The sequence below is a fragment of the Chanodichthys erythropterus genome, chromosome 6 (assembly GCF_024489055.1).
Source record: "Chanodichthys erythropterus isolate Z2021 chromosome 6, ASM2448905v1, whole genome shotgun sequence".
Taxonomy (NCBI): Eukaryota; Metazoa; Chordata; class Actinopteri; order Cypriniformes; family Xenocyprididae; genus Chanodichthys; species Chanodichthys erythropterus.
The window spans coordinates 3248875-3393053 of record NC_090226.1 but is presented as its reverse complement, the minus strand read 5'-3'; the positions used below and the strand labels follow the sequence as shown (position 1 = coordinate 3393053).

The following is a 144179-nucleotide window of genomic DNA, read 5'->3' as shown; positions in this document are numbered from 1 at the left end:
TGGTGATCAGTTGATGTAATGTAGAAGACAGTCCTCGTGTCACTGTTGGCATTTGAACTCCATTTTACAAACCACCACCAGTTTCATTTGTTGATTTATGTGTGTTCTTGTGCCTTGAGTTTTACAAAGGTGCTATATATTGTTCTTGTGCTATATTAATATTATTAACAGTAAGACAATTTATAATAATTTGACCTGAAATACTCTAAATAAGCTAAAAGTAACCCAGTAAATGCATATATTATTATGTTGGCTCCCTGAGATTATAGTGTCCAAATTCTTTTAAATAATATCTGTCATCTCTTTTCATCAGACATCCATCACTTCAGTTGCTTTAGTCTTTATCTGTTGCAGAGAGGGAAAAAGATTAGAATATTGTGATTAAATAATCAAACAAACTAACAACCACAAATACAGCAAGACAAAAGTATATTATTTAGGGTAAGTAATAATTATTATTATTTTTCTTTTACTATATCCTAGTCCATTTTGACAGCTGATTTTAGGTTTTGCTACATTTCTTATTTCTGTGTCTCATATATATATGAAATGATATGCACAATTGCTCATCCTACCATGCAGATGTATATTCATCGGATGGTCTGTAAAACCCATATTCTGAAGCTTCTGTGAATGAAAGGTTTTGATGCCCATAGCTTCTGTCTGAGGATCCTGCAGTAATATAGTTAATATTTTAAATGATCATATTGTCACATAATTTCTTGTAGTTCTGCTGGTGTATATCTTCTAAAGCATGCATTTAGCAACACATTGACATCATACCTCCCCTTGATGAAAAATCAAAGAAGGCATCACCAAAAAACGATGACCTCCTTATTCCTGATGTTTTGCTGAAATTAGATCAATGAGTTATTTGTTTTGATTTTTTTTTTTTTTTGTGCGTGTGTCTTTTTTGAATATTCAAGTCACAGAAATTGTTATACAGACCTCTTGGCTCTGTTGAGCACCACAACCATCACAACTGCCACAATGACAAGTAGAGCAAAAGCTGCTAAACTGCCGAAGAGAACTGCGTAGAAACCAGCTCCTCTGCTGTAAAGCTCACAGTGATCTCCATGGTAGTTCTCAAAGTAAGAACTGTCACACCTGGACAATTAGCAAAATGAGTAGGAGAGGATTAGTCATTAAGAAATGATTTCATAGGGTATGTTTACACAACAATAATGTACTAAGGGGCCATTTACATGACACCACTTTCAACTAAAAACTGAAAACTTTTTGTGTTTTGGTCGTTCATTTTTATAAACCTGATAATGCAAATTTTGAAAACAAGACCATTATTATCTCTGTGTAAACTACAAAAACGTGAATTTGTGAACATTTTGTGCATAGTGCAAATGCATGCTTGAGCACTTGGCGATCAAAACAACAATTGAGATCTGTTTGTGTTGCTCAAGATACTGAGTTTATTAACGCTTCTCCAGCAAAGTGTAGATTTACTGCACCACTACTATGACCAATGGAGACGCATTATTTACATTCGCCAAATTCTAACGTCACCAACTAATTCTAATTCTGACCTTGTGAACTACTGGCCTGTGATGCATAATATAGCAATTTTAGTCGTTTTCTTGGATCCGTTTGAACGGGGATTGTTTTGACAACGTTGTCGACTGTATGCAAATCTTTTAAAAAACGTAAAGTTTTTACGCACCGTAAATGTACCCTAAAAGCTGAAATGTTTTTCCTTTGGCTTTTGAAAAGTTTGCGTACAGAAGACAACATTATTAATGAGACCCCTGTTCACACGGATACACGAAAACGACTAAAAACACTGTATTCTGCTGCCAGACCAGTAGTTGGCGATGTCACTTTGTAAAGAAACACTACATGCCTATAGACTGAACATGTAATACGCATGCGCATGATGTCACTGTTTTCACAAATTCACTTTTTTGTAGTTTTTGTAGTGACGAAAATGGTATAATTATCAAAGACCTGCAATTTGAAACTTGTTTTCAAAAGTTTGCGTTTTCAGGCTCCAAAACGCCGTTATTGTATCAATGAATAGCCAAAACGCATAAAAAGTTAGTGTAAATACCCTCTAAATTCCTGAAGACATTGCCTTTGTAGACATTTCATTTTTGCCAATCAAATTAAAATGTGTGATATTTTTAAATTGCTTATTTAAATATGAGGTAAATAAGTAATATGTTTTTTTTTTAATCTCAGGGCAACTACTTTGCTTAAAGGTATACTTTGTAACCTTTTTTTTCTCTAGCGGTTAATAAACAAAACTGCATGTGTTGAAGCACTTACTCGCACTGTGGTCCATTCATTCCATTTATGCATCGACCATGTTGATTGCAGAAGTCGAGATTTTTTTTGCATGGTCCCACACATACCCATGATCCATTTTCAATTTCCTCCGTAAAGTTAGCAAAATTCACAAACGCAGTGCAGTTCACATATGGTTTTATATCTGTAATATCTACACATGACAAAGATAAAAAAGGTGAAATGCAATTTAAAAAAATCTCTATAAATTAATACAGCATACATCAGCATCATACATTATAGAAACATTAGAAATAACAGTAGAACAGTAGTCCATGTGTCCCTTAAATGAAGTCCACCCCCCCCCCAAAAACCCCAAATTTTGTTAAATGATTATATGTTATCTGTTTCCAAAATAAAAAAGTAACTTACTATATATTTCAACTGTCTCCATGGTAATTTGGCCTCTTTCGATGGAAACATTACCGAGAGCTTCGCTGAGATTTTTGAATGAATTTGAGTCATTAAAAATTTTTTCCAGGGTGGGTCCCAGATCATTATTTAGAAACATTATTTGTGAGTTGTTGTTTGGATAGTTATATTCTGCAACACTTTCAGCAACGACACTTCCTTCCCTAAATGGGAAAAAGTACATGCCACATATTAATATGATTTTGCTTCGCAAATATTTGTTTTGTAAATGTATGAAATTCAAGTTAAATCAACTTACCTTAGCCTTATAATGCGCACATCTTTAAAGTTTTGTCCATCTGCTCTTTTACAAAGGATTGAAAGCTGCCAAAAAAAAAAAAAATCTGCATATGAATATTTATACAATATATTTTGCAAATATGCAAATAATACATATAAATGATTGCAAAATAAGCTTCATTATGCCATCAAAGCTTTTCATTTATCTTCTAACATAAGATAAGTCATTAGAACTAAGTTAAATTGTGCATTTAACTAAATTTGTTAAAAATTCATTGCATAATGGCAAGAAAAGGCATTTATCTAATTTGATTTCAGAGCTGTTCTTTTTTTATATGCATATAACATTCATATTCACATAACATCACATATGAAACAATTGTGAATATTTTTTTGTGAGCTTTAAAGTACTTTGTGAAAAGGAACTTGAAAATGTACCTCGCGTTTTAAGATGGAAATTAATTTTTTTGATTTCGGAGAGCTCAAGTCTTCATAGTCTTTATGATAGTCCATCATAATTCTAAGAGACATATTTGCTTTCCTTGTGGGTATTCTTTCAGCTGCAATTAAATAATAGATTGAGAAAGATTAGAAAGACTTCAGCATTTGAACATAAGGGACATAAGTGAGCTGCAAATTATGACAACTATTGTGTAAAGTCTTTTGTAATGAAAGAGCTTTCAAGTATGCTTGTGGGTCCTGTGACATTTTAGCTTTAAAACATTTATGCAGGAAATAACTTTACTGTCACATGAACAACTTATTCTCTACAAGTAGCTTGGGGGCTGATTTTCTATTGATTCAATACCCACAGTACAGTGAAATAATTATTTACAGTGAATGTGGAGAATTAGAAAGGAAATAGAGAACACCAAGTGTAATGATTATCATATAAGAATAGTATGATAAACTTACGCAAAATAACTGTGATAGAGTCATTTGCAAAATTGCAAAACTCTCCAAAAGTGTTGGGATTGCAATCGCATTCACATTTCTCAGATATTACATTGAAGATGCATGGGGATCCATTACACTGACATTGCTCCAGACAGCTTTGAGTTGTTGAAAATGAACTAAAAGTTGTGGACAAAGGAGGTTCTGTTGATGCTGATGTTGATGTTGAAGTTTTCTGGGTACTCGTTTGAGCAGACGATAGTGTGGGGCTTGACTGAGATGAGGTAGAAATGCTAAACGTTTGGGCTGTAATAGTTTGGGTTATTGTTTGATTTGAGGTAGGATTAGGGGAAGTTGCAGTGGATGAATCAGGTGAGTCTGAAGAAACTGTTCTAATGGTTTCCATTGTTGAAAATGTTAAATCATTTGGCTTTGTTGAATGTACTTCTGTGCTTGAAGTTGAAATAGTGATTTGTGTCTGCTGGCTAGTTTTTTCTGCAGGGTTTGAAGATGGAATTGACGGGGTTGATGCTGAAGCACTAAGACCTTCTGTGGTAGAATATGCAGAAGATAGAGAGGTAAATGTACTTGATATCATATTTGTCAACGTTGGGCCATTTTCAGTTGAAGATAATGTAGTTTCCAGTGTTGAACCACTTTTACTTGTAGATGACTCTAACGTGGTCGTGCTCATGAGAGGCACAGCTGTTGTAAATGTTGATTGAGCTGTTGTTGTAGATTCTGTGTCTGTGGTAGAAGTAAAAAGAGTATTTTGTGTCTGCTGGCTTGTTGATTGTTCTACAGTAGCTGAAGATATTTCTGTTGTAGGTGAAGTCAATTCTGATGTACTTTCTGTTGTAGAGGATGGTGAAGATGGGGAGGTACCAGTTGTGGGTAATGTAGTCTCCATTGCTGAACCACTGTCAGTTGTAGATGATTCTAATGTGGTTGTGCTCATAGGGGACATAGCTGTTGTAAATGTTGATTGAAATGATGCTGTAGATTCTGATTCTGTGGTAGAAGTAAAAAGAGTGTTTTGTGTCTGCTGACTTGTTTGTTCTATGCCAGCTGAAGCGATTTTTGTTGTAGATGAAAGGAATTGTGATGTACTCTGTGCATCTGTTGTGGAGAACAATGAAGATGGAGAGGTACCAGTTGTGGATAATGTAGTCTCCAGTGTTGAAGCACTGTCACTTGTAGATGATTCTAATGTGGTTGTGCTCATCGGGGACATAGCTGTTGTAAATGTTGATTGAGCTGTCATTGTAGATTCTGCTTCTGTGCTAGAAGTAACTGGAGTGGTTTGTGTTTGCTGGCTAGTTGTTTGTTCTACACTAGCTGAAGATATTTCTGTTGTGGGTGAAGTCAATTCTGATGTACTTTCTGTTGTAGAGGATGGTGAAGATGGAGAGGTACCAGTTGTGGGTAATGTAGACTCCAGTGTTGAAGCACTGTCACTTGTAGATGATTCTAATGTGGTTGTGCTCATCGGGGACATAGCTGTTGTAAATGTTGATTGAGCTGTCATTGTAGATTCTGCTTCTGTGCTAGAAGTAACTGGAGTGGTTTGTGTTTGCTGGCTTGTTGTTTGTTCTACACTAGCTGAAGATATTTCTGTTGTGGGTGAAGTCAATTCTGATGTACTTTCTGTTGTAGAAGAAGGTGAAGATGAAGAGGTACCAGTTGTGGGTAATGTAGTCTGAAGTGTTGAAGCACTGTCACTTGTAGATGATTCTAATGTGGTTGTGCTCATCGGGGACATAGCTGTTGTAAATGTTGATTGAGCTGTCATTGTAGATTCTGCTTCTGTGCTAGAAGTAACTGGAGTGGTTTGTGTTTGTTGGCTTGTTGTTTGTTCTACACTAGCTGAAGATATTTCTGTTGTGGGTGAAGTCAATTCTGATGTACTTTCTGTTGTAGAGGATGGTGAAGATGGAGAGGTACCAGTTGTGGGTAATGTAGTCTCCAGTGTTGAAGCACTGTCACTTGTAGATGATTCTAATGTGGTTGTGCTCATCGGGGACATAGCTGTTGTAAATGTTGATTGAGCTGTCATTGTAGATTCTGCTTCTGTGCTAGAAGTAACTGGAGTGGTTTGTGTTTGCTGGCTTGTTGTTTGTTCTACACTAGCTGAAGATATTTCTGTTGTGGGTGAAGTCAATTCTGATGTACTTTCTGTTGTAGAAGAAGGTGAGGATGAAGAGGTACCAGTTGTGGGTAATGTAGTCTCCAGTGTTGAAGCACTGTCACTTGTAGATGATTCTAATGTGGTTGTGCTCATAGGGGACATAGCTGTTGTAAATGTTGATTGAGCTGTCATTGTAGATTCTGCTTCTGTGCTAGAAGTAACTGGAGTGGTTTGTGTTTGTTGGCTTGTTGTTTGTTCTACACTAGCTGAAGATATGTCTGTTGTGGGTGAAGTCAATTCTGATGTACTTTCTGTTGTAGAGGATGGTGAAGATGGAGAGGTACCAGTTGTGGGTAATGTAGTTTCCAGTGTTGAAGCACTGTCACTTGTAGATGATTGTAATGTGGTTGTGCTCATCGGGGACATAGCTGTTGTAAATGTTGATTGAGCTGTCATTGTAGATTCTGCTTCTGTGCTAGAAGTAACTGGAGTGGTTTGTGTTTGTTGGCTTGTTGTTTGTTCTACACTAGCTGAAGATATTTCTGTTGTGGGTGAAGTCAATTCTGATGTACTTTCTGTTGTAGAAGAAGGTGAGGATGAAGAGGTACCAGTTGTGGGTAATGTAGTCTCCAGTGTTGAAGCACTGTCACTTGTAGATGATTCTAATGTGGTTGTGCTCATCGGGGACATAGCTGTTGTAAATGTTGATTGAGCTGTCATTGTAGATTCTGCTTCTGTGCTAGAAGTAACTGGAGTGGTTTGTGTTTGCTGGCTTGTTGTTTGTTCTACACTAGCTGAAGATATTTCTGTTGTGGGTGAAGTCAATTCTGATGTACTTTCTGTTGTAGAAGAAGGTGAGGATGAAGAGGTACCAGTTGTGGGTAATGTAGTCTCCAGTGTTGAAGCACTGTCACTTGTAGATGATTCTAATGTGGTTGTGCTCACCGGGGACATAGCTGTTGTAAATGTTGATTGAGCTGTCATTGTAGATTCTGCTTCTGTGCTAGAAGTAACTGGAGTGGTTTGTGTTTGCTGGCTTGTTGTTTGTTCTACACTAGCTGAAGATATTTCTGTTGTGGGTGAAGTCAATTCTGATGTACTTTCTGTTGTAGAAGAAGGTGAGGATGAAGAGGTACCAGTTGTGGGTAATGTAGTCTCCAGTGTTGAAGCACTGTCACTTGTAGATGATTCTAATGTGGTTGTGCTCATCGGGGACATAGCTGTTGTAAATGTTGATTGAGCTGTCATTGTAGATTCTGCTTCTGTGCTAGAAGTAACTGGAGTGGTTTGTGTTTGTTGGCTTGTTGTTTGTTCTACACTAGCTGAAGATATTTCTGTTGTGGGTGAAGTCAATTCTGATGTACTTTCTGTTGTAGAAGAAGGTGAGGATGAAGAGGTACCAGTTGTGGGTAATGTAGTCTCCAGTGTTGAAGCACTGTCACTTGTAGATGATTCTAATGTGGTTGTGCTCATCGGGGACATAGCTGTTGTAAATGTTGATTGAGCTGTCATTGTAGATTCTGCTTCTGTGCTAGAAGTAACTGGAGTGGTTTGTGTTTGCTGGCTTGTTGTTTGTTCTACACTAGCTGAAGATATTTCTGTTGTGGGTGAAGTCAATTCTGATGTACTTTCTGTTGTAGATGATGGTGAAGATTGAGAGTTACCAGTTGTGGGTAATGTAGTCTCCAGTGTTGAAGCACTGTCACTTGTAGATGATTCTAACATGGTTGTGCTCATCGGGGACATAGCTGTTGTAAATGTTGATTGAGCTGTCATTGTTGATTCTGCATCTGTGCTAGAAGTAACTGGAGTGGTTTGTGTTTGCTGGCTTGTTGTTTGTTCTACACTAGCTGAAGATATTTCTGTTGTGGGTGCAGTCAATTCTGATGTACTTTCTGTTGTAGAGGATGGTGAAGATGGAGAGGTACCAGTTGTGGGTAATGTAGTCTCCAGTGTTGAAGCACTGTCACTTGTAGATGATTCTAATGTGGTTGTGCTCATCGGGGACATAGCTGTTGTAAATGTTGATTGAGCTGTCATTGTAGATTCTGCTTCTGTGCTAGAAGTAACTGGAGTGGTTTGTGTTTGCTGGCTTGTTGTTTGTTCTACACTAGCTGAAGATATTTCTGTTGTGGGTGAAGTCAATTCTGATGTACTTTCTGTTGTAGAGGATGGTGAAGATGGAGAGGTACCAGTTGTGGGTAATGTAGTCTCCAGTGTTGAAGCACTGTCACTTGTAGATGATTCTAATGTGGTTGTGCTCATCGGGGACATAGCTGTTGTAAATGTTGATTGAGCTGTCATTGTAGATTCTGCTTCTGTGCTAGAAGTAACTGGAGTGGTTTGTGTTTGCTGGCTTGTTGTTTGTTCTACACTAGCTGAAGATATTTCTGTTGTGGGTGAAGTCAATTCTGATGTACTTTCTGTTGTAGAAGAAGGTGAGGATGAAGAGGTACCAGTTGTGGGTAATGTAGTCTCCAGTGTTGAAGCACTGTCACTTGTAGATGATTCTAATGTGGTTGTGCTCATCGGGGACATAGCTGTTGTAAATGTTGATTGAGCTGTCATTGTAGATTCTGCTTCTGTGCTAGAAGTAACTGGAGTGGTTTGTGTTTGCTGGCTTGTTGTTTGTTCTACACTAGCTGAAGATATTTCTGTTGTGGGTGAAGTCAATTCTGATGTACTTTCTGTTGTAGAAGAAGGTGAGGATGAAGAGGTACCAGTTGTGGGTAATGTAGTCTCCAGTGTTGAAGCACTGTCACTTGTAGATGATTCTAATGTGGTTGTGCTCATAGGGGACATAGCTGTTGTAAATGTTGATTGAGCTGTCATTGTAGATTCTGCTTCTGTGCTAGAAGTAACTGGAGTGGTTTGTGTTTGTTGGCTTGTTGTTTGTTCTACACTAGCTGAAGATATTTCTGTTGTGGGTGAAGTCAATTCTGATGTACTTTCTGTTGTAGAAGAAGGTGAGGATGAAGAGGTACCAGTTGTGGGTAATGTAGTCTCCAGTGTTGAAGCACTGTCACTTGTAGATGATTCTAATGTGGTTGTGCTCATCGGGGACATAGCTGTTGTAAATGTTGATTGAGCTGTCATTGTAGATTCTGCTTCTGTGCTAGAAGTAACTGGAGTGGTTTGTGTTTGCTGGCTTGTTGTTTGTTCTACACTAGCTGAAGATATTTCTGTTGTGGGTGAAGTCAATTCTGATGTACTTTCTGTTGTAGAAGAAGGTGAGGATGAAGAGGTACCAGTTGTGGGTAATGTAGTCTCCAGTGTTGAAGCACTGTCACTTGTAGATGATTCTAATGTGGTTGTGCTCACCGGGGACATAGCTGTTGTAAATGTTGATTGAGCTGCATCTGTGCTAGAAGTAACTGGAGTGGTTTGTGTTTGCTGGCTTGTTGTTTGTTCTACACTAGCTGAAGATATTTCTGTTGTGGGTGAAGTCAATTCTGATGTACTTTCTGTTGTAGAAGAAGGTGAGGATGAAGAGGTACCAGTTGTGGGTAATGTAGTCTCCAGTGTTGAAGCACTGTCACTTGTAGATGATTCTAATGTGGTTGTGCTCATAGGGGACATAGCTGTTGTAAATGTTGATTGAGCTGTCATTGTAGATTCTGCTTCTGTGCTAGAAGTAACTGGAGTGGTTTGTGTTTGTTGGCTTGTTGTTTGTTCTACACTAGCTGAAGATATATCTGTTGTGGGTGAAGTCAATTCTGATGTACTTTCTGTTGTAGAAGAAGGTGAGGATGAAGAGGTACCAGTTGTGGGTAATGTAGTCTCCAGTGTTGAAGCACTGTCACTTGTAGATGATTCTAATGTGGTTGTGCTCATCGGGGACATAGCTGTTGTAAATGTTGATTGAGCTGCTTCTGTGCTAGAAGTAACTGGAGTGGTTTGTGTTTGCTGGCTTGTTGTTTGTTCTACACTAGCTGAAGATATTTCTGTTGTGGGTGAAGTCAATTCTGATGTACTTTCTGTTGTAGAAGAAGGTGAGGATGAAGAGGTACCAGTTGTGGGTAATGTAGTCTCCAGTGTTGAAGCACTGTCACTTGTAGATGATTCTAATGTGGTTGTGCTCATCGGGGACATAGCTGTTGTAAATGTTGATTGAGCTGTCATTGTAGATTCTGCTTCTGTGCTAGAAGTAACTGGAGTGGTTTGTGTTTGTTGGCTTGTTGTTTGTTCTACACTAGCTGAAGATATTTCTGTTGTGGGTGAAGTCAATTCTGATGTACTTTCTGTTGTAGAAGAAGGTGAGGATGAAGAGGTACCAGTTGTGGGTAATGTAGTCTCCAGTGTTGAAGCACTGTCACTTGTAGATGATTCTAATGTGGTTGTGCTCATCGGGGACATAGCTGTTGTAAATGTTGATTGAGCTGTCATTGTAGATTCTGCTTCTGTGCTAGAAGTAACTGGAGTGGTTTGTGTTTGCTGGCTTGTTGTTTGTTCTACACTAGCTGAAGATATTTCTGTTGTGGGTGAAGTCAATTCTGATGTACTTTCTGTTGTAGAAGAAGGTGAGGATGAAGAGGTACCAGTTGTGGGTAATGTAGTCTCCAGTGTTGAAGCACTGTCACTTGTAGATGATTCTAATGTGGTTGTGCTCATCGGGGACATAGCTGTTGTAAATGTTGATTGAGCTGCATCTGTGCTAGAAGTAACTGGAGTGGTTTGTGTTTGCTGGCTTGTTGTTTGTTCTACACTAGCTGAAGATATTTCTGTTGTGGGTGAAGTCAATTCTGATGTACTTTCTGTTGTAGAAGAAGGTGAGGATGAAGAGGTACCAGTTGTGGGTAATGTAGTCTCCAGTGTTGAAGCACTGTCACTTGTAGATGATTCTAATGTGGTTGTGCTCATAGGGGACATAGCTGTTGTAAATGTTGATTGAGCTGTCATTGTAGATTCTGCTTCTGTGCTAGAAGTAACTGGAGTGGTTTGTGTTTGCTGGCTTGTTGTTTGTTCTACACTAGCTGAAGATATTTCTGTTGTGGGTGAAGTCAATTCTGATGTACTTTCTGTTGTAGAAGAAGGTGAGGATGAAGAGGTACCAGTTGTGGGTAATGTAGTCTCCAGTGTTGAAGCACTGTCACTTGTAGATGATTCTAACGTGGTTGTGCTCATCGGGGACATAGCTGTTGTAAATGTTGATTGAGCTGTCATTGTTGATTCTACTTCTGTGCTAGAAGTAACTGGAGTGGTTTGTGTTTGCTGGCTTGTTGTTTGTTCTACACTAGCTGAAGATATATCTGTTGTTGGTGAAGTCAATTCTGATGTACTTTCTGTTGTAGAGGATGGTGAAGATGGAGAGGTACCAGTTGTGGGTAATGTAGTCTCCAGTGTTGAAGCACTGTCACTTGTAGATGATTCTAATGTGGTTGTGCTCATCGGGGACATAGCTGTTGTAAATGTTGATTGAGCTGTCATTGTAGATTCTGCTTCTGTGCTAGAAGTAACTGGAGTGGTTTGTGTTTGCTGGCTTGTTGTTTGTTCTACACTAGCTGAAGATATTTCTGTTGTGGGTGAAGTCAATTCTGATGTACTTTCTGTTGTAGAAGAAGGTGAGGATGAAGAGGTACCAGTTGTGGGTAATGTAGTCTCCAGTGTTGAAGCACTGTCACTTGTAGATGATTCTAATGTGGTTGTGCTCATCGGGGACATAGCTGTTGTAAATGTTGATTGAGCTGTCATTGTAGATTCTGCTTCTGTGCTAGAAGTAACTGGAGTGGTTTGTGTTTGTTGGCTTGTTGTTTGTTCTACACTAGCTGAAGATATTTCTGTTGTGGGTGAAGTCAATTCTGATGTACTTTCTGTTGTAGAAGAAGGTGAGGATGAAGAGGTACCAGTTGTGGGTAATGTAGTCTCCAGTGTTGAAGCACTGTCACTTGTAGATGATTCTAATGTGGTTGTGCTCATCGGGGACATAGCTGTTGTAAATGTTGATTGAGCTGTCATTGTAGATTCTGCTTCTGTGCTAGAAGTAACTGGAGTGGTTTGTGTTTGCTGGCTTGTTGTTTGTTCTACACTAGCTGAAGATATTTCTGTTGTGGGTGAAGTCAATTCTGATGTACTTTCTGTTGTAGAAGAAGGTGAGGATGAAGAGGTACCAGTTGTGGGTAATGTAGTCTCCAGTGTTGAAGCACTGTCACTTGTAGATGATTCTAATGTGGTTGTGCTCATCGGGGACATAGCTGTTGTAAATGTTGATTGAGCTGTCATTGTAGATTCTGCTTCTGTGCTAGAAGTAACTGGAGTGGTTTGTGTTTGCTGGCTTGTTGTTTGTTCTACACTAGCTGAAGATATTTCTGTTGTGGGTGAAGTCAATTCTGATGTACTTTCTGTTGTAGAAGAAGGTGAGGATGAAGAGGTACCAGTTGTGGGTAATGTAGTCTCCAGTGTTGAAGCACTGTCACTTGTAGATGATTCTAATATGGTTGTGCTCATCGGGGACATAGCTGTTGTAAATGTTGATTGAGCTGTCATTGTAGATTCTGCTTCTGTGCTAGAAGTAACTGGAGTGGTTTGTGTTTGCTGGCTTGTTGTTTGTTCTACACTAGCTGAAGATATTTCTGTTGTTGTTGAAGTGATTTCTGATGTACTGTCTGTTGTAGAAAATAATGAAGATAGAAAGGTAACTGTTGCTGAAACTGTATTTTCCCATGTTGAACCACTTCCCGTTGTAAATGATTCAATTGTGGTTCTGCTCATCGGAGACATAGCTGTTGTAAATGTTGATTGAGCTGTCATTATAGATTCTGCTTCTGTGCTAGAAGTAATTGGAGTGGTTTGTGTTTGTTGGCTTGTTGTTTGTTCTGTACTAGCTGAAGATATTTCTGTTGTGTGTGAAGTCAATTCTGATGTACTTTCTGTTGTAGAGGATGGTGAAGATGGAGAGCTACCAGTTGTGGGTAATGTAGTCTCCAGTGTTGAAGCACTGTCACTTGTAGATGATTCTAATGTGGTTGTGCTCATCGGGGACATAGCTGTTGTAAATGTTGATTGAGCTGTCATTGTAGATTCTGCTTCTGTGCTAGAAGTAATTGGAGTGGTTTGTGTTTGCTGGCTTGTTGTTTGTTCTACATTAGCTGAAGATATTTCTGTTGTGGGTGAAGTCAATTCTGATGTACTTTCTGTTGTAGAGGATGGTGAAGATGGAGAGGTACCGGTTGTGGGTGATGTTGTCTCCAGTGTTGAAGCACTGTCACTTGTAGATGATTCTAATGAGGTTGTGCTCATCTGAGACATAGCTGTTGTAAATGTTGATTGAGCTGTCATTATAGATTCTGCTTCTGTGCTAGAAGTAACTGGAGTGGTTTGTGTTTGTTGGCTTGTTGTTTGTTCTACACTAGCTGAAGATATTTCTGTTGTGGGTGAAGTCAATTCTGATGTACTTTCTGTTGTAGAAGAAGGTGAGGATGAAGAGGTACCAGTTGTGGGTAATGTAGTCTCAAGTGTTGAAGCACTGTCACTTGTAGATGATTCTAATGTGGTTGTGCTCATCGAGGACATAGCTGTTGTAAATGTTGATTGAGCTGCATCTGTGCTAGAAGTAACTGGAGTGGTTTGTGTTTGCTGGCTTGTTGTTTGTTCTACACTAGCTGAAGATATTTCTGTTGTGGATGAAGTCAATTCTGATGTACTTTCTGTTGTAGAAGAAGGTGGGGATGAAGAGGTACCAGTTGTGGGTAATGTAGTCTCCAGTGTTGAAGCACTGTCACTTGTAGATGATTCTAATGTGGTTGTGCTCACCGGGGACATAGCTGTTGTAAATGTTGATTGAGCTATCATTGTAGATTCTGCTTCTGTGCTAGAAGTAACTGGAGTGGTTTGTGTTTGCTGGCTTGTTGTTTGTTCTACACTAGCTGAAGATATTTCTGTTGTGGGTGAAGTCAATTCTGATGTACTTTCTGTTGTAGAAGAAGGTGAGGATGAAGAGGTACCAGTTGTGGGTAATGTAGTCTCCAGTGTTGAAGCACTGTCACTTGTAGATGATTCTAATGTGGTTGTGCTCATCGGGGACATAGCTGTTGTAAATGTTGATTGAGCTGCATCTGTGCTAGAAGTAACTGGAGTGGTTTGTGTTTGCTTGCTTGTTGTTTGTTCTACACTAGCGGAAGATATTTCTGTTGTGGGTGAAGTAAATTCTGATGTACTGTCTGTTGTAGAAGAAGGTGAGGATGAAGAGGTACCAGTTGTGGGTAATGTAGTCTCCAGTGTTGAAGCACTGTCACTTGTAGTTGATTCTAATGTGGTTGTGCTCATCAGGGACATAGCTGTTGTAAATGTTGATTGAGCTGTCATTATAGTTTCTGCTTCTGTGCTAGAAGTAACTGGAGTGGTTTGTGTTTGCTGGCTTGTTGTTTGTTCTACACTAGCGGAAGATATTTCTGTTGTGGGTGAAGTCAATTCTGATGTACTTTCTGTTGTAGAAGAAGGTGAGGATGAAGAGGTACCAGTTGTGGGTAATGTAGTCTCCAGTGTTGAAGCACTGTCACTTGTAGTTGATTCTAATGTGGTTGTGCTCATCAGGGACATAGCTGTTGTAAATGTTGATTGAGCTGTCATTATAGTTTCTGCTTCTGTGCTAGAAGTAACTGGAGTGGTTTGTGTTTGCTGGCTTGTTTGTTCTACACTAGCTGAAGATATTTCTGTTGTGGGTGAAGTCAATTCGGATGTACTTTCTGTTGTAGAATAAGGTGAGGATGAAGAGGTACCAGTTGTGGGTAATGTAGTCTCCAGTGTTGAAGCACTGTCACTTGTAGATGATTCTAATGTGGTTGTACTCATCGGGGACATAGCTGTTGTAAATGTTGATTGAGCTGTCATTGTAGATTCTGCTTCTGTGCTAGAAGTAACTGGAGTGGTTTGTGTTTGTTGGCTTGTTGTTTGTTCTACACTAGCTGAAGATATTTCTGTTGTGGGTGAAGTCAATTCTGATGTACTTTCTGTTGTAGAGGATGGTGAAGATGGAGAGGTACCAGTTGTGGGTAATGTAGTCTCCAGTGTTGAAGCACTGTCACTTGTAGATGATTCTAATGTGGTTGTGCTCATCGGGGACATAGCTGTTGTAAATGTTGATTGAGCTGCTTCTGTGCTAGAAGTAACTGGAGTGGTTTGTGTTTGCTGGCTTGTTGTTTGTTCTACACTAGCTGAAGATATTTCAGTTGTAGATGTAGTCAGTTCTGATTTACTTTCTGTCATAGTGGATGGTGAAGATGGGGTTATTTCTGTTGTTGTTGAAGTGATTTCTGATGTACTGTCTGTTGTAGAAAATAATGAAGATAGAAAGGTAACTGTTGCTGAAACTGTATTTTCCCATGTTGAACCACTTCCAGCTGTAAATGATTCAATTGTGGTTCTGCTCATCGGAGACATAGCTGTTGTAAATGTTGATTGAGCTGTCATTATAGATTCTGCTTCTGTGCTAGAAATAACTGGAGTGGTTTGTGTTTGTTGGTTTGTTGTTTGTTCTACACTAGCTGAAGATATTTCTGTTGTGGGTGAAGTCAATTCTGATGTACTTTCTGTTGTAGAAGAAGGTGAGGATGAAGAGGTACCAGTTGTGGGTAATGTAGTCTCAAGTGTTGAAGCACTGTCACTTGTAGATGATTCTAATGTGGTTGTGCTCATTGAGGACATAGCTGTTGTAAATGTTGATTGAGCTGCATCTGTGCTAGAAGTAACTGGAGTGGTTTGTGTTTGCTGGCTTGTTGTTTGTTCTACACTAGCTGAAGATATTTCTGTTGTGGATGAAGTCAATTCTGATGTACTTTCTGTTGTAGAAGAAGGTGAGGATGAAGAGGTACCAGTTGTGGGTAATGTAGTCTCCAGTGTTGAAGCACTGTCACTTGTAGTTGATTCTAATGTGGTTGTGCTCATCAGGGACATAGCTGTTGTAAATGTTGATTGAGCTGTCATTATAGTTTCTGCTTCTTTGCTAGAAGTAACTGGAGTGGTTTGTGTTTGCTGGCTTGTTGTTTGTTCTACACTAGCGGAAGATATTTCTGTTGTGGGTGAAGTCAATTCTGATGTACTTTCTGTTGTAGAAGAAGGTGAGGATGAAGAGGTACCAGTTGTGGGTAATGTAGTCTCCAGTGTTGAAGCACTGTCACTTGTAGTTGATTCTAATGTGGTTGTGCTCATCAGGGACATAGCTGTTGTAAATGTTGATTGAGCTGTCATTATAGTTTCTGCTTCTGTGCTAGAAGTAACTGGAGTGGTTTGTGTTTGCTGGCTTGTTTGTTCTACACTAGCTGAAGATATTTCTGTTGTGGGTGAAGTCAATTCGGATGTACTTTCTGTTGTAGAATAAGGTGAGGATGAAGAGGTACCAGTTGTGGGTAATGTAGTCTCCAGTGTTGAAGCACTGTCACTTGTAGTTGATTCTAATGTGGTTGTACTCATCGGGGACATAGCTGTTGTAAATGTTGATTGAGCTGTCATTGTAGATTCTGCTTCTGTGCTAGAAGTAACTGGAGTGGTTTGTGTTTGTTGGCTTGTTGTTTGTTCTACACTAGCTGAAGATATATCTGTTGTGGGTGAAGTCAATTCTGATGTACTTTCTGTTGTAGAGGATGGTGAAGATGGAGAGGTACCAGTTGTGGGTAATGTAGTCTCCAGTGTTGAAGCACTGTCACTTGTAGATGATTCTAATGTGGTTGTGCTCATCGGGGACATAGCTGTTGTAAATGTTGATTGAGCTGCTTCTGTGCTAGAAGTAACTGGAGTGGTTTGTGTTTGCTGGCTTGTTGTTTGTTCTACACTAGCTGAAGATATTTCAGTTGTAGATGTAGTCAGTTCTGATTTACTTTCTGTCATAGTGGATGGTGAAGATGGGGTTATTTCTGTTGTTGTTGAAGTGATTTCTGATGTACTGTCTGTTGTAGAAAATAATGAAGATAGAAAGGTAACTGTTGCTGAAACTGTATTTTCCCATGTTGAACCACTTCCAGCTGTAAATGATTCAATTGTGGTTCTGCTCATCGGAGACATAGCTGTTGTAAATGTTGATTGAGCTGTCATTATAGATTCTGCTTCTGTGCTAGAAATAACTGGAGTGGTTTGTGTTTGTTGGTTTGTTGTTTGTTCTACACTAGCTGAAGATATTTCTGTTGTGGGTGAAGTCAATTCTGATGTACTTTCTGTTGTAGAAGAAGGTGAGGATGAAGAGGTACCAGTTGTGGGTAATGTAGTCTCAAGTGTTGAAGCACTGTCACTTGTAGATGATTCTAATGTGGTTGTGCTCATCGAGGACATAGCTGTTGTAAATGTTGATTGAGCTGCATCTGTGCTAGAAGTAACTGGAGTGGTTTGTGTTTGCTGGCTTGTTGTTTGTTCTACACTAGCTGAAGATATTTCTGTTGTGGATGAAGTCAATTCTGATGTACTTTCTGTTGTAGAAGAAGGTGAGGATGAAGAGGTACCAGTTGTGGGTAATGTAGTCTCCAGTGTTGAAGCACTGTCACTTGTAGTTGATTCTAATGTGGTTGTGCTCATCAGGGACATAGCTGTTGTAAATGTTGATTGAGCTGTCATTATAGTTTCTGCTTCTTTGCTAGAAGTAACTGGAGTGGTTTGTGTTTGCTGGCTTGTTGTTTGTTCTACACTAGCTGAAGATATTTCTGTTGTGGATGAAGTCAATTCTGATGTACTTTCTGTTGTAGAAGAAGGTGAGGATGAAGAGGTACCAGTTGTGGGTAATGTAGTCTCCAGTGTTGAAGCACTGTCACTTGTAGTTGATTCTAATGTGGTTGTGCTCATCAGGGACATAGCTGTTGTAAATGTTGATTGAGCTGTCATTATAGTTTCTGCTTCTTTGCTAGAAGTAACTGGAGTGGTTTGTGTTTGCTGGCTTGTTGTTTGTTCTACACTAGCGGAAGATATTTCTGTTGTGGGTGAAGTCAATTCTGATGTACTTTCTGTTGTAGAAGAAGGTGAGGATGAAGAGGTACCAGTTGTGGGTAATGTAGTCTCCAGTGTTGAAGCACTGTCACTTGTAGTTGATTCTAATGTGGTTGTGCTCATCAGGGACATAGCTGTTGTAAATGTTGATTGAGCTGTCATTATAGTTTCTGCTTCTTTGCTAGAAGTAACTGGAGTGGTTTGTGTTTGCTGGCTTGTTTGTTCTACACTAGCTGAAGATATTTCTGTTGTGGGTGAAGTCAATTCTGATGTACTTTCTGTTGTAGAAGAAGGTGAGGATGGAGAGGTACCAGTTGTGGGTAATGTAGTCTCCAGTGTTGAAGCACTGTCACTTGTAGATGATTCTAATATGGTTGTGCTCATCGGGGACATAGCTGTTGTAAATGTTGATTGAGCTGTCATGGTAGATTCTGCTTCTGTGCTAGAAGTAACTGGAGTGGTTTGTGTTTGCTGGCTTGTTGTTTGTTCTACACTAGCTGAAGATATTTCTGTTGTAGATGAAGTCAGTTCTGATTTACTTTCTGTCATAGTGGAAGGTGAAGATGGGGTTGTTTCTTGTGTTGTTGAAGTGATTTCTGATGTACTGTCTGTTGTAGAAAATAATGAAGATAGAAAGGGAACTGTTGCTGAAACTGTATTTTCCCATGTTGAACCACTTCCAGCTGCAGATGATTCATTTGTGGTTCTGCTCATCGGTGACACAGCTGTTGTAAATGTTGATTGAGCTGTCATTGTAGATTCTGCTTCTTTGCTAGAAGTAACTGGAGTGGTTTGTGTTTGCTGGCTTGTTGTTTTATCTACACTAGCTAAAGATATTTCTGTTTTGGGTGAAGTCAATTCTGATGTACTTTCTGTTGTAGAAGAAGGTGAGGATGAAGAGGTACCAGTTGTGGGTAATGTAGTCTTCAGTGTTGAAGAACTGTCACTTGTAGATGATTCTAATGTGGTTGTGCTCATCAGGGACATTGATATTGTAAATGTTTTTTGAGCTGGAAAATGTGGAAAATGTAATTTTCTTTATTAGTTATTTTTCTTAGTTATACTTATTTCACATCAAGAGAAGATAATTATTTGACATACTCCTTTCCTTATTTTTCTAGAATATGTTTCAGTTTAGGATGTTCCTTTTGTCAATGAATTTATTAAACTGAACTTCTTTTAGTTGTAAGTGGTTATATCAAGGTTGAGTTCATGAAAAACTTATTCATACTTTAATGATTATTTGTATATTTGTATTATTAATACTAAAGGGAGAATCAGATAGAAAGTTAAATTCAAGTTCTATGTTAAAAAAGGGACTTTAATGTTTAAAGTGCCCCTGTAATGCTATTTTACAGATTTTTATTTATTTATTTTTTATTTATTTTTTTTGATTTTTTGAGGTCTCAAAGTTTTACCTACATCAAAGGTAAAAAAATAAAATAATAATTGTACATAATATATACATTGCATATCATCATATTTCTCGAAGAACCGAACATGACTCATGTTAAGATTCAGCCTCTCTAAACCCCGTCTTTCCGCAAGCCTGCTCTGCTCTTATTGGTAAGATAGCCCATTCTGTTGAGATTGGTCTTCCGTTTACAGTGCGTGTCATGAAGGCAACGCTCATTACAATAACTGAACTTTAGCTCAGAAGGCTTCCTAAATCTTCAGCGATTGTACATACTGTAAAGGCTGTAACAATGGCATTGATTTTACCTGTTTAAATCAAGCACAATTCCGATGACGAAAAATTGAAAAAAATAGTTATTCAACCTGAACCTCAATCACAATGACAACTTGAGCAGGCCGTTTCTCATTGATAAGTTTTTACTTAATGTATTGTAAATTATGAGATGTTGCAACTGTAATTAATTTACATCATTATAAATAAGTATATGTTCATTAACAAGCAGATGTGTATATTTCTAATTTATTGCGGTGCACATGTAGGAACTGTCAATAACTGTGTGCATACATTAACCGAGCACTAACATGAATGACTGATGTAACATTAAAGTCTGTAAAACTGCTCAGAACTAATTCAGTAAGATAGTATTAAAATTAGTTAGCCGGTTAGCCCTACACAATCTAAAACACAGAACACCTGAACACATGAATAAAATATATACATCAATTATTAATAATACTTAAAGGTTGTGATTCAGAGGAGCAAATTGGTCCAAATAAATTGGGTACTGTCCTATCTTTAATGGCGTTAATAAGCATTTTGTAAATCCCATTGAAACCTCACAGAGATTTGAGAAGCAGTTTTATTTACTGCTGTTTTATCGAAGTGGTAATTTTAATCTTCAAATACTTTAGAATTGCTTACAAGTGTTTACAAAGAGAATTTGCTTTTGCAGCACAGAAAACAGCATCTTATCAACATGAACACAACATGAACCTGCTACACTATTTGAGGTCGGGTCAAATTAGACATTGTTCGCCGGCAGCCAATGAAAACCAAAGGTCAGCATTATTTGTTACAATGTTGCGTATGAATGTTACGGAGGTAAGACTGGAGTTACTGATGACTCGTTTTGGCAGTTCAGAAACTATTCTTTCTTCTGGGAGACAATAACTTTATTTATTGTGCATTAATTTACATTCACAAACAGCTATATTACACACTGCATGATAAATATGTAATATGTGAAAAAGCATAACGGGGCACTTTAAATTCGATATTTAAATATTATTTTCCTTAACTTTTTGTCTTGCATGTAATTTTTTATTACATACAGTATTTGTCACTATTGTCTTTCATATTCTTAGTGTTTTAATATGTTTTTGTATTGACTAACATTACTATATATATTATAGAGCTTTGTCAATAAGTAAATTCATTACATATCACTGTTAAAATAGCATGGGTGTCATGAATATTCATTTACATCAACCTTTGCATCCAACTTGATTAAATTATAAATTTAACAAATGACTGCTAATTTGTGAAAGACGTTTGAGGTAAACCTTCCAAACCTTCTCCTGGAGGGCCCCTTTCCTGCAGAGTTTAGCTCCAACCTTAATTAAACAAATCTACTCAAGGTCTTCAGACTCACTAGAAACTTCCAGGCAAGTGTATTGGAGCTGGTTGGAGCTAAACTGTCCCTCCAGGAGCAGGATTGGACACCCCTGATTTAGACTAAAAAAGTGTTGAATAAATCAGAATAATTTGTTATTTTATCACTACATTTCTGTCAAAGATACTTTTATTTCAGTGTAAAATGGGAGAATTTGTTGTGAACTACTACTCATACAACCTGTATTTATGATAAATGGACTACATCATTCAAACAAATGACATATAATCAGAGCTGGGTAGTAACGGATTACACACAATCTAGATTAGGTAATCAGATTCCAAAAATCAAGTACTTGTAATTACTTTTTAAAATACTCATAATCAGACTACAGTTACTTTTTTATGGATTACATGATTACATATTATTTACACAATGGCAGTAAGTTGTTCGCAATTAATTGATTCTCCTAATTTTTCATTTTTTTAACGTTTATTATTTTTTTTGTAATAAACCTGCCGCTTATATACGTTCGTGATTCTTCGAGTTTTTCCGGCGGTGAGGGGAAATATAGGCTATGTAAGGCCCGCCTAATCGGTCCAATGACGGTTTCCCACAGGACGGGGAAGGTTAATGCGTGTATGCCTTTTCAGCGTCTCTGAATGTTCACTTAATTTCACTCGTTTAATCTGACTCCAATTTCAAATGATTATTACTCCTAGGTTGTGTTTCCAATTAGAAATTAATCATTTGTTATGTATTAATTTAGATATTCGCTTATTCTGATTACCTTATATCTTCAATTATTTCGTTCACTGCAGTCCCGGTATCACTTTAGAAGAGTTACTTCGGCTAACTTTTCCACTCTTCCCGGACACAAACTTGTCAGTCTTACCTTAAACATTGGATGCAGGGTAAATATCTACCTTTAAATCGGTCACGCTCTGCTTACTCGTAACAAAAAGCATAGTTTTTATATATTTACGAAAACTGCAACTTGTTTAAGGCAGTGATAGTCAGAAATTGAAATGGACTTAATTGACGTGCCCATGCTCCATCTATTAAACCTTTCGTATGAACAATCCTGAACAGATTTGAGGTAATCCTTCGCTTTGATCTACTAGAAATAATGGATTAAGAATAATACAGAATCAACCAAATATAACCTTTTATTTGTCAAGTAAAAATATATGATGCCAATTACATTACAATTAGACAATTAGAAGCCAATTCAGAAATAATAAATGCATAACATCGATTACTCAAAGAAATGCATATATAGACAGGGATGACACCCCACATCCCTGTGGGGGCCTGCAGAAGATCCTACATGACTGCTTTGCTATTTAACTTTTATACCAGGACCAGAACAAAAGGATCTTAAATGTTTATTACACCAACACCTGTTTTGGGGGACAGGAGAAGAGACACCACCCAAAAAGAGGACAGAATTTTCCTTAATTTTCCATCTTCTTTAATGAAAAGGGAAAAACAATAGATACACAAGTTACATTATACGTTTTGAATAACTTTCAGTCAGGGGGAAGGAGAGTTTGTGTGTGTGTGTGTGTGTGTGTGTGTGTGTGTGTGTGTGTGTGTGTGTGTGTGTGTGTGTGTGTGTGTGTGTGTGTGTGTGTGTGTGTGTGTGTGGTGGGGGGAGGCTTTGTCCTTTTGGAGTTAGGGCAAGGTGTTGCCCCTTGCTATTTCTCTGAGATCTTCTTCTCTAGGCGAGTTTTATTGCTTTATTGCAGGATGCTTGATCCCAGTTTTCGTTTAGCAGGAAAATCAAGCCTTACAGCTAGATGAAATATAGATGAATATATATATATATATATATATATATATATATATATATATATATATTAGGGGTGTCACGATTCTCCAAATCCTCGATTCGATTACATTTTCGATTCTAAGGTCACGTTCGATTCGATTCTCGATTTTTACATTTATTTTTTTTAAAGCACAGGTTGCTATGCCATTTTTCAGACTAGACTTTTATGCAATATAATCACTGTAGCTATGAGATGCGTTCTACTTGGGATTGGAGTTTTCCACCACCGAATAAGGTCGCATGTCTGCGGCTATGAATACTCCTAACGCCTGTTTCACACTGCAAGCGTGAGCGTCACGTGCGCAGTGAATGAGCGTAACTACACCGTCACTGCAGCTGCCGAGACGCGCGAGTATTCACAATGGAAGCGTTTGTACAGCGTCACAGCAGTGGCTCGAATCTGCATAGTGAGAATTTCTTTACAAAGACAGCTATAAATTTGTTTTTATAAGTTGGTCATTTATAAACTTGATAGTCTTGAAAGTTTGTTAACATGGGGAAGTGTACAACATTTTCATATAAACGTAAATAAATAAAAATAAATAAAAGCCTCATGTTATCCATTGCTGCACATGAATGAGGTGAGCTTTGTGTTTGACATCATCTGCTGCGTGCACATGTTTACAAGACGGCAAACTCGTATGGTACACGCACATAAGTATAGCTTGCAAACTGTTTTTTTTTTTTTTTTGTCGACAACGCAAACGTTGTCAACATAACTCACTGGAAATCCAAAATACTTCCACACCAGCGACTTCAGTGAAAGAGGAGGGGGTTCGAGTTCTGTCGATGACGGGTCTCCTGCATCTGCAGTTGCCATTCTATCTTTTGAGTGGCTGATAGAGGAGGTTGACTGGCAGTGTTTTTTTTCCCTTTTGGCAAGCAACCGGACGAGACATGGGGGCGTGGCAGCATCGACGATTCCATTTTTTAATTCGAAGTTCGAGATTGTGACTTAATTTCGGTCGATTTCGATTTAAAATCGAAATCGTGACACCCTTAATATATATATATATATATATATATATATATATATATATATTTATACAACAGTTCTGTCTGGTTCTCGAATCTGATTGGCTGATAGCCATACGATATTTCAGTGATAACAGCACTTCTACTGCCTTTTCACCGTCTGTATCACTCCGCTTGAAGTGACCGTCATGGCGGCCGATCAAATCCGTAATTTTTACAAATACTACTTCTTGTCCCACGAACTGTAGTTTTAATAGTTTTTTAGGCGAGAATGTAGTTGTTTAGACATGAAATATGTGACTCATATTTAATAACAGCGCCTATTTTACAGTTTGTTTTGACATTTTCGGATATGCGAGCTCGAGTGCGTCAGCGGCCGTTCAGTGCTTCTGTAACCGCCGAGAACAGCTTCATCTCGGCCAGTGCCTCGGGATTTGCCGCTGGCTCTTATAGTGGTTAAACATGAGACATAATTCAATTTGAGTACATAGAACGGGCAATCTTTGGTCTTATTAATCTATTATTTTATATCTATTAGAGCAAGTCGAATTGTGCTATATTAAATTTGATAATAATAAACGTTACGTTACATCCTTATATAGCACATTGGCTACAACTAGACGGGACATATCAGACTCTTCTCCGCTTCAAATACGTAAAACATTAAACTTTATAAACATATGTTTTTTTGAGTAAAGAAAACGCTTTAATTTTTTTTTCAAACATCAGATCTTTATTTACCTTTGCATTGCACAGAGATGTCCAAACTGCGTGCGCACTTCATTCAGGAGGTGAGGCAGATTAATGAGGCTTGATTGACAGTTTGAGGATCCAATGGAGTTAGGAGGTTTCGTCACAAGCTCTTTAAAATCCTTTTCATTCGTTAAATATTTGTAAAACCCACATACCAGCGTAAATGGTGACCTATTTTTTTTTTAATAACTAGTGCTTTATGTTTGACTGAATTGTACAATTGTGCTTATATGTTGTTCAATAAATATTATTTTATATAAATATGTCCATTAAGTAATATGGATTGAGTGAACATGACATTAATACGCCATTAGATGGCGGCAACACTTTACAGGAGAAGTGAGTCACAAGAGACTTTTAAATTGAAAGGAACTTTTGCAAAATAATAATAATTAGGGCTGTGCTCAGAATATCGATACAACGATACATCGTCATGAACTCCTGACGATGCGCGTATCGATACAGCAGCTGCCGTATCGTGTCTGTCTTGCTTTTAAATCTAGCCAATCACGTGACATCACGTGACGCTTTCGAACAGAGAAACACGCAATCTCCAAATCATCGATCAAAGCGTGCTAACGTTTTAGGACAGGTCGATGGTATATAAATCATGGCCGAACATTAGCGTTTGTCAATCAAGCCAAACCGTCCATTCAGAAACCGAGAAATTTGAAGGCCGATCTCTCAGGTTGAGGCGCGAGCTGGCTTGACTGACGTTTTCGTGAGGATATAGTTTATGGACTGTTTTGATTTCGGTAATTACATCTAGAAAGTTAAAAGCAGTGATGGCATATATAAAAGAGATATCTGAAAGCGAAACGAAAGTGATATTGGCCTCGTCCAGTGGGGAGGACGCACGAGAGGAGACCTGCGCATTTAATTAGTATGTGTATACTAATACAGTAACAAATGTATTGCTCATGTTTGGTTCATGTTAATAAATTATCTGATGTTTAATAAATGAACCTTATTGTTAAGTGTGTATTGTAAACTCATGTAGGCCATATTTTGTAGACCACGTTAATAAAAACGTATGTTGTTCTAGAAGATATTTTTAGTTGATATCCCAAAAAATCATTTTTACAGATGAAAAGAAACAAACAAACAAACAAAAAAACAGGTGGTATAGACATTATTATAATATTATAGCCAATATAATTAACTAACTTAGTTTTCTTACAAGTCAACTTACTGTTGTCAGTGAAATTAGTCATTGAGCTTTGTTGATATGCTTCAGTGTCACTATAATTGTCAATTCAGTTACTGAGGGAGTGACTTTAAAAGCAAGCTTTTAAAAGAAGCTTTTTGTGACATTTTTTTATATTTAATTTAAATCTTTTTTTTTTTAATGACAAAAACAAAATATTTTTTTCAGTTATCATGACTGTTATAACACTGGTTATTCAATAAACACATATTACTGTTACTAAACTCTGCTCAAAAGAAATTTAAATTCTAAATTGAACCATATCATGATACGTATCGTATCGTGGCTTTAGTATCGTGATGCGTATTGTATCGTGACATTGTTGGTGATACACAGCCCTAATAATAATAATAATAATATATGAAATATTTGATGTAGTAGTGATATTGCTGTGATTGCATTTTCTAAATTTACTTAATTTTAGTTTTAAAATCATAAGATGTGATTTTGTTTTATTCAGTGTTACTATCAACAAATGCTAACAGGTACATTAGTGTTAGTATTTTGAAGTATTAACTGTCCATGCATTGCACTTTAAAAAGAATCTGTTGAGGCTTTTGTTGGTGAATAGAACATATTTTTTTGGAATATATTTTTTCTTTGTAGCTGTCAAAATATTACAAGATTATCCTACAATATATGTGACATCAAATAAGGGTTAGCACAAAAGTAATCTAAATGTAATCCAAAAGTAGTCAGATTACATTACCAAAAATGTAGTATAATGTAGTCTAAGAGATTATATTAGTGAAAGAATACAAAATTTTGTCATGTAATTTGTAATAAGTATTACAATTCATAAGTAATCTACCCAGCTATGTATATAATACAAATTCACGTAATAACTATACATTCTTCAACTATGAAATGTGAAAATGTAGTCAGATGTTTTACTGCAATTACTTAGCTGTGTCTTTTTCTCTATTTTCCACCAGCTATTGACATTCTTTTTTTCCCCCGCCAAAATGACATTATGGTTTTTAATTAATTTAGTTAAATAAATAAATAAATAATGAGAGGTTTTTAAAACTTACCTGTTACCAGCAGGATTGAGACAATAAATAAAGTATTTGTCCAGAAATTCATGTTGGAATTGTTTCTGTCAGATGGTTGTTTGTTTAAAACGAATAAATAGTTATAAAATGTCTGCTTTGATGTTTGCTATTTCCAGTAAAATTCATGTGACGACAGTCAGCCAAATGCACCTGACATCAATGTTTCTCCTCAGTTAAATTTCAACATCAATCTTATGAAGATGATGTGCGCGTGTTCCTTGCAAGCAATAAATGTCATCAGGTATGGCCACTTTTGTGTTAAAAAAATGAAGTTCACGCCTTCTGTAAACCACACTGGGTGGAAGTGCGTGTGCTTTTGAAATGCCCGAACAGTTACATGACCTTCACCTGTTAAGCCCTTTACAAGGAGTTCTCAGTATGACGTGCTGTACTGCAATAAACACAGGAGAGAGAAACGAAACCTTCTTCTTTTCATCATCTTTTTAAATATTGTATTTTGCTCTCAGTTTTACTTGTTCCCCTTCATATGTACTTGCAGACAAGAGAAACTGCAAAAAAAAAAAAAAAGAAAAAGAAAGAAACTGCAAGATTGTACATTCAATGAATCATCATAGTTTCAAGGTCATTAACTATTCCAGTTAATACATTGCAATTCAAATTAAAACAACCTTTGTTTGTACTTTTGTCTAACATTTTGTAGGTCATAATAAATCATTTTAAGTTTAATAATAAATTTTATCACTCAAAACAAAGCCAAAGATTACCTGAAAGTTTGGCATTCTTAGATCTAAATTAATTGTTTTCCAAAACTAAACAGACAGGAGATTTAATTGACTGCATTTTGAGTTGATGCTTTGCTTTACATTCAACAATTTGTTTGTTATAGCCTAATAGGCAACAAAGTGTTAAACGACTGTTTCACACTATCATATTACACTCTTCGGAAACTCATCAGTTTAACAGTTAACTTGAGAAGTTGACAAGTTGATATGAGGTTGCTAGGTTTTGCATAAATACAGTATGGCTTGCGTCATTCCTTCATTGTATAGGTCTATGAGATTTTTCCACCCGTTTTATTATCTGCTAGAAAAAAGTCATAAAAAAGGCAGATATCTCCTCAACCAGCCACATGATTTGAGATATTCATGTCTGTCAAAAAAAAAAAAAAAAAAAAACGAGTTATGTGTGAAATGTAATACTTGAGGTTAGTAACACTGGTTTCTTCCTCCTTGTGACACTCTATAAATAGTGGCATTCCCTTTCTGTTAATCAATTTCATATGGCAACCACAGGAAAACAATGACTACAAAAGGCGTAGAAAATGTTCTTGACCTATGGTCATGTCTTCCACACCTATGTGCTATCTAAAAAGGTTTTTGAGTCATAGAGAACGTTAGTCAGATGGATTGCTTAAAACCAAAGGGCATTTCAACGGAAATGGAAAGCATACCACGGAGGAAACATCTTTAAATTTGAGAGCTATAATTGATGTATTAAAGACACTACATTGTTTATCCATCACAGCTCAAAGTGTTCTGTATTATCAGTAAATTTTACCAATAAGCATTTTCAAGAAAGACAAAAACATATAGGTTTTAAAAAAAAAAAAAAAGTAAAAAAAAAAACAAAGTTAAAAAAACCCTGCTTAAACCAGTCTATGGATTGCTGGTCTTAAGCTGGTTTAAGATGTTTTCCCAGCCTGGCTAACAGACCAGTCTGAGAGACTAGCTAAGACCAGCTTGGGCTAGTTTAAGATGTGTTTTTTTTTTTTCAGCAGAGTATACACTACCTTTGCCATAACAAGTTTTGTTATTGAAACTTCTAATGTTACACCATACAGTGGCATCCTGAATTGTTTGCCTTTAACTTGCTTGCTTGCAACAGTTGCAACAAAATGTTTTGAGAATGGGACCATTCTTTTCCAGCATGACAATGCACCTTTGCAGAAACAATTTAAGTCAAGTCACCTGTATTTATATAGCTCTTAATACAATACAGGGCTGCATTTCTCAAAAACATAGTGAGCTAATTTGATTGTAGAGACCATTACAATGCTTTTGGGAAATGCACCCCAGATAGTTTCAAAGCAGCCTTACAGTGAAAATAATGATTCAATGATGCAAACAGAATTCAAATCTGGTGTAAAGCAGCTCTGTAAAGACAATAAAAGTAAACAGTCATTCAGTTGAAATCAGTTCTGTCATGACAACTCTGAGTGTTTGTCATATCCATTACTATGACAATGTTGATATGCTTTGTTTTGGCGGAACAGATCTGACTAGATTGGACTAGACAGAAGTCTTAAGCTAAGAGACAGTGCGGGGTTGATCTTGTTGCTATGGATGGGTTTTAAAATAAAAATGTTGCCATATTCAAATAAAGGTTTTAAAATTAATTAAACTATTATGTTCAGTTAATTGTCAGCCTCTTACATGTCTTGCAGAATTCAAGCGACAAATTATGTTTTATAAACATACTTCACACTACCTTCACGGTTTTCTGCATCCCTTCGCCACCCCATTCCTCACTCTTGGCTGGGGATGTGGGGAGAACTCTGGGTTTGGGCTAAATTCCAAGCTTGGAGTCCTCGATCCCCTTTGACAGCACGCCAAATACACTTATATATCTTTTTTTTTTTTTTACTCTATTCGATCATTTGTAAATGTTACCTCATGAAAGCAACTGCCACAGGTAATCAGACATTATTTATTTATTTATTAAACATTTATTTTTAACAATTCAAATCTATAAATCAAAATATGTATTGCATTTGAAGAAAAGTTTCAGCACCTAAGGCTCTATCTCTATTGCCTCGAAGTGTACCTTGTCTTTAGGTGGATTAGGATTGTTTGTGATTTGGTTTTAGTGACTTAGGAGTCTTTTTGACTAACTAATTTTTCACAGATTTTCTAAAAAGAACATTCTGATTCATTCGTGTAATCTTATGTTATATAACACTATTCACACGTTGGCAAGCCAGAACGCACAGGCCATCTATAAAACGTTCACCACACCGTTGGTATATTGAAATAAGCTATCTGTAAACCCTCATAAAAGATAAGATTCTTATCTTTCAAACAGCAATCAGATTCACTACATTTACAATGTAACATTATAGTATTATATATATACTTTTTTACTCTATTCGATCATATCGATAAAGTGTAAACTCATGAAAACAACAGGTAATCGGACATTATTTATTTATTTATGAAAGATTTATTTTTGGCGTCTTCGATTCAAATCTATAAATCAAAATATGTAATGCATTTGAAGAAAAGGTTCAGCAATCTCTATTGCCTCAATAGTGTACCGTGTCTTTAGGTGGATTAGGATTGTTTGTGATTTGGTTTTAGTGACTTGGGAGTCCTCTTGACTACTCCTAATGTTTCACAGATTTAGGAGCTAGTTGTAGTGCTAAAATGCTTTGTGAAATACTCTTAGAGCAAAAATGTAGGAGTCCTACAATAAGGACTGACACTCATTATTTTTAAGAGTTTCTCCTAAATCGGCAAGTTAGGGGCTACTTTTAGCCTTAAGATGTTTTGTGAATATGGCCCCAGATCTATACAGGTGGAGCTGGGGAAGATGGAGGGTTTCTGAAAAGCTAACTGCAACTACTACAACAAATACTGACCAAGTATTTGAAGGTTGAGCAGCAAGCTCATTGGATAATGTTACAGTAGGACCCACTCAGCTGTGCCCTATAGAGAACAATGTGATGGCAATATCGGCCTGCGTCATTGAGAGTTTTATGACAGAACTTTGTATTTCAGTATTGATTCACTTAAGTTAAATAACTGTGTTAAGTTCATCAATTTTGGAATATGATGTCATCATCCAGCTCAGTTCAGTTTTCATCAATAGTGGCAGTGCATTCAAGTCAATAATATTGCTGAATATTAATTGTCCCCAGCTAAGCAAGCCAAAAGGCGACAGCGGCAAGACAAATGTGGTCTGGTGTGGAAGAACTGGCCTGAGCAAAGCCCAGAGACTGATGTTATTGTGTAAGTTTCAGTACTGTGCTTATTTTTGATTCTGAATTGTGGATTTCAATTTATAAGAGTTTGTAGAAATTGTATTGTCTCGTAAAAAGGTAGCATATTGTGACAAAAATATTGGGAAAAAGGTTTTCTAGACATTTTTCTACCTTCAGGTTAAGATTATAAACAAATGGTTTGATATACTAGTATTTATTGCTTTTAATTTCACATTTCATGTGAACTCAAGCGTTGCTTATATCTTCCAATAATTCCCATACAAAACCATGTTTTTTAAGGTCTTTTTTGAAGTAGTTTAATTTGTCGCTTGCATCTGTGTCGCAGATAAATTGAGAACTGTTATTATTTTCAATTGTATTTATGAGATATTTATATTTTAGACTGTAGCAATAAGTAACAAAACTGTATAAATATTGAGTAAGACTAGCTGACATCAATGGCTTTATAAAACGGCTTGTTGACATTAAGTAAATCTGATTCATGTTTCCTCGTTCCATGTGGACATCTATGTGGTCTTTTTTGGGGTGTGGAATGACCTTAAATTAATGTTTCTTTTCTTTTTGTTGAAGACCAACTCTTAAAGAGTATTTTGTATTGCACTTTGCATGCATAGCCAATATCAGCGTTATTGATACTGAATGACACGGTTATAGTATTTTGAATAATCTTTTATTTTTAGATTTTTATTTTAGTTAAAGTAGTTGTATCTGCTTTTGTCATTTTTATTAGTTTTTTAAAAAATATATTTATATTTTTATCAGTTTTCTTTGTAGTAATTTTAGTACTTCAACTTTATTTGCATCTTTTTTAATTTTAAGATTTCCATCTAATATTTAATTTCAGCTTTATTTCAATAAAGAAAACAAATATTAGTTTTACATAACAGCAACAACACTGCTCTAATAGCGAAGTCTGAGAAATCTTTGACTTGATAGATTTCATATATGAACTGCCCTATAGGCAACACTAATGTAAAAAATAAATTCATTAAAAAATAAATGCCTTGTTGTGATTTTCTAAAAGGAACATTCTAATGTTACATGACACTATTCACATGTTGGCAAGCCAGAATACACAGCCCATCTATAAAACCTTCGACACACCATTGGTAACTTGAAATAAGCTATACATAACATTTAAACCCTCATAAAAGATCATTCTTGCGTACTCAAGCAGCATTGCATCTTATCTTTCAAATCAGGTTCACTAAACACTGTAAAAAAATCAAAAGTTGAGAAAACTTAAGCAAACTTTAGCAGATTTTTGAGTTTTCTCAACTTCTTGAATTCAGTTTATACAACAAAAAGTTGAGAAAACTCAAATCTCTTATAAAAACAAGTTTTTGATTTTTTTCAGTGCATTTACATTGTCACATTATAGTCTCAACAGTATGTACATACTTAAAAATATAGCACCAATTACAGAGCCAAGCAAAATCAGTAATTTTCACTAACAGTATGACAAAAGAATAAGCACTACTTCAGATGAAAACATATACAATGCATATAGCTCATATTTATTACTTTTGTATTTCATAAGCTGACCTCAGAAAGAATTTGGGCCCTCTGACAAGTTATAAAAATTATTTAATATGAAAACATGGGTGTATACAGTTAAATACAGCAGTACACTGTTTGCTGTTATGGAGTTACACAATTGTGTAAATATTAGGTTCAGATCAATTTGCCTGAAATTAAACAAGGAAGAATGTTCATTTCAACTCTGTGTAGGTTCCCCAGGCCAGATCATTCATTAATTTTTTTGTTAGCCGATCGTTGGTTCTCAATGAGGAGAGAGAGTGTGTTTACATTGTTTAATGATTACAGAATTTACTTTCAGTGTCTAAGTCCCTCATTTATCTTTCAAACGGTTTCCATTTCCAGGGAATTTGAATCATGTCTGGAGTTTAAACCTGCGCTTAAGCTTGTTGCCAAAACCCTTCAAATATGATTAATCATATCAGTGAAACGAAAGCTCAGTGCAAGGTTATTAAAATGCAAAGTAATCATTAACACTTTATTTTACGTTTACAGCGCCTCTTTTGATTTTACTGCTCCACGTGGTCTTGACTTTCTGTTTTAACAACTTCTGTCGAAGCGGCTTTTCGTTTCCGCTCTGCTTCTGTTATTGTCATTGGATGCAGTGGGAAAAATCCAGCCAATCCTACTCGGAGGCAAAAAAGGATTAGTGTCAGTGCCTTTTGCTGTAATCACTAAGCATTGTTTTTAAATTAAGAGTAAGAATTCACAATCCTGTTTACCTAGAAGTTTGGCCACTGGTTTTGTTGTATGGGCGCCGCATCCAATCCAGTACTTGATTCTTTCATAATTGAAGGCAACAAGTTTTTCATTGTGAATGTTCGGGAGAGGGTCATATGATCCCACCTGCTCGATATATTTACTGTCTCTCGCCCGTTTATTATAAGCAGCCACAATGCGATAGAAGGGTCTGTTAGTGACACCTCCTAATGCCAGCCTGATGACCACATGCCCACCATGATATTTCTTGAGCAGGAAAGATGCTAAGACAAAAGACATAATGCATAATGTTTAATGTCACAAACATGAGGCTTTAATTCTGAAATCGTAATAATGGTCCTGAAAACCACATTTTACAGGGAAACATCCAAAATGTGCATTAGTCTCCAGGACCAAAACAGAGTATTAGAATTGGTGCTTTAAGAGTACTTACATAAATGAACCATGATTCTCTGTTGAAAACAAAAGATAATAGGTAAATAGAGCTGTGCAATAACATATGACCAACTTGCCAAACAAATAAGGTCTTAGATTAAAATAAATGAGCATGCGTTAGCCTATATGAACCATATTTCGCATTTAAAAAACCACATACCTTATATATCCGATATCTGCATGCAGAAACGTCTGTGATATTATTAAATATAAGCTTAACGTGTTTGTGGTAGCGTTAGATCACACATACTACAGAAAGACAGTCAACAACATGACATTCGCAAGGGCGCCGACATGTTTTTCTCCCGGACCGGAAGAGTGTTTCTCGATCCTACTATGGTGAAGGCTTTGCTTATGAATATTAAGTACATTACGTGTGTACGTTCTAGGAACCGCAGCGTAACGTCATTAATATTCATGCTTCTACACTGCGCAGATGGAATGTGATAAGTTCGGCCACTAGGTGGCGGTTTTGTTCTACGAAGATCTGTTTTGTGTTTTGCTTTTTGAAAACACGAATTAACAAAGTTTATTTATTCAGACGTAGGCTATATTGTTTTCACGCTTTTCTGGCTGTCAAACAATTAAAGTAGCATCATGGAAAATACCAGCTCTAACGGAGCACTGCCACCTTATAAAGTTTATCATCATTAAACTTGCCTAGTAAATTTGAAGTAAGTATTTAAATGAATAAATAGTGAATGAACAGATACAGATGCAGGGCAAACCAAATGCATCTTTTATGGTGGATCAGCAGAGAAAGTTGAGCTGAAAACTCCCATTCTTTTCACTTTTGGCTGATGCTCTTGTGAAGATCTCATGCTCCTGTGGACCACAAGACAAGCTTTTACGGCCATAATCATCCGTGACTGTCCTTTCCAGCTTGTTCGGATGAGCAGATAACGCACCAGAAAAAAGAGAATTCCTCACTTAAGGACAAGGTCTGTTTAAAACAACAAGCAGGAAACAAGATTTTGATATTCCCTCTGTAGTATGTTTATACATGACAAGGATATAAGTGGTTGAGCCAGTGTCAAATCATTTGGATGTTTTGTAATTAGGGGTAAATGATTTATTTATGATGATAATCTTAAACAGTTATTCACTAGTGAGACGCAAGGAGAGATGCAAACCGTACATGCATCATAAATCTGCTGATATTGTATATAAATAAGCTGAACTACACCTTTTAATCCACTGTTTCTGGACCAAATATCAATGTAATTATTTTTTAAGTGGAAAAATCCCCCAGAATGAATAGAAAATAACCAAATCCACCTAATGTATTATGCCCATCAGTCACTAATACAAACTAAACTGAAGATGAGTGACTTATATGCCACTATTTCACCATAATGGTTTTAATCTGATTTTTTTTTAACTGGTTATGGACTATATTTCAGTAACTATAAGATTTTGACTCAAGCATCTAAATGCACATATGTTTTTGTTGTTTTAGTAGTGGTTGTATATGTTGGATTCAAACATCTAAGTCAAAAATTACAGTATCATCATGTTATAGTTAATGTTAGTTTAACAAAATAGCTGTAAAAAAAAAATAACCGGAAATACCGGTTTCCATTTAAACAGTAATATACCATAAAAAGCAATGTAATATTTGTCATTTTCGAGAATATAACTTTCTCGAAAATGATAAATAATCTTACCCAGAATGCATTATATTTACAGTATATTGCTTTTTCAATGGAAACGGTATTTTACTGTGTAAATTTGTTTTAATTTTTTACAGCTATTTTTTAGAGTGAATTGTTTTGTTCAATTGAATTGAATACAGTAAAACCATTTTGACATGCATTAAATCGATGTATTGTATATAACAGTATATGCATAAACAGTATATAATAAGGATAGATATATTAAACAAATGATTGAACTAGGAAGGTGTGGTTGGGGCAAGTTGTCACTTGCATTTTTCCTGTAATTTTATACAATTGATTACTTACAAAATCTGTTGGGTTAAACATTTTGTATGAAACTTTTTGATTTTTGCTGTTTGTGTTTCATAATTGTTTTCTAATAGTTTAATAGATTCTACTGTGGCAAGATACCAGCTAGTAGCTACTGGGGCAAGTTGTCACTAACAGAACAACATGTTCAGTAGCTTGATTTTGAAGGAACTTTGCTTTGATGATTCAAACCTGGAATAAGAATATCCAGTTAAGAGAACTGATAAACATAACTGATAATATATGCCTGCGTTCACTGCACTTACCTGTCTGTTTTACAGATTTGACTGTTTTAAGTGTGTGAGCATGTGATTTGTTATCTCATAGGGTGAAAAGAGTTTGGCTTCACGTGTCGTGGATCAAATGATCTGTTTCATCTGTCATGAGCTTGTGGATGGATTCACTGAAACTAATTCGGACTGCATGCAAAATGGATCCTGCCACTTTCATCATGGGTAAACAGAGAGTTTCCTTCATTCTGCTGATAAGAGGGATGTGTTAACTGATTGAGACATGTCGGTATGTTTATCACATGTCATTAAGGTTTGTAAGAGTCTCATGACTCTTTTATGGAAGAGCAAAACATAAGCTTATACATTAATGTTTGTAATCTTTTTAGTTTTACATGCATCACAGATTATCTATCAGAGGGTGCAAACAGAAAACTATGTTACACTAGCATTGTCAAAACTCTTGATTAGGTAAGTAAATATTAAATATGCATTAATGATATGTAAACCAAGCATCAGCATCAACTAAACCAAAGTGCTCATGATTTTACATTTTATTGCACAGCAAGTTTATTTAACCAACCATTTCGATTAATCCATCAATAATGGCAACAATCTGAGAGTTGTAACATTGCAACTTTAAATTCATTTTGTTTCTTGATGTAATCTTACGTTAATAAAGTTTAGTAAATGGCCTTCATCAAGCAATTTGCATGTGAATGTGACATCCATAAATTTTACAAAACCACAAAAATCCAGAGACGCCACGATCAGATCAGATTGAGTGGCTTTATATACGTAGATTTGTCCTGGAGGATGATGGAAACAAAGGGCTTTATGGATGTAAAAGCCTTTTATTTTTTGAGTTGGGCAGATTAGATGAGCTCTCCGCTCCTCCTCATAACGTGCCTTTAGCTGAGAGGGCGGTCAGGCCAGACAGTGGCAGCACAGGATAGTCACACTTCATTAAAGATAAGAGCTCTCACCCCTACGTTTAAGAAGGATACTTAACTCACTGTGACCTCCCTGCTGGGTCGTGACCTGATCACACTCTGGAGTGTCCGGACCCTGTTTGAGCGCGCAAGTTCAAGAGGTCAGACTTCAGTTCGGAGGACGCAAGAGGATATGGCCCTATAGCCTGTCTGTTCGTCTGAAGTTTCCATCAGATCACAAAGACAGTTTTGTAGAAAACCAAGGTCGTATTCTTCAAAAACATACATAAATCTAGTGCAATACATCTGAGGCATTCTTCACATTTAAATGACAAATAAACTAAAAAGCTGAAAAGAGCATCTGTATGTATATGCATGAGTGTGGATTAAAAAATCCGCTTGTGAAATGTTCATATTTATCTTCTTTGTAATGTCACAAATTTGCTTTTTTTTTTTGTACTAACCTAGAAATACTGCAGGATTTTCTAACTTGATTATTTCGTACTCATTTAAAAATCATAAAACTGTTTGTTTTGATTTTTAAATCAGAAACTGAATAGAATGGGTTCATTTTTAAGAAAATTGCAATTTTATCCCACCACAAGGATGTCAAAAGGGGTAATCAGGAACCCAGCAGGATCTTAATATGGGTCAATAGATCTTCATATCAGTTTAATTTCCATGGTGTTCTGGGCAGAGCAACGCCTCCTCTACTGATTTGCCTGCTATAGTATATTTTTATAACCCTAAAACCAACATTAGGTCAACATATAGTTTTATATATATATATATATATATATATATATATATATATATATATATATATATCACCCTGGACCACAAAACCAGTCATAAGTCACACGGGTATATTTGTAGCAATAGCCAACAATACATTGTATGGGTCAAAATTATCGATTTTTCCTTTATGCCAAAAATCATTAGGATATTAAGTAAAGGTCATGTTCGATGAAGATATTTTGTAAATTTCCTACCATAAATAAACCAAAAATGTATTTTTGTGAGTGGATATGCATTGCTAAAGACATTTTGCAATGCATATCCATTTGGACAAATTTAAAGGCGATTTTCTCAATATTTTGAATTTTTTTTGCACCCTGCATAGTTGTATCTCGACCAAATATTGTCATATCCTACCAAACCATACATCAATGGAAAGCTTATTTATTCAATCTTAATTTTTTAAAAATTGACCATCCATATTAGGGTCATTAGGGTAATGACAATCTATATTATTTTTTAAGTTGCTTTATTACGATACAAACAGAAAATATAGGAATATAGGATATATAAAAATATAGGAAAATACAGGAAATATGTACACAAAATGTAAAAAAAAATTCTGAACAAAATTGTTTCTTTAAGCAAAAATCAGTATTTAGACCTCATGTCACATGTCTCCTGGACTTCCATTTTCTCAAAGAAGAAACTTAGATTTCGAGTTTTCTTGGCCTTCCAGTCCTTTTCCAGGTTCCTATTGTAAATGTAAGGAGAGGTCACTAAATACTTGCCACTTTAGCCTATAAAAGCAGTTTTTTTTCCCTGATTTTTTTAATACAGCATACAAATTTACTGTATTTTCCGGTTATGTTCTAATAAAGAAAATGAGAAATAATTATATATGGTCATTATATCATTGCTAAAACAATCTAATGGTGGCCTAAGACTTTTGCACAGTACTGAATACACACACACACACACACACATATATATATATATATATATATATATATATATATATAACATGCAAACTCGTACTGGGGATCTCCTTCACTCTCAGAAAAAAATGTACAAAAGCTGTCACTGGGGCAGTACTCTTTCACCTTTGTATATAAATAGTGCATATTGGTACCACCAAATGTGTACATATTACAACCTTGCATGTTCTCCCTGTGTCTGCATGCATTTCCTCCGACACAATCCAAAAACATGCAGTAAAGGTGATGCTAAACTGTCCGTGTGTGTGTGTGTGTGTGAATCCCAAGCCATGTAATGGGGAGGGTTGTGGAAAGACCTGGCGACTTACCGCGGGAATATCATCACCAAGAAAATTCATGGACAGTCTCTGGTGGGAGATGGCCCATAGAATCACCAAGAGTACGATGTGACTGAAATGGTTAAAGAATGAATAAAACTGAACTAAATGTTTCATGCATTTCATATTCTTAGTTTCTTTCTGCCACTGGAATGTGTGTTTGACAGAATTCATAATTGCCACTTCATTTGCAAGGTAAAATGTAATTAAAATATTCATGAGCATGTTGTAATGGAAACATGCACTTGGGTTGATCTCAGGTCATTTTAGTCAGTGTAAATATTATTTAAAAAACCCCTGATGAATGATATTACTAAAATAAGAAAGCTACCAGACAAAGCTAAATTGTTCTTCTTTTGGGCACTTCTGGTAATGGAAGTTGCTTTCAGTAGAGTTTAATGTTGCTGTGGGCCAATAGGTCAATATCTGCGCTTCATGTCTCTGCACATTTTGAGGATTATTAGTGCAGGGCATTGCCTTCTTGACTTTTTAAAGCTATATTGGATTCTGCGGGTGAATTTCTACAATCACTTACGTGCTATACTTTTTCATTGCTCACTCTAATCATGGTCTAAAGAAGCGCCCTGACATTCCATTTAGATTTATACATATTAAAGCAAGATTCGTTTGTATTTAAATGACAAAGACAGGTGACACGTCTGCTTTTAGATGATAAGGCATTTTGGCAATGCAGAGGACTATCTTTTCAACTGCTGTTTACCAATAAGTGTCTAAGGCGTCTGCAGCTCGCCTTGATCGGCCCCCACATTCCTGTGTTCCTTAAGGAGTCCCCTCAAACACGAGGGGTTCTTCTCCTCTACTCCAATCCATCTCTGCAATCCAGCAGGCCTCCTACTGCGCCTCCTCTAAAGCCTGTCAGAGGGGGGAGTCTCCAGCTAGCTGCATGTGCTTCCAGGCATGTAAGTATATACTTGTGCCTTCCATATAAACTCTGCTTGCTTAGGAATTGCAACATCTACTTTTTAAAACTGCACTTGGGAAAAAGTGAAACTTTAAAACGATGTGAACACGAGATGTGATGCTTTCTGCATGTTGCAACACAAATGGCTTCACTTTTATTTTCACCTTTCACCAAGAAGTGAGCAAACTTGTGGTGGATGAAAACATGGGATTGAAGGAGGGACTTATCAAGAGACCATGGCTGCATCTGAAATAGCACATATTTCCCTACTATATAGATGGCAAATTCAAATGCGTAAGCAAAAGGCTCCATGATTACTTCTGGAAAGATTCTGGGATGCGTTCAAAATCGCATACTCACTTGAGCAGGTACTTATTTAAAATAAGTAATTACTTTGCAACTGTTAAAAAAGTATGTCCTATATAGTATGAATGTAATCCGGACATCCTACATCCGCCATGTTGCCATTATCATGTGACCTGCAGCATCAGTTGCGTCGCTTCACTGCCATTCACAAATCCTCTCCCATGGTTTCATGGGATAGTAAAGTGTCTTCAGAATCTCACAGGAAGTAGTAAGTCATTCAGTTAATGTTTGCATATGAGTACTGTGAATTCAGACATACTTCTTTTGTCGCATACTATTTTCGCCTACTATGTAATAGGGAAGTATGCGATTTCAGATGCAGATGGACACTTGATTGGGGCACTTTTTCCCATTGAGATGAGTGGGGAAAAGTGTCCCAATCAACCAGAATTCACTCTACTTATTTCAAATAAGTACATACTCATGAGAGTATGCAATTTCAGCCAATATCTGCCATTAATTTGCATTGTTTTGCATGAATAAACACACTAATTTTGACAGAAAATTAAAATTGTATTTTGAAAAATCTACTAGTTTGCTTTTTTAGGTTATGCATTATCAACTAAAGCAAATGTTTAGTGTTTATATTGTAGTTTAACATACATTTTTGGACTACTCTCTCTCTCACTTTGCTTTTTAGTAAAAGTGGAGTTTTTTAAAGTCAACATTGGTATCACTCTAAAAAATGCTGGGTTGTTTCAACCCAAATTTGGATCGAAAATGGACAAATCCGTTGAAACAACCCAGCTTTTTTATCATAGATTTACAGTATGGAATTCAAGGTATAATCAGTAGAAATAGCTGTATTTGAAACATTGGAGTGGGGTGGCTATCAAAAGTTGAGTTTATATATATATATATATATATACACACTATATATGACTGGCTTAAAATGAACCCAAAATAGGTTGGAAATTAAAAATCAGACACATAATTACTAGAGGCAACAATAATAAACAAAACTTGAACATTTATTAATAAGCAATTTAATAAATGTCTATTGTTTCATTATTATTCATTTAACTTATTAATAAATGTTCATTTACAACATATTTTGAGTTCATTTTAAGCAAGCTATACAGTAATTTTTAAACAATAGTTGAGTTAAATAAAACTACCCAGCAGGCTGGGTCAAGCATTTAACCCAATCACTGGGTTTGTCCATTTTAAACCAAACTTGGGTTGTTTTTAACCCAACATTTTTTAGAGTGCAGTTATCTGCTCCATCTTGCTTCTGTAAGATTTGAATATTTCCTCGTGTCACGTGTCATTTCTCAATGCGAGAGAAACTGTGAAGTTAAACAAGCAGCGACCCTGTTCGCACACAACTCAACACACTTTCACTCTCTTCATCTGATAAAATAATTCTGCTTGGGAAGCAATAACACATTGTGATAATTCTCAGCAGATGTGAGCATGCCTTAGCAAGTTAACAAGAGTCCGTGGGGAGTGTGGACAGCGTGAAGGAGAGAGGAAGAGGCCTACTAGCCTGCGGTTTGTGTACAGGGTTCCCCAGCGTTTCTCAAACCTGGCAGCAAAGTCTGGAGCTCGTCCAGTGTCTATATACACACACCAGCACAGGTTACACAACTTTAACATAGATAGACCAAAGATTCCTGGAGTTGAAAAAAAAATGACCACAAAGCAGTTTACGCATGCACTTATAGTAATGCTAAAGAAGTACTTTGATAATAATTCTGCTCTGGTTTGATTTCAGGACTCGAAGATGCAAATGGAAGAAGAAATTAAATATCAGGAAATTTCCCCATTGCTTTTGCCTTTAAGAAAGGTGCTTCATGTTAAAGCAAAGTCTAATGCAAGTAACAAATAGTATCATGCTTCATGTGCTGTTCTTATAAAATGTTTCAATTGCAAGAATGATATAAAAACCGATTTGCACATCTTATGTGACATATATAGTTAACCTATATCGCCTGCTAGTGGACACACATTCATTTACACATGAGTGAATTCCTCTTCAGTCCAATAATGTTGTCAAGGGCTGTTGTACAGGTGTTTTTGATTTATTTCAGGTTTTGTATTATTAAATAATTAATGCACAAATCATCCATATTTTTTAAGCTGTATTCAGCTAGTGGCGATACTCTCCATTCAATTATATGTGCTGGATAATAAAAATATATTTTATTTTATTTTTAAATTAACATTCTTTGGACTTATTTGCAATGATGTTTCCACATTAATTGATTTTTAAACCTAGATAACTCTGTTTTTTAAATGTTCAGATAGACAAAAAATCTTTTTTGTACACTTTTAACGAACAATTTCAGACAATATTCCAGGATGGTAGTTAGACAAATATGTTTAAATAAAAAGCAGACATATAAAGCTGAAATATATTCTCTATAAATAATCGACTCACAGGTTACCTATAAATTATCCACGCTCAAGTCAACCGGATATTAACTTTAAAGTTTCATGTTTTCATAACATTATCCATGACATCATTTTTGAGTGTCTGTGGAAAGAAATCTGGGCATTTTTTAACTGGCATATCGTTGCTTTTACTTATCCCAAATGGAACAGTGTAAAGTTACAATAATCAAAACGAGATAACGCACACACATAACCTCAGTAATCATTATTTTATGACCATTTTTCCTTATATGATCTCAAAACGGGACGTATGCACTTTAGAGAGTCAAATAGCCTATAATATTTTAACAAAAATGATGTAGTGAGAGAGAAAGGCTAGTATGCAGTTGTTTAATTTTTGAAAAGTATATCTTTTTTTTTTTTTTTACTAAATCCTAAAGTTCTGTGTTTTATTGTAATTGATAGTTATCGATATGCTGCACCTATCACCGGTGCGTCTCTGACCCGCGCGTAGCTCACCACACCCGGACACTGAGGGTCAGAGCTCCGCTGCCGGGCGCCAGGTCCTTCCCTACCGGAACATCTGCATGTGAAATCGCCATTTCACCCCGCCACACTCCCTAATTGTTGTAAAAATTATTTGTGAAATTGCTTTCCACCAGGAGTGTTCGCCACGGCAATTTCCACACAATCTCAGCGCGCGGCGGTCCCACAGAGCTGAGCACGCGCACAGCCATTCAACCTAAAGATTCTGGAGGATTTTTATCATATGTGCATAAGTGACTCACAGATCACGCGGAAAAACGGTAAAGCGACTTACACTCTTAAAATGAAGTTTCAGCAAGAGTCACAAGGGTTTTTCGACCATTTTCTAGTTGTTCAGAAAAAAGCATCCACTGTAAAACATGATTTATCACAACATGTTTTTCTTTTGTCAAATCAACTTAGATAATTAATGTGCTTCGGATAACATAATATTTTTAGTTTCTGTTGATCGCCTTCATTGTATCAACTTAAATTTTTAATTTTAAGGCAACCAGCTAACTTACTATTTTAAGTTAAACCAACATTATTATTTGTTTACAGTGTTTCAAAACTAAAACATTGAGCTGAAGAACCTTTGAAACAATAACTTTTTTCAATCTCTAAAGAACAACTCTCCAGGTAAAATTCTTGTTATGAAAAGGGTTTCAGCTTTATTTTTGTTGTATATCAGCATTATTAGTATCATCAATGCTATATGAAGTATTCTATCTATTGAATATGTCAGTTGTTTCAGGCCATTTCTTCATCAGTTCTTGTACATCATCATCACCTCAATCTCAGGTAAGTGTGCTGAAGTTTGTTTTCGATGCACTCTTGTTCCTTCTGTTCTTTATTTACATAAAAATAGCATAGAATCAGATTTTTAATGATACAACACTGCAAATGTATGGATATTTTTTCTCTTTTTTTCTGTATTCTCAAAATCACTTTTTCTTATTTAGCCTAATAATGAAAATAAACGTAATTCCACCAAATGAACCTATTAATAAAATACAGTAAAAGTTATGATAAATGCACAAATGTCAAGTACATAATGCATTATGGATCACGCAGATTTTCCCACTACAATGGAACAAAAATGTGTTTGTTTTTTTTATTTCTAGAGTAGCTTTATATGATGATAATAATATATTTTATTTGTGTGTGTGTGTGTGTGTGTGTGTGTGTGTGTGTGTGTGTGTGTGTGTGTTTGTCTCCCTAGTACAGAGTCCAACGCATTAAACTGACGTTTCAGTTCAAATGAGAGATGAATGAAAACTCATTGTAACATTTCCTCTGTTGATTTAGAGAGAGAGTGGGAGGGTATGTTGTGCGTGTGTGTTTTCTGCAAAGTTCCACCCGATTGGACGGCAGGTCTTGGGCATTACCCTTTCTCTCCATGCAGAATAAAAGAGTGCTGAAGAGCCTATCGCAGCGCGCGCTTCCTCCTCCCACTATGTGCGCCAAAGTTGGCCACTTAAACTCCTCTCAGGCAGCAAACAGGAGCTGTAATCAAAACTAGCAGATCATCTCACTAATATTTGCTTCAGAGCACTTTTCATGCTTTACTCTGCTCTTGTTTTGGGGTATTCACTGTAAGAACAAATCTTGAGTTTTTCTTCTGCACACTGGGCATTGTCCACTGGTGTGTGTGTGTGTGTGTGAGAGAGAGAGAGAGAGTGTGTGTGTGTTTGGATTGCTTTTTAAATTCTTTGGATCCGTTACTGTTTCCACGGCGCAAACAACACTGGAGCTTTCTGCGTGATTGATTTCTTTAATTTATTAGTGAGAGTTTAAATTGTTTGGGAGTAGCTGGAATGGCTACTTTACCAGGAACAGTTCCTCGAATGATGCGGCCAGCGCCAGGCCAGAACTACCCCAGAACCGGATTCCCATTAGAAGGTAACTTCTTATTCTTATTCTTAAAACATTATTTTTTAATCATACATACTGACAGAATGTTTTATAATTAAAAATATATAGATGATCTTTTATTTTGAACAAGCTAAGTTTGTCTAACACTCTTTTACGCGCCAGTGATGGCTAAAAAAGAACGAAATTATCGACTTAAATCGAATTGAACCATTTACATGACCGAACAAGAGTTTTAAAAAAACGGCAAGCTCATACTTCAATCAGTGATTTATTAATTTTTGCAGCATTATAAGTAAAATGTTCCAGTCCTGACGTATTATTCGCGCATTAAATGGGAACGTCTTTCCCAGATCGAGTGAATTCGTGCTTAAGAGCAGTTTGACGAAAGCCTTCCAACCCACGTCTCCTGCAATCTGTGGGATTTGCAGAAGTATCTCGCAGCAGTGAAGGGAAATAAAACACAAAGCTGAGAGCTGGCTCAAAGCATCACACTAATATTTGTGTTGCATGACTGGGAATAATCGAGGTTTAAAGTGCCTCTTGAATGGCAATTAGTGTCCTCAAGTGTTACATCCTCTCGTAACACATCAGGCTGATAGTATAGAGGGATTCTTCAGGAAAGAAAATGTGTGAGGAGGATGAGATTTTTTGGATTGATTCTGCAGGCTCTGATTAATCATTATTCGCATCTTCCGATAAACAGACATTAAGCACGAATAGCTTCTTGATATTAGCTGATTAATCAGAATGACAGCATGCGATAAATTCAGCCCCTCGAGACTCTAAGATCAAATGATCCACAAGGAAAGAGTGCAACACTAAAACTAAAGCTGTTCAACAAATGTACATGTAGGTAATTCATATCTGAAAGTAGGCTACTTATACAAACATGTCACTTTCTTTATCTTACAGAGTATGATATTGTTTCCTTTTTTGGGCCTGAATGTTTTTCCGCAGTCTCAACGCCTCTGGGTCAAGGTCGCGTGAACCAGCTCGGTGGAGTTTTCATCAACGGAAGGCCACTGCCAAATCACATTCGACACAAAATAGTGGAAATGGCCCATCACGGCATTCGCCCCTGCGTGATCTCCAGACAACTGCGAGTCTCACACGGATGCGTGTCCAAAATCCTCTGTCGGTACCAGGAGACCGGTTCCATTCGTCCGGGAGCAATAGGTGGAAGTAAACCCAGGGTGAGTGAACGATTTCGTAACGGAGAGTTTAGTTCTTAAATCTGTATGGAATTCGAATGGTTTATAGTAAAGAGAACGCGCGTTTCTTTCTTTTCCCCTTCGACATTTTGTTTTTGTTCTACACTAAAGCAAGTTGCAACACCTGACGTTGAAAAGAGAATTGAGGAATACAAACGCGAGAATCCAGGGATGTTCAGCTGGGAAATCCGGGATAAGTTGCTGAAGGACGGGGTGTGTGACAGAGGCACGGTTCCTTCAGGTGAGGCCTCTTCCGGTAAGCACCATTTCTTTCTTACTGACAATTTAGACGACGAACATTCTAATTCTAATATTCGATTTGGAATTTGGAATTTTAGTGCGCTTTGACACCTATACTAAATGAAAAATGTGATCTCTATAAAATATTCTCAATCACATTATTAGTGTTGTGATTTTTCCAGCCTGCTGGGCGTTACAGTGGTTATCATCTCTCTTTATAGTTAGCTCCATTAGTCGGGTTTTGAGAGCTCGTTTTGGCAAGAAAGATGACGATGACGACTGTGATAAAAAAGATGAAGACGGAGAAAAGAAAACCAAGCACAGCATCGATGGGATTCTCGGGGACAAAGGTCAGAGGCCTTTACATTTCTCACTGTGTGCGAACAGATGCGTAAAAGTTGTGTATTAAAACTCTGGTGTGGATCGGTACTGACAGATCGTGATGGACTGGTGTTATAATTGGTGCTGTTGTTGCAATTGATATTTCATTAAGTAGGTATTTGAAAGGGACAGATGCTGCAGTCCTTCATTCTCGCCAGGGGGAATCTGTGCGCCCCCTTGGAAAAAAAAAATGGCACAAATAGCTCTCATTATTCATGCTGCTAGCTGTTCGGTACTTACTCAATTATTTATGTGAGCCCTGACGTCAGGTATTTAGCCTGGTAAATTAATTTGTGTGGCACATTCCATTTCCCTCGCGTTTTAACGACCCCCTAAACGACAACTGACAGTTTGACCCATTTGAGAATCGATGTCAGTTTAAGCAACTACATTACGCGAGACATGTGGACGCGGTTCGGTGACTTGTTTTGGTGGCAACATTTTGCATTATATTATATTATATTTTATTATATTATATTATATTGTGAGCTGAAAATAATTATATTTAGCAACCGCAAGGCTTCATATATTGGAGAAAATGTAATTTTATTACATTTATATATATATATTAGTTAAACATTCTGTCTTACTATTTTATTTAGAAATATAATAATTCTAAAATGTCATATTTGTATTATATATATATATATATATATATATATATATATATATATATATATATATATATATATTAGTTAAACATTCTGTCTTACTATTTTATTTCTGTCTTACTATTTTATTTAGAAATATAATAATTCTAAAAAGTCATATTTGTATTATTTTTTTATTTTATATATATATATATAATATATAGGTCACAATATGTTTTTGCCCTTTTTTCTAAAAGTGGTTATAAACAATCTCGTTTTAAGCCTTTGTAACCTTTAGACTGAGATACAAAAAGAGAAAAAGCACTGGAGCCGGTCAGCAAAAAGAGTAGCCGGACCGGTGACCCCCCATTCAAAGAGCCCAGAAAAGAGGGGAAAACTTTGTACAAAGGGTAGTAAGAAAAGAAAGGCAGATAAATTATTCAGTGCTCCCTGCTGCTAGATAGTTTTGTAATATGAAGGAGCGTTTAGAATTGTAAGCTCAACATTTCATGGTGCAAAACGGCGTCTTTTGTGCGCGTTTAGTTGTGCGTAACTGCGCAGTTGGTCTAAGACAACGTGAAACTTTTACGTTTACGCATAGCCTATCTGACGCATTGAGTTTCTTTAATTGCTATAAAATGATAGTGATAAATCAATTAATTTGTTAAATAAAAATATCTAATTTATTATTTCTATAGGAATATATTTATTATTATTTATTGTATGACCTAAATTATGCCAAAGTTATACGCTCATTCATAAATAATTTTAGATGCATTTACACACGGGGCAAAGTGGATATTCGTTATTAAACAAATGCACGAAAAATAAGTCTCTGTTGCTCTCCTCTGGTTGTGGATGTTAATTTGTCGGGAATGTTTATGAGTGCGTCATCTCTGGGTTAATGATTCCATAAATCTGTCATTTTTAGTGTCTCATCTTCGACACAACACTGAATTCTCTGTTAAATTCTTTGAAGGGATTCTTTAAGTTTACCATCCGGATAACATTTAATAATGTTAAGACTTATTAGAGCTGCCGTGTGTTGAATGGGCGTCTGTGTCGCTGAGGAGTGTAATAGCTCGGAGGCACCGGTGAGAAACACACTGATCCTCCAGCAGCTCCTCTCGCCGGGGTTTCGCGCGCAAACCTAATGTAGAAGAGCTTTTAAGCCCTGATTAAACTGAGCCCCTTTATTTCTTTTCACTTTCATCTCTAAACGGCTCACAGTGACTCGCCCAGGGCGTAAATTCATGAGATTTGCTGTTTATTTTATATGATCTGTTATTTATTTATTTATTTGTGTATGCATTTATTTATTTATTTTTGTTTACATTGATGGATTCGTGTAAACTTTTTTGCGTGTGCTTATAAGGTGTTTAAAAAAAGCCAGACCTCACATTTTTCATTTTTGTTGAAATTTTTAGCATACAAAATACATGCAAACATTTATTGAATTAATTATTTATTTATTACATTGATAATTCTCGTAAACGTGTTGTTGTATACAAAATGCATTATTTATTTATTTATTGCATGTAAGGTATTGAATTGATTAATCAGTGGACAATCTAGTTAATAAAAAAAAGCCAGACCTCACTTTCTTTTCTTTTTTTAAAAAAAAATTGTTGACTTTTTGGGGCACATAAAACACATGCAAACATTTTATTTATTTATTGATTGATTTATTTAATGCATGTGTTTATAAGGTTTAATTTGATTACACAGTAGAATAAATAAAAAAGTCAGAACATTTTGATGACATTTTTGGCATACAAAATACATGCAATCATTTATTTATTCATTTATTTATTTATTACATTGATAGAATTTCGTAAACGTGTTGATATGCAAAATGCATTATTTGTTTATTTATTTATGTGTTTATTTAATGCATGTGTTTGTGAGGCATTAATTGAATTGAACAGTGGACAATCTAGTTAATAAAAAGGTCAGACCTCACAATTTTTGTTGACTTTTTGGGGCATATAAAATACATGTAAACATTTTATTTATTTATTTAATGCATGTGTTTATAAGGTGTTAATTTGTTTACAAAGTAGACTAAATAAAAAAGTCTGACCACATATTTTCATTTTTGTTGAAATTTTTGGCACACAAAATACATGCAAACATTTATTTATTTATTTATTCTCGTAATCTCGTAAATGTGTTGACATATTTAACATGTATTATTTATTAATTTACTTATTGCAAATTTACTTATTACTTATAGTTATTAAAAAAGACCTTACATTTGTATTTTTTCTTGACATTTTGGGGCATATAAAATCCATGCTAACATTTGATTGATTTATTTAGTGGCATGTGTTTATTAGGCGTTACTCTGATTACGCAGTATTAGTTAAACATCTTGTAGATTTTTTTTGGCATACGACATACATTTTTTTTTTTTAATAAAAACAAACGACATAAATGCTATATTGCCTTCACCCTGAGCACATCTCCTAACCTTAATAGCCTTAACTATGACTTCCACATTTAGTTTAGTGGCCATTACAATAATAATAATCTTGTGCACCTGCCATCCTCGTTACGGAAATAAAAAAATATGATGAGCGACAGCAGAGTTAGCGCAAACCTGCCAAACTTAATTAGTCTTTAATGGGCTCCTGCAGCCCCGCGTCTGACAGCTCACCTGGTGCTCTTTTTGTCTGGAGGAGCATCAGTTAAACGCGACCACGCGTCCATCTGTGAGAGTGGCACTGGACACTTCAGCAAATCTATGGATTACCTGAGGTTTCCAGACTAATCAAACAGACTTCAGTCAGGGGTTTAGGAGTGTTGTTATGGGATAATGCTGATCAAAAACCTGTAGGCGAGATGGCTGTGAGCGTTGCGCAGTCTGATGCCTATTATTGTACACACTGTTCACGAACTCAGCGATAAATAAATAAGATATATATATATATATTTTTAAAACGCAATATTTTCCTATGATATATCACGGCGAGAGTATTCTGGAAAAGTAGAGTTTCGGTCAGACGCGCACCAGCAGCGCATTTTCTCTCTCTCTCTGAAAATAAAGCAGATACTTTCGAGCTAAAGCCGCACTGAAAGAGAAGCATAGGGAGACATTTTAAACAAATCCATCTGGAATAGAATATGTTACAGGGACACAGAGAGAGAGAGAGAGAGAGAGAGAGAGAGAGAGAGAGAGAGAGAGAGAGAGGAAGATTAAGTGAAAGTAAGGGAAGTTATTTAGCTATTAATATTTTTTCTCCTCAGGCGTCGAGAGTGACTCCATCTGCACTTTCTTGCAGCTATTTTGGCTGGGCTGAAATTGTAGGAGACCCAAATGTTGGGCAGAGATAACATAACCATCAGAGTGTGGACCATCACTGCATTAAACACGCACTGAAAAAAGTGAAACTACTGTGTTGTTCATTTAAAGTGCATTTTTACATTGGACTAAGTGAAAATCATGGTTTCTGGTTTAAACCTGTTTTTTTCAGTTTGCCTTAAAGCAAATAACGAAGCCCCTAGAACAAATTAAAAACAACAATTTGACTTAAGTAGTATTTTTACTTTAAACCAGATGTTTTCATGTCACGTGACCACATGACGTCACATCAACTAACTGCTCGCGCCACCAGCCAGCATTTTGCCATCCGCCATTATCGCTTCGAGTCTGAAGACGGTCCGTTGCCCAGGAAATCTTTTAGACAAGGTAAGCATTCGAAAATGTGTTATTTTAACGAAAATAATTGTTTTTCATTCACATTTATGGTTAGTGGCAGGATGGACAATTAGGTTATTACTTTACAGACAACTGTGTTTGTGCACATGTTAGCTAAAGCTAGCCAAACCAAACCATGCTATCGCAATACGCATGTTGCCTCAGTGTGACAAATACAAGGTTAATTTAGTTGTTATTTCACTGTGATGTAAGGAAAATATAATGGTAATTTAGTGTGATAAGGCTCGTTTGTCTCTAACAAAGTTAGTGCTCGCATAAACTACAACAGCTTTCTCACATACACTGCAGCCGTCAAATAATCTAATGTTGGTTAAACATTGACCGCGGGAGCTGTTACGTTATATGAGACGTTAATTGTAATGTCGGAATCAGTTAATGTTCGTTTGAGCCTATTTGTGTATAGAGTCGGTAATTGTTTTTTTTTTTTTTTTTTTAAACGGACAACAATTATTCGGATTTCACATAGGCAAACGGCTGAAGCGGTGCCAGTTGTTGGAGATGCGTTTCCCAAAAACATCGTTATCCATCTAACATCGCTAATTCTGTCGTTACTAACTTAGTTAAATGATTCTGTGTTTCCCGAAACCATAGTTCAAACGAACATTCACAAAAAGCATCGCAAACTTGTGTGGTTGGAACGACAGCTTTCTTGTTTTTTACGACATATGGACTTAATCATTATCTTGAGCAAAATAAGCAAGCTCTCATTAAGTACAATGTATATCTTTTATTTTGAATATATACAAATGTCATTTACATATTTTAGTTTGTCAAGAGATTTTAAGCACCGTTTTTGAAGAGTGCGCATGTGTGTACGTGCTCTAGTACGCAAGTAACGTTAAGAGATTGAATCTGGAAAGCAAAATGACTAAGAAAAATGAAAGTTATTAATAAAACTTACTGAATTAGAAAATGAGTTCTGATTGACAAGGAAGAATTCATATTCCATTGTTTCTCCTGTCAGCATAATGCAGTTTAGTACAATATCACTACAAAAGTAGGGACTAATTAATAATTACAGTCTAGTGATTATGGATAGTGCTAATTGCCCCAACAAAAAACTAAGATGTGAAATCTCACCTTTTCCTTTGTTTTACAGGTTGGATTTTGTTCCCTGGAAATTCCAGAATTTTGCCCTAATTGCTGAATTTGGTGAGTACCAATGTAAACATCTGTGAACATTATTTTTATGTTTTAAATAGGAAACACTAACACTAGAGAATAGCTTTTAAATTACCACAGAGTAGTGTCGTCACGGTACCAAAATTCCAGTAGTCGGTACCGATACCATGAAAATGTTATGGTTCTCGGTACCAATTTCGGTACCACAGTAAAATTTATTGGAACTATTTTACTATTTTATATAGCCTATTTTAAAAACATTAAATATGATTTGGAGTGTGTGTGTATATATATAGGCTACCTCAATTAAATAAATTTTGAAATATAAAAATAAATAAATAAATAATTAAATGCTCAAACATCCATTGTGTACTGTTGAAAAAAACAGCATATGCTGGTAAGGTAGGTTTTAAAGCTGTATGCTGGTCAAACGCTGGTCCTAAACTGGTCTTGCTGGTCCATACTAGTCCTAAGCTGGTCCTGGACCAGCATAAACCAGCTCAAACCACCATACCAGCTTCAAAACCTACTTTACCAGCATATGCTCGTTTTTTCAACAGGGGTAAAAGACGTGTTTATTTTAAACAAATTTAAATTCATATTCACAAATTCATTAACAACTCTATTTTGACAATTCTGGTTAAAAAAACTGCTAAGACAGCATAAGGCCTTATCAATTTGACTTAAACAAATATTCAGAATTTACTAAATAATATTGACTGTGAAATTTCTTTTCTTTTTTTTAACCAGAATTGTCAAAAGACAGTGTTGTTAATCATTTAATTTGTGAATATGAATTTAATGTAAGTTATGACCAATTTTGTACTGCAACTAATATTATTGTTTTCTTGTTTTGACTAGATCCTTTTGGATGGGCAGACATGGCAGTCAAAAGGCCAGCCAAGTTGCGTGTTATTCTGAATCCTGATGACACCAGGAAGCTAGTTTTGCCTGGTGGAATTCCAGAGTCAATGGAGCAGCTTATGGCTGAAGTTAGGAAAGTGTGTGGGTTAAATGGCAATTTCAGACTGCAGTACCAAGACAGAGACTTTGGAGATGCACTAGTGAACTTGACATCTACTGTGGAACTTGAGGATTTGACAACTGTCAAGGTCATCCCAATATCTGATGTTAGATGTTTTATTGTGCTTTATTGTGTGTAGTCTGTGTGAAGCTCTAAATATTGGAGAAATTTGGATACAGGATGTTTTATTGTGTTAGATCTTGTATTCAAAAACCTTTTTTAAAACCATTTTATTTTAATGTTTTTTCCATCTATTGTTGATTAAGGCTAGTCTAACTGGCAGCAAAAGTCATTTGGCTTTATTTATTTTTATTTTTGTATGTTTTTATTATTTTTTATTTTTTGACTGAGAAACTGATGCATATTTTAAAGACATCACAATAAACACAGGTCTATTGAAGAGAATAATCATGTCTTTATTTAAGTAACATTTTGTCTTGTGACTAAAGAGAATAAATTGATTTAGGTGTTATTAAAAATCTAGTTTGTACTGAATCAGAAATTTAACTTGAGTAAACTTAATAAAATTCCTTGTAACAAAATTACAGCAATTTTTTTAGTTTAGTCCAAAGTAAAAATTATACTTGGATGTTACGGTAAAAAGTAAGTTTTTCCAAAGTAAAAATTTTAAGCTGTACTAAAGTAAAAATAATGATTTGGTCTCCATAAAAACCAATATTTTAACTTTGTTTCAATGTATTTTTTTTACCTTGGGCTGAAGAACTATTTTGATTGATATTAAAATAAAATTTAAAGTTTTAACCAAATTAAAAATATAGTTTGAGAAAAACTAATAAATTTAGCTGTAACAAATTACAGCAATTTTTTTAAGTTGGTCCAAAGTATCATTTTTTTCAGTGCGGATTAACCTCTTCTCTCCCGTCACCCTGTCTCAACACAGCGCTACGATTTGACTGGCGAGGGATTTTCTTTAGTGTATAGACTACAGGGTTTCATGCGTAAAGGAACACTATATATATAATATATATATATATATATGTGTGTGTGTGTGTGTGTGTATATAGAGATATATATATATATATAGATATATATGTATGTATATATATAGATATATATATATATATAGATATATATGTGTATATATATATATATATATATATATATATATATATATAATTTTTTTTTTATACTCTAGTATTAACCATTTTTTGTTGACAGGCGTATTAAAAGAACAGATATAAGCTCATAATAATATTACACTGCAGCTGCTGATTATGACGCTTGCTTCCATTTCGCCATTACACTGCTGATTATACTTAAAATCCAGATAAAGGCAGTTCTAATTCCTAGAACCAATCAAATTTACCGAACCAGATGCAATTGGCTATGATTTGGATTCAAGCATTGTTGATGGTGACTTTTTTTTTTTTTTTTTTAAAGCCAGAACAACTTACTTACAAGTTTTTTCTCCTAGGGTATTAGATGTTTAATTTTTTTTATTAATTTATTTAAAATGCTACTACTACTAATTTACATACTATTAAATAACATGATTATTGTGTGTGTATATATATATATATATATATATATATATAATTCACAACACTGACCTTATCACTCCTTTGCACGACTATAAATGTAATGATATGTGAGGAAATTAACAATACCAGTTTTTAATAATTCTTGCTAGTGATTCAGCCTATGATGGCTGTAAAAATGTCAAACATGGCTGGTATTTTAATGTGTGTTGTATTGACTCCGCTGTAATCAGGGATTATAGTCCAGTTAACAATGTCGTTTTTAGACGGCGGATGACCTGTGAACTCGAGGCAGGGCCTGAATTTGAGTTTTGATGTGTTGCAGAGATGTTTAAAAATAAACGGGTAGAGATGATGTGAATGAGGGCTCAGGCTCAGTTAAGGGAAATTGAGAAGCTTATGATCTTTGATCCATGGATGTCTTTTGCTTATCAGAAACACTTGAGACTACTGCAGTACAAAGCGACTTCATATTAGCTTGACAAGTCTGCCTGACTGTTCATTAAATGCGGTTTGCCATCTGGGACGGTGCAAATCTCTGCACAGATGTTATGGAGAGAATATCACTGTCTTATATCTGAGAGAATTCGTGTAATGGTGTGGTTTTCACAATTCTGGAGTGCGCAGAAGACTTTTTTTACACACATAAACGCTATTATCTGCTCCTGCTAATAACCAGAGAGGATTTCTTTTTTCAACTTTTTAAGTGCTTTGAAGAACCCCGAATGTAATACATGAATCACACATAATACTGTATATCTGCTGGGATCTTTGTGCGTAATTCCCTCTCCGTTCGAGCAGTTCTAATGGATATTGTATTTGCTGCGTTCGTATCTGGTTAATGTTTGTAATGGGGGCTTAAATACACAATTGATTCTGACATGTAAATTGTCATTTCCGTTTTAGCCATTTGATTTGCGAGGGCGGGTCACACTTGACACACACAAGCTGCGATACGGATGAGCACAGGCATCATTAAAGTGTGTGTGTGTGAGGAGGGGGTCTGAAAATGCATTCAAATACACATATAGTGCGCAGTCGTGTTAATTTTACTGTCGTTTTAACACATTAAGATTCATACGTTTTATTTGCTAAAATATTTCACAGAGATATTTTATGTCTTTGCAGTTGTATTGTAGTCAATAGCACATGGATATTATATGGATTGTGCTTCAGAACACACAATAGTTTTGTGTTCCAGAATCAGAGCGCAACATTCTTATGTGCAGTGTAAAAATTCTTATTTATGTGATAAAAACGAGGTATTTATGCCAAATGGTGTGTCAGAAGACATTCCTGCTGAGCATATAAATTAAGAATATGCCCACATCGATGAAAGGCTGGTTAGTTTTAGGATTATCATCAAAACATTATGTTTTTGTTGATGCTTTTTGAGAATAGTGCTAGAATTGTTCAGTAGTCTGGATCGTTGATATTGCAGAATTGTATTTGCTGTTCCGTTGTATTTTACGCATTTGTCTTAGCAATCATTTACGCACTCTTTTCCAGCGCGGGCGTGTGGATTTAACTAATTGAGCGTTTCAGTCCCGTTGGTCGGTGTTTTAGAGATCCGTTCAAGTGGCTTTTAGGAACAATAGAGGATCCCGGGATGCGGTAAATGGCAGTGACCGGTAACCTCTCTCACACTCGGGCAGGTCATCGCGCTTCAGTAGGCGCAGCTTATAGAGTCAGAATCACCTCTGAGAAAGTCATCTCAGCAACAAGTGATGCGCTGAATTTATAGAATTATATATATCAAAAAGTGAAATCGCACTAATAAGACATATGAATAAAACGAAAACAAAATAAAGAAACCAAAAAAAAAAAAAAAATTCTGTAATAGTTTTAACTATTGCAATAAAATTATTTATTGATTAGGTAGCATTTTTTCCTTACATGTTCATTATTAATAATAGATATTGCTTCATTACCTATTATTATTATTATTATTATATTTATTTTTTTGAGTTCCGTGTTTGACTCGGAACTCAAACTTGACCAGGCTTTCAGAGACCGAAACGAACGCGTTGAACTTGTCAAATCTAATTAAACGCTTCTTTCACAAACAGACACGAACGATTATGTATTTGAGTAGGCTATTTTCTTATCTCTCCTGTATTATTAGTCATTGTTTATATATTTAAATATAATAATTATAATTGTTTATATAACTGCATTTTATTAATAACATTTTTATTATTAATTATTATTAGTTTTATTTTACTACCGGAGCACGGTCGGAAGGCGGAGTTTTGCGCCTTACATTTCATGGGTGTTCGCCCTGTTAATTTAGCAAGTTTGTGAATTTTTTGGAGTCGTTCCGGACCCCACAGGCGAAAAGGCGAGACGCAACTTGGACTCTGGCGATCCGTTCTAATTGGGGATGAAATTCATTAGAGAAGACACCCGTTTAAGACCTTTAAGTTTTCCACACATTTTAAAGGTATGAGAATGGATTAATGGCTTATAGCCAATACTGAAATTTATTGCCTCTTTGAAATTTGTCCTGCCTGTCTAACGGGTGTCACAGGAAGCACTTAGAAAAATGAACAAATAAATAGAGATTTCTCAAGCGTAGAATGGTGATGGTTTATGCATCCTATTTTTTTTTTTTTTATAGGCTAATGATATTTGCAATGATCGTGTAGGCTGATTTGAAGTCTGCTCTTTGTGTATTGTCAACATATTTACTCTCACACTTTGTGTGCATTTGAATGTGTGTTTTTCTTCTTTGGAATAAGATATGAAGTGATGCTCGGATCATCCTCTCACTTTTGAATGGAGGAAAAAATCAATTGTCTCCTTCCCCTTTATGGAAAGCATTTTGTTCTTTTAATTGAATGCTGCCTTTTTTTCTTGTGTTGGGCCTAAGACTCCTCTGATGTCTAACAGCCTTCTCTCTCCATTGTCAGAGAAACTGCTCCTAAAAAGGAAAAAAAGAAAGAAAAGAGCAGAAGAAAAAAGATCTCTGTTATTTTCTGTCTTGAGATTCAGTGCACAGGCTATTCAAGCCAGTTGATGAACTCCTTCAAAAAGTTTATTAAGGGTATGAAAACAATGTGGACTAAAGCCTTTGGGCTCGCAGGCAGACAGTTTATAAACTAGCGGCCATTGTGCCTCCAAGGCAGATGCATGAATACTTTTGAATGGGGGCTTCAAACTGACACGATGGGGCTGGACAGCAGCCTGTTTGGTGAAGAGGGCTTGTGGAAGAGACGGGCTCAGTGTGTTGTCTGCATTAATGTACATCTGTAGGGACTGGGGGTGAATCCCCACTCCAACACACTGAGATGGAAGCGATAAAGAGCTGTTTTCCCTTCCAGTCCTTTGGGAATGTTTTGCTGCGATATACCTTTACGTTTATTTAAGAGTACCAAGTCAGTGTGAGTGAAGACAGCTGCCTTAAATGTCATAGACATTTTTTGTACTGATAAACACTGGTTCATCACAATAGTAAATTTGAATGAACAGAAATAGATTTTAGTTTTATGACGCATAAAAGTTTGTCATGATGACAATACAAAGACAGTTTTACATGAGGTGGGGTCCAAAAGTCTACTAGTGGAAATGCATCTATTATATACTATTTAATTATCTTATTTAATTACACATATTTTTACAAGTTATACTTAGTGTTTTCTGTACTCTAAAAAAGAATTAATTAAATAAATGCATGGTTGCATTTATTGTTTTAAGTAAACATTTTAAGTTCTGTTGACATAATAATGTTGATCATTACATTGCAACTTAATATTGTTTGTAATTTAAACTCAAATTTCTTTGTTAATTGGTTTTTAAAAAAATCAAGTTGTAGTTTCGATAGCTTCAGAAATTAGGCAGCGGATTTCTTGTTCCCAGCTTTGCATAGGACTGGATAAGGAGCTTGCACCAGCGCAAACCCTCTTTTGGCGTTAAAAAACTACTGTCGGGATTTACTAAAGACTGCAAAATTAGCGCTGAAAAGGCATGGACTGAGTTGTTTTTGCGGCTGACCTTATTGCATATAGGAGTTTCCCTTTCAGACGCAAAATTTATGGGAGGAGAGTTTTTAAATGAATCATGCAACGCGATTTACTAATGTTTGCGCTAGTCAGTTGACTGGTATTTGCGCCATTATTTAACACCCAAAAAAAGCATGTCTTAACCCATTTTTCGACATGGCTGCAATTGTTGCTGCTAGGAGGAGACGCCACAGAGGACAGAGAGCACATGGTAGAAGGGTGAAAATATTTTCCACTCATATTAATTTCTTTGGAATGCCAGAAGAAGACATTATCTGTATATTACATGTAACAAGTTGCGCCTGTGTCAACTCGCACCTGATGAGCATCAGCTCTACTTATTTGTGAACCGACGTTACTTTGTGCTGCTCTTGTTAGATTGCGTTGGTCATTATGTAAATGATTTGACTGTGTCTGTGTTCTTTATTTTGCACGTGCAAAACGTACCACTTTGTGGAATTGCACTCTCACGCAAATTTGCCCCGTTAAGTAAATCTGTAAATGTTGAAATTAAGTGTTTTTTATCGGAGCGATAAGTAATGTGTGTTTAAGCTACCAATTTTTAAGTTATTAACTCAATGTAGCTTGTTGGTTGAATGTAAATTAACTCAAAGTTGTCATAAAATTGATGCAAATTGTTGCGTTAATTTTTTTTTTGTTGAGCCAACACATTATTTTTTAGTGTGTGGCTGCATTCACAACATGAGAAAAACTGATGATCATGTTCTCCAGTGGGATTTGAGATGTTTCAAAGGGCGTCTTCTGCTTTTTAAGAAGCAAGAAACTTTGACCATACATACAGTCACATGTAACTAATTTGCTTATTTGATTAAAGACATATAAATAGTGCACAATGTTAAACATTCATTATTTTACGTCATTTTTCCCCCCGTCTTTTGTACCCCATGCATATTGATGTCAGATAACTTTTTATTCACATTTAGTGATCTGTCCATCCAAACTCTTTCTGTCTCTTTCTTTCAACTTTTCTTGCCCTGTCTTCTTTCTCTATCCGACTGTAGAATGAAGCATGTGGTTGATGATCATAAAGCACTCGTAATCTTGCTGAAGAGATCCCAGTTTAGAGACGATCTGCATCAGACTGCAGCGAAGCACAAACAACCCTCGCTCTGCTCCGCTCTGGCAGGTGTCAACATTAGCAACACAATTGGCTCTCAGAGCCTCACCGCAGCGAGGCGGCTAACTTTAACTGTGTGAGATGCCATGAAAAGAGGACCGTGAAGAGGTTATGGAGGGGAGGAGGGAGATTATGCTTTGAGACAGCTATTAGTGGGGATGAGGCTTTTCTAAACAAACAGAGGAGAGAAAGAAACCCAAGAAAAGATCAATAATGTGTTAGTTTTCTAGGCTAAGCCATGATGGATCTCAAGTACCCATTTTTTCTTTTTTTTACTACTATTATTATTTTTTTCATTCTCCTTAGAGATGACGCTCTTGATATTATAGATATCGGCAATCCAATTTGGGCGCAAATCATAAGAGGCGTATTTGATATATTCAGCTGATTATTTGGATTCACATTTATGACACTTGTGGGGCGAATACATTTAAAGATTTATTTTGCAGAGTTTCATAGCTTAGAAACATTTTCAGTTAACTTTGTTTCCCTAAAATACACACGGAAGTCAATTGTTGATAAACAGTTGAGAGCCATAAAATAAATGTGAATAGAAGCTCATATCATTTGTGACCCTGGACTGGTCATAACCGGTCAGTCTTTTGAAACTGAGATTTATACATCATATGAAAGAATAAATAAGCTGGAATCTGAGGATGCAACAAAATCTAAATATTGAGAAAATCGCCTTTAAAGTTGTCCAAATGAAGTCCTTAGCAATGCAAAAATACATTTTTGATATATTTACTGTAGGAAATTAACAAAATATCTTCATGGAACATGATCTTTACTTAATATCCTAACGATTTTTGGCATAAAAGAAAAATCGATAATTTTGACCCATACAGTGTATTGTTGGCTATTGCTACAAATATACCCGTGCGACTTATGACTGGATTTGTGGTCCAGGGTCACACTTATTCTTGAAAAACATGTGATGAGAAATGAGTTCATACTAAAACTTCCATTAGCTTTCCATGTAATCTCATTGCCATATTAAAGAGATCTCATATTTTTCCTATTCCTGTTGTGTATTTGCCCTACTGCAATGACTTTTTCTACAGCACAGGACTTTTTGAAAACTTTAAGGTTGGACAAATTCTGTAATCATAGGGGTAATCGGTCTTGGTCGGTGTCAAGAAAGTGTTCTTTCATTTTACAAAGGTTTTACTCAAAAGTGGAAGGAGATATTGGTAAAGCAATGAGTTGACATCAGGGTTGCATTCTCATGAAAGTGCTTGTGTTGACAAGAAAAACAAGGTTTCCAAAAGTCATTTATCTATCTTTCTATCTGTGCTCGTCTGGTCGATCTTGACCGTGCCATTGGAAAGGACAAGAGTGCTCAGTGCTCTATAGTAGTTCCCATGGGGTTTTGACTCAATGTTTTTCCTGGAGTGAAGGCAATTTTGCTTTAATTGGTTGTTTTAGACTCCTTTCTTGTCACACACTCAGGATAGCTCTCCGAAAACAAATAGAAAGGAAAAGTGTCTCTTGCTTTCTCCAGGGTTTTATGTGAAGCACATTGTGAGGATTTTGATTGAATTGTCTGGCTTAAAAATAACGCTTCTTGCTGGATATGATGATACTGAACGCAAAGCTTTAAATATTCATTACAACACAGATAAAACAGATGATCCTGATGGGCTTTGTTTTCACAGGATTAGAAAAAGAGACATTTTCTCTTTCTTTTGTAATTTTGCTTCTTCAAACATAACTTTGGTCATTTATTGGCATAATCTGTTTGTCATTTGGTGTGATTTGAAAGCATGACACATGATTGACCTTCTGATTTAACACATTGCATCATGTTTCAATGCAGTAAAAGTCTTAAAATTTGCTGCATTCAAAACAGAGAAGCATCAGTGAAAGTTTGCTCCATTTTACTCATTCTATAAAGCAGAATTAGGGTTGTAAATGTTGCTGTATAAAATATAAATGTATCAGTGTTATAAACATCTAAAGATCTTTTCACCCATCCTCCATCTGTCAACATCAGATCGTTTTTACCCTTATAAACAAAGCAGCATATTTAAAAATGTGGCTTTGTTTTGATTGGATCTGGTGTCTCTTAAGATCTGTGTGGTCTATTATATTTGTGGTATATTTATATTCAACCACTGCTTAAGAAAACATTCGGCACGTTGTGATTTCTTGACTGATATATCAGAGGGGATTCTCTTGAAATGTGTGCCACGTTCAGTGACAGACATAACATTGGGGGAGAAATTGTTATTCTGTGTTAAAGAGTTTCTGTTTTCTTCACTGCCCGTGTTAGAAGAAAACACAGGATCATAATAGAGCTAAATGTCTAAAAAAATGTCTAAATTCCCCCCCTGCGTTTCTCCCCGTCTGCCATAGATGTCAAAGTTTTTGACAGTTGGCACAGACACCGGCGGATTATTGTCATCCCCCGTTACAGCAAGGCGTGTTAGAAAGTACAGCAAGCATTCTCTCTAATTTTATTACAATGGAGAAAATGCCCCACATAATGTGCAACACTAATTAAGTTTGGAGCCGTGTGCCCAGTCGCAGAGCTGATGAATTAGAGCCATTCACACCATGCTCGACTGCTTTAAAATCACCATTAGCCCATGCTACTTACGGCCATATCATCGCCCATTTTATGCTTTTGACCTGCTTTGCAAATGGATTCTTCATTATTTTCATGTAACGTGTGGCCGCACATTTTTAAGGCTGTGCAGAAAGACAATAAACACGTTCCTAGAGTGTTGCAAATCAGAAATGTGTTTCTTCTTTCCACCAAGTTAAAAAATACGCAAGCGTTGACCGGTGAGCTTAGAGACAGCAAGAGGCAAAGAGCGAGCAATCCCTGTAACTTCAAAGGAAAAAGCCAAGCCTTCCATTTTTAACTAATGGGTTTATTTAAGGCGTCCCCTGTCGGACCCTCCCTAGGGGAATGTACACTCTCATTTTGAAATGCCCTTACGGTCTGAAGACACAATATAGAGCGCTGATCTCTGACTTTACCGTCAGCTGCTGCGAATGTTCGCTGATGTAAACTCCAAAAACAGGAAATATTAAAGACCTCCTTATGTCCTGAAGAATGTCTTGGGAATTTCATGTAGCAGAAAATCAAAAAAAATCAAAAGCAGAAAAAGGAAAACGTGGGACTTTGGGATTGATTTTGGGCTTCCATCACATGTCCTATTTCAGGTTACATTCAAAATACACATTTCAGTGTTTATTTTATATCACATTATTTATTTACGTCTGTAGATTTCAATTACAATACATTTCTTCAAAGGCTGTCAGAAATCTCCACTTCACTTTACAGTATATATATATATATATATATATATATATATATATATATATATATATATATATATATATATATATATATATATATATATATATATATATATATATCAAAGTTTATAGTTTTATTCCTTCATGCTAAAAAATGCTGGGTTAAAAACAACCCAAGTTGGGTTGAAAAAGGACAAACACAGCGATTGGGTTAGTGGTTGGGTTAAATGTTTGCTGGATATGTGTCTGGATAAAATGAACCAAAATAGGTTAGAAATTAAAAATCAGACACACAATTAGTAGAGGCAACAGTCAAAATGAAAATGTGAACATTTATTAATAAGCATTTTAATATATGTTTATTTTTTAATTATTATTCATTAAACTTATTGATAAATGTTCATTTATTAAATATATTAATACTTGTTAACTTCGGAAAAACTTTGGGTTCATTTTAAGCAAGCAATACAGTAATTTTTAAAACATCAGCACATTGGGCAAACATTTAACCCGACCACTGTTTTTAACCCAACTTGGGTTGTTTTTAACCCGGAATTTTTTGAGTGTATATATATTCTGAAGGTTTTTTACAGACGGTTTATGTGTTGATTTATATATTATATATTTATATATAACTTTTTATATCTGGAAAATATGATTAAAATTGACTTTTTTTCTGGAGATTTCTAAGAGAAATTTTAGCATACATTGATGAAGCTTTGAAAAAGCAACCTATGGGTCATCCATGCAAGTTTTGTACCTTCCAGGAATAGCATCTTTTGATAGATTAACAATTGGTTTGGAAATTAGTTTTTCCCCCCCGTAATATCTTTTGGGAGGAAAAGTATGGCGATATCCTCCTCCAGAGTGAACTCACACTGAGTTTTGACTGTACTATATAACCACTTTATGATGAAAGAATTATATGCCTTGACTCCGAAGCTGTCCTTCAGGCACATATCTCAACCCTTGAGTGCATTCTGTCTCCTACCTAAACTCCATCCTTTTACATTCTGGATAAAATAAACATGCGCTTCTCAGAGCTCAGAGTTAGTATTTGATTTCCTGCATTGCTTTTTCCTTTCACAGCCCTCTGAAGGGGCTTCTGCACTGTTGGCACGGACCCCTTGGGTTCCCTTTTTTGCTTTGTGGTCCTTCTTAATTTCATTACTTTAGCTGTGACCTTAATTAGCAGGGACCTAACCCCAGGAAACAAAATCCCATTTTGGCAAAAAGAAAGGATGTAGAGAAAACTAAGCCTCGCTCCCTCGGAACAGAGGTAGGTAGGGTGACCCTCAAGAAAACGGCTCAGGGAAGCATCCTCCATTTCTCATTTCTCTCGCTCCCTGTGGTGACAAAAGGACTATTCCTGCTCGGACTGTGCAAAAAAGGAATCGTCGTGAAAATTCTATGCAACTTAAGATTTTTAAGTTCTCTCAACTATTGTTTTAAAAATTGTAACACTACTTTTTGTCCATTTGAATTTGTTCATCTGCTAAATGCAGAAAGCCTCATTCAGCCAATAAATTCATCAAGGCAACTACAGATTTCCTGTTCAAGTTACACTTTGTTTTAGGGTCTTTTAACTAGTTGCTTATAGCTTGCATATTACTAGAATATTGTCTGTTTCTAAAGCACATATCAATGCCTTATTCTACATGACCTTAATCCTTACAATACCTAAATTAACAACTACCTTACTAACTATAAATAAGCAGTAAATTAGGAGTTTGTTGAGGGAAAAGTCGTAGTTAATAATAAATGTGTTCCCCATACTAAAGTGTTACCAATTTTCATTTAGTAACGCCATAAATTGATTGTTCATTTTTGAAAAGTAAATAAAAAGCAAAACAATAATCATATATTTTTTTGTAAATTATATATTTATTCATGCTGCAATGCATGTTGGGAACTCACAAACTCTTAACATTTGAGCAATATTGTTCAGTATACTTTTAAAGAGGCACTGAAATTTAAGATGTTTTAGAAAAGTTTCTAAAACAAAGAAAAGTTGTTTTAAAGGAAATGTTTTGCACTACACTAAAAAAAATGGTGTAGGATGAACTTTGGAACAGTTTTCACTCAGAAATTGCTAGTAAATTTCACAAATAATTACCAAAAAAAAAAAAAACTGCAGTTGAATTAAATGTGAAAATTTAAGCTAGAAAGACTCAAAGAGGTCACTAATAGCAATAGTCAAAAGATGATGTGACTTCCTCACTGAAATGGTTATGCTGATAATATGATGTTGCAGTGAAAAAAAAACTTAATGCAAAAGAGTAAAGGTTTCTTTATCGGTCTCAGACTTTTGGACCCCACTGTATATTTGTGCCGATGTTTATGTATAAAATCCCGCCATTCAAGTCCTTCACGCTCATATTTCGGCACGCCTGTCCCCTGGCACTGGAGCATAGGGAGTCAATATGTCAGCATTTATCGATACCCCACTGAGCTACGCGGGGTTGTCAGGGCCCTATTCAGGCTCTAATGGCCCCCTGAGGTGCAGCGTCTATGCAGGCTGAAAGCGCGAAGGGGCCCGGGGCCCAGCCTGTTGTTGGACGTTAGGCGTGTGTTCCTATGGCCGCCCTGCGCCTTCACCCACATGACAAGAGCTATAAAAGACCAACGCCTTAGCTGCTTCTTCTGCGCCTCTCTTAAACCTCTTTTTTTTTTCAACGCCTCTGAAAGAAAAAAAGGTCTAATTGTTTGTTGTGGGAGACAAAGATTATAGACCCTCCCCTCCTTTTGCTCTTTTTCCCTTTCGTCTATTTTCTTTGGGCTCGTCTTTCTCTCCGCCGCTCTCGTCATTTCTAAAGGATGTGATTTTTATCCCGAATGTTGTGAAAGGGGAAGCAAAAGAGGAACGTTCCTGTGAGACTGCTTTTGACAATGGCAATGAGACTCAAGAGACTGTTCAACTAAAGCTCAAAGTGGAATTGTTGACTTTTATAGGCTACCTTGCATCAATATTAACTTTTAACTCCAATAGCAGAAGTTTCGACTGCCTGAAAAACTATAAATTCTCTTTAGCATTAGAAACAGGGCTGTATATGTAATTGAAAGTTGGATTGTTAACAAGAGAATTTGAGTTAAAATTTCCTGATAATTTACTCACCCCCATGTCATCCAAGATGATTATGTCTTTCTTCAGTCGAAAAGAAATTAAGGTTTTTGAGGAAAACATTCCAGGATTTTTCTCCATATAGTGGACCAAAGAGCTCTACACGATCCCAACCGAAGAATAAGGGTCTTATCTAGAGAAATGATCGGCCATTTTCTAAAAAAAATAAAAATATATTATATACTTTTTAATCACAAATGCTCATCTTGCACTGCTCTGCGATGCGCCACGCATTACGTAATCATGTTGGAAGGGTCAAGCGTGATGTAGGCGAAAGTACCGCGGTAGGGCGAAAAACTTTCTCCTCCAGCTTCAAAAATCGCTTACATTGTTGTTTCACCTTTTTTTGTAAAGGCCGCTTTGTAAACACTTACTTCCGCCTACATCACGTGTGACCTTTCCAACATGATTACGTAATGCGTGGCGGATTACAGAGCAGTGCAAGATGAGCATTTGTGGATAAAAAGTATATACATTTTATTTTATTTTTTAGAAAATGACTGATCGTTTCGCTAGATAAGACTCTTATTCCTCATCTGGGATCGTGTAGAGACCTTTGAAGCTGCAATTTGGACCTTCAACTTCTGGAATGTTTTCCTTAAAAATCTTAATTTCGTTTCGACTGAAGAAAGAAAGACATAAACATCTTGGATGACATGTGGGTGAGTAAATTATCAGGGAATTTTAATTCTGAAGTGAAATAATCCTTTAAGGCAATAGAGCAACTCAGTATATTTACACGTTTTTGAGTAGTCAAATAGTTTCATTTGTATTTTAAAAGCAAGTGTATAATGTCAAAGTATATATATGAGGCAGATCGACATTATCTAGGTCTGTTAGTCTAACTTGCACTCTACTGTACATTACATTTTAAAATACTTTGTTTGATTCCAACTAAAATGCATGTAAATGCCCTTGATGACACTGGCATTGTTTCTTTCCAGTACTGTCTGTAAGAAAGCAAACTCATATATGTCTGTAGTATCAGAATTGTGTCTTTCAGACAAAGATGAGATTCATCGGAGAGCAATTCTCCTGCTTCTCAAATAGTTCTCCTGAAAAAAAGTCTCCTGCAATTGGCATTTCAGAAGAAATCTCAACAATGCTGTTAAGATTTTACAACATGCAAAAGCCTGCAATCAAGGTCAGAGATATCAGTATGAACATTTCTCACTTTACCAAGGCTAAATGCTCTATACACATAATGTATGTGAAAATTCTCTCATTTGCAATGATTTTTTAAGACATTTTGGGAGAAACTTGATTGATAACTGAACTAAGAATGAGCAACCTTCCTTTAGGGATTCTCTTGCATGCAGTATTGCATCATAGTGTATATATAAGGATATGTATTTGTTAATCCAAGTCTTTTCATGGACTTTTTTTTTTTTAAAATGTTGCTGTTTGAACATTTCGTCATATTGCCATAACCCTGTGGGGGCAGGACCGGAAAAGTACGTTCCAGCTCCGTCTTCAACAATGCAAATTTTTCTGTCAGTTATTTGATCTCGCTGCGAACCCCCCAATTCTCCACTTCCCTCTCCCACCGTAGGCACACCAGTATCAAAGGTTCAATCCCTAAACAGACCTGAGGAAACACGCAGAGTTTTATATTCAGGCCGCGAGCCAGAGAGATTGCAAAGAGAGGCAGATGGATGTCAGAGATATCAAATCAGATCGCACGGCGAAAACTCGGCTCATTACGGGCTGTTCGGCATTATGATTCCCCTCTCCTCCTCTTAGAGTGACAAAAAGTATAATTGCTCCAGTGACTCTTACAAAGGCATGTACAAAATAAACATGTAAACAAAAATTAAGCAGGGACGCTGTTATTTTTGTCCTGTGGGAATGTGGGGGGGTTTAGGAAGATGCCGAAGGAAAAAAAGGGGAAGATCTGTTGTCAGTTACACTCAACTGGTGTCATTTGCAGCTCCGAGGCTGGTCCTATTGAATGCCTGTAAAATAGCAAGCGTAAGACTTGATTGTAATTATGCTGGAACTAATATGCTTTTCAAAATGAGCCATTATGAGCTAATGCCGCACTGCAAAAAGCCCTGTCTGTTTTTGTCACTCTGTCTTGGGTAGTTTGCAAGGTACAGCTGATATTGAGGACATTGGTTACGGTATTAAAAAAAAAGGCTGCATAGAATTTTGCCGTAATGTTGAGCTAATACTGATTCAAAGGCAATCTTAGCAGATGAGGTTGGAGACGCCTCTACCTCCTTCTCACTGTGTCATGGAGGCTTTTTATTATCCGCCATCCCTGACTAATTCCTGGGATTCTGATGATGTCAAAAGCTGCACTTTGAATTCTGGCTCAATCGTGCTTTTCAATTGTCTTTTTTCCCCCCCTATAAGGATCTTTGACATCCTTTTAGGATCTTAGGTTTGGTAATGATATATCGTACTCTATTTTCAGATGAGCTCCGCAAATCACTTTTGATGCTGTTGGGTGATATAATTAAAATGATATAGATAGATCATAAGGACAAAGAGACTGTTTTTAGCTTGGGATTTTAAGCAGTTAGTAATCCATGAATGTGTTTCGCTCACAAAAAGGTACTATATAGCATGGTACAGTGATGTATCAGACCATGCTACTAAATGAGTACACTCATAAAAACAACCCAAGCTGGGTTGAAAATGGACAAACCCAGCGATTGGGTTAAATGTTTCCCTAACGTGCTGGGCAGTTTTATTTAACCCATCTATTGGTTAAAATTTACTATATGTCTGGCTTAAAATGAACCCAAAATAGGCTGGAAATGAAAAATCAGACATATAATTACTAGAGGCAACAATAATAATCTATTTAATGAATGTTTATTGTTTAATTAACATTCATTAAACTTATTAATAAATGTTAATTTACTACATATTTTGGGTTCATTTTAAGCAAGCAATACAGTAATTTTGAAACAATAGTTGAGTTGAATAAAACTACCCATCACTATGGGCAAACATTTAACCCCACCGCTGGGTTAATGTCCATTTTCAACCCAACTTGGGTTGTTTTTAACCCAGTTAGTGTCATCTCTCTTTTTAGCAGACCAAATAATTTTGTTCATATTTTTTTTAGCCAATTACCATATGAACTGTTTTCTCTTTGCAATCTCACTGTTGGTCAAGCCTCTTTGTGCAGTTGGAGTTTGTTGTATAAACTCACTGATTCCTTCTTTAAAAGCCCTTAGAGAAGAGACGGAATGTCTTATTTAACACTGAGGTTCTTAATTGGAATCAGAGGAGAGAAAGAACATTTTAACATTCATGGAATCTTTCCATTGGACAAAAGGTTCTTTGTAGTGGAAAATGGTTCCTTAGATTATTAAAATTGTTCTATTTAAGAGCTGTTCACTGTAAGATTCTTTGAGGAACCCAAAATGGTTCTTCTATGGCATTGCTGTGAAAACTTCCTTTTGGCACTTTTATTTAAAAGTGTGTGTAAGCTACTTAAAAATGGGAAATATAAGCACAAAAAATAATAATATACAAGGTTATTTCATACAGTAGTCTTTAATTTGACAGTTGAATCTGTTAACATTTCTGTTAAAAGTGCCCTAGAATTAAAAATTGAATTTATATTGGCATTGGTAAATAACAAGAGTTCAGTACATGGAAAAGACATGCGCTGAGTTTCAAACTCCATTGTTTCCTACTTCTTATATAAATCTCATTTGTTTAAAAGACCTCCGGAAAACAGGCAAATCTCAACATAACACCGACTGTTATGTAACAGTCGGGATCATTAATATGCACGCCCCCGATATTTGCATATGCCAGCCCATGATCAAGGCATTAGACAAGGGCAGAACGTCTGGATCTGCACAACTGAATCATCAGACTAGGTAAGCAAGCAAGGAAAACAGTGAAAAATGGCAGATGAAGCAATAATAACTGACATGATCCATAATAACATGATATTTTTAGTGATATTTATAAATTGTCTTTCTAAATGTTTCGTTAGCATGTTGCTAATGTACTGTTAAATGTGGTTAAAGTTACCATCGTTTATTACTGTATTCACAGACACAAGAGCTGTTGTTATTTTCATTATTAAACACTTGCAGTCTGTATAATTCATAAACACAACTTCATTCTTTATAAATCTCTCCAACAGTGTAATGTTAGCCAGTTAGCCACAGAGCATAGCCTCAAACTCATTCAATATCAAATGTAAATGCCCAAATAAATACAATACTCACATAATCCGACGCACACATACAGCATGTATGACGAACACTTTGTAAAGATCCATTTGAGGGTTATATTAGCTGTGTAAACTTTGTTTATGCACTGTTCAAGGCAAGCGCGAGCTCTGGGGGCGGAAAGCACGCGATTTAAAGGGGCCACAAACTGAAATTTGCTCGTTTCTAATTATGCCCCAAAATAGGCAGTTAAAAAAATTAATTTAAAAAAATCTATGGGGTATTTTGAGCTGAAACTTCACAGACACATTCAGGGGACACCTTAGACTTATATTACATCTTGTAAAAAAAAAAAGTTCTAGGGCACCTTTAAAGGGAAACCTGTCTGCATTTCTTTTTTCTATCAAACATAAAAGAAGATAATTTGAAAGATTATTTCTTTTCCCAATATAATGAAAGGTCCAGTGTTGTTTAAAATATCTTTTGTGTTCCTCAGAAGAAAGAGAAGCATACTGGTTTGGAACATGAGGGTGGTAAATTTTCATTTCTGGGAGAACTATCCCTTTAAGCCAATGTAAGCTAACGTAAACGACTGAGCTAAATGTGTATGTTGGCTTAACTGTTGCAGATAATGGGCCCTAAATGGATAAGATTTGGCTTTAGTGATTCATGCATCCAAGAAGCAGAGAACCTACCCGTAACGGTTTATCTGCCTCTAGCCCTCAGCTCCATAAGGGTTTGGTTTTTAAATGAAATATGATCTAAAATTCACCAGAGCAATCTGTACGCACCTGATTTTGTTGCAAATTAAATACTCGGCACAAAGTCAACATTTCGTTAAAGATCACGTTGGGCCCTGGAGGAAAAACATTCAGGCTGCAGCACAGAATGAATAGAACATAATTAGGCTTTAATTGGCTGATAAATGAGCAGAGGACTTTATCAATATCCCCAGAACCCTCAAATAGAATTACAGCTCGGTTATTGTGTGGCGGATTAGTCAGGATGTACCTTATTGTTTTAAAACAGGGAAGAGTTCTTGTGAATTGACCTCACATCTTCTTGGGCTTAAAGTGCAAATTAACTGCTGCTTTTTTTGTCCCCCCTTATTACAGTGATTAAATGTAGTGCATTTTAAATAAGGAATGTAAGCCGTATATATACATTATGAAATAATGCTGATAATTTAGTTTATAATAGCTACACAAAAGTTACTTTCAGCCATCTAACGTTGCACTTAAACCGCCAGCCTTCACGCTCACATTAGCAGCTAGCAGAGACCGTATGCTACATTACATGACTGCCACAACCTATCTGAACTCATTTGGGGCTTCTGTTCCCTTGATAAAAGCTAGCATCCCAATCAGTGGATCTCTTCGGGACAGAGATGAGGCCTGTATCATGCCCCTCTCGCTGCTCTATCTCTGCCAGCATCTGTTTCATTACCATAATCCTTTGCTGTTGTCAGGGGGCCTGTTGACCTTCAGTCTTGGGCTCGCAAGACGGCTGAGCTAGAGCTTGTGAGACGGCAACAACAACCTGAGTTTTGTTTCTGAGTTTTGCCCATTGATTACATGTGTTTTGCAAAAATATTTCAATACAAAAGACGTGCGGTGGGATTCGATACGGTTACAGTACATTTGTAAGTAAAAGCAAAAAGTCTTTGATGTGTCCAACGTGTGGACAGAAAGAAAACAAAGAGACGCGAGGGCAGGGTACGCTGACAGAATCTTGCCTCATGAATCATGTGGCGAAACTGTGCAATGAAACAAAAATCACAGCGGCACGTCTCTCCCTCCCCCTCAGGATGCCGAGGTGACTTTGGAAAGTGATCCGTAGACCACTGCGCCAGTCTCAAGTGTTGTCATGGTGTGTTAGCAACAAATCGCTCTGGCGCATCCTCATGAAAACCAACAAAGGGATATCCAGGATATGTACATATTCAACTTTGTATATTCAAGATTTTTTTTTCATGTGCTGGAGTGCCAGGCAGTGTTGTAAAAAAAAAAAAAAATCAATCTTTATTAAATGGGGGAAGATGGAGGAATTGATTTAATGAATGCGGACTCATGTCCTGCGGTCGCATGTAATCCATTGAGAATCATTGAGCCAGAGCTTGGGGAGACAAAAAGACATTCTGTGAAGACTGCTCGAGTGGTCTGTAATGATAGTCTCCATATAATCCGCTAATTCCTTGTTTAATTAAACTCCAGAGCCGGTCTGGAGACTGCAGCAGTTTGGTTCGTCTTGAAGCGGATGCATTGCAGAAGGGTTTTTTTCTTCTATTGTTGATGTAGTTGCACCAAATACTTGCACATGCACCGAGAAGAACGCACGTGTAAATAAATACACAAAACCCTAGTTTGTTTTGTCTTTTATGTTTAGAATTTCCATGTCCATCCACAAGTACCAGGAAGAAGGCATTTCTTGATTCACAAGTATGCACCAACATACTTGTACGTCCAGAGTTCGTTCAGTTCTTTTTATTGATAATTTGCAATTTTGCTTCTCCTATGTGGTGCACCTACACTAACATGCACCAAGAAGAATGCATGCACGGGTATACAAGCATGCACAAAATTACTATGGTTGCATTGCTTTAGAGGGTTGTTTTTCCTCTATTCACAATTTCAAGTGCACCCAATACTTGCACTTGCACCAAGAAGAATGCATGTGCACTAGTTTATTTTGTCTTTTATATTTATAATTTTCATGTACATCCACATGTACCAGGATGAATGCATTTCTTGATACTCAAGTATGCACTAACATTTCTTTTTAGTGATAATTTGCAATTGTGCTGCTTCTGTTGTGCAAGTATTTGGTACACCTAAAATGACATGCACCAAGAAGAATGCATGCACAAAATTACTTGTACGCCTGCAGTATTATTATTATTGCATTGCGTTAGGGGGTTGTTTTTCCTCTATTGTCAGCTTCAAGTGCACCCAATACTTGCACATGCACCGAGAAGACTGCATTCAGCGATACGCACGGACATACTCGCACGCCCGTGCACATACTAATATACACACACTCTCGCACTCCCACAGGCCTTTTTGTAACCTCTTTGCCTGGCAGCCTATCAGCCATAGAAGAGGCCTGGCAGATGGGAGTTTGAGAGAGATGATCAGGCTCTGGTCTGGCAGAAGGAAATGGAGATGCAGGAAAACTCGTGTGAAGTGGTCCAGGGTGCAGGAACCTGCTGATCAGCAGTGGGCAGAGAGCGCGCACGATGGCTCAAAGGAGATTTGTCTCCGCCGTGGCAGCTGTGGCATTGCGGGGGAAGGAGCTCGGAGCCCTTCTTTCTATCTTTCCCCCGTGGATGATGCAAGACCAAAGGGCCTGGAGCAAGACTCACGCTACGCTGCTTGTTAGCACTCATGCGTTTTAAGAAAGCAAATGTAAAAGTGTGATTTTTGTGACAGGACCTTTCACGAGCTTTCTGCTGCCATGAATAGATATACAGAGGTGGCTCACAAATAAAGTATGATGCAATTTTAGAATCAATTATCATGGTAATGTATTTCAGTAATATATCTTAACACACTCCATATCTCTCCTTACAAACGCTTCTCTTGGCTCGGTCGTAGTAGTGTTCGTCTTTGTGCCGGGGAAATACTCCTCTGGCTAAAATGCAAACTGCCAACTGCGATCTGCACTTGTCTTTGACTGCATGCCTGAAAAAAAAAAGTAATGTAAAATATGTTGTAATATATTTTGAACACTAGCTCGAAACACAAAGGGAGGGATTCAATGGCCCAGAAGTCTCATACATTCTTATTTCAAACACTTGCTCTTTGGAGCTAGCCCCGGGCCGCTACAGAGAGAATAAGGCGGACGTGCTAGAGCAAGGTGTCTGGTGTAGATTACCCTAACCCTCACAGTTACGTCCCCCAGGCCTCTCCAGGGCTCAGTGGCAGGATTATGTGTCTGAAGACTTCTCACATATGAATAAGACCCAATGAAACGGTATCTAGGGCTCCATTGACACGTCGAGATAACGGAAGCATTAATATCGTCGTGATAGCCGGTCTTTGGCTTTCAGGATCGTTTTCCGTTGACAAATATGTGGTATGCTGCTATACTGGTGCTTAACGACGACAGCTGAGATTTTCCAATTGCTGTACGAAATAACTTGTTTTTTTAAAGCATCTGAGACTTGGTGCTGATGTTTGAAGCCACTCAAAAGACTTCTTTCCAAACTGTGCATGCAGGTAACCGTACAGACGAAGGTTCAGATGTGGAGTCGGAGCCAGACCTGCCCTTGAAGAGGAAACAGAGACGCAGCCGTACCACCTTCACGGCGGAGCAGCTGGAGGAGCTCGAGAAGGCCTTCGAGAGGACACACTACCCCGACATCTACACCAGAGAGGAGCTCGCACAGAGGACCAAACTGACCGAGGCTCGTGTACAGGTGAGATACGTCCACTTGCAAAGATTTCCATGGACGGTTTTGCAATTGACCTTGAATGTGTTACGTTTGAGTACTGATTTACCTCCTGTTGGTGTCAGTTCTTCTCTTGTCATCCAGATCCCTCTGTTTATTGGCGGCGTTTGTTATATTTATTTACTCAGCAGAGACTAATTGTTTGACCTCCGGGAGTACATCACTCTTGGTCAGATGTCAGTTGGAGCCCTATTACTTTCACCCCGAGTCTTTGGGACGCTTCCTGACAGTTTGCGAACCCTGTAGTTTTATGTAACATCGCAAAGCAAATACAGTAGAATTATAGCAGCAGCTGCACTCCGGGCTAGTGGGAGACAAAAAGAGGGATGGGGGAAAAAGAGAAGGGAAGAAAGAAGAACAGACAAAATGCATTCCTGATGGATTTCTCATCTCTTCCCTTGGCCGGCGATCGCTTCCCAGCACTTGAAAGCTGGCCGCTACTTGTAAATCCCTCTACATATCAGAAAGGATCCCTCTAGTTCTCTCTGGGGACTCTGTTCCCTGACAACAACATTAATCAATCAAGCACTTGTAAAAGACTCGGCAAGATGGGGGTAGGGGGTCTAGGTTTCACCAAACTCTCATCCTCATGTCGTCCTCCGTAGATCTCGACGACTTACACTTAGGTTCCTACACATAGGCAGGGTAACTGATTCAACATATGTCTTTGTCTGTCTCTTAGCATTCAAGGAAGAAGACATATGTGTCTAAATGGTTGCTTCCACACACTTGGGAGAATGTTGAGAGATTTATGCTATGCCTGTTTTCTTGCAATATTTCACACATGATGTATTTGGGGGACCGATTTGCATTGATTGTAGGTTTATGTCTGCTAAGCTCTGGTGTATGCAAAAGCATTCATTATTACTTAAACAGCATTGCAAAAGATAGCGGCGTCTTGGGGATTTCGAAAGGGTGAAAGGGAAAGTCCCGAGTTCTTGGAGGATCCATATTAGCAATGCTGATAATGAGCGTAAGACCAAGAGTGTGAAAAAAATACCTCTAATTGGTCAATGAAAAGCCACGTGGTTGTCACAGACAGGCATCTTCTGTTCCAGCATGGTATGGCAAAGAATGAGCCATATTTGTAGGTCAATTGTGCATTTCTTGGCCCGCAAGAATCTCCAGGGGTGCTTGGTGTATTTATGGTAACTGATGCAAATGACAAGAGATAGGACCATAAGAAAACCTTGAACAAGGCCAAATAACGAAAAGGACACATCTCCTCCCTCTCACATAATAGGGCTAAAGGGATATCATGTGAAAAGCTGAGGTATTCGAGTCATGGATATAATTTGTTAATGCAATTTTTCTCATAATCTAATTCTGGAACACTTTGAAAACCTCCAAAGGTCAACTCAAACTGAATCTTCTGAAAAGGTCACCCTAAGAAAGTGACTCTGGTTAAGCACAGTAAATAATGGCCATAGGTCTTCAATGTTGTTCGGTGCTTGGTCCAGTGTTGAGGAGGGATTGTGCCATTTCTCTGTGGAGTCTATTGTGAAAGTTCTTCCCCTCCCCAAATCTGCCCCCCTCCAAACAGGGATTTCATGTGGTTTTGCCATTGATGTTTAACTGTTAAGGAGTCAGTCTGGTGGAGTACTCATGTAGATTTACCCATAAAAGTGCAGTTCATTGTAGCTCACACTTTGACCTCTCATTGGACTGACATTAAAGAGCGCTTGATGCGTTTAACCCACCCAAAACACTAATTCAGCGAGGTGTCCGAGTTTGGCACGAGACCCAACAAGACATTCCACAACTCGTACATGCCAATTTATGGCAGCTGCATTGGCAGAGACGTTTTCAAGTGTTCTAATAAAATATGACATGCTGTTTCATGGCAAGAATGCAGTCTTCTTCGTGCAATTACCATTTGGGGTGTTTCGCAGAAGCTCCCACTGGTTTGCCTTCGGGTATGTCGGCAGGTTTCTGTATAGGGATTCCTCCCAGGCCAGAGCGAGATCAGACCTTTGGCCTGGCTGGTGACCTGCTCCGCCACAGCTGTGCAGACCCATCCGGCAGATGTCAGTGTAGTGGGGAGTGGAGAAGAGGGCACTGGGGTGAGACTGGGGCCAAAAGAGGGGCCTCTCCACCCCTGGATCATCAACTCCAGAGCGTGTTAGAAAACCCTCCTTTAGCAGTCTTGGGGCAACGACATGCATGGCAATGAAGAGCATGGTTGTGCACAATTCAGAATTAAACTAAGAATGCCTTTTACATTCCAAAATTTGAATTGACGTAGCAAACAGGATGCAAAATTCCATTTTAAATTTGAATGCAAGGAAGTAGATTTAACTAATACTAGAATTTTTAGAACTATTAGCTTGGCAAAGCCGTGATTGAAAGTTATGAGAAAGGTTAAAATCCCTTGAAGTTTGAAGGTTTTTATGTTAGATCAATGTTAGATTGTATTTAGTTTGTATATTTCTTAAAGGGATAGTTCACGCAAAAAATTTAATTTCTTTGATTAATTTCTCACACTCATTTCGTTCCAAACCCGCAAGACCTTCGTTTATCTTCGGAACACAAATTAAGATATTTTTAATGAAATCTGAGAGTTTTTTTTAAATGACCACATTCAAGGTCCAGAGAAGTACTAAAGATTGTTAAAATAGTCAGTGTGACTACAGTGGCTCAACCTTAATGTTATGAAGCGACAAGAATACTTTTTGTGTGCAAAAACAATACAAAAATAACCATTTTATTCACTTTATGCATGTGAGACTGACAGAGAAGAGGAAAAATTGTCGAATAAAGTCGTTATTTTTGTTTTGTTGAAAATTTTACGATGTCTTTACTACTTCTCTGGACCTTGAATATGGTAATTTCGTTGCTTTCTATGGGAGATAAAAAAAACTCGGATTTCATCAAAAATATCTTAATTTGTGTTCCGAAGATGAACGAAGGTCATGCCGGTTTGGAACAACATAAGGGTGAGTACTTAATGACAGAAATGTAATTTTTGGGTGAACTATCCCTTTAATATTTAATAAAATAATTTTATATGAGGGTGGAAGAATGTGTCCTGTTTTTAATTTCTTTGAATTTCAATTGAATACATTCCTCTTCCTGTCATTCCATCTTCCTTTGGGATGTGCCCAATTAAATTCAAATGCACACTCAAGAATTAAAAGGAACCCAATTATTCAATTCTGAATTTTGCTCACCCCTGTTAAAGAGTATATAGAACATTTTTGATGTATTGATGAATGTTATGAAGTTATTTCTTAATTGTTCTAAAAGGCAGACAACAGATAATCAGATGAGCAACAAATGAGATTTTCCTGATCTCCATCCTGTCCATGTTCATCAAGACCTTAGCACATCCAGTTACCCCAACCTTCCTCAGATTCTCTGTGGTTTTATCTGACAAATCAGGTAATCCAAACCATATCTCACCCAGATCGGTTTCAGTTTGCTGTGATTGTAGCTGGGATGTTAAAGGGTTGTGACAGGGTTATGTAGCCTAGCAGAGTCTTTCTCCCTGTGGTTTCATAGTCCTGCTGCTTTACTTCCATGAGGTGAATAAGCACCACATAAATGCCATGTGACATCTGAGGAAGCCAAGCCACTGCTCAGACCATTAGCAGAAGGAGAACATTTGTGTAAGCTAGGTGAAACAAAGGGAGAATTTTCTACAAGCAATAAAAACAAAGTGAAGAGAGGCAGAAAAGCTGGTGATTGTTATAAATCATCTACGATTAAGTGAATTGCGTTCTGTTCTAATTCAGTCTGAAGTTTTTAAGAGGCTACGGCAGGCTTCACTTCAGTTAGCAGTCATAAGAGAGCCGCGCCGCTGGCTCGCGTTCCTCCTTTCTGACATAGATCCCCTTTCACAAGCATTGCGTATTTAGCATGCAGCTATTATAGTTAGTAGAATCTAATAAGGTGTAAGCATTTCCTTTTATGAAGCGTAGAAATCAATTTGGCAGGAAGTTAGCCATTCTCTACCTGGAAGTTGTCGGTTTTCATGCTAAAATTTTAATGCTAACTGCTAGCAGACTATGAAGAGGAGGCTGTGTAGTTTGAGGTGTTGGCCAGAAGATATTTCTCATGTAAAGTGCATTTATATTTAGCAAAAATGACTATTAATGCACTTTGTAAAGACATTATGTTTTGATGTTGTCTCTTTATGGTTCCTGTACAGTTTTGATAATACATGCTGCATGCAAACTTGTGGCAATATTCCATATTTTATTCCAGCAATTCCTTGCACCCTGAGACCAGGAAAATGTGAGCAAGAAAATCCCATCCAGCCCAACAGGCACCTCTGTTCCTGAGAGTCTTAGCTTGTGCACCATAAAAGAATAAATAGGATTTATGAAGACTGTAGAGAGCAAAATTGTTGCAATGCATCAGTGAGAATGTTCTAACAGTTTCGCATTATTAGAATTTAAATGACTTTCTTTTAGTCGCTTTGTGTTCGTTGATTCTTATCTAAGTAATCCCAGTCTCCTTTTTGCAATTCGCGTTCCCAGTAATGTTAATTAGCATAGCGCCAGACAGAGAGAAAGAGAGCGAGAGAATTCAAGCAGGCCACAGAAGAAAGAGAAAAAAATGATTGTTTGATGTAGTCAACACTTTGCTTGTTAGACTGAATCGCATTTGTTGGTATAAAAACAGATGTCGCCCTTGTTTAATGTTTATTCCTTTGAAACACGAGGTGAACGGCCTGAAACCTTTTAAAAGCTTCCCTTAACAACATTTTCCTAAAGAAGAAACAGATTTCAGAGGAGACTGTTGTTGTATCCAAGTCTATCCTGGATTTACGGGCGACAGTTTGCGGTGACTTATTGAGCGCACAGGTGTTTGTGTGTTTTGGTGTACACAGTGGACAAACAAGGGACTTGCGGTGCAGGAAACATCCTGTAAAAGACAGGAATAAGAAACATTGTGCGTGTGCACACAGGTTTATCCCGTTTATCCGTGACAGGTGTGTGCCGTAAACACAAATCTCCTCAGACACCTGCATTGGACACAGGGACAGCGTTGAGCCCAGACACTGCTCTGTTTTGGGGTTTATAGACCGTAATGATTGAAACAAATGTACACATGATCAGCCAGACACATAAGACTTTAGCTTCGCACACACTTCATGATTTGAGGTGGATTGATTGATTTAGAGGTCGTGCACTCAAAAAATGTAATTTTTAAACCTCTGTTACTTACTTTCTTCTGCAGAACTACAAGAAGCATTTTTAAAGAACATTGACTATTGATATTCAATAATATTATCAGTTTAACTGCACTTATGCTATCAGGTGAGAACAAAACTGGATTTCACTGGGTAATAACTCTGACATTCAGTTATTGAACTGAACTGAATCAACATTGAACTTACTTGAGCTGAATACTGACGCCTTCTGTAGAGCTACTTTACAGCTGAAATTGAATTTGTTTAATCATTTTTGGTGAATTTGACAGCATTAACACTATTATTTTCCTGTTTATCAATGTGAAGCTGCTTTGAAATGATCTATCTATAAATATCTTCTTTTGTGTGTCATTAGAATTTTAGTTCACTTTTAACTATCCTTTTAAATCAGTGCAAATCAATGCATAAACCAAACTTTTTCATTTATTTATCGCTATTTCAAACTGTTTATCCTGCATCAGCCCCATTGTTTCATCAGTCTCGCCTCTCGCCCGTCATCACATGCTAAGAATCGCTGTCAGTGGACGGCGCTGAAATTCTTCCTCATGTGGTTTTGGTGTGGGCTGGATGAAAACCGTCTCAGTGGAGGAATTAGGCTGGATTGCAGACAGCGAGAGGGGGAATCTGGGACTGTTCAAGGTGACTTTGTGATTGGGTTCCAAATCCAGCTCAGAGGGTACGACTGGAGCGACCCAGAAAACAGTCTCGCACATAATCTCGGCCAGGCACCGTGGTGACGCATCTCCCCCTGCTATAAAACAGAACTGTATTTATTTAGGCATAATGTTTAACTTGATAAGAGTTAACTTGTCTACCTCGGTGACGCCACGTTGCTTTCAAAAGCAGCAAATTCACTTAGACAGATATGCTTCACAGGCTGCTGGTGTGATTAAAGCAGACTGGAGTCTTTGCCGAGCACATGGTAAAGCCACAAGATCTGCTGGCCACAGGGACGCAAGCTTTCTTAGAACGATGCATCCGAAATCTCTTTATGAATTGTCAAAGCATTATGCATCTTACAGATTGTGTGGTCTTGCATGTGCAGAGATTAGTTTAAGTGTGAGGATGAATGTGGAGGAAAGCGATCGAACATAAAGCCGATTTTTAAGGCGATAAAAGTTTGCTTTTACATATTCCTGTAAAAAAACAAAACCTCTTAGACTTTGATGAGATTAAATGACCGGATTTTTAATTAAAGGCACTACAGCCAAAACCATTGTTTTTTGAACACACTTTAGTTTAGGGTCCAATTCTCACTATTAACTAGTTACTTGCATATTACTAAGATATTGGCTGTTTATTAATACGTAGATATTAATGCCTTATTCTGCATGACCATTTTCTGCATCCCTGCATCAATCTATAAAAAAAAGTGGAGATTTATGACTCATTTTAAGCCTTGAAAGATATGTAATTGAATAGATAGTGTAGTAAAATAAAGGCATAAAATGTTAATTTGGATGTTTTTGTTCCACTAATCTGAAAGAAGAGGAAGCAAAAATGGCTAAAAATCTCAAAATGGACCAGTGCATGAAAAAAAACAATGTTATGAACAATAAAATGTTCTTCTGTGATGTCACAGAAGAAAGTGTCTGCACTTTGCTGCTGAAGAAAGAAGGTAGATGCCGTCAAAGGATGAAGGGCTAAAGCGTGGGGTTCAGAGGTCAAGGGTCAGTAGGCACAGCAGAAAGGGACACTTTTTGGTTTGTGGGGGAAGGACACAGTGTTCTTCATAAACAGTTTGTCCGATTCCCAGTAGGAGATCCGTTCGAATCCCAGCACATGCATTTCCAGAGTTTCTTCAGGACGCTAGACCATCCTTTATCTGTCTGGAACACCAGGTTTAGGCTCAAGACAGACAGAGGGGGTGAAGCGTCTCCTCCTAAACCCTTTGAGAGGATGACAGTCGGGTGGGGGTTTAACTTTTTGAGACCGTAAAAAAGAAAGATTCGAATCCGACGCATGACAGATGGGTAAGAGTCATCTTTAGTCGCATCAAACGTTGGCGAGCCATTGAACTCATCTGAATGAGATGCTAGCTGTTAGTGGCCTGACAGTTTTGCACATGGACAATGTAAGCAACGCTTTGTAAGAAAAGGCCAGTGTGTTTTGTAGAGTGTGTCTACGGTGTCGTTGCATCAGAATAGAGTGTGTCCTTGTGTGCGTACCATGAAAGTGGAGCTCTTAAAGGCACGTTTAAAAAGGGACGCCCACTCTTTGTGGACACTTTTCAGCCTGGTGTATTGAGAGGCCTTTGTCCCCACCTTTCATCTGGACGCACAATGGGCCAGCCCGTTTTAAACACAACGGTAGATGAACTGCCCTGACAGTGTATTAAACGCGGATGAATTGCCAGTGCATGGCATAGATCAATGTCCTCCAACCTTTCACATACGCAGGGCCGCGGTCTTGTTCCTGTGAAATAGAGCGGGCTGCTTTCAGAGACGCTAATTATATTCATGTTTTGATGGAGGAGAAGCTGTTTAAAATGTGCAAATTGTTCTCGTTTTAAGACAACTGTCTGAAGTCAGTCTGGTTTGAATGGAAGTTTATTTTGGTCTGACTTAAAGGTACAGTGCGTCATTTTATAAATGTTAAAAATATTTAAAATAAATAACGTGCAGACAGCTATTGTGAGTAAACCATTTGTAGACTGACTTCCTGAATAATGTAAACACTGTGACTCTCTGGTGCATTGTTTGGATCTGTCGGTTGGGGACTTTTGACTTGGATTGGCAAATAACCAACTAGCATTAAACCAGACCATCCTAGAAACATCCTAGCAAAGCATGGGCAAGAACCACTCAAATTTTCTTCTGAAAAAATGTATTTTTTATTTATTTTTATTTTTTTTGTCCATTTAAGTGCCTCTTGTAATATAATAGTTCCTCCGTTTGTGATAGGGTGTGATTTGGGTGTGAGCAAACGCATGCCTTTTTTGTTTGTGTCCCTTTAAATGCAAATGAGCTGCTGCTCCCGCCCCCCTTTCCAGAAGAGGGTTTAACAGCTCAACAACAACAAAGCTGGAGAATCTCACGCAGCCAAAATGAGGATTGTCAGTAAAGGTGTTCAGCCTTACATTGTTCAAACCGGAGTCGACACTGATGGAGAGACTCAGTTACAACTTTTAGACGTTTCTGAATGGTTAGTGGATAAATTGATGTAGTTGCTGTGGAGTTGATTCAACTCATCCACTAGCACGTGTCGTCATATTAATCTTTTTTGCAAATCCATTTGTTGTAGGCCTTAAAAAAGCGATTTCTGTAAAAGAAAATACCTCCCTTTGCATTGAACTTTAAGCGTTGTAACTTTGCAGATGTTGTTTATGCTCAAACGGCAACATTAAACAATAACTAAAGTTAAAAAAGTGAAATAATAATCAAGGACCCCTTTAAATAAATCTTTTTGTTCATAAAGTGCTTTTTAGGGAAGCTCAAAACCATTTGATTTTTATCAATTATTCATTTGACTTTATCTATGTTTATTTAGTAAAGCCAAACAATTCATCCACACAAGTAGCTTACACAATAGCAGTACTGTTGGTTAAATGTGAAAGATGTGTGTGTACTTGTCCATGTGTGTTTCAGACAACACTGCTGCAGGAAAAGTCTTTAAAGTGTCCGACAGGTAGATAAACATACTCAAGATGTCTGTGGAGGAGATGTGTGGGCTACCTCTGACCTGTTTATGACCTCTCGTCTCTGATGGCGGCTCAAAGCGGCCTGTTTATACAGATCACAGCTTTAGCCACTTAACTAGAACAACAGGGACCTCACCATGAGCTAAGAGACAGTTTCCCATGAGGATGCACTCTCTGCCACACACATGCCCATGAACCTGTCTGAAAGATCCCTTTCAACTACGTTATGTGGATGAAATATTGTTTGAAAAACACGTACGTCTATGCACAATTGTCTGTCTTGTTTTCTAAATTTTTCTAAATTATTTTCCATGTTATTTTATTAGGTCTGGTTTAGCAACCGAAGAGCACGGTGGCGTAAACAAGCAGGAGCAAATCAGCTGGCAGCGTTCAACCACTTGTTGCCCGGAGGGTTTCCGCCTACCGGCATGCCAACCTTACCCACCTATCAGCTTCCAGAGTCAACGTATCCCAGCACCACTCTCTCGCAAGGTAACACACACATCTTTCATAACACTTTATAGATGCACACTACTAGGGCTGGGACAATAAATCATTGAATCACGAATCGAGAAATGATTCTGGATCAATTCTGAGATTTTCCTCTCTCGATTCTGAGCTTAGTTTTTAACAGCAGGTGGCACTGCATGCTTTAGAAACACCTGTACTCTGCTTGCTTCCAAATCCTTACACACTCCACTTGAACCTGAAATAATCATTCATAAAGTTTGAAAAGGTTGAAGTGAATTACAAGGGTTTTTGCAGTGGGCTGTGTTTACGTTAATCTCACATAATAAAAGCATTCTGAGGTGCAAATACATAGCCGAATGCACGAGCTCTCTTCTTCATGAGCATTTAAGTGTGCAGTTAAAAACTAGCCTAGAGCGCCATCTGCTGTTAAAAATTAAGCTCAGAATTGATTCAAAAGAGAATCGCAATGTATTCAGAAAATCTCAGAATCTCAGATCCACGAATTGAGATGAATGGATTTATTGTCACAGCCCTACACACTACTGTTCAAAAGTTTGTGGTTCAAAAGCTATGGAAGCTTGTTTCCGCCACTGAATAAAAATAAAATAATTGCGACTTATCACACAGTTCTCTGAGTTATTTTCTCAGAATTGTGTATATAAACTTACAATTGTCAGTTAGAAAGTCAGAATTGTGTTATATAAAGTCACAATTGCATTATAAAGTCAGATTTGCGCGATATGAATTCATCACGCATCGACTAGTTGCTGATCATCGCCTATAGAGGCTGCAACAGGATAAGAAATCTTTGAAGTCCACTTTTTCGCTCCGTATCCAACAGTTAAAATGACAAATAAATACATGCTTCAAGAGTGCTCCACAAGATCTGTTTGATTATACCATCTCTGTAACGATTGGGTGAATGCACATTTTAAACAGTACACATATGTTAATCGCCATTCGAAACTAATGCGCTAATGCATTGTAACGCACACACATACAGTATCGCTCACACATCACACAAAAGAAACATTCAGTAGCGCAGAAATGTACGTTTTCAAAAATGTTCTGTGATTTATCAATAAAATAGCTTAAAAACTGAAAACTTATAGCATATATTTCTTAGTTGCTAAAACTCACAGCTTCACTATTAGTAGAGAGACGCTGCCAGGCAAAATTAATTCACACAGGCAATCTCTCTCTCTCACTAATGCATTCATATAAATGTAACCCATACTGTGCCACTTTATCTATATATCTGATTTAGAACGAGCAGTAATCTGTGAGAAATATAATGACCCAAAGACAAAAGAACTCATAAAAATAAGCTGTTATGTAAGAACAATAGCCTAGTGGGTAGCACTATGTTGCACAAGGCAACCCTCAGTTTGAGATTCAAGCTTACAGTATTTGTTCATTAATGACATCATTTTCAACGTGAACTTGACTTTAATCACATAAATGTCGACTTAAATCTGAAGTTGTTCAACCCCTAGTGAGTAAGCATAAGAAACTTCTTTCAAAATCATTAAAAAATGCTACCAACTCTTTTGCAACGGTGGTGATAACTCCCAAAAACAACATGCTTACAAAAAGGTAGCACTTAATGTTTACCATAGTCATTGCAATACCATGGTACATATGCAAAATAATATGGTTTTACCATAGTGCCAGTTCCAAAAATATTCTATTCTTAATGTTAGATGATAATCTCATGGTCTCTCTGTTTGTGTTTCAGATGGCAGCAGTACGTTGCACCGGCCGCAGCCTCTGCCGCCTTCCTCCATGCATCAGGGTGGGCTCTCGGCTGACAGTAGCTCTGCATACGGCCTCTCATCCAACCGCCACACCTTCTCCAGCTATTCAGAAACTTTTATGAGCCCATCAGCTTCAAGCAACCACATGAATCCCGTGAGCAACGGTCTTTCGCCACAGGTTAGTGCAGAGGCCTCTTTCCAGTGTGAGAATGATGAAAGGCACGCTGAATGAACGGCAGCACGGTTCAGAGATCAATAACATTGTAGAATTAAGCTAGCATCAGCTTCTTGTGTGGAAACAGATCATTTCGAAAGCACAAACCCAGCTTAGTTTCTCTTTCAGGCACTTAAACTTAATTAAGTTTAAAGTCAGCTTTTAAATGGAGAGCACCTGCTTCATGCATGAAAACTATATAATAATCATTCCCATTTTTTTATATCAGGACCCAGTCTTCAAAGTCAGCATGAAATGGCTTTCATTTTACTTTCGTTATGTGATGTACAGGAATATGGGACTTGATGGGAATCATCAAAAGTGTGCAAAAACAATGTCTAGCTATTGGACAAAATTATCCCTGTGCGGCCTTTAAAAGAAGGTAAATACGGTCATGTCCATGTTGACTTTAAGATCAGATAGACTGTTTATACAATTAAATCAGTCATTAATGTCACAGCTAAGTTGATCTTCTTGTAAAGCATTGGAGAATATGTATTTTTGTACATGAAATTGCTTTGTTTTGTGAATCTCTTGATTGTTGTGGTTCTGTTCTTGCTAGAATTTCCCAGTTATCCTCTTTGGTCTCCATTAATGAGTATTTAGGGTGAGTTTCTCCAGAAATGGCTCTATCTTAAATACCCAGCATTAAAAAATAATGCGTATTGATGCAAATCGCATGTAAGGAGTGAATTATACACAATTATCCATCAATACTGGGCAGTCTTGCCGACCCTCACCAACAAGATGTGGCTAACAAGCATAAAATAAGATTGAAATGGTGTGTAAAGAGTTGAAAATGAATTTCAATGCTGCATTTGTCCACAATTACCCTTTCGTTCACACATGTTTTATTGGGGGTTTCCTTTTCTCTTCCCTGCTCTCTCAAAGCAGATTGAGAAACATTCTCTGTATTACCCTCTTTTTTTTCCGGAGAAGAAAGAATTAAGGATTTGGTGACAAAAAAGAGCTTTTCCCCTCGTAACTACAACGTCGGAAGGATAACATGGGCGTCTTACAGTGAGAGAGATTGTTAATCGTGGCACAGGGGCTTTGAGCACTAATGCCTTCGCTCCAAACCTCCGTAAATACCAGCAGACATGGAGGTCTTTTTTCTATTAATGGGAGCATTTAACACAGGCGACGGAGACGCTTGCCTCTTGCTTCCTTCTCAGCTGCGCTTAAACACTTTCTCTCACTAAATAGTAAACGTTTCTTGCCTAATGCCGTGGATCAGGTCGGCAGGATTTAAATGGAGGAAAAATAGATTTCAATTTTCTATGTTTTGAAAATTGTATCACTATATTTCTGTATACAAACTCTAAAATGCTTGTTTTGATCGTTTGATAGTTTGGTAACACTTTACAATAAAGCTTCATTTGTTAATAATACATTAGTTAACATGAACTAACATTTAATTAGCATTTATTAATGTTAATCTCAACATGTACTAATGCATTTTTAAGATCAAAAGTGGCATCTGTTAACATTAGTTGAACTAGGTGAACTAGCATGAACAAGAACATTTTTATTATCAAACATTTGTCAAGTCACCGTTATTTCTATAGCGCTTTTTACTATACAGATTGTTTCAAAGCAGCTTTACAGTGATAACAGGAAAATCATGCAACAAAGTTTGTTTTGGCTGTACAGCAGCTCTAGAAGAAAATGGTGTCATAATAACATTAATAAATGCTGTAAAAATATATTATTAATTGTTAGGTAAGATTAGTTAATGCATTAACCATTTTGACCTTATTGTAGAGTAGTTTTTATGATTTTCATTTTGTTTTTCATTTGTACATGTTAATGGTCCAGATACTTATCAAGTATCAGGGCAAATTGACAAAACAAAGTGTTTTTAATTATTTCAAATTTAATTATTCACTTTAAATTTCTTAATTTTTCTGATCTAGAACCCCTCTTTCTCTCTCTATGCGTCTCTCATCCATATGGGAGAGTCATCAACTCTCATTGTGAGGAGATAAATGCAGTTTCTGACAGGAGAGACAGAGTTCAGGCACAATTCAAACTGTCTGCACAACCACAGCGGCTTTCACATGGAAAATCCTCATCTCTGTTTCAAAAGGTGCGAGAGCATCTGCTGAGGTCATATCATCACTTAACCTGACCCTAACCTTCATTAGCTCTGTTCACAGTTCAGCTAATATGTTATATACTAGTAGGTAGTATATAGGTAGCACTTTACTATAAGGTCCCATTAGTTAACATTCACTGTAAAAAAAAAAAAAAAAAAAAACTTAAAAAAGTAAGTTATCTGGTTGCCTTAACATTTTGAGTTCATTGAAATTAAAAATTTGGTGATTGATTTAATAAACATTGACTCAAAATGATGATCTGAACCACATTATCTAAGTTGATTTGACAAAAGAAAAAATGTGATAAATCATGAAAATCATTTTTCACAGTGTAGTTAATGCATTAACTAACAATGAGCAATACATTTGTTATGTATGGTATGTAATGGTATGTAAAGTGAAACCATTACGATACCTAATAGTGTAATACTCTCTTCTAGGTGTATATATATAGTACAGTCCAAAAGTTTGGAACCACTAAGATTTTTAATGTTTTTAAAAGAAGTCTCGTCTGCTCACCAAGGCTACATTTATTTAATTAAAAATGCAGTAAAAAACAGTAATATTGTGAAATATTATTAAAATTTAAAATAACTGTGTACTATTTAAATATATTTGACAAAGTAATTTATTCCTGTGACGCAAAGCTGAATTTTCAGCATCATTACTCCAGTCTTCAGTGTCACATGATCCTTCAGAAATCATTCTAATATGCTGATCTGCTGCTCAAGAAACATTTATGATTATTTTCAATGTTGAAAACAGTTGTGTACTTTTTTTTTCAGGATTCCTTGATGAATAGAAAGTTCAAAAGAACAGCATTTATCTGAAATACAAAGCTTCTGTAACATTATACACTATCGTTCAAAAGTTTGGGGACAGTAAGAATTTTTATTTTTATTTTTTTGAAAATAAATGAAAGAAATGAATACTTTTATTCAGCAAGGATGCATTAAATCAATCAAAAGTGGCAGTAAAGACATTTATAATGTTACAAAAGATTAGATTTCAGATAAACACTGTTCTTTTGAACTTTCTATTCATCAAATTATCCTGAAAAAAAATATTGTACACAAATATTTGTACAATTGTACACATTAAATGTTTCTTGAGCAGCAGATCAGCATATTAGAATGATTTCTGAAGGATCATGTGACATGCTGAAAATTCAGCTTTGCATTACAGGAATAAATTACTTTGTGAAATATATTCAAATAGAAAACAGTTCTAAAGTAAGTGTGTGTGTGTGTGTGTGTGTGTGTGTGTGTGTGTGTGTGTGTGTGTGTGTGTGTGTGTGTGTGTGTGTGTGTGTGTGTGTGTGTGTGTGTGTGTGTGTGTGTGTGTGTGTGTGTGTGTGTAAAAACACGAAGGCACTTGAGGTCGTATGTCAGTAGTAAAATAAACCTGGTTGTTCAATAAAAAGAAAGTGGATCTGTTACTGCCGGTAACCTTTTCCCTTTCCAAAACATCAACTGTCACCTTGCCTCCTGTGACAACGGCAAAAAAGCTTATTTTTAAAATAAAATGAGTTTATTTTTTAGATGAAAGATAACTCCCTTATATTGGAAGTTTGCAGAAAACACCTGTCTGGCGGAGATAGGCGCATGTGCTCAGACGAAAGACCTATTTCTCCTAACGTGTACTTTTGATGGGCTACTGGTTGACCGAAATGTGGCGATTGGCTGTAAATGGGTTGTGGTGGCCAAGTGGCGGGCGGTAATGGACCCCTGCTGATCTCAGCACAGGTCTTGGTGTAACCCATCCAGACAGCGCACATTTTCCCATTACCAGCCAGTAGAAAAGCCATCCACCAGCGGTTGTTGTTGTCGTAGTCCTTGATTAGAAGTTTAGGCTGCTCTGGGAGTGATGCAGTGTCAGGTGGGCTCTATTAGGCATTAGTTGGCTGGTCCACAGGTGTGCTTTTGGGTTAAGGTGAGCCATATCGCCCCATTTCAGTTTGTCGCACAGCAGTTGATGGATAAGAACATGTACTCTGGGAGATGTCAGGGAAAACACTCTTTTTCCTTTCCTTCCTATTTGGTAGAGGTCATGCAGAAGTATGTGAAGATGCAAGTTTCCAATAGACAAAAAAAATAAATAAATAAATCTCCAGCTGTGTTTATTTTACAAACAAGTTGTATATATTGTCCCGATGACCCTTCAAATATCCATACTGATATAGCTAATGTGCCCCAATGTCCCGTAACCAAGCAGAAAATCTCTAATTGATGTTATCTAGAAAAAATAAGGCAGAGGTTTCCTGTTTCTCTGCAGAGAACAGTAGCGGCAGAGATGAAGCTAGAGCTGCTCGACCACACTGAACGTGATGTCAGGTGCTCATGCTGGCTATTACGCCTCTATAAATGGGTTTTTAAGAGTGGTCCTGGGAAATGTGTTCCTTGGCAGAGCCGTTTGAGGTGGATTCCACTGCTCTGCCTGACAGGGACACCTGCTGGGAGAGAGAGGGAAACAGCATGGCTCTGCAGACTCACAGACAGCTGGGAAGTAATTGTTTCCCTATGAAAATTACATTGAATTTCAGTATGCATTTCAGTGGGGGATGCTTACAAAATAAAAATGAGTTTAATAATTGTATTTTCATACTTTATTAATGATCAAATTATCATTTCTAAATTATGTATTACATTATAAACCAGTCATTTGGGAGTAAGTGTAAGTTAATGATTAATAAAATATTTAAATGTGCATTTATGCACCTTATTATTTAGACATATAGTATTAGTTACTTAGTGTGTTATTAAATGTTTTATTAACACATATTCCTAGTGTCAAAACTACCTCAGTACTAACTTTAAAACATTAGAGAACAGCAGTGCAGAAGATCTGAACCTTTAAATCTCATTTATGAAAGCTTTACGAAACATAAATAGTCACAGAAATAGTTAACTGACCACTTCTAATTGTTTTATAAATACCTGGATTGATCATGAATTGCAGTAGGAATATGTGTTAATTAAGCATTTATTATATACTTAGTATAAAAATTTATACTAAGTAACTACTATATGTCTAAATAATAAGATGTATAAATTAATGTTTATTAATCATTTACTTACAATTCCTAAATGATCTTATGAACCTCTGACAACTACTAAATAACTGGTTTGTGAATTAACTTAATTTAGAAATGATAAATTGATTATTAATAAAGTATGAAAATACAATTATTAAACACATTATAGATATGCTTATAAATCAAGAATAAAACATTTATAGCTGTATTTATAAACTGCTTACTAATGTCTATTAATGCTTTATAAGTGACGAATTAACTATTTACTAGTGCAGTTATTATAAAGTGTTGCCCATAATACTAGTCAAAAAAACATGGTATTACTTTTATATGGATTTTTTTTGAGAAGTACACTGTGTTTAAAGATTGAAAAGGTTGTTGCAGAGAGAATTTAAATGTGATAGTAAGTATAATACTTTATTTTATAGTGTCATTGTTTCATATGTTACATAACTATAAATTATGCATAATTTGTGACCCATCAACATTAGGAAGCAGAAGTGGCTGGTGTGTGTGTGTAGGTGTGTGTACCTGGTATTCTCTTTGTTATATGGGAACCAAATGTCCTCAAAAGAATAGTAATATCAGTAATTTTTTACCTTTTGGGGACTTTTTTTTTTTTTAAATCAGCTTATAAATCATACAGAATGATGTTTTTTGAAAATGCACAAATGCAGAAAGTTTTCTCTGATGGGTAGGAATACCTAACGTGTGCGTGTGTGTGAATGAGAGCCGTGGGAGTGTGTTTGTGCTGTGGAATAAGTTTCTGCTGCACATGGACGGACGGATGGGTGAGTGCGCACGGCAGCGCACGAGCGGGGTTGAGTCTCGCCACCGGAGGGATCAGAGAGAAAAACGGCGCTCACCCGAGCCTCCCTTTGATCCCTGTCCCCGGGCCTGCTCGCCTGCACCGTACCGCACAGCATCGCGCGCTAACACCAGCCCTCGCCAACCGCTGCTCGCGACTGTCAGACAGAGATAAGCGCGGAGAAGCTTCAACCCTCTCCCTCTTCCATTAGTCCTTCTCGGAAAAAAAGGGATGAATTACGTTTAAGAACCCTGTGCTGGCGTTGACTAAAAAGGAACGAAACCTACCTCAAAAAATTTAAAGTGCTCGCTTCTCTTGCCGTCTCCCTCGCCTCGCAGTTTTGACAAGACATTAGGCACGTGAATATCAATGAGCCGCGGAGACGCATGTAGTCCCACACATTATTAAAAACTTGTGCATTAAGCCGCAGACTGGGCACCGTGTCAGCTGGCACGCTCTCCCGACGAACGAATCAAAGCGGATGAGCGCGCGGCATTCATCCGCGCCCCGCGCGCTCTCGCTGCGAGAGGGGGGAATTGATACTTAATAATTAGAAGCCATATTAAAACAGATACTGTTTATATTTGGCAGTAATGGAAAAGACCTATAAGAGGCTTTCCAAAAAACAAGACCTGCTTGGCAGCTGCCAAGAACATCAGACAGCCAAAATCATCGCTACAGGCAAAAAACAACACAACAACAAAAAACTGTAGTTTTGGTCCGGGTTCAGGCGCCTCTGAAGACATGAGCGTGTAAATATAGTCTTAGGCCTGATGACAATGGAAAGGGATTGTGCCAATGTCAAACCTACCTGATTGAAGGCTAATGTCTTTTCTAAACCTTTTTTTTTTTTTTTTTAAGTTTGAGCCTATATGTTCATCACTGTCATTCACTGTGCAGGTTCTTCAGGTCAGTCTGATGGTTTCTGGGTTCTTTAAAGCATCAGTATAGGAATGAATTCAGGGTGATTGGGACACTTGCGCCATTGAGATGACTTGGAAAAAGTGTCCCAATCAATCTGAGTTCACCCATATTGTTCTCTAAAGAACTAAAAAGTTCTTTGTGGAAGCTAAAAAGGTTCTAAAGTGGAGTGAAACTCTTTTAGGTTCCAAATGGAACTTTTAGCATTTTTTTCTAAGAATAGAATCACTTTCTCAAACTTAGCACTGGGATTTGTTCAGATCATTCATTTTTAAGTCTTAAACTCTACAATATACCATTCAAAAGTTTGGGGTCAAGTTATTTATTTATTTTAAAGAAATGAATAGGCCTACCTTGATTCGGCAAGGATGCATTAAACAGATCAAAAGCGACAGTAAAGACATTCATAATGCTACAAAAGATTTTTATTCAAATAAATGCTGTTCTTTTGAACTTTCTAAGCAGCACAACTGTTTTCAACATTGATAATAATCATGTTTCTTGAGCATCAAATCATCATATTAGAATGATTTCTGAAGGATCATGTGACACTGAAGACTAGAGTAATGATGCTGAAAATTCAGCTTTGATCACAGGAATAAATTACATTCAAAAAGATAGCTGTTAAATTGTAATAATATTTCACAATATTACTGTTTTTACTGTATTTTTGATCAAATAAATAAAAAAATCGTACCGACCTTAAACTTTTGAATATAAAAGATGCTCAAATCAGTCAGAAATACAATTTCTGCTTGGTGGATGATATAAAAAATATATTTAGATTGAAGGAGGAACCTTTACTTGATATTTGACTTTTGAGTTGGACCAGAAAGAAACCATCAGAGCCGCTCACAAAACTTTGTGACAGTAAGACGGTGACCTCTCACATTTACTGTATATAAAATGCAAAAAAAAGAGTATAAAGGTTTAGGTGTCAGATTCAAGACTCTTTATATGATGCAACACACAGCAGAGACTGTCAGGTGTTTTCAGAGGTGGTCATTCTCATGAGTTCAGGTCATGGATGCTCCACGCCTGTCTGTGTTCTTTAACCTCCATCTTTGGCTTCCCAGCAGTCACCCGTCGAGTCCAATACTGACATACTCTCTCATCTCAAAGAAAAAGAGTTCTGCGCTTTATTTATTTATTTCGCTGCACTTTTTCCTCCCCGACCGCTTCCTTTAAGGCTGCTCAAGACGACTCTGTGTTGGTCTCTCTTTTTCCCTCCCTCTCCTTCCCCTGGAGAGGAAGATGCTTTTCCCGCCGTTCAGATGAAAGGCTACGGCGGACAATAAAAATGCTATTTAAATGCAAGGCTGTTTGTATGCGGGTGAGAGATATTTTCCCCTGCCGAAAGTGAGCTGCCGCATCCTGATAAATAGCAAATATAAGGGAATGCGATTTACATTTATCTTGCAGAGGCAGCCAATATAAATTTCAGCAAATCCTAGGAGATAGGGATTTAAAGGAGGGAACGACTGAGACCAATTCATATGCCGTGTGTCCCACGCAACTGGAAATGCCCATAATATGGAGAATGGAAAGCGTATAGCCATATATACTCACACGCACATACACACACAAATGCACCGATTGTATCTTCTATGTCAATTACTTAGAGACCACAACATGCTGAACGACTATTGTTATTGTTTTAGTGGAGGCCAAATCTGTTATATTTCATATAATTGATGTTTTCTATTAAAACAGATTGGTTAGTAATGTTTTTTTTTTTTCATATAGTGAAATGAAGTCACTCTATCAATGTCTATCAAATTTGCTTGATCTGAAATGCTAAATGTAGTGTTGAAAATGAAGACTTTGTGTTTGTTTGTGGTTGGTGGATCATGTTGATAGCTAATGTGATGAACTACATCTGTGTGAACTTGAGAACCGACTTCACACATCCCCTAAAAATCACCAAAACACCAGCCGATTAAAAGATATTATACAAAAACGATGAAGAAAAAGGATGTTAGTCAAGAGAATAGATCTTGTAGCACATTTTGATATTTAATGCAATGACATTCAGCCATTTTTAAGGGTGACTTCAAGTTTATATGTCTGTGTGTTTTTTTTTTTTTTAATATGCTTTAAGACAAACCATATGCAAATTCATAAGTCAACACCATTGCTGAGTATTTTCTTTAAAACTGCAGTGAACCAAAGACGAATGGATCTCTTAACTGGTGCGAGTGAGTGGAGGCGGGGCTAATTTGCATATTCATAGAACTGCGTATACTAAATGAGGCAAGGGTGTAGAGTTACATTCAAGCTATTTTAAGGCATGAAGATTTTTTTTTTCAAGGAAAAAACATTTAAATATGTCATTTTTGTGATCAAAGATGCGTTTAAAGGGATATTATTGACTACAGAGGGACTTCAAAGGATAGTTCACCCAAAAATGAAAATTCTGTCATCATTTACCTACCCTCATGTTGTTCCAAACCCGCACAAGTTTCTTCCTTCTGTTGAACACACACAAACAAAAGAAGATATTTTAAAGAATGTTGGTAATCAAACAGTTGACGGTAGCCATCCTTCATTGACTATGGAAGTCAATGGCTACCGTCAACTGTTTGCTTACCAACATTCTTTAAAATATCTTCTTTTGTGTTCAACTGAACAAAGAAATCCATACAGGATTAGAACAACATGACAGAAATTTCATTGTTGGGTGAACTATCACTTTAAGTGTCCAAAAACTTTTGTAGCTACGAGTAAAACGTTATTTACGACGCTAAGGCGTATCAAGTTCAGAGGCATGTTTGGTATCTTTTTGGTTGCTGCCTCTACAATTTATTGCCACTGTTGTAAAAGTGGATTTTAACACCTATTAGCAGGTGAAGGCGTTTTTTGCCAGGTAACCTTTGCTCGGAAAGGTCACCGTGGGGTTAAACAGACATCGATAAGCCTCCCTCGGTATCCCTTGGCTTTTTGGATGTCGTCCTTGTGAAATGTGGGTCTTGTTAGTTCCACATGCCGCTCTGACAGGTGCACTGATGTGATTAATACTCCAATGAGCAGCGCTGCTCTAACTTTACCCAACTCAAACCCCCATCCACCCCGCCATGCCAACCATATACCTCTACACCCAAACACCAGCAACCTGCTGTCTGATGTCTCGGGTCGCCTTCAGACTGACCCTCTCTGGCTGAGCCTGGGACAGCTGTCGTCTTTGTCTCATGTGCACCACTCATTCAACGCAAGTTGTTTTTTACCCATTTTATCATCTGCCAGATGAAAGTTGTGACTGTGATCGTGAGAAGTGATTTGGAAAAAAAAGATTTGAACTGTAATCATCAGTTACGCACCAAAGTTTAACCCTGTAAATCCTGACATGTGAAATAATAGTGAATTTTAAGTGTTCGTCTTGGAATATTACTAACAATATAAAATTTTTACTTTGTAAAAATCAGTAAAAAGCAAAAAGACACGTGAATCATGAACTGAAGGGGGACGCCTTTACAATTGCTAAAAATGTATGAACTATCAATCAGGTGACAGAAGGCATTGTGTGCAACAGGTTTTGCAGCAAACTTTGAGCGTGTTGATAAATTAGAAATGTGTGTATCTAATATGATACAGTTGGCTTTATAGGGTTAATATTTATTATTGGGGTTTGTTCAAATCACTAACTCTGAGTATGAGTAATACTAATAGTGATGCTTGTTTTTTGAGTTGAGTTTCTCTATTTTTCCTCTCTCGTTCGTTGACTCTCTGTAAAATGAGCCTGTGTAAGCGGTTGGAGTCTCAGCTGGCTATCTCACACAAGCAGTTCTATCCTCTTAGACTCCAGCTGAGCACTATTTCGCTGTTTATTTACATGTAATTATTGCTGTGAGGTGCAGATATTAACACTGTCAAGAACAATTTGACCTGACATTTTTCACTGTGCTGATCCCCTGCTGATTTTAGCAAACAAACCTCCTCCTCTCTCTCTCTCTCTCTCTCTCTCTCAGTTGAGGCACAGTGCAAAGTGAGGAGCTTTGGTGTGCATTCCTGTGTGTGTGTGTGTGTGTGGTTTTGCTTGTTCCTGGTGGCTGAATCCATCCCATACTCACTCAAGCATATCAGTGAGGAGAATAGGCGATTGTGCCTCCACACGTTGCAGTTCAACCAAACAGAAAGCATATTAACCTTCAGTTAGCTGATAGACTGCGGCCATGATCTGTGAGGATATTTAAAAGGGTAAGGTAATTATTAATGCAACTGAATGTGAACTTCACCAGCAAACAGAGAGAATTCTATGATGTATTTCTGGCACAATCTGACATTCTAGCAATTATTAATATGATCAAAGCCTCCCTAATTTAAAAAAACACTGACTTTATGCTTTTTAAATTACAGATGCACTCAAATAGTATTATTGGCAATGGTGATAAATATCGTATAAAATTCTCTTATTCTGACATTCTATCAGTTATTAATTATTATTATTATTATTATTATTATTATTATTGTTGTTGTTGTTTATTTTATTTTTTTGGTCAATATTATACAAGTTTATATTTTCATAGTTACTGAAATATCAGTTATTGGTTAGTTTTTTTATTTATATGTACAGCGACAGTTCAAAGATGCAGAAATATGTAAATTCTGGGAAATAAAATATGCAAAAATGTGTGTGTATATATATATATATATATATATATATATATATATATATATATATATATATATATATATATATATATATTATATATATATATATATATATATATATATATATATATATAGTGTGTGTGTGTGTGATTATATTATTAGTTATTGATCAATTTGCTGCAATATTGATAATACACTCACTAAAAAACAAACCAAGTTGGGTTGAAAATGGACAAACCCAGCGAATGGGTTGTTTTAATCCAGGAGTTAATGATTTAGATCAAATATTGTTTAAAAATGACTATATGGCTGACTTAAAATTAACTCAAAATAGGTACATAATTAGTAGAGGCAATCATAATAATCAAAAGGTGAACAATTATTAATAAGCAATTTAATAAATGTTTATTGTTTAATTATTATTCATTAAATTTATTAGTAAATGTTAATTTCCAACATACTTTGGGTTCATTTTAAGCAAGCAATACAGTAATTTTTGAACAATAGTTGAGTTAGATAAAATTACCCAGCAGGTTAGGCTAACATTTAACCCAACTACTGGGTTAAAACAACCCAATCACCCAACTTGGGTTGTTTTTAACCCAGCATTTTTTAGAGTTTAGATTATTATGTTACGATAACCAATAATGATGGCCAATTTTATAAATGTATACTGTTTTGTCTATATATGGACACTGCTACAAATTATAATGTACAGTAGAAAAAAATATTCATGCTTATAAGTTTAGATATAGTGTGCTGACTGAATTGAAATAAGTCCTGATTTTGTATGCTTCCAATGTCGCCTAATCAAGTGATGATTTTAAATCACTAATCCTGGCCGATATGATCTCCAGTGTATCAAGCATGCCTACATTAGATGCTTTTTTGAGCATTGTTTGTCTGCAGCTGTCAGTGTGTTTGCTGACGTGAGGTGTGACTGACCAGAGGAGAGAGGTAGAGAGCATATGCACACTATTTAGTACAGTAAACATCCTCTGAGGAGTGACAGCTTGTTTCAGCGGCTGATAATGGCTTTCATCTGTGTCCTGTATGTCAGTGCCCAGATTCTGTCAGTGTCAATCAGAATCTAATTGAGCACGATTATCACACGCTCCCTTCTCCTCCAGAGGACCTGCCGCCCTGCTTCAAACTAGCTCTGCTCCAACCTAGTGAGCTGCCTACCTCGAATCATGAGCACGCTCTCTGCCAAAAGACTTCAGATTCAAAGATCCCAGAATGCACTGTGGAAACAATAAAACAATAAAAATCATCATCCATTAACCATTTCATTTCTGTCCGACTCTTGGTGATTTTAAGGGCCATCCATCGCCATACGGGAGAGACTGTCCATGAATTTTCTGGGGTAGGTCACTAGATCTTTCCTCAACCCTGGCTTGGGATTCACATACACACCTACAGTAATTCATCTTTTTGGATTGTGGGGTAAACCGGAGCACCCAGAGGAAATCCATACATACTCCATGCAAACTCCACACAGAAAGGCCGGGACTCGAACCGGCGGCCTTCTTGCTGTGAGGCGACAGTGCTACCCATTGAGCCACTTCATCTATCCATTCATTAGCTTAGAAAAATGCTTATATAAAAAACTGAAAATCAAGAGTGTTCCAAATCAGTCACTTATTATGTTCACTTTTTGGTTATGCTGTCTTAGAAGGCTACTGACTATTTAGGCAGCTTCACTATGTTTTGGAACAGAGCTACTGTGAAACTGGAACGCTTAGTTTATTGTAACAGGTTGTGTCATATTGTATCTTTCCCCTGTAAGGTTCGTGTATTTCACTCCTTCATTTTCTCACTTCTCTCTATCCATCTTTCTCATTTCACTTTCACCCCCTCTCCCCAATTTCTGTCACCCCTTTCTCTTCCTCGTCTCTCCCTCTCTTTCTCTTCTCTATTCGGAAGCCTCTTTTCAGTTTTGATTAATGTGCTTTGGCCAATTACGGCTGTGACACAGCGAGCGGCCCCCATCATCTGTTCTGTGTCAGCAGTCAGGCTGGCTCAGGGCTCCCAGGCTGGTTAATTGGCCCTCGCTCCTCTTCCACCGTGACCAAAAGCCTCTAATTGAATTTATGCAACCACTGTTATTTTTAAATAGTCATTTTGTCTCAGAAGAGCACCACTATGGGAAGTGTAGGAGAGCAGTTAAGCCATAGTCTTGTTTAAAAAGCATCTGATTACCAGCCAATCCATGTGGAATATATATATATATATATATATATATATATATATATATATATATATATATATATATATATATATATATATATATATATATATATATATATATATATATATATATATATATATATATATATATATTACAGTAAAAAATGCTGGGTTAAAAACAACCCATGTTAGGTTGAAAATGGACAAACCCAGCGATTGGGTTGTTTTAACCTAGTGGTTGGATTAAATGCTTGCCTAACGTGCTGGGTAGTTTTATTTAACTCAAATATTGTTTAAAAATGACTATATGACTGGCTTAAAATGAACCCAAAATAGGTTGGAAATTAAAAATCAGACACATAATTACTAGAGGCAACAATAATAATCAAAAGGTGAACATTTATTGATATAATAAATGTTCATTTCCAACCTATTTTGGTTTCATTTTAAGCAGTCATATTTAAACAATGTTTGACTTAAATAAAACTACCCAGCAAGTTGGGCAATCATTTAACCCAACCGCTGGGTTAAAACAACCCCGTCACTGGGTTTGTCTATTTTCAACCCAAACTGGGTTGTTTTTAACCCAGCATTTTTTAGTGTACATACTGGAATGTGATTTCATAAAAAGCAGGGTCGCCAATAAAAATATTTCATATTTAATAATAAAAAGCATTTTAATATTTCATATTAACAATTTAATAATATTAACATTGTTAGCATTGATTTTTAAACAATATTTGTCTTTTATCTCAATAAAAGTATTATTTATTCCTCAGTATTTATTATTTTAAATACATGTTCCTAAATATATTTTTTACAATAATAAAGTAATAAAAATTCAATAAAAATAAAATAATAAAGTATTAAAAATGTACAATAATAAAGTATTAAATATTTTTTAAAAATTATTTAAAAAATAATATGAAACTTTTATATTTAAAAAAAATATATTTTTTAAATAAATATTACTCAATATCAAAAATATTTTAAAACAGAATTTGTATTATCATTTGACATGGCTCTGGATTTTGCAACTGCACTCTAAAAATGCTGGGTTAAAACAACCCAAGTTGGGTTGAAAATGGACAAACCCAGCAATTGGGTTGTTTTAACCCAGCGGTAGGGTTAAATGTTTGCCCAACCTGCTGGGTAGTTTTATTTAAGTCAAACATTGTTTAAATATGACTGCTTAAAATGAAACCAAAGTATGTTGGAAATGAACATTTATTAATGTTCAATGAATAATTATTAAACAATAAACATTTATTAAATTGCTTATTAATACATTTATATGAATAAACTATTAAACTATTAAATTTATATTAATAAAATATTAAAGCTTATTAATAAACATTAACCTTTTGTCTATTATTGTTGCCTCTAATTGCATCTGGTTTTTAATTTCCAAACTATTTTGGGTTCATTTTAAGCTAGCCATATAGCAATTTTTAAATAATAGTTAGTTTAAATAAAACTACCCAGCAGGTTGGGCAAACATTTAACCCAACCGCTGGGTTAAAACAACCCAATCGCTGGGTTCGTCCATTTTCAACCCAACTTGGGTTGTTTTAACCCAGCATTTTTTAGAGTGTGACATGAGAAAAAATGAACATTTCTGGTAACTGCCCTGAATGGCCAAATATGGGTCAATGAATTGGACTAACCGTCTATCCTTAGTCAATATACTGATCTAAAATAATTCCTGTATTAAACTAAACATTGACATTGGAGTGCCTGAAATATTTTTTCATAATTGTACTAAATTGATTGCTGAATTATTTCCCAAGATTCTCTATTTTACATTACTCTGCAGTAATCCTGAATGGGTGTCAGTCGAAGGGGTTGATAAATTGCAGAAAGCGTTATTTGCCATAATCTTGGCCCCAGGACTGTCCTTTGAAACACAGACAAACAATCGACAGCAGGAGTGTGAAAAACCGCTCACAATTTCCAGTGCAGGCGACTATCAGTCACACAGATCTGTGAAGGGAAGAGATGATATTCTGTCAGTCTCAGATAACTTACACACACTGAGTGGGCTTATTCCCCTCCGTCTGCCCTCCTGACCTGCACTAAACTTGAAGGTACCACTGGAGGGCATTAGGGTAGGGGGGAGTTAGTGGTGAGAGGAACTCTCTAATCCACTCTGGGCTAGATTAAGAGTAGTGTGTGTGTGTGTGTGTGTTGGCCGAGAGCCTGGCGAGGGTGCAGAGGCCTGTGCTATCTGCTCTGTTGGCAGGCTGGCCCTAAGGCAAACTCAGTCCTACTGGAGTCTTTGTACTCTTAAAAACCCGCTGTCTCTCTCACTCTCTGCACCCGAACCCCCTCCTCAAATCCTCTCTATCTGTCTGACATCCCTGCATTATCTGTAGTATATTAAGTTCATTTAATTTTGAAATGTTGTATATCTATTTTTTAGCTCAGTGAAAGAAAAAGTGTATGTTTGTAATAATGAATAACTTCAAACATAACATAGCTCAGAATGGGACACTAAAATATATTTGTCATACTTTAATTGTTTTAGTTGAATGTCTTATTTGAGTTATTATAGGGTGTTGTGGAAGTTATTCTTTATGTGTGTACACTCTTACACTGTAAAACTCAACAAGTTGTAAACTAATTCATTTTTTAAGTTAGTAGAACTTAATTTTTTGTGACATAACAGAACATAACAACTCCCAACATTAAACACTAACTTATGTCTCCCTATGTTAATCTTGTGCAAAAGCACACAAAATAACACTTAATTTCAACATTTATTTGTACAGTCTGATGCAAAGCATGCTAGGAATTAGAAATCTGCTCCAACTCAACTCAATCATATTAAGTTCAGCTTATTACAATGAAATTTTGAGTTCATGCAACTTTTTTCTATTATTTACAATGAACTTTCGTTATTATTTGAGTGAAACAAACTCATTTCATTTAATGAGGTTCTATAGGTTCTATCTACTTCATGCCAAAAAGGTTCTATATAAGGACATATGAAGAACTATAAGGTTTTTAATACTTTTTTAAAGACGAAGTAAGAGTCTCATTTTCCAATACAAATTTGTTTCCAGTACTATTTCTTTTCTTCTGTTGAACACGTAAAATTGAGTGCATGTGCAGTTGTAGCGCAAGCTTAATGTTTGGCTTTTGGGAAAATTGCCTCTTGAAACATTGTCATCTGCACCAGACAGATTCCTTTTAGCTCCGCAGTTGTCGAGCTGTTTCTCCAGAGCTTGACTAAACACGAAAGGACTCGTTGTACATTTAAGCAGACAAAAAAAAGTATAATTTGACTGTTAAGGAAATTAGAGTGGTATGAAAGAATCCCTTTTAGTGTGTTGCGCATGCACTATTTGTTTATCTGAAAGGATGCACATTGTATCAATTTACAATTCTGGGTTTGCGCCGCCTCGGGCTGGAGGGTCTCAGAAGTTGGAGAATTAATTAGTTTTTTATTATTATTTATGGAGTAATCTATTTGGAGAGAGGAAGGCATTGCCTCTGGGCTGTGTCCTTTAAACACTGGAGCCCTGACTTCCATTATCTACCGCGCACACGACGCACAACAAACGAGAAAAGCGCTGTGGAAGATATAGTCGAATAGAGAAACAAAGGAAAGAAATGTATAGTCTACTTGGGAAGGGGGGGGAGGAATTCAAGTATGTGAAATGAGGGTTTATTTAGGTGGTGAACTACACTGAGCTGTATTATCAGCCAGCGTTTGCCGGAGGTGCTTGTTTTGCCATCGAGTCTGATATGTCACACACTCCCATATCAGATTAATAGTCTGAATGATATTGATTTTTGTTTATTTAGCTGCGTTAATGTTCTGGGTTTGGTAGATTTGTAATACAATCTCAGTTGAGCTTAATCTTTCCCCTGCAGCGAAGTTCAGCGGTTACGCCTCTTCTGGTCAAGGTGCGTCAAGGTCACAGTTTCCCTGAACAATCTGGAACTATAACAGTTTTAAAGCTGTTGAACGCAGAACAACATAAACGAAACGCTATTAGTCAGTAAATGTGCCACTGGTCAGTTTTCACTTCTTGAAGTTGATTGTATGAATCCTAGAGGTCAAGGTTTAGCACTAGACCTTTCTTCATTGATGTCCATTCAAAAGTAGCTGTCACTAAATGTGACCTATAAACTGCAAATATTTCATTATGTTATACTAGATGTTTTGCCAGTGACTTTTTGGAGGGCTTTTAATACAATAAACACACAGCTTAGCTGTAAAGATAATGCCAAAAATATTACTTTTTTTCCATTTGTAGTATACAATATCATAAACATTCACAAATATTACACACAAAAGGATGACTGAATCATTAGCCTTGTTCCAAATCCTACTGAGCTGCCTAGCTAGACAGCATTTTAAAGTTGCTACAGAGGATCTTTTCGTCGACTGAGAAACCAAAGATTGTTACTGAGTTTTTGAAATGAGCACATGTGTAAGAACAACCCCCCTCCTTCACAGCTCATTTCAAGGGAACGCCTCCCAAAACTCGTGCTGGAACACGAGTGTTTACCTCCGGCATTCGCTGTGTCGCGTTAGTGGATTCATTATGTCGGACTCACCGCAGGTAACTCATAATCTGCAGTTGTTACTCCTGTCTCCGGACAAAAACATTGCATGCGGCACCTGTGGATTGTGGAAAGTTACTGGAGTGCGCAGCCGCGCACGTCTCTCGCAAGGAACGTCACGGCAGTGATTGACAAGCCAGAGGGCCAATCGTTTACGCAATCATCGGCTGATGTTTTTAAGGTCCTACCTCATGCTCAGATGATGTATCTTACTATTATTCCTTTCAGTGCACCTAATAAATAGTCTTTTATCAGTTAGTAAAGACAGTTTCAAGTAATATTGCAAAGATGTATAAAACAAAACATCCTCTTTAGCACCTTTAAGTCATTAGTTGAGAAGACTATTCCAAAAGCTAAGTAGTGCTATGATAAGATATTGATCAGTTCAAAATATTGCACTGTTAGCTTAGTCATATGCTAATGTTAAACTCCTTTGGAGAGCAGTTTTTCTAGTACTACTTTGTGTAGCGTGTCTGTTGCACAAATCAGGCACTTATGAGATCGCTTGAACATAAGTTCAGTGTAATTGAGTCATCCAACAATTTTAGACTGTATGTCTGCAAAAGTTCTGTCAACTTTGTTATTTACCTTCACAATACTTTTGTTGTCTTTGAAATATGGTTAAAGTATCATGTACTGACGAGCATTTATGGTAAATTACTGTAAAATATCACAAAGTGCATTTTTTAAAAGTGTACCCAAGTCATGAAAGTTTAAGTACACTTAATGGCCTTTTATGTCATTATTAATTTATTTAATTTATTTCATTATTATTATATTATCTATAGTTTTTTTTATATAATATATAAATATGTAAATATACTTAAATATACAGTAAAATATCACTATATAAAAGTGTACTTAAGTCATGAAAGTTTAAGTACACTTAATGGCCTTTTATTTCATTATTATTTTATTGTATTTATTTCATTAATATTATATTATCTATAGTTTTTTTTTTTTTTTTTAAATATACTTAAATATACATAAATTCTAAGTACTATACACTGCAAGTGTGCGTTCAATATAACTAAGCACACTTCTCTATCACAATGGAAATTCAAAATGGTGAAATTGACGAGAATGTGCACTCTAAACAACCCAGCAATTGAGTTGTTTTAACCCAGCAAATGGGTTATTTTAATCCAATATTTGGGTTAAATGTTTGCCCAACCTGCTGGGTTGTTTTATTTAACTCAACTATTTGTTTAAAAATGACTGTATTGCTTGCTTAAAATGAACCCAAAGTATGTTGGAAATTAACATTTATTAAAATGTTTATTACATGAACATTTATTAATAAATTTAATGAATAATAATTAAACAATTGACATTAATTGCTTATTAATAGATATTCAACTTTTCATTATCATTGTTGCTTCTAGTAATTATGTGTCTGATTTTTTAGTTTCCAACCTATTCTGGGTTCATTTTAAGCCAGCCATACAGTAATTTTTAAACAATAGTTGGGTTAAATAAAACTGCCCAGCACATTGGGCAAACATTTAACCCAACCACTGGGTTAAAACAACCCAATCGCCGGGTTTGTCCATTTTCAACATAGCTTGGGTTGTATTTAACCCAACATTTTTTAGAGTGTGTGGCAGCAAATAGTTGACAAATTCACCATATGTTAACTGAAACCAATAGTAATTTTACTGAGAAAGCATACTTTTTGTCAATGTGAAATGTACCCCCAATCATGCAGCATTATACCAGTATTTTATCATGAGGAAATGAGGAGTGTGACATTACAAAATGTGATAAAAAAAAATAACCGCTCTATCTTTCCAGCAAAGGTCCAGAGATTTCCCTTCATTCACTCTCCAAAGGAGGTCAATGCAGCTCTGTTGAGGAAGCGCTGCTGGAATTTTGTGCTTTATAATTAGAAGCGCTGATAGAGGAGTCAGTCCTGATTGTCTGCCGCTTTAATTTAATGTGCATATAAAGAAGGAAGCAGTGTAATCAAGCTTCAATTAACCGACGACTAAATCTCTCCCACCCCTGCAGCTGCCGTCACGGCCCCCTCGTGTGGCCACCAACAAGGGCTACTTGTGCTTTCCATTCACTAATCTGCTATAATCAGGAAACATATGAATCTTCCAGCCATATGGCCACATCTCATGTGTCTCTTATAAAGACACGGCAATGAATCTCCCACTTATGTGGATGCATGTCACATGTGCGTGGAACGGGCTTCCATACTGATAGAATTAGCATGAGGAAACCACTAACCAGAGTTATGCGTCCGATGTGCCTCAAGTGTTCCATATTTCCTGTGAGACATTTAGGGAATATTTATCATAATATGATTAATTTTGCCTGTCCGCTTGCGTGCGCCACATTGCCACCGAGCACAAGCCGTAGTTTTGCAGGTTGATTTTTTTTTTTTTTTTTTTTTTTTTTTGGTGTGCTGATGTCGCCATGTGAACTGTGTTTAAACTCACACGGGTATGAGTATGTGTGTGTCACGTCTGTGTGTGTTTAACCAGCGCTGTGATGGTCTAATTGGTTTAGCAGCCAAAGGGAGTCAAAGGGCAGCGTAGCGTATCGAGAACGCAACGTGAACCTGATGCTGGGAAGGATGCTTTCTGTCGCCTGAGAGGGAAGACCATGTGTGGGGCTTCCTGGAAAACACTTCTCCAGCCCCAAACACTATTTCATCTTTCTCTCTTATGCATTTCTTACATGATATGCTTTCTTGCATGACCTTTTCACCAGACCTTTTGCTCTGTGTTGTAGAGAAACATAGCTAGAATCTAGTTGATGAAATTGACCGCTTTGCAATGCACACCGTTTATATTGTATGCTGCAAGATTATTATTTTTTAAATATTTTGCTATTTTTATATTTAAATATTATATTACATTACATTACATTGCATTACATTACATTTATTTATTTGTAATTCATTTTCTATGGTTATTATATGATAATTTTTATTTATTTATTGTTGGTGTTATGTGATAATTAGTAATGAAATTATTCCTGTGTATGTTGTCATGTTGAATTTAATGCAGCAATTTATGTACCAATGGTTTTATGGACGATTAACACAAAATGCAGCTTGTGTTTCATGCCTGCTGTACATTGTGTAAAAATTGTATGCTTTATGCAAGAGTAAATATTTCAAATAGTAGTTGTTGACACATTACATGTTTAATTAATGCTATTTGGAAGTATAATAATGATTGAAGAAGGAAGTAAACATGCTAAAATCATGTTTGTAATTGATTCCGGTTCATTCCTCACACTATGAATGGAGGGTCAAGTCAAGTGCATTGCATTGTGTGATACAATATGTACAGTGTATTCTGATTGTATACAAATTTTAATGAATTCAGTAGGTCTTTTAGTGCATATACAAAAAAATTAGCAGATATACATTTGCACAGTATATGTCTTTAAGTTGTATTGTAGCATTCAAACGTTGTCATTGATTGAGATTGCCAGTGAATGTAAAAGTAAATGTATTGTTTCTCAATTCACAAACAGATAAACAAGCAGCTTGAGCTCACATTAATGTTAGTTTAAGAGCGGGGCCTGTGTGTTAGGGATGGGAGATCACGTACTTGGCTCTGTTCAGGCCGCTGCTCATTATTATTCATGAGCGTGGGGGTGTTTCTGGAGCCTGGGGGCGGGATTATCTTCTCCCTCAGTGCTTGTTGTGCTGGAGGCCTCGGTACAGGGGTCTGTTTGGCACTGCTGCCGGGTTCTGATGGGTCTGGCCTCGCTTCCCCGTCTCTTTCTTTTGCTGTATCACTCTCTCTGGCCACTGCTAATCACTCTGGGATGCTGGCTGAGCTCTGTGCCTGGCACAAGTTCATTCTCTGTCCCTTCCTTCTGTTTGCACTCAGAGAATGACCTGATATTATTCTTGAGCACAATTAAATATTCTTCCGTTTAATGGTTGCATAAAAGGCTAACTGTTGTTTATTGGTCATTTTGCATGAGGGCCTTTCGAAACCAGAAGAACATTTTCATAGTTCCTATAACTATTGGTGGAAGTACGCACTCTTTGGCACGTTCACACTGCAGGAACTGGAATGATTTTAGTTATAGGAACACCTTTTTCGGGGGGACTAAATTAGCTTCTACTTCAGAGTAGGGTCTATGTTGATTGGCCGAAACACCGGTACCCGACACTTACTTACCCAAACTATAAAAAACCTTTCCTTTGATAGAAACGCGCATGCATAAATATTCTTCATGGAACCATTGATGACAATAATGAACCTTTATTTTTAAGAGTGTTGGGCAGAATTATTGGACCAAACCTGCTGATCCATCTCTAAACACCTGTCTCTGTGTCTCTCTAGGTGATGAGTATTTTGAGTAACCCCAGCGCCGTCCCGTCCCAGCCTCAGCACGATTTCTCCATTTCTCCTCTCCACGGCAGTCTGGAGGCGTCTAACCCCATCTCAGCGAGCTGCAGCCAGCGTTCAGACCCCATCAAGAGTGTGGACAGCCTGGCCTCCTCTCAGTCCTACTGTCCCCCCACATACAGCGCCACCAGCTACAGCGTGGACCCCGTCACCGCTGGATACCAGTACAGCCAGTACGGCCAGAGTACGTACCGTCCCTCCATCATACACTCTGTATATATGTCTATATGTCTATATGTGTTGTAAATGCCAGTAAGATTTATTATGTTTTTGAAAGTCACCAAGGCTGCATTTTTATTTGATCAAAAATAGTTAAAACAGTAACGTTGTGAAATATTATTACAATATTATTCAGTTTCCGCCACTGAATAAAAAGTAAACAAAGGTTATTGCAACTTTTTATCTCGCAATTCTGACTTTTTTTCTTGGAATTCTGAGAAATAATCTCAGAATTGCGAGAAAAAAGTTGTAGCTACAATTTGTATTTTTTATTCCATGGTGGAAACAAGCTTCCATAGTCTTCTTTTCCGAATATATATTTAAAATATAATTTATTTCTGTGATCGAAGCTGAATTTTCAGCATCATTACTCCAGTGTCACATTGTCAATTTATTGCATCCTTATTTGCAGTTGACCCCAAACTTTTAAACAAAAGTATATCTCTGAGAAGCCCTAACATCTATAGTAATGAAATGATATAATAAAGATAAAGTAGTGAAAACCATTAATTGGTCTACTTTATATTGTAGTTTATAGCTTGTGTTTGGTGCAAAAGCCATGTAGAACATTTGAGAATTACCTCAACAATTCAAACTACTTGTTTTCCATAAACTGCTTGTGTAACTATTTAAAAAAAAAAAAAAAAAATGCTTTTATTCTGCACAGAATCATTAAATTGCTCAAACATGACCATTTATAATACGCAATATTTATAATATGCAAATCAGCATATTAGAATGATTTTTGAAGGATCATGTGACACTGAAGACTGGAGTAATGATGCTGAAAATTCAGCTTTACATCACAGAAATAAATTACATTTTAAAATCTATTCAAATAGAAAGCATTTATTTTAAATTGTAATATTTTTTCACAATATTACTGTATTTTGTAGCACAACACATGCCATTATTGTTTTATCACACTGATGCATAGCTGAATTATAGTCCATTTCCTCTCTGCCGCTGAGAGTGAGCGGTGCCCGCCGCTGACCATCTCAGGACACTCTGACCCCTCTGCCCATCAGAGCAGGGCAGACACATGCTCCTGATAAAGACCCCAGCATCGGCCTCAGGCTCCTCTGTTAGTCACAGTACTCTTCCCTTGACTGGGAAACGGGCACTTCAAAGCCCGCTTTTACACCCCTAGGGTCCTAATGTCCTTTTAGTCACCTCACACACACACACACATGAGCTTCAGGACAGGAAAGAATTGATTGATTAAATTAACATAATCAGAGGCTGATGTTGTCACAGAAGTCACTGGCTTCTATCTACCGCTATTAGATGTGTGTTATATGTCTTAAACTTGAGTAATTGTGTTCAAACTTTTGAATGGTAATAAATCTAACAAAACTCTCTTTGAGTATGTCTTGAAAGGTAAAAATGGTTCAAAATGTTAGTTTTTATTATTTAAAAAAGCATAAAGCTTTCTTTTAACGTGTATAGGCTGCTAGTCTGAGTTATTATAATGAGCTTTATATAGAGGTCTATGGTTTGTCTGCAGTGAGATAACTAGGTAAACGTGTGGGTGTGTGAAGTAGTGTCGGTCCATCAGAAGGTGCAGGAGGCTTGATTGAAGAGATCTGACGAGCGAATGTCAGGTTAATTATGAGTGAGATTGAGAGGACTGATCTGTTTAATGAGTCAGACGAGAGAGCTGCTGAAAATGAAGCGAGTATGAAGCATGAAATCTCAAACGCTTGGAGTAATAAAGACTGGCACATACACACACACACACACACACACACATACAGAGCTGAATGAATGACACCAGGCGTTCTCCATCTTTCTGGCCCTTGAATGACTAAATGCCCATTTTAGTGTATGCATTATCTTTCATTACTCTTTATTTGTCAGAAGTTTAAAGAAGCGACCGATGACTGTGTTAAACGTGTAATGTTGTACTGCACACGTGATGGATTGTGTCTGTGATATGATGTTTGAATCACAAATGAATCATTCATATGAGTCGGTTCTATTTGAATGATTCAGTTGAACAAGTGTTGTTATTGTTAACCAAAACGATTAAAAATTGCTTTCAGTAATTGAAATAAAGCTGAAATAAAATATAAGATGAAAAACTTAAACTTAAAAAACTTGTACTGACTAACTGAAATAAGTAATAAAATTACTAAAAACTAAATCAAATTAAATAAAAGATAAAGCTAAAAAGAAATCTAAGAAAACAATTAATAAAATTTAAACTAAAATATAAAAATAAAAACTAATTCATAATTTTAATACTTACTATAATTAATAATACTAATAACTAATAACACTGGATTCGTGAAGCATTCATTGTAAAAAGATATTTTCATGATTTATCACAACATTTTTTCTTTTGTCAAATCAATTTAGATAATTAATTAATGTGGTTCAGATAACGTAATATTTAGAGTTTCTGTTGATTAAACCAATCGCCTTCAGGGCTGCAGCGATTAATCGCGATTAATCGCTTGCAAAATAAAAGTCTGTGTTTACGTAATATATATGTGTGTGTTCTGTGTATAATAATTATGTATATATAAATACACACACATACAGGTATAAAGTTTAGAAATGTATGCATGTATTATAAATATATATATTTTATATTACATATAAACATAAATATTTTATATATAAATATAACATTTTTCTTAAATATATACATGAATGTGTGTGTATTTATATATACATAATTATTATACACAGAACATACACATATATATTACACAGACTTTTATTTTGCAAACGATTAATTGCGATTAATCGTTGCAGCCCTAGTATTAACTCAAAATTTTAAAGCAACCAGGTAACTTACTTTTTTAAGTTAAGCCAACCATTCTTTTTGCAGTGTTGAGATTAAAACATGTTAAAACCACAAATAACATCATTTTGCACTGTTTGGGCTTCATTTTGTGAGCATAATCAGGTCTTTTTACGGTAAAAACGAACAATATGTAACTATAAATGAAAAGCGTAATTGTAATTTTGCATATGTTTGTGTGATTTTGTCTCTGTCCATTTTATAAAACAACAGTCACAGTATTTAACAATGGACATTTGAATCAGTTTTTGAACCGATTCATTGAAACGCACCAAAATGAAGGCCTTCCGTGTGCTGGTGGTGTTTCATTAATGCATAAATTGGTGTGAGATTGCTTTTATGTGGAACTTCCTGCTCATGCCAGTGTGTCTGTGTGTCGTTCCCTACAGCCGCTGTGGACTACCTGGCCAAGAATGTGAGTCTCTCGACTCAAAGGAGGATGAAGCTGGCCGATCATTCGGCGGTGCTGGGACTTCTGCAGGTGGAGACAGGACAGGCTTACTGAGTCAAACGCTCTCAGATGCACACACACCTCCTTCGACCAGGTGGAGCTGTTTACCGCATCAGCCGGCACAAGCGTGTGAGAGGTTTCTCTCTGATTTTCAAGACAAAACTCTTGCCATTCCATTCGACGTGACCTTCTCGTGGTGATTCTGGGCTTGTCACGAACCTCTAACTCGGACAAGAGGACCACGCAGCAGCCGCAAGCACGTCGACGGACAGCAAGAACGCATTCCGAGCCATTTCCAAAACATACTTTCACCTTGCTGTGCATAGTCGTGTATGAATCTCAGTGTCATTACAACAGATAATCTCGCTTGTTTTCTATCGGTATTGTTATTACGATTGCCCTTACAGTTGTTGTAATTATGATTATCGTAACTATTGTTTATGTTTCGTTGTTTCAAGATCCACACGTAGCATTTTTTACTCATTTGAACCCGAAGTTTTTTACGTGAAATGCTAGCAGTGGGCTAGTGTGTGTGTTGGAAGTGTGACTGCTGGTTTTCCACTTTCCAGGTTCCCCTCACCCCAAGAGCCGTAATGTTCCCGAGCGGTTTGACCTTCTCCGCCTTCATTTTTCACTTGACATTCCATGCGAACCTGGCCACTCTGTGGGAAGTCTGGCTTTAGGCATTCTGCTGGGAATTAGCAGTGCTTTTAGAGGATCAGTCATTTTTCTCTCGCCTCAAATGCCCGTTTTGTCCATAGCGATTATCTGGGGGGAAGAAAACAGCATTGTTTGGAAAACAATTGTGACTTTTTAAATTCGTTAATTTTCTAGAGAGAAGCAACACTTTGCCCTCAAACTAAATCAAGTCAAGAGATGCTGTTTCAAACATGAATATTATGCTTTTGAGTTAAGCAATGCAAACATTTTAGACCAAGGTTTTTAGACCAAGTACACTAGCGTTCAAAAGTTTGGGCTCGGCGTGATATTTTTAAATGTTTTTTAAAAAAGTCTCTCATGCTCACCAAAGATGCATTTATTTGATCAAAAATACTGTAAAAAAAAAAAAAGGTAAATATTATTACAATTTAAATATCAGTTCTCTGATTGAATACATTTTAAAATGTAATTTATTCCTGTGATCAAAAGCTGAATTTCCAGCATCACATGATCCTTCAGAAATCATTCTAATATGCTGATTTCTTGTATCAATGTTGAAAACAGTTTATGCCGCTTCATCTTTTTGTGGAATTTCTTCTGTTTTCAGGATTCTTTGATGAATAGAAAGTTAAATTTAAATGTCTTTACCGTCACTTTTGATCAATTTATTGCATCTTTGCTGATTAAAATTATCAGCGACTTTTTCAAAAAACATAACAAAACAATCTAACCGGCCCCAAAGTTTTGAACGGTATAGAGTATAATTTTGACAACATTCCTCAAACTCTTTCTTGCTTTCTCTTTTTCTTTCTGCTTTTTATTTTCTCTTTTACAAAAACACACCCAAATCTCCTGTAATTAAGATCTCTTGCATTCACAAGTTTGTACAAAAAAAGAGTTGTGAACTTTCGACATTCGTGTAGCACTTGCAGGTGACATTTTGACACATAAATGGAATTGTACAGTAGATGAAGCAGATCGTTTATTGTTTGTTTATAAAGAATATGTTTTATACTAAAACAGAAAGGTGTTGTGTGGTAGATGAAGCAGGGGATATCTGTACGTCTTATATTGTAATTTTGTGTTTATATTTACTGCTTTGGTTTCTTTGCTTTCAATAGTTAATATGTATCATTTTTCTTAGGATTCAAAGTGTATGTGAGAAGCTCTCGATAAAAGACATTCACACTTAAAATGAAATGGAATTTGAATCGTATTTGCTCTGCTTAACATTCGTGGATCCATATAGTGAGGATGAAACACCGTTTGGAGGCTGAAACCTTGCAATGGAAGTGACTGATGGCTTATTTAACAGACTGTGGGAAACACAGCAGTGTTTGGTGCTAAATGACTGCTTCAACTGACTCCATGAATCCCTTAACGAATCTTCGAGCGAACAAGAACTCTTAATGAAACCGCCTGACCCAAACCCCGTCCCCTTAACTTTCAGCTGTCGATATCTTCATCAAATGAGCAATGAAAATGAAATGACTTCTAGTGTAGAGCATCCACGGCTAACACCTTTGTTAATCAACATTTGGATATTAAAAATATTATCCATCATGCCCCTCTGGGACGTCAAACTGGGGACCTGCTTTCGTTAGCATTTGTGTTTATGCTTTCCTCCCATTTCCTTTCAGCATGTGTGTACGTTACCATGGTATAATTTATTCTGCTGTTTGAAGTAGTAGCTTTAGTGGGAACCTTGTATTTGGTATTTACTACCTTCAGCCTGTTGGTGTCTTTACTGTAACACTGGCGTAAATGTTATCAATTAAAGATCTAAAACTGACATAAGGATCAAACATTCCAGAGTTTGCCTTTTATTTCAAAGTACCATTTGTTGATTTTGTTTGACAACATTTGATGTTTATAACATGATGTTTAAAAGGTTTGATTATGAAAGCTGTGCTAGATTATATGCATATTGCATATTGATTATACACTCTAAAAATGTTTGGTTAAAAACAACCCAAGTTGGGTTGAAAATGGACAAACCCAGCAATTGGGTTGTTTTAACCCAGTGGTTGGGTTAAATGTTTGCCCAACCTGCTGGGTAGTTTTATTTAACCCAACTACTGATTAAAAATGACTATATGGCTGGCTTAAAATGAATCCAAAATCAGACACATAATTACTAGAGGCAATAATAATAATCAAAAGGTGTACATTTATTAATAAGCAATTTAATAAATGTTTATTGTTTATTATTCATTATCTTATTAATAAATGCTCATTTATTAAACATATTAATAAATGTTAATTTCCAGCATATTTGGGGTTCATTTTAAGCTAGCAATACAGTCATTTTTATTCAACAGTTGAGTTAAATAAAACTACCCAGCACGTTGGGCAAATATTTAACCCAACAACTGGGTTAAAACAACCCAATTGCTGGGTTTGTCCATTTTCAACCCAACTTGGGTTGTTTTTAACCCAGCATTTTTTAGAGTGTATGCATATTGCCATGGTTTTATTCATTCAATTAATTTTTAGGTTTCAGGCTATTTTTAACCTTTTAACCTTGTATAAAGATTATTCTCAACTATGTTATCAAAGATATAACAGAATGATTTGATATGCATTTTTACTTTATATTATATTGCATGTGTGTAAACATGGCCGTAAATGGGTAGTCCTATTCTATACAGCATGTCTTTACATTGTATCTAATTTGCATATAAATATGTTCTTGGGGCAACATGTAATGGAAAAAAGAAGTGTAAAAATGGTAGTAATAACTTGGCATCATTTTCATAAGAATATCTCATATTTCCTAAGAATATTGGTATATAATTTATTTCCCTTTTCACTTCTTGTGTCTTCCCAAAATAAAGTCCTTGTGTCTTTACAGAGGAAATCCACACCCTGTTTCATAACAGAAAGGCATATTCTGATTTGAAACCCCATAACATTTTCCTGAAATGTTGATTTATGACAAACAATTTGTAATTCATCCGATTTAAATGATGGTTATACAAAATCATATTTCCATAAGAGTGCTAAATTTGATCATTCAGTCAATGTCAGTCATTTTTAAAGACCAAGGAGATTCGCACTGCTGGAAAAAGGAACGATTTTAGTTCTAGGAACTCCTTTTGGACTTTGGACTGAGGAGATTATAATGGTTTGTTAAAGGAAACACGCTTGTGTTCATATTCTGGGTTCATCTGCTTGCTTGTACATAGTCATCAATAAGGTGTAGCTATATCTTTCTACATTAGTACTTAGTACTGTAGGGGAATTAAGCCACATAAAGAGACCAATATGCTCAATGAAGAACAGGAGTCAAAGTACTAATGTAAGTATTTTGGTAGGTCAGTACAAACCTGGTAAAAATAACTGGCGGGCAATGGAGAAAAGCCTTATTTTGCCCTCCAGGTGGGCGTTGCTGGGTGTGACGTCGCATGAAAACTATGAATTGATAAGGTTTGCACCCTCTGTTCTTTTTGAAGGTTGCACCAATTCTTTCAGAAAATATCAGAGTATCAGGTTCCCCTAGATCTGTTCTTTAAAGGATTAGTTCACTTCAGAATTAAAACTTCCTGATAATTTACTCACCCCCATGTCATCCAAGATGTTTATGTGTTTCTTTCTTCAGTCGAATAGAAATTAAGGTTTTTGAGAAAAACGTTCCAGGATTTTTCTCCATATAGTGGACTTCACCAGGGTTCAACAGGTTGAAGGTCCAAATGTCAGTTTCAGTGCAGCTTCAAAGAGCTCTACATGATCCTACATGAGGCATAAAGGTCTTATCTAGCAAAACGATCTGTCATTTTCTAAGAAATAATGAAAATGTATATACTTTTTAACCATCTTGCACTAGCTCTGCGATGCGCCACGCATTACGTAATCATGTTGGAAAGGTCACGCGTGACATATGAGGCAGGTATCTTGTCTCCAAATTTAAAATCATCCGACATCGTTGTTTTACCTTTTTTTGTAAAGGGCGTTTGACTTAGTCTTTGCACGTTCGCTTTGTAAACACCGGATCGGTACTTCTGCCTATGTAACGTGTGACCTTTCCAACATGATTATGTAATGCGTGGTGCATCGCAGAGCAGTGCAAGACGAGCATGTGGAATCCTGGAATGTTTTCCTCAAAAACCTTTATTTCTTTTCGACTGAAGAAAGAAAGACATAAACACCTTGGATGACATGGGGGTGATTAAAATATCAGGAAATTTTAATTCTGAAGTGAACTAATCCTTTAAATCATCATCTGGAGGATACCAATTAGTCTATATATTATTACTTAGAAATGGTAAAATGAAAGTATCCTATACCATCTGCTACAGCATGTGTAATACCTTAAAATGACTATCCTTTTTCTCAATAGGTTCTTTGTGCACATGAATAGACTCTGGAACCCAAGTTAGTGCACAGCTGTGGGAAGTCACTCATTCTGCATTGTCCAGCTATGGCATTCCTCCTGACCGTCAGTCTGTCTGTAGTCTGGTTTGGCCTGGACTCATGGCAGGTTCTGAAGAATGACTGCTGGACACGCTGTCACAGGAACTGCTGGTATGCTGATGGCATAGATGCAGATTCCAAACCGCATGATACCAAAAGCAGCTGCTGCTGTCCTAACAACAACCTACTGGATACTTTACACATACTGTAGGTGATTTCAATTGATCATGTTGGTGAAAACTCAATGCATCCATTGTTTCTTTCTGATAAACTTAAATATAATGCATTTTTGAATCTTTATTTACCACCACACAGTCACAGTTGCACATAACAGACCTTAGTGAAAGTGACAAGTGAAGGCCAAGTATGGTAACCCATACTCGAAATTTGTCCTCTGCATTTAACCCATCCAAGATAGTGCACACACATTAGGAGTAGTGAGTAGTGAACACACACACCCTGAGCAGTGGGCAGCCATTTTTGTTGTGGCACCCAGGAGAGAGAAAGTTAAGGTTTAAGTTAAAAGGCATTATTTTTTGACAGGAATGAAAAAAAGGCTGTGAGGGATAGACTAACAGTGCAATTTGTTAGCTTTATGATTCCATCCAGTCAAAGGATATCAAACATGTTTGATATTTTGAGCTGATATTTAGAACACGTTGTTTTCATATTTCATGTGTCTCCTAGTAACAAGGCGCAATTTTATGGATGAGTTTGTTGTTTTTAGGAACTTGAAAAGTTGGGCAGTGTGTGATTCTCAGTTGTTTAGTGTGTGGGCATCAGAAAAACTGGTCATCATTTTTCGAAATTGCAAATAAAACAGATGATTGGAGTATTACAGAAAAATACTACTTCAGAGTGAAAATTGTTTCTAAATCAAATTCCTTTTTCAGTTTAGATATTATATAATACTTTGCTCTGACTCATGCAATGATCATTAAAATGTCCTTAAAATAAAACATATTCAAGACATAATAATATTATAATGCATAGGAAAAACAACATAGAAAAATTATTAACGTGACATGAGGCATGAGGCGAATTTGAATGGTTTCATGCTCTCAGCAGCCAATAAGTCATTGCACAAAATGTGTACTTTTTATCCTTGTTGTAAACCCATATCTATTTGTAGCTGAAATTATCTCCAAAGTACCTTCTAGAACATCATACCTCTGTGATTCATTTTTCATTATATGCATTTGGCAGACGCTTTTATCCAAAGCATCGTACGTTGCATTCAAGGTATACATTTGATCAGTTCATGCATTCCCTGGGAATCGAACCCATGACCTTGCCGTTGCTAGTGCCATTCATTTCAATGGCTTTGCAGAGCACAAATCTATAGGTTGAGCTAGTGTTTGAACCTCTTGACAGCCACATATGATTGTGTTATGGTCTTTCACAATGTGCTCTTTATCCTTTGTGTTTTCGTCGTTAACCTGCCTTGGATGCATGTGTGAGATGTTTCAAGTCTCTTTTTGGATTAAGCTAAAGCATGTGTTCTGGCTGTCCCGTCAGCTCTAACACCGATCCTCAGGCCTTTCCGTCACTGCTCTTTCTTCAATTCTCTTCCTCCACGAGGCACCGCCCAGTCGACCGTGTGTCCTCGTCTTTGTTACCCTCTCCTCTCTCCCCTTTTGATCCTGTAATTGATTGACTACAGGAGAAGGATTCAACGAGACCCACAAGAGCCAATTCCCCTCGCTTCTCTGGAGAGGTTCTGATAAAGTGCCGGGCCGTATATGTGGTCCCTACACCAGACGTATGGCCATTGAAGGTGGCTATGAGCCACGGTGGCTTAGCCACAAGCTTTCTCCAGGGGCCCGGGCTTGTGTCCTGCCAGTAATGGGCTTGTTTAGATCAGAGGGATGGAAATGAAACTCTTGAGCCGCGGAGAGGAGGATGCCGGTGGACTCCTATCTACCAGGACGCAGGCCCCACAGCGAGAGGCATCTGCATAGACTGAGCTGGCCGCTCAGCGAGTGGAGGGCTGATAGATTTGGATCTCATTTAAGGGAGCGAGGGCTCAGGAAAGTTAGTGGTGAGGAAGCAGGACTGGACAGGCATGGAGAATGAGGAGGTTGATGGACCTGGCCCAGCGAAAGCCAACAAACTGAGTGAAGGCCAGTTTAATGAAGCCATTATTGCCCCACTTTCAGAGTTGTGGAGAAAAAAAAGAGCTATCGAAATATACCAAACAACAGCAAAACATTTCTTATGTAGTTCATAGACTTTCGTTGAAGCAATTTTCGCTCAGATTAGTATAATAACATTTAAGGCACATTCACACCAAGAATGATAACTATAAAGATAATGATAAAGATATAGTTCTAAAAATTGTTCTAAATATAAAATCCACACCACAGCTATAATTATAATGATATAGAGAAACTATATCATTTTTTTCCCAGCTGTTTAACAATAAAACACTAAGAATCCATTCTAATTTGTGCTTGTGCATTTAAAATGGTAGACGTCATTGCGGAGAAGTTAATCGCAGAGGTCCAGAAAAAGCCACCACTGTTTGACAACCCCCCTTTCAAGGATACTTTAAAGAAAATGAATATATGGAAAACAATTGGCCATATCCTCTGAAGAAATGGTGAGAACTATTAAAGTTGAGGCTAGAAAACAGTGTAACATAAAATTACCTCATTTACCTGTTTAGTGAGAGTAACAGTCAAACGCTCTTATTTCTAACTGTAACAGGTTTATTGGAGCTTGTTCATTTGAGTTTAGTTTCTGCGATTTTTAGTGTGTTTAAATGGCAATTTGTGTTTGCTTTACTTAAAGATCCATGTTGAAAGCAGGTAAAGTCAAACTGGCCAAACACAAATTGGTTACTCAATTTTTCAAGTATATCAGAACAGTGTTTTGTTTTTACAATGTCATTGTTGAGGATGGTATTTAGTCAAATCTGAGCACAGTTTGACTGCATTTACATTACATGGTTCAAGTGACCCAGTTCTGATATTTTCCTCCCATGCATGTGGCACAGATCAGATATGACCCACAAATGTGTAAGCAGGAAAAAAAGAACCTGGATTTCTATATTCTCAGATCAGTTTCAGGCCTCATTCATATGTGGAAATAAATCGGATATGAATCAGACACGTGCACTCTAAAAAATGCTGGGTTGTTTCAACCCAATTTTGGGTCAAATATGGAAAAAACCCAACTGTTGGGTTAAAAAATTAGAGCTTTAACCCAGTGGTTGGGTTTGTCCATATTTGACCCAAAATTGGGTTGAAACAACCCAGCATTTTTTAGAGTGTGCATTTGCATCTGCAATGTAAGTGGACAGATCAGATATTCCCGTCAATGCAAGTCATACATCATTGAAAACGCGATGGTGGCGAATGATATCAACTCAACCATGATCACTTCAATGCAGGCTGCAACAAGGGCTATCCTCTTTTGTCTCTGCCTTAAGAGACCAATGTTTTGCTGGCCTTTAAAGCAAAGGTTTGCATTATCATTTCATCTGCATGCTTATTGCACCATTTTTTCTTCCTTTTCGACCAAAGCTTTACTGGGTCAGTACATTTCTACCTTGGGTTGTTTCGCCATGTATAGTGTAAATGCAGATATCGGAAAGGGCATCAAGACCTGCAGTGGCTTTTGAGACCTTGTTGAGATGTTTTCTGGAAATCTCTATATGCTCTCCATTTAATCTAATTGCCATGTAGGTGAAACAATTAGGATACTAACGAGATCTCATATGTGATTTTTTTTTAACCTAGGCCTATGGATGCAAACAAAACAACAAATCAGCATGATTTCATTTGAACACTTCTTGGCCGTGAGCCTTTTTTATATCTACATATATATGTAAGAAAATGAGGGTTTAAAGAGCCACAGAGGACCTGATCCAGTCAGATTACACTGGAGGTGTTCTTCTCTGAGGCTTATGTGTCTTAAGAGAGCTGCGCTGTTTCCGACTGTCATGGCTGTCACAGTGAAAGCACTTACGGAGACCCGTAATTCTCTAAATCCCGTAATTATTCTGCGATACATAATGTACCTGCGCCGCGGCCTGTCTGACGTCCTACTTTGACTCCAGCTTTGCACAGACAGAGGCCTCTGTAAGCTGGGATTTCAGTCTCATCTTTGGCAGCGGGAGATCTCCGAAAGAACATCTTCCAATATTGCCTTTTTATGTAAGGCCTTAAATTTGCAAAAGCAAGTCGAATTAAGATATTTCAAGTCGATTCGTTTTGAATGTGTCATTGTCATCTCAGGGCGGATTGGGATAAGTCTTCAGGAGACCAGCCGCTGTCTTACTTTGTCCCCTCGTTGAAGTCGAGTGCATCTTCAACTTCTGAAGCAGAGCTTGAAGAAGTTCTCCACTTCTCGCGAGCACGTCTCAGCACGGAACGTATCGCATATGCACGTCGGAATTGTTTGTTTTTCCCATTCTGTTCTTCACACGGATCGCATCACACGAGCACATGCGCTCGCACACCTCTCCGCTCTGTAGATAAGCGGTAAGCGCAAGAATAAAGGGCCACTGAAGTTGGGAATCTGAGAGATGGTTCGCCGAGATAACGCCGCTGTGAAGCCAGGTTCGATTTACATATAAAAATCTGTGTGAGCTTGGCTCGCAGACTAATTAATATTAATAACTAAAATGCAAATGAGCTCAGACAGAGGAGCCCCTTACGGAAGAACAAACCGGGGTTTTGTTCGGGATTCACACATAAGCCTCTTCTGAACGTAAGAGGGCTGCTAACAGCCGTAACGCCTGGGCATAGAGCACAATACACAGAGACAATTTTTCTAGATAATAGCCTATCACGCAGGATACAATTTAAATTAAAAAATGCAATTTTCACCTTGAAATGAACAAATGATTACAATTTCTATACAAATTAAGGCATCCAGGCTGTGGCTCAGTGCAGCGCCAGGGCCATGAAACTTGACATAATTGCCATGAAATACATTTTCAAATATTTGTATTTTGTCCATCGCTTTAAAACATGCCACTCTTGGCTTCTGTGGGTATGTGATCTTACCTTCTGGCAGAGAAAAAAAACACATAAAAAAGGAGAGAAAATCATCAGAGATAAAAAGCTCTTCAACGGGGAAGATAAAATGTGTAGGAAGGCAAACACACACACACACACACACACACACTGAATCAGTGTAGCTGGCTCTGCAACCCCTGTGGCTATCTCTAAAAGCCAAATTATGGTTTCTTATCAAGGCAATCATATCTAGCAGTTATCTGCCGCTATGATAGACACCCTCTCCTCCCGATATCTCATTCTCTCTCAACGTTTCTGTCTGAGCACTTATTTATTTGTGATTAGGGACAGCCTTTGGAAAATAAATAATTGTGGAGGCGAGCCAGACTTTTCCCTGGATTTTGAACTTTAGAGGTTCTTTCAGATGACGGCAGATAAGTTTCTGTACGCTCGAGGCAGATCTATAGAGTAACAGGGCCAAAATCGCAGGATCTCCAGTCTTTCTTTCTTGCTGCCTCGTTTTCTTTCTCTCATTTTCTTTTATTTGTTAGTGTGTGCTTCATGTTTATTCGTTATCTAACATCTTCGGTTCTTTTTTTCAAACATGTTTTATGAAACTGTATAGAGAACCGTAAGGCACTCATCATCAGTTTATAGGAATAGTTAATTGAAAACATTTTTGTCAACATTTATTAACCCTCATGTCATTTCAAACCAATATGAGTTAGGAAGAAATATAATGAAAGCATATTGTGACCAATAAACATAATATTAAAGGGCAGCAATTATGCTGCATTTCACAAGATGTAATATAAGTCTCTGGTGTCTCCAGAATGTGTCTGTGAAGTTTCAGCTCAAAATCCTCCACAGATCATTTATTATAGCTTGTCAAATTTGCCCCTATTTGGGTGTGAGCAAAAACATGTTTTTGTGTGTGTCCCTTTAAATGCAAATGAGCTGCTGCTCCCGCCCCCCTTTACAAAAGAGGGTGGGGCTTTAACAGCTCAACAACAACAAAGCTGGAGAATCTCACGCAGCCAAAATGAGGATTGTCAGTAACAGTGTTCAGCCTTAAATTGTTCAAACCGGAGTCGACACTGATGGAGAGACTCAGGAAGAAGTTACAACTTTTTAGACGTTTCTAGCAGATAAATTTATGAAGTTGCTGTGGAGATGATTCAACTCATCCACTAGCATGTGTCGTCATGTTCATCTTTTGTGCAAATCCAGTGTTGAATTGAGCCTCGTTTGTGAAGCATACTGGCTTAAAATGACGGCATGACAACAACACTCTACTACAACAACTCTTCCTCTTCTCTTAAGCAGCCCAACATGGCCCCGCCCCCTTTGTTGTGCGTTCCCAGGGCGGGGTTTATGTTAATTTTAGGGTTAGTGATGTCACCAACCTGGGAAGAAGCTCGTTGTAGTCCCTACCAGCCGTTTGTTGTAGTGATTTCGTCAAAAGAAAAAATCTCCCTTTGCATTGAACTTTGAGCGTCGTAACTTTGCAGATGTTGTTTATGCTCAAACTGCAACATTAAACAATAACTAAAGTTAAAAAAATGAAATCAAAATCAAGAACCCCTTTAAAACATTTTGCACTATATTACAATCCATGTATGTGAGAAACAGACTTAAATTTAAGTTCACTCTTAAAAATAAAAGTTATAAAAGGGGCATTTCACAGTCATGCCATTAAGAAACACCACTTTATGGTTCCCTAAAGAACCTTTCAGTAAAACGTTCATAAAAGAACCGTTTTCTTAGTGTAAAGATCATTGTAATAATCTAAAGAATCCTTTTCCACTATAAAGAACCTTTTGTGCAATTAATTGAAAGATTCTATTAATGATAAAGGTTCAATGCCAATAAAGAACAGATATTTTTGAATGGCCATCAATGGAAAAAAATATGCTTTTTGCAGCCAGATGATGTAGTTATAATAATCTACCAGCAGGGGCTAACAAGCCAAACCTTGAGCCTTGAGTTCTTATGATCTAAAATTTAACAAAGCAGAAATTAGATTTATTAGCTGTGGCATAAAACCTTCTGCCTAATATCTCCTTTTGTGTTCCTCTAGTATGATTACATAGTGCTTTTGTATTTACTGAGTGTATTTTTTTGTTTTATATATATATATATATATATATATATATATATATATATATATATTTTTTTTTTTTTTTTTTTTTTTTTTTTTTTTTTTAAGAATACAAGCAGTATTAAACCACTGAAGTAGATCGCTTCTCCAGTCATTGCTGAGATGAATCTCCAGAAGCTGTTTCTGTCTCTTCTCCCCTCCTTATCACATGCTTGGACAAAATGGACTAACGCTCTGACAGTGATGTGGACAGTGGGCCCATTAAATCCTGCTCTGCTCCCTCTCTCCTCTTTTCTCCTCATGAAGGAGATCCTGTCATCCAGAGGTGCACATCAGATTTCAATAGCTGACCTCTTAATGCCCGGGGTCAGCGCCGCACCGGCAACAATTTCACACTGAAGATGAAAGGGAAATGAACAGGCAGGACGCCGGGGTGACGGAGAGGCCCTGACCGGGCGGAAAAGTGCAGTCCGAGCCGCTCCAGTGCACTCAAAGCTGAGGATGGAGGGGCGAGGGGTGCTGACCCCCATGCTAACATCAGGACAGGAGAGAGCATCTGAGAGGCCTTTGAGAGCCACAGCAGGGTAACAAACATCAGTATGACGAGACAGAGCTTGACTGCTGAAATGAAACTAGTGTTGCGGAGTAACTACTAGTAGTATGAAATGTATTTTCAAGTCCGGGTCATGTATGCTTTAATAGATTGGGTATACATATATATACATATCTGTTTGGTTACCAATATTCTTCAAAATATCTTCTTTTGTGTTCATCAGAAGAAAGAAATTTACAGATTTGGAACAACTTTAGTGTGAGTAAATGATGACAGAATGTTCATTTTTGGGTGAACTATCCCTGTGTGTGCGTGTGTGAGTGTCTGTGTGTGTGTGTGTATGTGAGCTGCTGGCAGACACACTCTCATGTAACGGCTGTGATATGCCTGATTCTCCAGAGATGCTGAGGCAGGGGATCTATTCACACATTTAAACCCACACAGAGGGGGTCATCAGCCTTCCTGAGTGCTGTCAGGGGGCATTTAGCCAGTGATCTGCCCACAACAATGAGGTCAGTTGATTGCTTGTGGCCGGGTTGTTTTGGGGTATTTTTACTGGATCTGAAGCTTGTGAAATTGCTGCAGTGGTTGTTAACAGTGTTGGGGAGCTAGTTCAAAATTATAGCTTACCGAGGAACTCTTAAGTCCACATCAAAACAACAATCAGATATCAAAAATGACCCCACACTCTTAAAGATAAAGTGGTATAATCTTTTGTGCAATGTAAAGGTTCCATGTTCTTCATGGAACGATCGACGCCAATAAAGAACTTGCATTTTTAAGAGTGCATCTATGGTTCCATGAAGAACATCCATGAAATTTTCCATTACACTAAAGATTCTTTATAGTGCATAAAGGTTCTTTAGATTATTAGAATGTTCTTCACAAAAATAAAAATAATGGTTCTTTTAAGAACTGTTCACTGAAAGGTTCTTTTTGAGGCTCAGAGTGGTTCTTCTATTGCATTGCTATGAAAACCCTCTTTTGGAACCTTTATATTTAAAGAGTGTAAGTTTAAGGTTGTTGATTTGATTTTGACAAATCCTTAACCTTACACTGACAATTTTCAGGCAGAAATTGCTAGTACATTTCACAATTAATTACACAGAAACACATTTTCGATTTTGAAGTAGAAAGACTGAAATGGTATTTTTTTCAGAAACATACTGCAATAATTTTTTATTTATTTATTTTTTTTCAGTGCAAGTATTAAAGTGCCCCTATTATGGTATTTTAAAGGCTCCTAATTTTGTTTTGAAGTCTCAGTAGGTTAACATGCATTCAACACACTTTAAAGGTGCCGTAGAATGTGTTTTTAAAATATGTAATATAAGTCTAAGGTGTCCCCTGAATGTGTCTGTGAAGTTTCAGCTCAAAATACCATATAGATTTTTTTGTATTCATTTTTTAACTGCCTATTTTGGGGCATCATTAAATATGTGCCGATTCAGTGCGCGGCCCCTTTAAATCGCGTGCTCTCCGCCTCCGAGCTCGCGACTGCCTTAAACAGCATAAACAAAGTTCACACAGCTAATATAACCCTCAAAATGTGTTTGTCATGCAACATGTCTAATCACGTAAGTATAGTATTTTTTGGATGTTTACATTTGATTCTGAATGAGTTTGATAGTGCTCCGAGGCTAAAGTTAACATTACACACTGTTGGAGAGATTTATAAAGAATGAAGTTGTGTTTATGAATTATACAGACTGCAAAAGTTTTAAAAATGAAAATAGCGACAGCTCTGGTCTCTGTGAATACAGTAATAAACGATGGTAACTTTAACCACATTTAACAGTACATTAGCTACATGCTAACGAAACATTTAGAAAGACAATTTACAAATATCACTAAAAATATCATGATATCATGGATCATGTCAGTTATTATTGCTCCATCTGCCATTTTTCACTGTTGTTCTTGCTTGCTTACCTAGTCTGATGATTCAGCTGTGCACAGATCCAGACGTTAATACTGGCTGCCCTTGTGTAATGCCTTGAACATGGGCTGGCATATGCAAATATTGGGGTCCTACATATTAATGATCCCGACTGTTACGTAACAGTCGGTGTTATGTTGAGATTCGCCTCTTCTTCGGAGGTCTTTTAAACAAATGAGATTTATATAAGGAGGAGGAAACAATGGAGTTTGAGACTCACTGTATGTCTTTTCCATGTACTGAACTCTTGTTATTTAACTATGCCAAGGTAAATTCAATTTTCAATTCTATGGCAGCTCATTCCTTTAATCTTCTCATAATATACATTGCACATCACCTAATTTCTCACAATGTCTGAAACAGTTCATTCGAAGATTCATTCTCTCTAAACCCCTCCTTTTCTCTGATTGGTCAGATGGCCCAGACTGTTGTGATTGGTCTTCTCTCAGCTCTGATTGGTCAGATGTGTGTCACAGCATGTGTCAAGAATGAAACACCTATTTCCAATGAATTTCAGCTCCAGATCTTCCTCTGCACTTGATACACAATGATTTGAATGGTAACAATGGCGCCATTTTTTTCCATATCAGTTTTTCTGATTACCCATCCTTTGGAAGTACATGCAAAATGTATTCACAGCACAGAAAAAAAGCAGCGTCTTCTCGACTTTCATTAGCAAGCAGCAAATGAAGACCAATGTGCAAATTTGTTACATTGATACGTGGGTATGTAACAGGAAACGAGAGTGGAATTAAAGATGACTCGTTTCAACAGTTCAGAATTGATTCTTTCTTTGTCATGCACTTTGATCTTAAAAACTTTGCCGACCTTATGCATTCAAAAACAGCTGCATGAAAGGTATTATTCGAAAAAGCATAATAGAGGCACTTTAAAGTTTGGTGTGTAACTCATCATGCAGTGTTTGTGCTAAATGCATGAAGGCCAAGATGTGTGTGATGGCATGTAGTGTATATTATTTTTGTGTTTTAGCAGCTCTTCAGCTGTTCCCAAATGGCTCACTATAAGCAGTCATTCAAAAGGCCATGAGTGCTGTCTCTCTCTCTCTCTCTCTCTCTCTGGGGGGGCCGCGGCAGAGAGACTCCTTATGCATTCATGAGGAGAGTGGAGGATAAATAAAAAGGTTCATTACCACGCTAAAGTGTTACTAATGATATGTACCTGCCACCCAGCACCTCCGAAAATCTAATGTGACACACTAGAATGGAAAATCTATTCCGCCGCGGTGGGCCACCAGTGGTGCCACAGTGCGCTGTATGGAAATTTCCCCCAGCCTGCCCCTCCATTTGTGTCTGTCTCTAACCAATATTTACAATTCCGCCACTATAATGTCCTACCAGGCCCTTTATGCCACTGTCACGACCTCCATATTAGCCGAAAATTGGTCTTTTCAAACTTAGCAGGGGAGCGCCTCTCACCGCTCTGTAGATGCAATGCTTGGGTGCACAGCATGGGGGCATCATGGGAAGGTTCCTCGACCCCCTGCTCTGTAGAGGTGTCTGTTTCTGATATAGAAGGTATAGAACTGTTTTCAGCATTGAAAATAATCAGAAATGTTTCTTGAGCAGCAAATCATCAAATTAGAATGAGATCATGTGACACTGAAGACTGGATTAATGATGCTGAAAATTCAGCTTTGATCACAGAAATAAAATACATTTTACTATATATTCAAATAGAAAACAGTTATTTGAAATTGTAATAATATTTACAGTTTTTAGTTTATTTTTGATCAAATAAATGCAGTCCTGGTGAGCAGAAGAGACAAAAACATTAGAAAATGATTCCAAACTTTTGACCAGTCTATCGGATATATATATTTGCTGTTTTAAAACACCTTCTAACATGCTTCATCCAGTCAGAGTTTAGAACTGGAAGTCTTTGTTGAATAATTCCAAAAAAAGCAACATTTAAATGAACATTCTAAAGGGCAAATTTCCCATTTAGATGCTTAACACTCCTTTATCAGAGCTGCATTAAATGCATCAGCTATTCAATATTCAAGACTCTCGTCTTCACTCAGGTTGAGCGCTTTACAAAGGCACAAACTAACTGAGGCATTGACTTCTCAGTTTGTCGTAATTAACTTATGTAAATAGGCATCGTTATCCAGTGTTTCTGAACAGCAGTCGGGATGTATGCTCGTGTAATTATCTCATTAATACAGTAGACACGGATGGTGAAGCAACAGCCTGTTAAAAGCCTGTGTGAGGTTGCCATGGAAACCAGGCTTAAGTGGCTTATTGGTCGCTCAAGTGAGCTTGGAGCATCAAATGAAGGTAATTCACTGTGTGTGTATGTTTGTGAGCACATAAGTGTGTGTGACAGCAAAAGGCCCTCGAAATGCGGGAATCATCACATTAATTATTATTATTTAAATTTGCCCGTGTTCAATTATAGATGGCAAAAGTGTGTTTGTACGCTGGATCTGCAAGAATGGCATTGTCAATAGATAGTGTGTACACAAGATTTACCACATCAAACGTTTAATCTATTATGCTCCATTATTACGTCATTACGTATTGTGAATATATTCTCAACGTAAAGGGATATTTCACCCAAAAATGAAAATTTTGTCATCATTTACTGTTCAAAACCTATATGAGTTTCCTTCTTTGGTAATCAAGCAGTTGACGGTAGCCATAGACTTCGATAGTAGGAAAAAAATGCTATGGAAGTCAATGGCTGCCATCAACCGTCATCTTTTGTGTTAAACAGAGGGAAGAAATTCATACGGGTTTGGAACAACTTGAATGATGACAAAAATTTTGGGGTGAACTGTCCCTTTAAGGGCTGAAATCAATTCCATATTATTAAGGACTGTCATTTATAACTATAATTTCTTCTTTTTGGTTAATATTGATCTCAGATGTTTAGAAATTAGATACGGTCAGGTAAAATTATTTCAAAATGACACCAGTGATGTTTAGAATCATAATTGAGCCCAATGCTGAATGAAACAGGCATAATTAATGTAAATGAGCTGAATAATGAACTTGCCCTTTGGACTGAGAGGAGCTAATATTTAAACCAAGATCACTTTTCCTCATTTATTGATTTATGTTGGGTAACGAAATATATTACTTGCATTTATGTCAGGGTCAGGAGGAGTTTCCCAAGGGATCTCTTCAGATCATTTAGAATCTTTCGTTAAAATTACATGGTGTTATTTAATATTATTTATATTAGCTTTTTTGTTTGTTTGTTTCATTTTTAGTAATTTCCATATGTGCTTTTGTCATTTTTATTTGTTTTGTTGTTTTAAAATATTACTTATTACTTAGGTTTAATATTACTTATTATTTAGGTTTAATTTGTTTTTATATTTCAGTTTTAGAGTTAATTTTAAGTCATTTTAGTGCTTTAAAGTGCTTTATTATTATTATTGCACTTAGTTACCAATGCAACATTTCTAATTTTAGTTAAATTTTTCATCAAATATTTATATTTTGTTTAATTTTCACTTTATTTAAATGAATACACTGTAAAAAAAAAAAAAAAAAAAAAAAATGCTGTGTTGTTTCAACCCAAATTTGGGTCAAAAATGGACAAACCTAACCAAATTTGAGTTGAAACAACTCACAACATTTTTTTCTGTCATACAATGATGTCAGAATTTACATTTTGAGTGCACTATCCCTTTAAATGCGTGAGGTCATCACCAAAACCTAATAATCACCAAACAAGATTCAAATACAGATTTCATTTACCTTCATGCATATGTGTGTGTGGTCAAGCAGATGCAGCTGTTGTGTGTGTCAGTAATTAGGTAATTAGTGCGGTGCTGAGTGGGGTCTGAACCCTTCCAGTCGATCTGCCTGTCAGCCTGTATTGAACTCTTTCAAACACCTCACTGTTGCCCCCCTCCGACGGGCTGGTTAAGAGCTCCCTAATTTAATCACAGGCCTCATCAGTCCCCAGGAATGAATCAAACGTCTATAAGCCCAACATGTCCACCGCTGTTTGACTGATTAATTCATATGACGCCAAACGGAATGTTCTGGCTTGTTTGTCATATTATTGCTGCCCAGAGCTCTGGCTCCCTCTGTTAATTGAACACTTTGTGGGCCTCCGGTTGGTTCCAGCCGACACCCTGCGAGCGCATGACTTCAAAAGCCTCTTTTCATGATGCTGGCAGCGTGAGTTTCTAATTATGACTGTAATAAAAGGTAACTGTGCTCTGGCTGGAAGCTGCTGCCAACTAGCCAAATCTGGCTATGGATGTCTCTCTCTCTCTCTCTCTCTCTCTCTCCAGCTTATGGCATCAGTGCCCCTCCTTGGCCAAGCGACACACAATAGGAAGATAATTAGGAGAAAGGGAAATCCGCCTTGTGCTGGTTTAGTGTATTTTTATAATTGTAAGATCATACAACTCATGACTTCCACAATAGCTGGCACAAGAGGGCTCCCAAAGGCCCAGTAAAACCTATTAGCCACTGTGTAACAGTGTCTGCATGCTGCAAACACAGCGGCAGAGATGTTCTGTGATCCGTAATTGTGTCCTTTAGGGAAGGGCTGGAGTACAGACGACACTGGAACAACAAACGTGATGCCGTTCTAATAACCTCAAACTTGGCATGATGCTCCACACACTGATTACAATCTTAAGAATAAAAGTTTCTTTATTGGCATTGATTGAGAATCTGGAATCTTTCCATTCCACATAAGGTTCTTTATAGTGGGAAAGGGTTCTTTAGATGATTAAAGTGTTGTTCGCACTAAGAAAACATGTTTCTTTTTAGAACTGTTGACAGAAAGGTTCTTTGGGGAACTCAAAATGGTTGCAAAACCATCGCTGCAAAACCCTCCTTTTGCAATATTTATTTTAAAGGGTGAGACTTAAGCTGTGTCCACCACAGGAACTTTCCCTAGGGAATAGGGACACTGGGGTGGTACTCTGTTGGTTTCGACTACAGGAACCAGGGTCTAAATCAGGGATGGACAACTCCGGTCCTGGAGGGCCAGTGTCCTGCAGAGTTTATCTCCATCCCGGATAAAAACTCACTTGGCTATAACTTTCTACTAATCCTAAAGACCTTGATTAGCTGGTTCAGGTGTGTTTGATTAGGGTTGGAGCTAAACTCTGCTGGACACTGGCCCTCCAGGACCGGAGTTGTCCATCCTTGGTCTAAATGAAGTTCCGAAGTTTAAGAATTTCCCCCTCAGAAAGTCCCTGCTCATGATGTAGTACTTTTTCATTGAGTACATTTTGATTGGTTGACTCCATGCAGCACTTTATTCCAACCACGATTTTCAAAAATCTGTTGCAGTGCATGCAGTAAGATTTGTTTGCTATTTGAATCAACAATGGAGTTTAAAAAATATGACAGATGGACTGACGACAAGTTTCAGGCTTTATTAAGCTTATATGCGGAAGACGAAATCTAGCGGGAACTGGAAAGTCGCACGCAGTCCTACATCATGAGAAATCAAGTCCCCCCAGGAATCGGGTCTCCTTTAGGACCCAAGCAGTAATGTCTAATCAAAAGTTATCACGATGTCTTGACTAATTACAACCTATTTCACTATTGTATGATGTTTATTACATTAAGCGCACAACATGCTTGAAATATAAAGTGGGACAAATTGTTCCAAGTAATTTCAGAAAAAAACTAACTATTGAATAACATGATATTGCTGATTATCAGGTATTTTAGAAGCTTTCATTCTGTTTTTTGCTGGTCTACAGCACTGTCCAAAAGTTTGAAAGAAAATATTTTTATTCAGCAGTAAAGACTGTTATTTTGAACTTTCTATTCATCAATGAATCTTGAAACAACAAAGTATCATGGTTTCAACAAAAATATTAAACAGCACAACTATTTTTAAAATTGATTATGGTAAGAAATGTTTCTTGAGCAGCAAATCATCATATTAGAATGATTTCTGAAGGATCATGTGACACTGAAGACTGAAGTAATGATACTGAAAATTCAGCTTTAGATCACAGGAATAAATTACATTTTACAATATATTCACATAGAAAACAGTTATTTGAAATTGTAATAATATTTCACAATATTACTGATTTTACTGTATTTTTGATCAAATAAATGCAGCCTTAACGAGTATAAGAGACTTCAAGAAGTTTAAAAAAATCTTACTGACCCCAAACTTTTGAAAGAAATAGTTCATCCAAACATGAAAATTCTGTTAATTTCATCATAATGTCCAAATCTGGCTGAATTATCCATTATTTGCCAGTATTGTTGTAAGACCTGAGGCAGTGCATCTTGGCAATGGCAACAGTATTGGAAGTGTACGTGTAGGCCTATGTAAATTCTATTTGTAAACCGACTTTAAACTATTTCCTTATGCAAAGCTATTATTTGACAATTGAAGATTTGGAATATAGTAAGTCAAATGCAATACTCTTATGATCATTTATTGTGCTTTGTTGTTCTTTTAGGAGCTTGCATCACCACATTTCCTGGTATGCAAAAAAACTAAAGAGCAACAAAAACATTGTGTTCCACAGAAGAAGTGTCATTTTAAACACCATGAGGAGAGAATTTTCATTAGTAGGTGAACTATAGCTTCAAGTTGGTCATGTGAAGAGGAGAATTGGCATGTGCTTGTTAACAGTATTTTCTTGTCTTCTGCCTCGCTAGGCAAAGGTCATCTGGATACTTTGTTCTCAAACAAAACAGATAGGAAGTCGAGCACTCAGAATCGGGTCAGAGCGACAATCCCTTCTCCTCCACAAATAAAGCCGGAGAGCTTAAACCTGTTACTGTCAGCTTTTCACCTGGATCACAATCTCTCCGGCACTCCGTGTGCAAACCAATCGCCTTTATGTTCTTTTTTCCCACCGTCCCTCAGCTTACTGAGAGCTCCCTGTTAAAGTGGATGGCAAATGTAACCTATAGAGTTACCGGCGGCTAAGCCGGGCTGACGATCGGCACAATAGCGGCAGGTAATAACGGCAGCAGCTCTAACCCCTGTCCTCTGGCTTCATTTCCGAACAGCGGCTGCCATTTCACAGCTGTTAAGTGCTGCCTCTCTCTTTGTTGTGATTAGGGGTAAATTAATAGATGCCTCCCGGTAATCAGCTTCCATTAGGGCTGTCACATCCTTGCTGTCAGGACGCCGGCTGCAGTGGACAGGGAACGTTCACCCTGTCACCGAGAGGCACATTAGCTGCGTCTTTAGTGCTGGAAAGGGGAAAAGTGGCAGTTGGTGTTGCGGCACGACGGCGGTCATTGTGGGAAATGCATATAAAGTGGTCTTCACTGGCGGGCTTTAAATGACCAGATCATGTTTAGGGTGTGCTGTGAAATGTACAGGGGGTCGAATAGCCTAATCGATTTTCCCTCTCAAAGCAGAATCCAGCAGCGGGCTGTTTAGTGAGTGGAGGACGATCACTGAGATAACACACACCTGAGACCACTGAGGTGATGGACTGACACGGCGCAATAAACACACTCACTCACACACACACACACACACACACACACACACACAGACACACTCACTCACATTCACACACACTCACACACACACACACACACACACACACACACACACACACACACACACACACACACACACACACACAGACACACTCACGCACATGCACACACACTCACACACACACACACACACGCACACACACATTCACTCACACACAGATACACAGACACGCACACGCACACACACACTCACTCACACACACTCATGCACATGCACTCACACACACACACACACTCACTAACACACACACACACACACACACACACACACTCACTCGCACATTCACTCACACACACACACACACACACACACACACCTACACATACTCACACACACCCACTCATGCATGCACTCACTCACACACTCACTCGTATGCACACACTCTCTCTCACACACACACACACACACACACACACACTCACTAACACACACACACACACACTCACGCACAAGCACACACACACACACACACACACACACACATACTCACACACACACAATCATGCATGCACTCACTCACACACTCACTCGCATGCACACACTCTCTCTCACACACACACACACACACACACTCACGCACATGCACACACACATTCACTCACACACACACACACACACACACACACACACACACACACACCTACACATACTCACACACTCACTCGCATGCACACACTCTCTCTCACACACACACACACACTCACGCACACACACATTCACTCACACACACACACACACACACACCTACAAATACTCACACACACTCACTAACACACACACACTCATGCACATGCACACACACATTCACTCTCACACACACACACACACACCTACACATACTCACACACACACACACTCATGCATGCACTCAATCACACACTCACTCGCACATGCACGCACTCTCTCACACACAAAGTCACACACACTCACACACACACACACACACATCCATGCATGCACAAACTCACGCACTCACACACTCACTCGCACATGCACGCACTCTCTCTCACACAAAGTCACACACACTCACACACACACACACACACATTCATGCACAAACTCACGCACTCACACACTCACTCGCACATGCATGCACTCTTTCACACACAAACTCACTAACACACACATAGCCACAGACACACAAACTCTCACACACACTCTCTCTCACACACACATTCACACTCTCACACACTCGCACACACTTGCTCACACGTTTGTTTTTGTGAATTGTGGGGATATTCCATAGGCGCAATGGTTTTTATACTGTTCAAACCATATTTTCTATCGTCCTACACCAGCCCTAACCATCACAGGAAACTGTGCACACTTTTACTTTCTCACAAAAACTCATTCTGTATGATTTATAAGCCTTTTGAAAAATGGGGACATGGGTAATGACCTCATAAGTCACCTCTTCTTGTGATACCTATGTCATATTCATGTCATTATACACATGTGTGTCCTGATATGTCACACAAACGCGCACACACACACACACACTATATTATTGAATTATAAGCAGTAGAGAGTTTCATTGTATAATGCTACCTGATGTGAGTGTTTTTTTATTTCAGTGTTTTATGATTGATAAAGTGTGTTTGTTGACTGAAAACATTTGCTATAGTGTTTTGGAAGAATGAGATGATTTGAGACATGAAGTGTTTTGGTAGTTTTAGCGCATTTTGAATGAAAAGTTGGAAAGACGAAAGATGGTTAAGAGAACTGTGTGAAGAGTTTTGACCTTGAGAAATGTGTCCTATCGATTTTAAAAACTGTAAAACACTAAATACTGAAGAGCAGATCTATAGAAACATAAGACAGCAGTCGTGTTTTAGGGCGTTTGACCACTTCCACCTGCTGAACACACAGGAAATGAGAACATGAATGAGTGGGAAGGGCTTTTCATGTGAAATTTCTGTTCCTGAAGTTTAAACCTGTAGAGATATGCTAAAGTGTGGGTTGGCCGGCGTAATCTAATTTAGGTGTCCGGAGCAGCCAAAAAAAATGACACAGTTGTTCACAGCTGACAGAATACACATGAAACGAGCCATTTCTGGGGAACGCACAGCAGACCTCACAGATAATCCATTTCTTTTCCTATTCAAAGACCACCATTAACTATTTGAAATGTTGAGAAAATCATTATTGACTACATCTTGAGATTTACACTTAGAATCTTGAGATGAAACAAATAATTTGCGCATGTTTATTCGTTTACTTTCTACACTGTTTGGATTCACTACTTTTTTCTTTTCTTTTCGGAATAACACAGCACACCTCTGAGAAGCATGTAATGAACTGCATTAAATCCATGCGTCAATATTTATGGAAATACAGACGACGTTATTCAAAAAAATATGGGGCTGACACAGTGCGTCTGTTTGCATTATGGGTAATTACAGAAGGATTGGATGTTCTGCTGAGGCCGAGCTTTAGCAGGTATGCCGATATAAGGGATTGACTTTGCCGTTCCTCATTACGGCCACATATGGGAAACCCAGCTGGGATCTGAATTGGTGAGAGGGAGAGAGAGAATCGATTTCATTTGCAGGATTATTGAAGCCACTGAGATGCGGCGTGTATGAAACATAAAGTCTCATTTTCAAGTCCTCTGCAGAGGCAGGAGAATGAAAACGTATGGCTGTTAGGGAGTTATTTTCATGCCGTGGAACAATAAGGAAATTGTGAAGTTTACTAACTTCGGGTGAAGTGGCCGACTTGTCTGTCTTGGATGGTAATTGTGTTCTATCAAGAAGCAACTGGTTTATCTGAGCTGCATAACATGCTTGAGATGAGAATGTGTTATAGATGGGTCTCAAATTAAACTGACTTAAATTTGAAATAGAAATATTTGTTTTGAGACTTCACACGAGGATTCCCTTACTGAAACTTTATCCCAACTAAAAAGGTCTCACTTTATATCAGAAACTTCAAGGGTTAACATGATTCAGTATGGTGTATAAAATTACTTTTATTCACCAAGGATGCAATCAATTAAACAAAAGTGACAGTAAAAACATGTTTAATATTGCAAAAGATTTCTGTTTCAAATAAATGCACTTCTTTTGAACCTAAATTCAAATAGTATTCCTTACTATAAAAACACTAGTATGTTTACTTGATTTTAACCAAAATGTTGACTTTACTACAAATTTGTAATTGTTGCTGAAATTTTAGAACAGATAGTTCCCATAACTAATGTAATTTGAGTAAAATTACAAAGAATTTTCAAGACATGCCAAGACATCCCTCCACACAGTGCAGAATCACACGGAGTGGATCTACTTCGGTGAAATAAAAGTAAAAGCTATTCTTGCTGTCTATTAATGGCTTGTTTACTCAGAAAACCCAAGTTTTTTTTTTTTTTTTTTTTTTTTTACTTACCATGATGGTGATTCATGTTCCCTTTGGTTGGGCACTTGGAACTTTGTTAAAGATTTTATAATTCTTTCCATTTTGGTGCAGCCATGCATCAAGAAATCATTTCATATCAAGATAATCTTAAAGAGATGATCTGATTTCTAACTGAATGTTTAATTTTCGTCTTCAGTAGTAATGTTTTAAAATGTTCGTGCTAACACGATGTTATCAACATCTGGTTAAACTATTAATTGAGTATCTGTAACAGTAGCTTCCAGCTGACCACTTGAGCCACACACAGATCTCAACATTCAGCATGCAAACCGCAAAAATGGTGACAATAAAATTTTATTTAAAGTAAATTAAGTACTCGCTACAGTTCTTCTTTTAGTTAGTAGTACTCTTGTGTAAGTGATCTATACTAACAAAGCTTTTGTCAGTACAACATTCTTCTTTCACTTTACTTGAAGAAAATGTGGAAACCGATTGCACATAGTTTTTTAAGTCTACGTAGCATAAAATGTCAGATTAAAGCCATGTTGAGAATAATAGTGTTTAAGATGTTTGCAGAACACAATATAACACTGTTAGTTAAATAGAATTTCTTGTGTAATCTTACTATTAAATCTTAAGTAAGATTAGTAAATATTCTAGAGTATGTTAACTAGAATTGACATTAAACTAACTTGATACGTATTACTTAATTTACTTGGGAAGAGTTAGATTTCCTTACTTTTAATAAATTATTAACTTAACTTCAGTTTTCCCTTTAAGTTTGCGTTGCAAAAATAAGGCAATCGGTTTCCAAAGTTTTTTTTTTAAGTAAACTTAACTTGTTCGAATTTACAGTGTAAAAAAAACTATTTCCACAAAAATATGAAGCAGCACAACTGTTTTCAACATTGATAATCATGTTAGCAGCAGATCAGCATATTAGAATGATTTCTGAAGGATCATGTGACACTGAAGACTGGAGTAATGATGCTGAAAATTCAGCTTTGATCACAGGAATAAATTACTTTAATTTTTTATCAAATAAATGAAGCCTTGGTGAGCATAAGAGGCTTTCAAAAACATTTTTAAAAATCTTACCAATACTTTGAGCAGTAGAGTATATATATATATATATATATATATATATATATATATATATATATATATATATAATTTTATATGAATATAAATCACAAAAAATATTATATTGTTGTAGATGTTTTACCAATGCCCTATTTGGGGTATGAAATGAACTATTGACATCACAGCTCATGACACACATATGCTAAAGAAACAGGAACTGATGATATAAATCTGAAATTTATTTTTGTTTGGAATGTGTAAAATTATATTGACGTGAGAAACAGAGAGAACAAGCATTTTCCCATGATGTTTTAAATCTAACAGCTGGATCTTTCTGGTTTTCTAATTTCTTCATCTGTGGTTCCAGTGCCAACATGTTGTGTTTTCCCATGTCCGCCGTCTCTGCCATAAAAGCCTGATCCAAAGCTATAAGTGAGAGGGGAAGTTTTGCTGTAGGTTTATGTCACCATACAGACCCAGCTGGGGCAGGAAATGATGTCACAGAGGGCCAGCTGAGAGCATTTGTGAGTGTGATGAGAATGGCACGGTGATGTAAGAAGTGGGCGGCCACATGGATCTTTCTGGAACGCTGCCCGTTCCCAATGAGCTCCCGTGGCCCGAATCATAGGCATGTTATTGCACATTCTTTTGTGAGTGTGTGTATGTGTGTGTCTGGTCAGCTTACTGTGTGTGTGTGTGTGTGTGTGTGTGTGTGTGTAGAGTACTAATTATTAGTGCTAAATCAAGCATCACTGTTATTATTTCTCAAAATTAGCATGTTAATTGTTGCATCATGTATTATTAATTAATAATACATGATGTAACAAGCAACATGCTAGTTTTGAGAAATAACATGCACAACTGTTCAGTTTGGGATGCATTCAATTGATCAAAAGACATTTAAAATTCAAAAGTTACAAAATACAAAAGTTTTCTATTTCAAATAAATGCTGTTCTTGAACTTTCAATCCATCAAAGAATCCTGAAAAAGGAATGTATCACAGTTTCCACAAGAAGCAGCACATCTGTTTTCAACATTGATAATAATCATGTTTCTTGAGCATCAAATCATCAATGATTTCTGAAGGATCATGTGACACTGAAGACTGGAGTAATGATGCTGAAAATTCAGCTTTGATCACAGAAATAAATTACATTTGAAAATGTATCAACATAGAAAACAGTTACTTAAAACAGTAATAATATTTCACAAATTTACTGTATATTTATATATAGATATTAAAATATATATATAAAAAAAAAAAAAAATATATATATATATCTATATATATATATATATATATCTATATATATATATATATATGTAAATATATATATATATATATATATAGAGCCAATATGCATCTATAAACCACCCAGAACATAGGCAAACACTTCCGCATTTAATTCAGACAATAAAGATCTATTCGTTTAGCAATTATAAAAATGGCTAAATGCACTTAATAATAAAGCAAATGACTGAATTCCAAGATATTGGATTCCTATTGTGGGATAAAGACAGAGACAGAGAGAGACAGAGAGCTCTTGCTGTAGGATTCAAAGGGGCCAGTGTTTTGATATGGGCTCGTCGAGGGTCTGTACTGCAGGGGAAGGGGGCCTCTGTCTGGGAGAATCACTACGGCACCGTTATGGAGCTTAAGTCTCGATCCACTCTAATAAAAAAGACTCAAACCAAACAGGCCCTAAATTGGCGTGGTCCTGGGAGCTACCTGCAGGCCTTCAGCGGTGCTTATTTAATAAGAGACACTGCTGAAGGCGCTGCCCTGAGGAACAGCACTGGTGGATTGACATATTGAATGATTCATCTCATTAGGTCAAAAATATATGCACGGTATATGGTGGCGCAAAAGGTATTTTGGTATTTAAGTCAAACTTAAAACTGATTTCCATTGTATTAGATAAAAAAATATAAAATCAAATGCCTTTTTATGGAATATTTCAGTATTTATCATAAATGATTTATCTTTTTTTTTTTTCACATGTACTCATAATCCTTAATCAAAATAACTTTCCCTCCCTCTTGCAGCATCTCTTCTTTGATGACGTGTTTACTGGTGTGAGGGCGGGGCAACCTGTCACTCACATGAGATCGACCAATAACAAACCACAACCACGCAATCAATTCCCCATGGACCAAATCAAGTCCCGCCCTACATTTGTTCTCATTCGAGAAGCTGTTTCCTTCAGATATACATCATCACAATAGGGAAGAAAAGACAATTACAACTTCCATTTCATGTCGACTTAATAAAAAAAGTTTGAAATGATTAAAAAAGACAAAGAGATAACACTTTGTTTGATATTTTGCTAATGCAATAACATGATTTTTAGGAGCAGCTTAAATCAGTGTTATTTTAGTATTATTTATATACTATTATAGTTGTAATAATTTTTTTAATCAGCTTTTCTCTTTTTAAATATTACTTTTTTTTGTTTAAATTATTTATAATTCAGTTTTAGTTATAGGGTACGTTTGCACAAAACGATACTAAAATGGGAAAGGTTTTTCCTTTGTGTTTTTCGCATACAGACAACAATGTTGTGAACAAGGACCTGCGAACTAACTAAAAACGCTGTATTCTGCTGCCAGGCCAGTAGTTGGCAGTGTCACTTTGTAAAGAAACCCATGTAATCCGCATGTGCATGATGTCACGGTTTTCACAAATGCGCGTTTTTGTAGTTTACATGGAGATGATAATGGTATCGTTTTCAACACATAATATGCATGCGCATGACATCACAGTTTTCACAAATTTGTAAAAGAACGTCCAAAATGCAAAAAAAGTTTTACATTTTTGGTTGAGAAGAAAAAGGCTTTCCTTTGCGTTTTTCAGGTACAGACGACAACGTTGTCAAAACAATACCTGTTCACACGGATCCACGAATACAACTACACTCTAAAAAATAAAACATTGGTTACATTAATTCAAAGCAATAGTTGATCCAACATAATGTTTTAAGTAAGGTGAAGACGTTTTTTTTTTTTTTTTTTGCCACAATAAAACGCATTTCTAAGTAACATGAACTTAAAGATTGTCAACATGAATGCAACTATTTAAGTTGATCCAACATAATGTTTTAAGTAAGGTGAAGATGCTTTTTGGACACAATGACGCATTTCTAATAACATGAACTTACCAAGCACCGCTTGTCACCATGATGGTAAATCTCCAAAAACCCACATTAACAGAAACTATTCTAAATTAGCATAACAAAACACTAATTACTGCTAAATCTCCATTACAATTAATTTTGTGCAAAAAAACATTATATAACACTTAATTTTAGCATTTACTCTCCCTTTCAAGTGCCATGGGCAAAGCATGATCCCAGCCCAGTTTCACTTAACTTAAGTTTGTCTAAATTTAAAGAAGTGTTCATACAACTCAAAACAATGACACATGTTTACACGTCATCAGATTGTATTTTACATTAACAGAACTTAAAATTAAATACATTTTTGATTAACTGAAAATGTTAAACTATGACAAGTCAAGATTAGTATATCGTATCAATAGGCATAATTTGTGTGTCATCCAAGCTCAGTAAAATTACAATTACAAGTAAAAAGTCTAACAGCATTTCAGAACTTGATTTTTTATTTCACAACAATATATATATTTAAGTAATGACTAAAGGTCCCCTGAATTGGTTTTGTAAATTAGAGTGTAAAAACATTGTTTTCTGCTGCCAGGCCAGTAGTTGGCGATGTCACTTTGTAAAGAAACACTGCATGCCTATAGACTGAACATGTAATACACATGTGCATGTTTTCACAAATTTGTGTTTTTGTAGTTTACATGGCGATGTATCATTTTCAAAAACTTGTTTTCAAACGTTTGCGTTTTCAGGCCCCCGAAATGCTATTGTCATGTAAATGAACGGCCAAAATGCATAGTTTTCTGTTTGTAGTTAAAATGGTGTCGGCCCTATAAACGTATTTATGAGGCAACATTTTTTATTTCGTTTAGTTTGATTTTCATCTAATACTTATATTTTATTGTATTTTAACTTTATTTTAATTAACAACAATTTTATAAATAGTTTTATATAGCCATTTAGTTCAAACACATTTTGGGGCCACTATATTCAGAAGCAGCTCAGTTTGTCTATGTTTACCAGGTTTAATCTCCTCTGTTCATTCACTTCTCTGTCAACAGAGAGACACACGGAAAGAACGAGAGGGGCAACTTAAAAGACTTGTGTTTTCCCACTATGTAAAACAGAATGAAAAGTAACATTTGTTTTGCCGCCTGTTCGATTCCCCCCGTAATGCGCACAATCAAGGCCACAGAGGAGGCTAAATGCATTATACATCACCGAGTGGCACCACGCACTTGGCCGTGATCCTGCCGCTGTTGTCACTTTAGGTTATTTGAAGAGGAAAGTGCTTTAGCCAAAGACTGTTGCGCTTTTCTCTCTCCTTTGCATATGAAGTGGAGGCAGGCTAGAGAGAAGCCAAGCTTAAACTGCTACCCTACTGAGAGAGAGAGAGATGCTCTGAGCTCTTCTAGAACTTTGCTTTCACACACCAGGGTGTCAGTAGACTTACAACACGCAGCAGAATGCTGGCGAGATCATTGTGCAATACGTGTGACAAGCGTGTCTAACTGAGAAGTTTCATTATAGCTAAATAGAGCACCTCTGAGGTGCTGCACTGGGTTTTGTCAATAATTCTTCCAATATTATCAAATAAATACTGATATTGATTTATTTCGAATATTGATTTATTTATGCTTTTACAGTAGGGTTTTTCAAATGGTTATGCTATCAATAAAAAGTTTAGTCTAATTAAAATGGACTATATTTGTGGGTGCCGTGTACTTTATGTTACAGTATCACATTAGCGTCATGTTAAAATCAAATCGTATTTTTAATTGTTGTCTTGAAGTGATAGCCAAGTTTAGAGATATCACAAATATTATCTAAAAAAAAAAAGTCTTACCCATTTAATTCTCTCTTAGCTATGTGATAAGTTTTAAATTTGACATTTTGTTATAGTGCCACCTGCAGGTCAATCAATGAATCTCACCCTAATTTTATTGGATTTTGGTTAATGGTTTTGATTTGAGACTCTTTAAATGAATATATTTTAAAATTGTCTTAAAAGTGTTGAAAATTCACTGTGTAGTCCCTTAATATTTGTTGTTTTGCATTCTTCACTGCATTCCTTTAGCATAGTTCTTTGACATCAAGAGTTGTTAAACTCTCAATCAATACAGAGATCCACACAAGTTTGTACAAAAAAAAAAAGCAAGTTCAACCCTTCTTTAGCACATTCTGTTTTCTTCAAGGCGAAAAATGTGAGTTTTATTCCATTTCTGAGCCAGTGAGTCCCACACAAACAATCTCTGACATGGATGTACCATTGATTTCACATTCACCCGTCCAAACTTAAATAGACGACGGGATTGTGTGTGAATCCTCAAACCTGTGTGCAACCCAGACTCTGTCAAGCTGACACCAGCTCCTCTCTCTGTAAACTGCCGAGATTATTCACTCAACAGGATCTTTCCCCTTTCATCCGCTGAACCGCAGGCCAATCCGTGTGCTGACAGCCCTGCGATAGTATACAGATGGAAATAAGGAGAAAGAGTGGCTCTGTTTGTTAAACATGCCGCTGATAGATGGCTGGTCTTCATCGCCCCCTGACATAATTCACCTGACCAGCAGGTCAACCGGAAAAAAAAAATCCAAACATATGACATGTAAGAAAGCATTTAGAAAGCACAGTTTAACTTTAGTTAGTGTGTAA

At 36.9% G+C, this 144179-nt stretch overlaps 4 protein-coding genes across 9 annotated transcripts in view; 1 reads left to right on the top strand and 3 right to left on the bottom strand.

The window, feature by feature from the left end:
• The window catches only part of LOC137020955 (uncharacterized), a 6028-nt gene extending 919 nt beyond the window's left edge, over positions 1–5109 (bottom strand). Inside the window, exons 1-9 of the mRNA XM_067387098.1 lie at positions 3865–5109; positions 3388–3509; positions 2969–3033; positions 2671–2873; positions 2281–2452; positions 949–1107; positions 784–851; positions 576–672; positions 1–345 (exon numbers count right to left, since the gene is read on the bottom strand). The exon at positions 1–345 is cut by the window's left edge and continues 919 nt beyond it. Coding sequence (XP_067243199.1) covers position 345; positions 576–672; positions 784–851; positions 949–1107; positions 2281–2452; positions 2671–2873; positions 2969–3033; positions 3388–3509; positions 3865–5107 — 2130 coding nt within the window. The 5' untranslated portion in view covers positions 5108–5109 and the 3' untranslated portion in view covers positions 1–344. The remainder of the gene's footprint in view (positions 346–575; positions 673–783; positions 852–948; positions 1108–2280; positions 2453–2670; positions 2874–2968; positions 3034–3387; positions 3510–3864) is intronic.
• A 332-nt stretch (positions 5110–5441) lies between these two features.
• Positions 5442–12415, bottom strand: LOC137021842 (mucin-2). The gene is made up of 2 exons (XM_067388821.1): positions 5752–12415; positions 5442–5542 (listed from the first exon to the last, which is right to left on the bottom strand). Exons 1-2 carry the CDS (start codon positions 12413–12415, stop codon positions 5442–5444), a joined length of 6765 nt encoding a protein of 2254 aa, XP_067244922.1.
• Positions 12416–30480: 18065 nt separating this feature from the next.
• Positions 30481–114295, top strand: pax7a (paired box 7a). Of its 6 annotated transcripts, none has more exons than XM_067387743.1 (12): positions 30482–30693; positions 35675–35802; positions 41256–41431; positions 41568–44614; positions 45545–45780; positions 45910–46054; positions 46260–46388; positions 74268–74467; positions 83625–83790; positions 85508–85704; positions 108295–108544; positions 111781–114295. In XM_067387743.1, the coding sequence occupies exons 4-12, from the start codon at positions 44530–44532 to the stop codon at positions 111894–111896; spliced, it is 1524 nt and encodes a 507-aa protein (XP_067243844.1). In that variant the 5' UTR covers positions 30482–30693; positions 35675–35802; positions 41256–41431; positions 41568–44529; the 3' UTR covers positions 111897–114295. The 6 variants fall into 6 exon arrangements, with proteins under 6 accessions (XP_067243845.1, XP_067243844.1, XP_067243842.1 ...); XM_067387741.1 differs by having other exon boundaries at positions 35675–39482; positions 41259–41431; XM_067387742.1 differs by having other exon boundaries at positions 35675–39482.
• mrps16 (mitochondrial ribosomal protein S16) lies at positions 31585–33709 on the bottom strand. Its single transcript, XM_067387097.1, has 4 exons — positions 33541–33709; positions 33379–33397; positions 32948–33208; positions 31585–32850 (listed from the first exon to the last, which is right to left on the bottom strand). The coding sequence occupies exons 2-4, from the start codon at positions 33389–33391 to the stop codon at positions 32735–32737; spliced, it is 390 nt and encodes a 129-aa protein (XP_067243198.1). The 5' UTR covers positions 33392–33397; positions 33541–33709; the 3' UTR covers positions 31585–32734.
• Positions 114296–144179: the final 29884 nt, after the last annotated feature.

Excerpts from the sequence above, each read along its gene's own strand:
- LOC137021842 (XM_067388821.1), bottom strand. The coding sequence starts at position 12,415 with ATGAGCACAACCATATTAGAATCATCTACAAGTGACAGTGCTTCAACA. Across the intron at positions 5,543-5,751 it reads ACCATCCTCTACAACAGAAA|ACTACATTACCCACAACTGG; the intron begins GTACATCAGAAT and ends TCAACACTTCAG.
- mrps16 (XM_067387097.1), bottom strand. Across the intron at positions 32,851-32,947 it reads ACCAGTGGCCAAACTTCTAG|GATTGGCTGGATTTTTCCCA; the intron begins GTAAACAGGATT and ends GCCTCCGAGTAG.
- pax7a (XM_067387743.1), top strand. The coding sequence starts at position 44,530 with ATGGCTACTTTACCAGGAACAGTTCCTCGAATGATGCGGCCAGCGCCA. Across the intron at positions 44,615-45,544 it reads AACCGGATTCCCATTAGAAG|TCTCAACGCCTCTGGGTCAA; the intron begins GTAACTTCTTAT and ends GTTTTTCCGCAG. Across the intron at positions 74,468-83,624 it reads TGACCGAGGCTCGTGTACAG|GTCTGGTTTAGCAACCGAAG; the intron begins GTGAGATACGTC and ends TTATTTTATTAG.